At 47.6% G+C, this 113,780-nt stretch overlaps 1 long non-coding RNA gene across 1 annotated transcript; it reads left to right on the forward strand.

Annotated features, from left to right (window-relative positions):
* Window positions 1–1,358: 1,358 nt before the first annotated feature.
* Window positions 1,359–86,204, forward strand: LOC135917383 (uncharacterized). The gene is made up of 5 exons (XR_010569256.1): window positions 1,359–1,482; window positions 14,037–14,105; window positions 55,183–55,241; window positions 76,825–76,890; window positions 85,966–86,204. It is a non-coding gene; the product is annotated as an uncharacterized lncRNA (long non-coding RNA).
* The last annotated feature ends 27,576 nt before the right edge of the window (window positions 86,205–113,780 follow it).

Consider the following 113,780-nt stretch of genomic DNA (forward strand, 5'->3'; position numbering starts at 1 on the left):
TTTGTATTTTCGTATCTGCGACATCCGCTTCAATATTTGCTTTAGTGACTGCTCCTACCCGAACCATTTGTATAAAATAGACATAACTTAAAACAATATATTTTATTACCAACCCCCTTCTTTATTTGTCCAAACTTCCGTAGCTTCTACAATATACGCAAATATTATTTGGGCTCAGATTTATTATTTAAATCTAAGGGCCAGCAACAGATAGCGCCCACGTATAAAGAGAACGTTCCTTAAATGCACGTTTGTGTCTAAGTGCGCAAAGAGAATAACGAGAAAATGTATTCGAAACATCATTCATTACGCGTCTACTTAGTCGCACAGGTAATACTGTTGTGCATTCGGCGATGTTATTGCCCAAGTTGATTCTGCGGTGAAAAAAAGACATGTTTTATATACGTTACTAGTTATGTTAACACGTTCTTGATCTTGCGACGGGTGGGATTCCTTTAGTTGTTGGCCATCGCTGTTCACTGATTGTATACATAACCAGTAAGAGTAATATAAAGACTACTAAAGTTCGGCTAAGCGTATATTAAGAAACCACAATTCAGGAATCAGTCCAAAACAGAACGAAACTTGCAATGTAACATCATTTCTCTAGAAACTCAAATCCGTTTGAGCCCGGACTAACTCTTACACACAAATTACGGTTCCTGAGCCAGACAATGTTTGCCACAGACCCAGACTACGTTTGCGTACAACATATCGAGCATGAGATATCAGATAGAAAACGGTTACTGCTGAGAGTCTTGACATAGTTTTATTTTGTGGTTGCACATCAAGAACATACAAAGAAATTGTACAGATCCGGCCTGAGTCACCGCTTAGGCGACGGGCGAGGTGTAGTTCGGGGCCTGACCTTTTAGTAAAATGTCGTAGGCAGGTTAGAATACACCTCCCCCTTTTCTCCTCTACCTAGAGTCGGAAATGGTCCTAAAATATACCGATGCTAAAAGTGGGTATGGCCCTCATGCACAGTACTTTCTTCACAGTTTAAGAACAACAGAGTTAGCTCTGTTCAGAAAGCTTTGCTCTTGGCACAAGGGCATCATTTCTATTGTACATTGTTCTGCATGTTATGTGCGATTTCAAGTGCGACTGAAATTCTGTTCAGGTAAACTATAGTTGCTATAGAAATGATTGCTGCGTACTGAAAATGCGCTTCTTATTTTTTCATAATTTTGGATGGAAGTAAGTGTTTGTCTTAAAGCAAAGCAACGCGGCACTGCTGTACCCTTGTGCATACAAATGATTTATGGCTTAAAACAGCTTTCTGTTTCGGGAATGACATGTCAATGAGAATGAAAAACAAAATGAAAAGCTAAATCGTAACTGACCACATGTGTGTTATTGCTCATTTTCATGCACACCCCTCGTGTATTCCTCCTACGCCACTCTGCCGTCGAAACTAAAGTCTTGGGTCAGATTTATTTTCCTATTTATTCTGCTCCTAAACCTGCAGTGAAGTTAGCGGTAAGCCATGATCCTTGCTGTCCATTTTAGTGTATATGTTCTGTGTATGCATCACAGTGAGTTCATGTCTGCTAACATATTAGTGAGAATGTACAGACGGCGCGGAAAACTTGTAGTTAGGCACGTAAAGCGCTGCAGACTGTAATGAGTACTTGAGTTGACACCTCTACACATATCTAGCGAATATATCGTTTGATAGTGAGGATTTGTCGGAACATACCCGAAATGGTTGCTCAGTGGCTATGGTGTTGGGCTGCTGAGCACGAGGTCGTGGGATCTAATCCCGGCCACGGCGGCCGCATTTCGATGTGGGCGACATGCGAAAACACCCGTGTACTTAGATTTGGGTGCACGTTAAAGAACCCCGGGTAGTCAAAATTTCCGGTGTCCCCCACTACGGCGTGCGTCATAATCAGAAAGTGGTTTTGGCACGTAAAACCCCATAATTAATTTTTTTTCAGTTTGTGCGAACAGTAAATTTTAGCTCACGAAAAAATGTGCTATGGTGGCTCAGCGGATATGGCGTTGTATATAAGCATGAGGATGTGGGATGAAACCCAGGCTGGTGTGGCCGCGTTATTTAGGGGCTAAGAGCAAAAATTGACCGTGTGCAATGCACTGGAAGCTCATTAAAAACCGCAGGTGGTCAAAATTTTCAGATCGTAGTTTTGGGATGTAAAGCCCCAAAATGCATTTTTTACCGATGTAAAAAGTGCCGACGATTGCACGGACTGAAAATATATGTTTGGCGAAGCATTTTGGGAAGAAGAAGAAGAAGCCGACTAGTGCGGTCCTGCAAACATCGGCTCCCGCTTCGATCAATGTTCTTGCGCCGAATTTTTGTGCCACCCCTGAGAACCTGGTGGCGATCGACGCGTCGTATCACAAGGATTACGTGGATGCCCATTTTTTGCCGGTGGGTCCATTTTTCGCTTCGTTGAAAACTGTTTTCTGCGTGCCACGTAGAAAAGGTGCCAGCCCCTGGCTCGCGCTGTAGGCCTAGGCCTCACGCGCACGACGGAGTGTAGGCATGGCCTCCGGCTCAGCTGTTGAAGGCATGGAGATCACCCCGGAGGAAGATATCGGATGGATGACAGCCACCACTCGCCGAAGGAGATGCGCATTAGCCGCTGGCGGGAAATCCGTGGCTATAAAGGATACCAACCATGGCGGGAAAGGTAGTCGCCGCACGGCCACCTCGCAGAACGTGCTTAAGCGCGTCGCTACCGCCTCTAGGATCCCGATGCTACCTAGGGATCACATCAAGATAATTGTCCGCCCCCGTGGCGGCCTCGACGTTAAAAAGTTCAGCCTGGTGCATCTCTCCAGAGCGCTGGCCATGGCAGCAGCCTTAGCGCCGGAAGACACGACGGAGGACACGTACTGTCCGAACGGCTGTCAGAACATCTTGGTGGTATCGACTCCGCGGGAAGAAAACGCAAAAGCTTACGCCAAGGTACGCAAGATCCATACGAGGGATGGACCCTTCGAAGTGGCGGCCTACACCGCAGCAGGAGAAGATACATGTAAGGGTGTTGTTCGCGGTATCGACCTGGACATTAGCGACGCGGAACTGAAAACCCTTTTCGTCAATCACCGAAATCCGGGCCTCGTCGAGGTACGTCGGATCAAGCATACTACAATGGTGGTGGTACTTTTTGAAGGACAAAGAGTGCCAAACCACGTTATTTGTGGTAACGTACTCATGCCCTGTTATCTCTACCGACGACAGATAGATGTGTGCTACGGCTGTGGTGAAATCGGACATAGATCCGACGTGTGTCCCCATCCGGCAAGTGTTAGAAAGTGCAGGGGCTGTGGAATCACTTCCCCACCTGAAGATCATCATTGCGATCCCAAGTGCGCTATTTGCGGTGGCGCACACCCAACTGGGGACCGAAAATTCAATCGAAGATTCCAGATGCCTTACATTGTGAGGCAAAGGCGTCGTAGGCGCCAACGACAGCAAGCACGCTGTACACAGGTGGCCGAAGACATTGAAGACAGCAATAATTCCCAGCGCAAAGGGGTCATGCTAGAAAATGACGCCAACTTGCGCTCTCACACGAGAGGACGCTCCAGCTCACGAGGGCGCTCCCGCTCCAGGGGGCGTTCTCGATCCAGAGGACAGCCCAGCTCTGGAGAATCTTCTGGTGTTGACCCGCAACCCCGAGGACCTGGGTCAAGATCGACGTCCCGTTCACAGTCGACCCCAAGAGCAACCTGGGCCGATCGAGTCAAGAACGGAGGCCTTGGGAAACCAGGACAACCGACAAGGGCAAGGTCCAGGAGTACTAATGGTAGGGCACAGCCGGAACGTGAGTCAAATCCCCGAATATTGGCATTAGAATCAGAACATCAGAAATTAAGGCAAGAACTGTCTGAGCTCAGGGAGGCTTTCAAATCCTTTAAAGAAAGGTCCGAAACACCCCGTAGTCAGATGGACACAACGGCTCCAAAACCCTTGGCCGGCAAACCTAAACGTAAAGCCCCCCACCCCGTTCCCATTAGCGAAACAGAGGAAGAAGATTTAGAAACCTCTGAGGAAGAGGAGATGGGAGAGAGTGAGGCACCCCCCAAGAACAAAAAAGTCAGAATAGCCGCAAGGTTAGCCACAATAGACAGGACTCTGGCGAAAATCATGGAGCTCATCACTAATCTAGATGCTCGAGTGGGTCAACTAGAAAGACCCAAAGTTAAGGCAAAGGCAAGCGCAGCGGCTGCATCGGCAGTCCACGGAGGCACAAACGGCAGCCCGAGCGCGGACTCTAGGGGTTCGGGCAATCAACCAGTGGTGTCATAATGGCTTCAAACGACAACAATAACATTAAAATATGGCAGTGGAATTGTGCGAGTTTCCGAAGGCGCGAGGCTCCCCTGCAGCAGCTTATTAGATCGGCCAAAGTTAAGCCGCACGTTATCTCTTACAGGAAACACTAGCTAAGGAGGATATCTCTCTACCGGGTTCAAACTCCGAAACCTTGACCATTCCAGGGGGTCGGGAAATAGTGACTTTGGTTCGAAAGGGTACCTCCTATGAAACTCACGAGCTTCCCAAGTACAAGGTTGGTCTAGAAGCACAAATGATTGAACTCATTCTGAAGAACAAAAAAGCAGCTAACGTGTATATAGCTAACGTTTATAGCTCTCCGCAAGATAGGAAAAGGGATTTTAAGACCCTCTTGGGCCGCATTTCCAGTAAGGCAGATACAGCCCCACTCGTAGTGGCTGGGGACTTCAACGCTCCTAACAAAGAATGGGGCTATGGTCATCAGAGCGTCAAGGGTACTAATTTAGCAACCACGGCAAGTGAATTAAAATTTGCTCTTGTTACAGATGCTAACTTCCCCACGAGAACTGGTACCTCTACTACCAGAGATACAACCCCCGATCTTACATTCCTTCGGGGAATTGAAGGCTCATGGGACAATCTGCAGGAGAATTTAGGAAGTGATCATTACATAATTGAAGTCATCTTACAGACGCAACCACCACCACTAAGGAAATATGAGTATGTGGACTGGGATCTCTTCCGTAAGTTGCGTAAGGAAACCAGCATAGATGACGAATCTTATGAGGAGCTCTTAGATCAACTAAAGGCAACGATTAAGAAAGCTACTAAAGCAGTCTCAACAGAAATCGAAGTCCCAAAAATGGACTCCAAACTAGCTCACATGCTGGAAGCGAAAAATTCTCTCCTAACCAGATGGAAGAGTCACAGACTCAATAGAAGACTTAGAGCCAAGGTCGCCCAAGTTAATCATGATATCGAGACATATGCGGCTCAGCTTTCACGCCAACAATGGGACGAAACTTGCTCAGAAACAGACGGCAGATTGCGCAGAGGAGGCAAATGGAATCTATTGAAGAGCCTACTTAATGACAAGCTCTCCAGAGGTACTACAAACCTCGCCATAAACAGACTCGTCAAGTAAACATATAACTATAGGGCGGACAGCAAGAGAGGTCGCAAACGACCTCACACACATGTACCTGCCACTTAAAAATGAATATGAAAAGGAAGAAGAAGTAAGCAAATCTTACTCCGGAATATCGCAACCGGACTTGGACAGTGACTTCACTGCAGCTGAGATAAAGCATGTACTTTTTAATTTAAATGGGAGATCTGCCCCGGGTCTGGATGGCATCACAAATAAACTTTTGCGAAACCTGGATGATGATGCCATAGACATAATCATGGTCAAAATTAATAGTCACTGGAGATCCGGCACTGTCCCACCGGTATGGAGGGAGGCCAAGGTGACGTTTATACCGAAACCCGGGAAACCACTAACAAAGGAGAACCTCAGGCCCATATCACTTACATCCTGTATTGGCAAAGTAGCCGAACATGCTATTCATAACAGGATAATAGAACACATAGAAAGCCAGGAGCTTTTCAGGCACAATCTCATAGGCTTTCGGAAGGCATTATCCACACAGGACGCCATGCTCATGATCAAACGGGCTATTATTGACGACCCTAGCAGGGACGTAAAGGGCATCCTGGGTCTGGATCTTAACAAAGCATTTGATACGGTTGCACATAAACATATCCTACATGAAATCTCAACCTTGAACCTGCGAAGAAATTTTTACAATTATGTGAGGTCCTTTCTAGCTAATCGGACAGCTCGGGTCAAACTTGGTATAGTCACAGGCGGTCCATACAATTTAGGCAACAACGGCACACCACAAGGTTCAGTATTGTCCCCACTCCTCTTTAACATTGCCATGCACAGGCTCTTGGAGGAATTGTCCAAAATTCCGAGCTTGGGGCACGTCATATACGCTGACGATATCACAGTGTGGGTCCCAAGGGGGTCACTCGCAGCACTAGAGCAGGCACTACAGGCAGCGGTAGACACCACAGAATCCTTCCTTTAGGGCACCAGACTCAGGCTATCACCTAGTAAATCTGAGCTGCTGCTTTTTAGACAGGGGAGACAAGGTGTTAGAAACCTTGTGCCTTTAGAAACTCTGCCAATAAAAATCACAGACAACACAGGACGGGTCATACCCAGAGTAGAGCAAATAAAAATTCTGGGTCTTCTCATTGACGCAAGGAGCTGTAACGCTACAGCCCTGAACCGTCTCACAGGTCAGGCCAACAGTACTTTAAAGCTGCTGGGCAGGGTTTCAAACCGAAATGCAGGCCTCAAGGAGGACAATCTCATCAGAGCATATCATGCATTTTTCATCAGTCATGTGACGTACATTGCATCATACCTGAACTGGGGGAAAGGAGAGAAGGCTAAGCTAAACGCACTTATACGCTCCGGACTCAAAAGGGCTCTGGGACTCCCGCACGGAACGAGTACCGAACTCCTCAACAAGTTAGGACTACATAACACTATAGATGAGCTCATTGAGGCACATTCGATGTCACAAATTGCAAGACTCTCCAACACTAAGTCAGGGTGTAAAATTCTAGATGAAGTCGGAATACTGCCTCGAGGAGGAGACGTCTCTAAGCTCAAAATACCCAAGGAGGTGTAGACACAATTAGTTGTGGACCCCATACCTAGAAATATTCGTCCTGTGTACAACAAAGGCAGAAGGGACGCCAGGGCCAAATGCATTCTGGGTAAACTGCACCAACAACACAGCTCAGCTCTTTTTGTCGATGCAACTCGTTATGGATCGGGCAACCGCTACGCTATTGCCGTGGTCGATGAGAGCGGTAAATTAATAAGTGCGGCGTCACTAAGAACGAGCTCCATTCATGCCGCCGAAGAAGCAAGCATAGCACTTGCAATTACAATGAGGAGAGGCTCCACAATTTTCTCCGATTCCCGTACAGCTATTAGGAATTACTCAGCCGGCTTCATCTCAGCGGAAGCACACAAGTTACTTAAACACAGTATTAATACTCATAATTACGACCAACTGGATAGCTCACACCTAGTCTGGTTTCCGGCTCATCAGGGCCACTCGGTCAGCCCCAGTGGCTGCAATCCTAACGAGCAAGCTCACTCTGCTGTGCGAGATCTCACATGCCGCGCATCAGATCAGGAACTGCTCCAGGATGACTGCGGCTCCTACAAAGACCCACTTACTACTTTTCACGAGATCACCTCACACTATAGGGACGGCAGGAGATTTTTTCCTCCCCCCCATCAGAAGCTCAACCGAGCTCAGGCAGTCACATTAAGAATGATTCAAACTAAATCTTATCCCACACCTTTTGTACTTAACAAAATTGACCGGGACTTTCCCGCGGAATGTAAAAGTTGTGGACACACTCCGTGTCTATTTGATCATATGTTCTGGCTGTGCCCCAACCAAAGGGCTTCGGATCTCAACAGTGAGGAGGACTGGAGTCGGCGCATATCCAGCGATGTCCTCCAAGATCAACTCCTGGCCGTCCGGAGAGCTCACGACATCGGGAAAGCCTTTGGCCTACCGGTGCTTACGTGGGCGGAGCCACCAACATAGCCCGGGGGCTTGTGCCCTCGGACCCTAGTTTCTCTGGACTAAAATAAAGTTCTTGCCATGCCATGCCATGCGAAGCATTTTGAAGTTATCCTACTACACAGCATTGTACGGTACTCGAGAAAGCGTTATCAGGTGTACTAACGTGACGTTTCTAAGTTTACGAGGTGTGTGTGGTCTCACAGTATATAGACGACGACAACGACCGTGACGACGATCGTATGACGGCAGCGTCATAATTTATAATGCGTTCGTTCGACGTGAATTTATACTGTATGCTGATTCCTGCGTTCCGCAATGGCATTTAATGGGCGTAGACGAGAGTTACACGCATTGTGACGTTGTGTGCAACTAAGTGTTAGGCAGTCATGCGTACTTATGTCTATGTATGACTCATGAATCATAAAATATATGTGGCGTGGCGTGAGATTTGGTTGGATTCCCTGTCGCATGCGTGTTCGCATCTCATCAACAACGTGTGTTTTTACTCACTCGCTCCCGGAACGCTATGCCTAATGAGGAAAGAAAACATGAAATTACTAGAGAACTTGTTCAGCAGAAAAAAAAACGTCATTTCGATACAGAATTTAATTTGGAAGGAGAAGATGAAACAATGGTTCAGGAACGAAAAATTGGTCGAAATGGAAACAACATGTTAGGAATATAAAATAATTAAGTTAAAAGAATGCATTCGTGTTCACAACCTTTATTTCCGATATTACTGCATTTGTCGGACAACCACTTAATATCACTTGAAGTGAGACTCCTTGTTTATTCAGAATCACAAGAATTGCATTTTGTCCACAAGCCACAACAAAAATAATCTGTGCATCATTTTTTTCCGCAAAAACCGTAATCGGGTAAATGCTTAACAAGACCTGGTTCGTGTCATGTACAGCATTTATGGATCTATGGATGGATGGATGGAAGAATGGATGGAACAGTGGATGGATGGATGGATGGATGGATGGATGGATGGATGGATGGATGGATGGATGGATGGATGGATGGATGGATGGATGGATGGATGGATGGATATACGGGTGGACGGACTAACGGGCGGATGGTTAGAGGGATAGATGCTATGATAGAAGGGCGAATGAACAAATGGATGGATGGGCAGTCGCGCGGACTCATGTATTTTAGCTTTACCATTGGTATCCCTGGACAACAGGGCCTTGAAAACGCTGTGGAACCTAAACAAACACGTAGGTAGATATCACGGTGTAAGAATATTATGGGAGGTGTGTGAAAAGCGCCCGTCCCACCGTACTGGTTTTGCGTACGCTTCAAGTAGTTTCTGTAAGATGACGTGCTCGTGTTCGAGGCCATCGGCAAACGAGCACAGGGAAAGTTGAAAAAAGCTAACGTGGAGCGGCAGATGAAACACGTCAGCGCAGAATGGCGGAGACCAATGAGAGCGGCCCCTTCAGTGATGTGCACGCGGGAAACTGGCGTCATGTGGACCCGCCATGCCACTCGTTCCGTACTCGCGTCAGCTCTCGCTCGCGCAGATCGCGCTTGTTTTGTTCGGTTGCTTTGGTCGGCGTCACGCTTGTTTCGATCGTCATATTCAGGAATAAGCATGGGAACAAGTCCGCAAAATGATTCGAACCGCAAAAAACCGCTCTTCAAATTGAGCAAGTGTTTCGATGTCCTTGTCTATTCTCGGCCATCACATGTAGCTGCGGGCGAACTTCATTGCGACCTCGCCTCTGTCTACTACCTCGATAAAAGCCACGGCTTGTAAGTAATGCGGGCCTGGAGTAATCATTCGTGATCCCAGCGCGCTGCAACCACGGTGATAGCTCAGTTTCATAGCTCTTCTGCAAAAAGCATTGAAGTTGTCTTCTTTGAGTCCTTGAATGCTACCTTCCTGTGGAGCATTGTACAGCGAGGACAACGTCGGGTCCTTTTGTGTTGCCGTAGCCACAATGTGGGCTGTTAGCGGAGGCCTTGGTAGCATTTGCAACATCGCGCAGCTAACATGAGGCGGGTCCTCAATGGTTTCACCGAGGGGTAGGCGGCTCAGCGCGTCGGCGTTTTGGTGCTTGCTTCTGGGACAGTATGCGGGCAGTACATGATAAAAAAAGAATAAGCAAACTAGAAACAGACAGTGCAAAGCTTCGCGGAAGGCATGCGGGTCACACACATCAAAAACTCTTTACGCGACGCGTGACACAAAGCCCACCACATGGACATTTACAACACTCGCGAAATCATCAAGAAATACCCCACTGACACTGAAAAATACACGCGACATTAAATGTGGCAAACACTGCTATAACAGAACATCCAAAAATGAACAGGTGATGAATAATTAAATTAACAATCAAACGCCAATAAATAAAGGCTCCGGGAGAAAGTTCTGAGAGCAGGTTGGAACAAGAGGCTTATCTCCGGTGCGCACGCTGTGATCTCGATCTCAAGAATCTTCCGGCTGCTGGTACCTCGATGCCGAAGTATTTGACGGTCTTGCACCGTCTGTCGATCTATCGGCGAAGACTTTGGCCTGGGGTTGCCAGCTAGCCGATCACATCTTCATCTGTCTTTAGCTGCATGGCCACGCCGTTCCGTCTTCCAAGTCACGCTGCCCGCTCGCTCTCGTCGCGTTCTGACCACCCACTTGACCAACCGGTCCGGCGAGTACAGGAATAATGGGGAGCTTTCGTCCCTACCGCCGTGTAAGCCGCGCTGCGGCTATCGTGGCAATGGCAGCCATGTCCAGAGGGACGCTGACATGCACTTGGTGACATGCTGTTAAGAGTGAGCTGTGAAGTTTTCTCCCTCAGTTTAAGCTGCTGGTACGCTTCGGTTAGGTCCAGAGGGCTGAAAATCATTCCCCCACGTAGTGTACTGAAGACTTGCTGCGATGTTGGCAGCAGGCACGAGAACAATTTTGTCGCCAAGCTTACGCTGAAACGACACTCCCCGCAAACACGCAAGCTTCCGTTTTTCTGCCTCACTGAGACCAGTGGTGTGGCTCCGTCTTAATGTTGCTTGGACTCATTAGTGCCCTGTTGTTCCAGTTTGTACACCCCCCTTTCGTAGGCCGGTTGTAGTGCGAAGGGTATAGGTCTGGCCTTCAGGAACTTCGGTCTGGCGTCCGGGTGAAGCATGGGGTCAACAGGTGGCTCGATGTGTCCAGGAACTTCCCCTAAGGCCGCCTTGGACTTCTGCAGCCGCTCGACCAGTTCTTGTCGCTTGAGCGATCTTTCCTCTGCTGCCTCGTTGACGTTGCTTATCGGTATATTGAGAGCTTCGAACCAGTTTCTGCCAAGAGACTGGATCCAGTGCCATTCAGAATCACGAGAGGCAGGTTTGCAATAACGCCGTTGTACCCAGCTTTTACATTGGCACTACCTAGAAGTGACAGGTCTTGTCCTGACCATGTTCGATGAACACAGAAGTTAACTCCTGACAGATTTATTTTCAGACGCATCACATTCATAATAGGGTTTTGCATATTTCGCTGCATCTGGTTAAAAAAAAAGGTTTTGCGCTTTCCACTGCACTGTTCTTGCTCAAATTTTGCTGAAGGGTCGAGCTTTGTAGTCTGCGCCATTTAGCATAACACTTGTAAAAGTTAATTGCCTGGTTTTAAGGAAAAAGAGCAAACTTGCCGTGATATAAAGGAATTGGAGCTGCTGCAGCGACGACGCTGGCATAGACTTGTGTCGCCCTCTATCGGCAGCTGTAGAAAGCAGCCGGACAGAAAGGCTTACCGCATGCTCCAGGAGCGGGCAACAGGTTTTCACCTGACGCAGTCATATTGTAGATGATCATCGGGCTTGGATAATTGCACTGAGGTGTTACAAACGCCGCATAATGAAGAGATCGCGAGATCGTCATATCCTTCTCCCAACGCAGCTTTACGCGTTTTGTGTGCACTTAAATTTCTGGTTCTTCGCTGCAACTCTGTCATAACGACGTTCCCTGATTGTCAAGCATTCTCACTCTCATTACACCATCTTTCGCTATGGTAACTTACAGCGTGTGCCCGCGAAGCCCGAACGCAGCTTTAGAAGAAAAGCAGCATGGTATATTTCAAGAGCGCACAGCTATGTGTCCGCAAAGTAAAGTGGGTCGGAGGGTTCGCTTATGTGTTTTTTCAGATTGCGAGTTTAGCTTTGCAGAGACGCGCTAGTCAGCTTTGTTGCACATTGAATTGTAACACTTGATGGTTTCATAGGCGTGCAAAGTATTTCACTTGGAGGAACTGCAAGAACATATTTCGTATGATTTTCGTTCTTTATCATTGATTATTTGTAGTAAAGCTAGCATAGCAGGCGTACTTATAAATAATGAGGCATTGCATTAGATATTGTTTGCTTGAGGTTACCAGAATGGATGAGGGCGAAATAGTGCTGACTAAAGAGGACGTCCTCTCCTACAAATGTATCTCAAATAAGAAAAGAAGGCGCGGTATTGTCTATAATTTATAATGGCATTGCAGTCAACAATAACGAAAATCGCAGTACTACTGAAATTGTAGCAGGCATAGTACTGCAAATAAGTACGATAAATTATTTAAAAATTATACAAGCCTACCCTCCAAGGTACAGTTAGATTGATGCTGGTGTAGAACAGTTGTATGAGGACGCTCAATTAGCAAAAGAAAGTTGCTAACTCAGTATGCTGTCCTCGTTGGTGACTACAATGCGAAAGCGGCGAGACAGGCTGGTGAACAGGCTATTATTATCGATGAACTACACTGAAATATAAAAAATTATATGTTGGTAGAGTTCCCGCAAGGGAATCAAGTGCGAATAATGACAAACTCAGTGCCCTTCCACTCTGTGAAGAAGGATGACCAACGAAGCTGTGTATGTGGACCCCTAATGGCGAACTGCACCTCCGCCGCGTGTCGGCCCGGCATTGCGCTTTCTTCGGGATCGGTGCACGTATGGGGACTGCTTAACGCCCGCTTCACTTCCGCCGTGGGTCGGGCCGATATTGCACTATCTTCGCCAGTGGACCACGTATGAGGGGTGCCTAACGCCGGTTAGCCCGGCAGTGCACTATCTTCGGCATCGGCCCACCTATGGGTTCAGCTTAATGCCTGGTTCATCTCCGCCGCGGGTCGGACCGGCATTGCATTACCTTCGCCATTGGACCACGTATGAGGAGTGGCTAACGCTAGTCGGTCCGGCATTATACTATCTTCGGGACTGGCCCATGTATGGGAAGTGCTTAACGCCTGCTTCACTTTCGCCTCGGGTCGGCCCGCCATTGCACCATCTTCGAAATTGGCCCACGTATGGGGAGTGATTAACGTCTGCTTCACCTCCGCCGCGGGTCGGCCCGGCATTGTCATATCTCTGGGATCGACCCACGAATGGGGTGTGCTTAACACCTCCGTCACCTCCGCCGTAGGTCGGCGCGGCATTGCACTATTTTCGGGGTCGGCCCACGTATGAGGAGTGCTTAACGCCTGCTTGACATCCGCCGCGGGGCGGGCCGGTATTGCACTGTATCCAGGATCGACGCAGGTATGGGCGGTTTTTTGCTTACCATGCCAACAATGACACGAAAATTCCTTGGACAGTAGAGGTATTCAGCTTCACTGTAATACCTTCTTGTGGAAACCTTATAAAAGTAAGTGGGTCGGGAGAAGTTCAAACAGGGGACTAAAGCAATGAAACAGATGTCATACTCTGTGTGAACTCCAGCAATGTGAAGGATGTAGAAGTGTTAGCGCAGAGATCTAAGTGGTGTGATGATATTAAGAAGTATGCACGCACAAGGTGGCGTAAGGGCTGGCGCGAAACGACGGTTATGGGAACCTCTTGAGAGGCCTTCGTCCCACCATGCACATTAATAGGCTGATCACGACGCTGAATACTACTAGATCTTAAATTTTCCTTTTCTATCACTGGTTCAAAATTCTTGAACTGGGGCGTAGAATATTTTTTTTAATGTGGCCAGATGCGCTCACAAGTCTTCTAATCACATACCTAAGCAAACAGAACTAAGCTTAATGCCAATCTCGGCCACTGATTTCAGGCAAGATACGTTTGCACAGTGGGGTCAGTAAAACAGGGAAGTGGTGGAACGACTTCGAGCGTTATTTTGTTTGTTTCTCTAAGAGCAAAATTTTTTGTACTTCTATTTTACAGAAGCTGCTACAGGAATGCGGATTCTAATGTCCATCGTTGTCGTCATCCTATCAAGTATTGCCCACCATCGTAAGAAACATGCCGTTATTTACCAATGAGTAAACAATAGTTATCACGATGATATTACACCTTCAAGAAACGTTAAAATGTTACTAATACATCCAATGGATATACTACATGCGAAACTAAAGTAATTGCGGTACCTTCCTCTGCGGCCTTTCGCAAAGCCCAGTTGAGAGGTGGTTCAACGCTGAAAGACTCTTTGCTCATCTCCGCAGCTAAGAATTATTCGGTCGCTGTTTTTGTCCACCAGCCAATGAAGAGGTGTTTTCAGCCGGCTAGCAACCGCGAAAAAATGACGATGGCCGTTTATGTGCTATAACGCTACCCGTTGTTACGGTTGGCATCTAGCACACCGTGCAAAAACAATTTTCACCCATGATGCTGTTGTAGCAGGTGACAGAGTGACGGAGAGGACCCAAGAGCAACGCGCAACAACGTTTATTTCAGGGACAGCAAACTATATATATAGGCTGCTTGCCTATGACGTAACATAAAAGAAGGAATCATGTTTGACACGTGTTAGCACAGCACTTCATATCGCTTCTCTCTTTCTTTTAAAACTGCACTCTTCGCACGGGTCTTCATTGGCGGGTAGACCTCCGTAAGACCGGCGGACTTGTGGGACAGAGAGCCTGGTTGGCTGGAAGGGACGTTGGAGGTGTTGTCAAAGGAACAGGTGCGGCGCCATCTAGTTCTGGAGTGGCCAGGCTGCACCGGCCTCCTGGCCTTGACGTCGGCCGATGCTTGTTGTCCGGGCTGAGTTTAAGCGAGTCGGGAGCCTCCGCTTTTGGGGTCACGGGTGACACGGGCACGCGATGGAAAATTTGGTCGAAGGAACGCCTGGCTAGGCCATCTGGAGTGCCGACCGTTACCAGCCGTGAACCCTCTGTGCTCTTCACGATACCTGGACGCCAACGCCTCCCTTGGCCAAAGTTGCGCACCCACACCTGGTCGCGGGACTGGAATCTGGGAGGCTGCGAGTAACTTCGAGGTAGAGAAGGGACGCAAGTATCCAAGCGTGAACGAATTTGGTAGTTTAGCAGCATCTCTGAAGGAGACTTGCCGCATGGCAGTGGGGTACGTCCATAGCGTAGCAGCACTCGCGCTGGTTTTGTTTCTAGATTGTTCACCATCGAGTGCTTAAGAAGGCCATCCTTTATTGTGCGGACCGCGCGCTCTGCCAGACCATCAGATTGTGGGTGGTACGGCGCACTACGTAGATAAGTTTTGTTGACAGTCATGAAGTGGAAAACTGTTGACTTGCAAACTGAGGCCCGTTATCTGATACAACGGTTTGCGGCAAGCCAAAACGAGCAAAAAACTCGCGAAGCCGTGCGATTGTGACTTCTGTGGTCACCGACCTGATGGGAAATGCCTCGATCCATTTAGTATGCGAGTCGACGACTATCAAAGGCATGCGTCCCTTTATTGGTCAGGTATAATAAATGTGAAGCATTGACCATTTGGTCCCCGTTTCTGGCCAACAGATAGGAACCTGTCGATAAGGCATTGGCTGAGCTTGTACACATGAGATACACGAACATACAAGGCTTTCGATCTCACCATCCAACCCAGGCCACCAGAACAGCGGCCGAGCCCGTCTTTTCATCGCTAATGCACCCTGGTGTGACCGATGTAGCTCAGCGAGCATGGAGACTCGCGCTTTGAGGGGTACGACGATGCGATGACCCCAGTAGAGCAGGCTTTCTACGCTTGACAGCTCCAGTTTTCTGCAAAATAAGGTTGAAGGTGATTGTGACACGGTGACAAGCGTTTAGGCCATCCATTCAGTACAAAATACTGCACAACGCTGAGGTTTTCATCTGCGTTCGTCAGCGCCCGTATGGCATCCGCTGGCACAAACGAGCTGTCAAGGGTCTCTGAAGACAATACGTATTCTGGTAACGTGCCCGATCCATAAGCATCTGTTATTGGCGCGGTCAAGCGGCTGAGTACGTCCGCGTTGGCGTTTTCCTTGCCGGCCGTGTACTCTATGCGGTACCTATATTGGCTTGAATGCGTGCCACCTCTGAATACGTGCCGACGCGATTGGGGGCACAGGTATATCTTCTCGTAGAAGACCCACAAGTGGTTTGTGGTCCGTGACCAATACAAACTCGCGGCCCAGCAGGTAGTCTCGAAACTTTGTTACTCCGAACACCCCGCTCCCCCCCAGTGCGAGCGCTTCCTTCTCCAGCTGAGAATAATTCTTTTCGGCGTGTGTTAAGTGCGTGAACAGAAGGCAATGGGCTTATCCAATTTCTCAATTCGGTGCGAGATTACGGCACCTAAACCCGAAAGTGACGCATCGCATTCCAAGCACACTGGTTGGTTGGGATCGAAATACGTCAGAACAGACGAACTCAGAAATGTTTGTTTAGCCTTGAGGCATGAATTTTCCTGCGCCGTTCCCCAGTGCCATTTATGCTCTTTTTCAAGCAGAAGGTACAACGGGGCCAGCATCGTTGACATGTGGGGCAAGAACTGGTGATAATAGGTCAACAGACCCAAAAACGATAGCAGTTCGTTCGCATTCGTAGGCCGTGGCGAGTCGCATATTGCTGCTAGGTTCTTTTCAAGCTGACGAAAGCCGTCTTTGTCAATGGGATGGCCCAGGTAGACGATTGAGTCTTTAAGAAAATGGCATTTTGCGGCCTTCAGCTTGACACTAGTTTCTTGAAGCCTGCGCAAAACGTCCCGGAACACTGAGCCATTACCGTCTTGACGTTCCGCTATCATTACATCGTCCAAATACACCTGCATGGCTGGAAGACCGGCCAGGACCATTTCCATGCGCCGCTGAAGAATTGCGGGAGCCGAGGCAACTCCAAATGGAAGCAAGTTATAGCAGAACAACCCCTTATGACCATGCCAACTTCCTTGCCTCCTCATCCAATTAGGGATGCATATCCCACAGGCTTGGTATAACCGGAGGCGGGGCCCTCTTTCCGCGAATCAGATTCTGTGCCTGTCATGTGACGTCGACGGGAGCAAGATCCCTCCCACGATTGTAAAGAGCCTATTTAAGGGGCTCCAAAATGTACCTTTTTGACACTTCATTATCTTGTCATCATCTTTCACCGACTTTCGAATAAACCATGCAAGTTTCGCACTCGAAATCGCCTGATCCTTGTCTGGTTGCCATGGTCTACCGGATGCCTGCAGCCTGTCGACAATGCCACGCTACCCAATGGTAACGTCGGTCGAGCTTTGATAGGCAGGCGTCGCTACAACTCGGCAGCAGTACGATCCGCTACCCTGAAGTACGCAACAAACTGGCTGGCACCGATTGGGATACGCAACCCAGGAGACCCCAACTTGGACGACAACTACGATATCGTAGCCTCTTCGTCCTGGTGACAACTTTCGGAAGGAAGGTGTCTGGATTCATGACTGCATATGGTGAGTGCACGGCTTTTCTTCACTAAGATATCACTTGGCTTCACGTATTTTTTGGAAAGTACAGTGCAGTGATTTTTTAACCGTTGACGGAAGCTTTGAATACGTCAAGGTTGTTATAGAGTGAAGAGTTAGCAGCACTAAGGGCAGCCATGAACTTGAAGGCACTAAAGAAGCCGGAATTGTTGAGCTTGACCAAAGAGTTGGGCCTCCAAATTGCCGAATCAGAGAGAAAGCCGGGGATCATTGAGGCGATCGAAGCAATCGGGGCAGACGACGATGAACTAAAGGAATGCCTAGAGAGCATTGCAGAGAAGGAGGAAAAGCGTAAGCGCTTATAAGAAAAAGAGGAGCGCGAGCGGGCTGCCTTGAGGCCAAAGAAGAGCGCGACCGTGTTGCACGCGACGCACTCGAAATGAAGCGCCTAGAGATTGAAGAGCGCGAGCGCACAGCATGTGAGGCCAAAGAAGAGCGCAACTTTGAAATGAAGCGCCTAGAAATTGAGCTACTGAAAGCCCAAAATACTGAATGTCCTAGCACACAGGCACGTGAAAGCGAGCGCAGAATGACACACTTGATGTACCCTACGCAGTAAGAGCGGGCATAGGTATTTTTCTGGTACAGTTTGAGCGCACGTGTGAGAAGGCGAAATTCGCAAGAAACACATGGCCGCAGCGCTTGCTTACGTTACTGCCACGTGAGGTAGCTGATATCTTAGCCCGCATGGGGAAAGAAGCAGGGGACTTCGATGAAGTCAAAGCGAAGCTGCTTAAAAAGTACAGATTATCAGCGGAAGCATTTTCGGGAAAATTGAGGGAAGTCGAGAAGCCCAAGAGTGAGTCTTATTCAGATTTTGCATAAACCTTGGAGGTATACCTGAAGGACTGGCTCAGAGAAGAGGGTGCGCTCGGCGACGCTGGAAAGACGATGCAGTGCGTTGCTTTAGAGCAGTTATACCACCGGCTACCAGTAAACATCAAGCATGGGGTTCAGGATAGGCCAGGCGTAAACACTATCATGAGAGCGGCCGATCTCGCTGAGGAGTGCGTAACTCGCCGTGCGGACGAAGGCAGAGAAGCTCCCAAGAAAGAGATTAATACAGACACGACAAGTGAAAGCAATAGTCCAAGTAAAGTCGGTATACAGCAATGGAAAGGTCAGATTCAGTGAAAAATAGTGACGAGGACAGCAAAGGATAGAAGGAGTTACCCGAACGAAGTGCAGAAAGGCAAAAAGAAAAAAACTTTCGAGGCAAAGAAACCAGTATTTTGCTACAACCGCCAGCAAACGGGGCATATCTCCGTGGGGTGCAGAAATCCCAAACTAGTATTGATGTCACTAAACAGTAACGTGGAAAATCTGAACTTGCTGGAACCACACATTCGTGAAATTATGATAAACGGCAAACCGTGTCGGGTGCTTCGCGACTTGGGAGCCACAATGGACGTGGTGCATCCGTCGTACGTAGAGGAAGGCCAGTTCACGGGGGAATGTGCTTCGATAAGGCAAGCCGTTGATGTCTCCAGTGTTTGTCTCCCTGCCGCCAAAATTCGTATTGAAGGCCCTTTATGGAGTGCTGGACACTGAAGCTGCCGTCTCGGCACATCTCCCGCCTCGGTATCCATATTTGTTTTCTAACATATCTGGGGATTTGCTGCAACGCAGGGGAATCGGGCTTAGTGAAGGGATAGTGCAAGCCTTAACTCGTTCCAAGGCAAGGGAGCTCGCGGCAAAGGCAGTGTACGAATGTCGAGTGGTGGAGGAAACAAGTTTGACGGAGGATTCGTCAACCAGCACCAAACAGGACAGCCCTATAGGGGATAAAGCGGAAAGTGCACCAGCTAATGAAGAGGGCAGGAAAGCAGCGGAACCTGAAATGTCTCGTGAGGCAGAATGCAGACAAAAGTTATTGAACGTAAGCCGTGCCACAATAATTGCTGAGCGGGAAATGCCTAAGGCGCAAAGCAATGCTGAGCATTACTGTGGGAGGACGGCTCGCACGCGACGCTTTGAAGTTGGGGAAAATGTAATGATCGTGAAACCCTCGTTGAAAAAACAAACTAGAGGTTCTATGGGAAGAACTGGTTGACATAATTAAGAAATTATCTGGAACAAACTACGTAATCACGGTACCGGAAAAACGAACGACGCCACCAAATGTATCATAGGAATCTACTTAAACCCTGCCGGCAGAGGGAAGTCATTGTGAACATATTCCTTAAACAACCTGAGGAGTTCCGGAGTTAACAGCAGTGATGAAGGCAAAACACATTCACGAGACTATTCACGAGACTATTGACAAGCTAGTAGAACAGGTGGAGTTGAATCCCAATCAAAGAGCCGAACTGAGGGAACTCGTGTTTGACTTTAAAGACGTATTTTCAGACACACCGGGCAGGACCACTGCGATCGTTCACGATATCGAGTTAACCTCGTCGGACCCAGTGCGTTTCACCTCGTCAACGTGAAGTCATGGCCGCTGAAATAAACAAGATGTTAGAGATAAGTGCAAGAGAGCCAGGAGAGAGTGATTATACCTCGCCTCTTATCTTCATTGAGGTCCCAGGAAAGGAGCCGCAACCATGTATCGACTACCGCAGGCTCAATTTAATCACGAATGACTAGATTTATCCAATACCGCATATCGAGGAAAGGCTTGAGAAAGTGAGCGGTGCTAATTTCATCTCTACGCTCGATTTAGTCATAGGGTACTGGCAGGTGCCGTTGACCCAGAGGTATTTACCCGATTGGAACATTTCGGCCGAAAGTCCTGAGATTTGGATTGAAGAATGCGCCATATTGCTTCGTTAGCCTTATTCACCAGGTGCTACGAGGAATGGAGCACTTTGCACTTCCGTATCTCGATGACATAGCAATCTTTTTTTCATCATGGGCGGACAATATGCAACACCTGCGAACCATTATGTATCTTCTACGAGAGGCCAACTTAAGGTTAAGGTTCACAAATGCTAATTACCGTGCGTGGAGGTAGCTTATCTAGGTCATGTAAGAGGGCAAGGCCATGGTCGGCCTTCCGAGGTTAAACTGACCGCAATAGACAACTTCCCGCAACCACGCACCAAGCGGGGCATCATGTCATTCCTTGGCTTGGCGGGTTATTGTCAGAGATATATCCCTCGTTATTCCGAGATTGCGAGTTCTTTAACGGACGCTCTCAGAAAAACAGAACACCAAAGAGTAAAGTGGGTTGACGCAAAAGCAAAGGCTGTTGGTATGCCGTAGAAAGCACTAACGAGACAGCCAGTGTTTAATGCGCCCGACTACTCTAAGCCATTCATTCTTCAGTTTGATGTCAGCGACAGGTGTATGGGGGTGGGGTTCTGTCGAAAGAGAGATGACGATAACGAACACCCTGTACAGTACGCCAGTAAAAAGCTTTTAGTTCGTGAGGAAGAATGCAGTGCACCAGAAAAGGAGTGCGCCTGCGTTGTATGGGCGGTGCAGAAGCTAGCTTGCTATTTCGCTGGTTCAATGTTCACCATAGAGACTGACCACTGTCCCCTCACCTGGCTGCAGTCCATGTCTGCGAAAAACGGCCGTCTTTTGCGCTCGAGCTTGGCTCTTCAAAAGTACACCTTCGATATTCGCTACAAGAAGGGTAAGCATAACGGCAACACCGACGGCTTGAGTCGCTGCCCCTAGAGTAACGAAAACCTCGTGCTCACCCAGGTTTCCGTGGCATTTTTACGTTCGTTCATAAGTTCTTTTTTCTGAAGTGTAGTTGATTGTTAGCTAATCTTCATAACCACGTCATAATGCTTTAAACAAATGGCTGTTTTTAGTGTTCAGGGGGGGAGGACGCGCACAAGGAATGGGAAGGGTGTAGTGGGTTTTCTTTTTTTTAAAGCCTGGTGTATCTTGAGGAAGGTGGCCTTGTGCTCGCTGCCTTGCGGTTGTGGGTCCGGTATTGTTCTGGGGTGATTGCTTGCCCACGCAGGAGACGAAAAGTCGTGAGACCAGTTTGTAAGTCCAGTTTCACAGGACAGGACCAGGGAGAAAAGCCACAAGAGCGCCACGAGAACTGATGAACGACTCCCAGGAATATACCAGCTACGAACCAAGGGTTCGTCACCTCTAAGGGATATTATGCTACTGAAACACCGATCCCTCGCCCAGTGGCTGCTAGCCCCTACGCATCGGGATCTTCCTTCCCCGCTGGAGATGCTGTTAAGGTTGGCATCTAGCATGCCGTGCAAAAAGGATTTTCGGCCGCCATGCCTCGTCGAAACCAAGTGGGACCTCCTAATTCGCCATGGTCATTTTGTGTGCGTATCCAGCTTTTCTGGACACAAGGGTTTAGTTCGCGTGAGCGCCGCCACGTGGCGTACTCGCCCTAAACTTTTTAAACATCCCGCGGAGACGCGTAATGACGTCAATCCAGCAAAAATAAAAACGTAAAAGCTATCCCTGCCCAATGAACTTCGCCACAATGCTTGTCCCGCTGGCGTTATCAGTGGTCTTGATCAAGCGAATTCGCTCGTCGCCTGGAAATTACTTGTCACCCAGCGTTTACTCGCGACGAGCAATTGTTGATTCTGGGCTTATGATGCGGTTCTTTTTCTTTTTTTGTTTTCCTTTTCTTTTCCATTTTTTGTTCTACCGAGTAAAGAAGCTAGCCTAACCGTCAGAAGCACTTCGGGGCAGCCTTTCTTCAGTCGGCACACATTGTTAACGTCCGAACATCGCACAGCGCCTACTAGAGACACCGTCGTGGACGCTGTCTCTAGTAACGTGCGCCTAACCCTAAGTACGCGGGTTTTCGCATTTCACACCCATTGAAATACAGCTGCCGTGGTTGAGATTCAATCCCGAGACCTCGTGATTAGCAGCCGAACGCAATAAAAGTTAAGCAACTACGGAGGGGAAGGAATGTTGGCAGTAGAAGGAAGGTGACAGACAGCACGTGAGACAATTTTTGCCCATCCTCACTGCGCGAAAATGGGTACCATCCGTCCGAGAATGACACCGTAGAATGCATTGTATTCAGTGTGATGGAGTCCGCGTCCAATATTTCAGACCCGAATCACACTGTAACTGCTGACGACCAGGCATCTCGCTAATACGTGCAGTCGCTTGGCAGCTGCCGAGCGCTGGCATCGGCCACAGGACCTACTTGACTTTTGCTCCACACTTGCCGACATTCTCGCCTTATTTCGCACCATTGCGTTTCAGCTGAACTGCTTCAACAGCAGATTTATTTGTGCCAAAATTTGGCGACCATGTCTACGTTATGGCTTCTTATCTTTAAGTCATCTTTTACATTTAGGCTAATGCTGTCCTGAAATTTTCAGCGGTTTCACCATTCCCAAATGCCCGCATTTTTGTCGGCCTCTGTTCATATTTTGGAGGATTTTTAATAGACCTGGAAACCATTGCGTGGCCCCCTGACCAAGCTGCTCAAAAAGTCATTTTATATCCCTGAGGTCTTGTGCAAGCTTCCGCCTTCTTGCTGTTCATCAACCTTCTGATTTCCCTGTCAACTGTATCCCATTTTGACGACTCCAATCCCACGGAAGTTGGCAATAATAGAATGTCCACGGGATTAAAGCCATTTAAGTCAATTGTACTGTGGATACGACAGCCGCTTTTGCTCACTATGAATAGAAATATTGCGTTATTGAGCACCATTCTCAAGTATCTAAATTGACAGTAAAAAAATTATGCGGGTCCCATGTATGTGTGAAACGATGTAAGCAAAGCTTATGTGTTTCTTGTCATTGTCATACGTAATCTCGACAGAGTAGACAGGCACTCTCTCAGGCACGTACCCAGGATTCTTTTTCGGGGGGGGGGGGGGCACCACCTCCATCGTCATCATCAGCAGCATCATCATCATCATCACCATCATCATCATCATCATGCTCAGCTACATTTTTTCCTCTTGATGTCAATTAGAATATCGTCTAAACCCGTTCGCTCTCTGATCCAAACCGCTCTTTCTCTCTCTGTTACCGTTATGCCTAGCAATCTTCGTTCGATCGCTCTTTGCGCGGTCCTTAACTTGCTCTCAAGTCTCTGCCCCATATGTCAGCACTGCCAAAATGCACTGATTGCACACCTTACTTTTCAATAATAATGGTAAGCTTCCAGTCAGGAGCTGGCAATATCTGCCGTATGCGATCCAACCTATTTTTATTCTTCTGTGAATTTCCTTCTCATGATCAGGGTTGCCTGTGATTAATTTGCCTCGGTAAACGTGCTCCTTACAGTCTTTAGTGGTCGACTGGCGATCCTGATCTCTTGTTCCTTTGTTGTTGTTGTTGTTCTAGCCTTTGGCACGTGTGGCTCCTACCTACGATGGGGGATTGGCCAAGAAATGGGTGGATTATTCCAAAATAATATAGAGCATAAATTTCCTAATATCTATGCGAATAGCATTGAATAGGGTTGAATTACCGGCTAAAATAAAATCAGGAAGGTGCTGTTGAATGAGGAATAATTAATTTAAAGGTAATAAAAAATAGAATTTAGCAGGGTATTCGTTTAGATTCTGTAAGGAATGTTTGGACAGCGAAGCATGCATCCCTGTGGCTGAATCCCAAAGTGGACGCCCCGAACAAAAGAATTGCACGTTTTGTCAAGTCCAGGCCAATTCTTCGAAAAGGTATCTCCAACAATCTTTTTCTTAACGCAGCAAAGCGGCGGCAAGATAGAAGAAAGTGCTGTATCGTCTCCTCTTTCTCACAAAGAGAACACAGGGGAGACGGAACCAAACCCGACCTGAATAACTTGAAATTTAGGGAGGGAATGCCGCAGCGTAATTTGGTGAGGCAGACCTCAAGCATCTTTGTGTAACAAGATTCGCTATGCCAGGGAAATGCCAGGTGTTTATACTCTGGAGAAGCTGTCAAATGTGGGTTTCTGGGTTTCTGTGGGTTTCAAATGTGGTTTCTGTGAAATAGGAGTTTCTGTATCCTGTTCATTACACTTTCTAAGTGAGGTATCGTGACTCCTCTTGGTACTGTAAACAGGTCAGCTTAGAATTTTTCCGCTGCTTTTACTATATCTTCGAGATTGCTGATGATACTCTCCTTCTTATCTTTTAGTGCATACATCATGGTTTGTCCTACGCCAGGTTTCTTTTTTACTGATTTCAGGCTGCGTTCATTTTTTACGGCTTCTTCAGTGTTTCTCATGTTAGAGTTTCGAATATCAGTTATTTTCGCCTTGTTGATCAGTTTTGACAGTTCCGCGAATTGCATAAGGCTGTGCGGCCGCCAGTCCCATACAACCGCCTAGAGCGCAGCACTGCGATTCTATACGTACTGCGCTCTCCGCGAAAGGTTAGAAAAAGACCCACATAAGCACAGCAGAGAAGTGGCTACGTGAGGCGGTTCGACCGATAACTGTAGAAGCGTCATTCAAAACAAGTAATTGTTCACCACTTCCGGCGGCGTTTTCTCTACTTCCTTTTTCAATAAAAAGATGTTGATCCATAAATAGTCTCATAAACAACGCTTAACTTTTTTATTATTCGCTTTTGCTTGCAGTTTGGTTGTTGCATTGGCTCTCTCCCTTAGTATATCGCTTAATTTCTCAACTCCTTGCGATTTTTGTTTCCAGTTGCCAATTTTGCACGAAAAGTGCTATACAGTTAGGGAAAAAGAGACGAGGTAACGGGCGACAGTCGTCTTGCTTATGGGTTTAAGGGTTATTGCAGAGTTTCATGATGGATGCTCTTTCACATTATTTTATTTCCCGCCTTATCTAACCCATATCACGTGTATATGGTTCCGGGCATCTGCCAGCGTCGCGGCCAGCCGTAACTCAAGAAAATAATGAAGTAAAGGGAAAAGTTAAACGCAATTGGCGTTTTCTCCGGCCGCAACTCGTTCCATGAGAGTACAGATCAGCTGAGTAACAACCGCATCCCTCTCCTGGTCCCAGGATCAGCCTGAACAAAGAAGGTTGAACTAACAAAAGCAGCAGCTATGCGCGTGACGGTTAAATAGATGGTGACAACTGAACGCATCGCGAGTTAATCGTGGGGGTGCGGAATCTATGAGAAAACTGTCCTTCACATTACAAGAGGTGCCGATAACTACCGCCGTCTAAAAGGAGTGAAAAAGGCAGCATAATGCTGACCGATGAACAGCTGTCAAGTCTCAATATTGATCTGGTGGTGCTTTAGGAATGGGTGAGAAGTGGTGGCGTGGGTGGGGAAAGGGGGGGGGGGTACGCCACTTAATTTCGGGGGGGGCCGCCCCCCCCCCCTGGGTACGTGCCTGATCTCTCTTGAAATGCTGTCAATGTTTGCCTGATTACGCCTGCCGTTGTGATGCAAATAAACGGAACTTCAACTCATGTTCGCAGAAATAAGCGCTGAATGAAATGCTGACGTCATACTAAACAAGATCAGCAAGCGCCGTAGTGCTCGATCTTATGAGGTCCCTATTTGTCCCTATTCGTAAGCTTATATTCATGATTTTTTTTTTTTGGAAGGGTGGGGGTGGTCGATGCGCTCTTGTACCCTAGAAATATCCCTCGGACGTCTCTGATGTGCTCGTTTTTATTCTCAAGTACCCAATGAAAACTCTCATCGCTGCAACTTCATGATGTCCTGGTGGAAGGTCACTACGGCGTGTCGCACAAGTATGACCACGCTGATTCATTTGGGTTGACATATACTATTTCTTGCGTCATACTTCGCCACATTCATTTTTCAAACTATGCCACAGCTCGGAAAGGGCGGCCAACTCACTATGTCCCTTTCCTCTGTTTACTTCCGCAAAGTGTGTGCTTATTGCTGTGGTTATCAAATACGCCCAGCTGTATGCTACCACTCAAGGCTTTCTGGCGGCTGAGCAATTGAAGTCATAGGCTTTATTTAACATGGTGTCGATGTTCAATATGGCTATCCTCAATTACGTTTCGCGGACTTCGCTCACCGCCTTCTCTCCAGTGTCATCTCTTACACAACTCGCTCCTGCTAGACACAACACAAACACGCAACGACCTTAATGAAGTATCAATTGCAGGCTTGTTGACCCGTTGTAGATGTATATTTCCGCTGAGCACCGGGATTGGAGCGTGGTGCTGTCTATGGTGACATTATCCGTCTACAGCCTCGCTCAACAACACAACTCGTTACTCATCACGTTTTATTTTTTATTTTTTTTTGTCGACAAGAGCATAGTGTGTTTCCTCTGAATCTGCTTTCGGCTTTAGATGTGACCTTGCACGCCCGCTTAGTCTGTTACGTTGACAGCGACCGTTGTCGTCAGGCTGCCACCTCATCATGAGCTTCGCAGTCACCAGAGAGCACAGAAAGCTCTCTTCACAAACAAATCACCGGGATTCGAGCCCATCTCCCAAATGCACAAACTTGCATTTGGGAAATGGGCACGCTGACCATTACACTACCAGCTGCCTCCACCAATTTCTGTTTATCTGCCTTCCCACTTCTCGTTTTTGCCGCAGACGCAGGCATAAGAGATGCAGAAACGAAAAAAAAAGTTAAGATTGCTTGAGCCGCCAGCTGACACATGACCTTAACTTTGGCAGGTTATTCTCATTGGAGCGCATGTAGGCTTGCGGCTGCGTGCAGATTGTGGGTCGCCTTAGCTTTATTATAAATTTGCTTTCACCGACTATCTTCAGCTAGAACTGCAATGCCGGACAAAAATGAGACCTACGGTTGAGTACTTTTTTATTGTTTTCTAGGTTTAAACCAAAAACGCTAATTTACACAAATAAGGGTTTTTTTTTTAAAGAAATGGCATAAGTATACTGTATTTCGAGGTCATGCCGTTTAGTCAACACGGACCGGCACCACGTATCGACGAAAGGGCATCACAGTGCCGATGCACGCGGCAGGTTACTGAATGAAGAAAACAGGAAACGACTGTTTTTCAGTTCTCGCAACATATTGTACACAGAACACAAGACACCCACCACCACGACATTATATTTTTGACAACAGCGACGCACAATGGCGGACTGATATACTTCCTAAAAGGGTTTCATTTTATTTTTTCATCGCAGAACCGCAAGCACAGCTGGCGTCGCGCGTATACCGCAGCCACGTACTGTGGCCGCGCTCCTTTTCCTCTAACAATGTGGGCCACGGCGGCTTCACGTGCTCCCGTAGGTGGCGGATTGGACTGTCACTCCAGAAGTTTAAATACATAACCTCTTTGCATAGAAACGACGCCATGATTGTTAACATATTGTTGGCTTGGATATGTTTCGCACGAGGCCCAAGACCCTGTCTTCTTACGCGTTCTTATGTTTACGTTCGTGTCTCTGTATTGAAGGGACGCGCACCGTAACATGCTGCAATGGTGCTTGCGTTGAGCGTATGTAAGGCGAAACACATGGTTCTGAAATGTCTCCATGTTCCCTAACTTGTGCAGTAAACCCATGTTTATAGTACTCGCGCAGTATAGTAGTAGTATAGTAAGAGTCACGAGATGGCATCCGTAACCGCAAGCGTCACGTTATGGTCGTAACTTGTCGGGACAGCGTAGTTGTACTCCACAGACCCTGCCTCTAAGGAATACGTGGCTAGGCATGGCTGATGAATAAGTAATTGCGAAGATTGGTTTTCAGTAAAGGTTTGTTACCAAGAACGGCGGGAGCTGATACTGCCGCAAAGGACGGACGCTGGGCGGTGACTCCGATCATTTACTCGGCACATCACACATCTACACTGGAATTCAACTGGTTTCGCCAATTCTTGCTTATAATCTCTCGCCCCTAAGCTGCGACTTCGCCTGCCAGCTGGGCCCCAGCTTTTCATCTTTGTCCCCCGCTTCTTTCCCAATATGCTGAGACGTGCTTCCACTGATGCTTGCTCCCCCTTTTTCTCAATAAATTAAGGCATTCATTTGTGCATTCCTAAGTTACTGCAGAAAATAGCGTGTCTTTATCTCCATAACCACCATGTCTCTCACCAGGACTCTCCCATCGCAAGACAAACTTGCTGTGTTGTAAATGGCTGGGCGTCACATATACAATTTTCTAGGAATGGCCAGTAGCACGGCGGGCAATTTTAGGTAGGTGATGAGACAGTATATAGAACACCTTCTCTGCCATATCCACACTCAGTGCTCTGCTTCGTGAGCTACTATTGGCCACTACCACTACGACGAAGTACGAAATGAAAGAAACCTAGCTGGGCTGGTCGCGGGCAGCTCTTTTGGAATTCGTGATGCATCGATATAATATATATATATATATATATATATATATATGCATCGATATATATGCATATATATAATATATATATATATATATATATATATATATATATATATATATATATATATATATTTCTTATCTAAGCCTAAATGGCAGCGATATAGGCAAGGTGAGTTACGGTAGCTCGTTGGCTTGGACTAACGATGCTCTTCACGCAGCACTTTCGTCTTATGCGTGTTTGTGAACGGTAATAAAAGACAGGAGGGTAACACGCCTTCCTGAAATGAAACATTCGGAATAGCCCTTTGTTTGGTGGTTGGACATATGTCGGGGGTCCCCGATACGAACCACCTGGAAGTCTGTATCACCTTGCAAAGGGGAACTCAGATGAAACGTTGTCAAACGGATAGCCTTTAATTGTCATAAGCATATATTTTTTGAAATTCCTTACCATGAGGTGAAAGCCGATTAATAAGCATTGAAGTTTTTTGTGTTATTAAAACATCCTGTTCATAAAAGGTAGCTGTGCTTTACAGCCCCCTAAATTAAAAGGAAAATTATAAAAAAATAAATTGGTGCGGTAATTGTGTAAACGCAGATGCAAGAAACGCCTAGTTCGTTTCCCAGTATTCACTCAATGAATATGGAGCACCTCTATACTCTCACGTTGTAGTAATGTCAAGAACAAAACACTTCCAAAAGTGTCAGTCACGAATGTTACTAGTTGTAAGATGAGCTTGCGCTGGAAAAGAAAACACTCAAACGATGGCTGCTCGCAAAGCGGTTCCTGTGATTCCGATCTACGGATCAAGGCATCGGTTCGTCAGATTGGAATGCTCGTACATTGCAGCGCAATTTCGGGTCGTCAAATGTGCTGGAGATCGTGCGCCAGTATTCGCTTCACGCGCGCAGTCTGATAAGATAACGCTGTTTCGCTATTGAATCGGTGACAACATACTGGATATTACAAACACATGCAGGCGCATCTTCAGCTAACTGATAACTTTGGAACTGTGGCTAGACGCTAAAAAAGCCCCCGCCCCCATAAAAAAAGTAATACAGTTGCTTTCAATATTAGCTGAAACATACTGCCTGTGGTTTAAAAAGGGCCCCCAACACTGCACAGCGGCGCCGACATACAGGAAATTCAAGAGCGAACCACTTTCCGATTATTGGTATTTATCAAACCAGCATATCGTGGTTAAATGTAGCCCTGTCGTCCAGGGGCCAGTCCCACCACGGGTACTGCGTCGGAACTCATATTTCATGTCAGCATTATTGTCACAAAATCACAGTATTTTTTCTTTAGATCTTATCATTAGGCACCTAAAATACATGCAGCGAAACCCTGGCCTCATTATTTCAATACTTTTCGTTCTAACGTACATATCCGTGCTGATCCATATGTTACAAAGTACTGAAAATGTACGCAATGGTTCCCTCCAGGAAGCTGTTTTTATTCCATATGATGCCAGGAAACCGAGCCTGAAGCCACCAGCGCTCAGAAACCTAATCGGGAGCGCGCACAATGTTCTCGCACACCTTGTGGGATGTACCGTAGCGCCGAGGTGCTTCTTGTGTAATGTATGAGAATCGGTTGTAGAGACAGACGTGCAAAGTTGGGCCATGTGCTTAAGCTCATGACGTTGATTTGTGCCAAGATAACCTGTCCAAGCTGTCACTTACTTTATAAGTAGTCAACAGCACCATCAATATGCCGGCTGCTTTCAACTGCACGAAACAAATCTATCGAAACGACATGAACAATGTTAACATCATTTTATCATTCGCGTGTTCAGATTGGTAACCTCTCGATGCGAAGTAAGTTGAGAAGTTGTTTGCGTAATTAACAAAGCTACGTTAATTAAATTTTCAGTATTGGTTCTTACGTGGCTAAAGGAAATGAGCAGATTGGAGCCCGTCCTCGAGATTATGCAGTCAAGCGAAAAAATTTCCACTAAACATGCTTCTGTGAGAGCCTTGCGAGCAAAAATTTTTAAGTAAACACTCTTGGAAGACGTAACTGACGCAGAGAAAGAACATCTGTAAAGTCACAGAAAGAACAGCACTTCACGACGGGACACAAAGGAGGAACCACGCACAAATTGCGCTAACTTTAAGCGCTGTTTTTTATGTGATATGAAGCAACTAGCCCGTCAGTCATTCCTTCCAAACCTGTAAAGTCAACCTGACCACATCTAGCCTTTTGTGATGCTGTCATGAATAGTATGGCCCCATGAACATGTTCCCCATGGCCACATAGTCGCGTTCCACCTCGAAGGCAATCATTTTGAAGTTTTAGTGTCAATACGGCAGGGAACGTATGCCGCCGAAAGCTTGCTTGGTCGCAGAAGGGATGCCTCAGGGAATGACGGTGCACATTTAGCGCGTCGCTCGCATCAAGACAATGCGCTGCAGCCGAGGGAAGGAAGATAACTAAAGTGAACAGCTTGGTAGCTGCTCATGCAGCCGTGCCGATGGTGGCAGTGCCATCATGACGAAATCTGAGGCGGCGATATGGGGAACCAGCGCTGGCCAGGAGGCGCTACGACATTTTTCATGCGTTAGTAAAATATGCTGAAACCGTCCGATAGGGAGGCTACGATGATGGCACGACATATTTAGCGATAAGAAACGTGCGCCTGTATCAATGTTTGTCTAGCCCGATGCGGCCAGCCAAGTTCTGTCCATGGCCATGCGCGCTGCGTAGAGCGCATGCGCTGCTACGTCCTAGCCCGTCGGTTCCCTGCCGTTTGAGGAGCCGTGAAAAGTGTGACTCAAGACAATCGGTGAATTTGCTGACACGAAATCACTGCGTGTGCTACTGGAAACTGTGTCTACCGCTCGCTAGGCTGTGTGTTACGGCGCTGCTGTCGGCACGCGAAGCTTCAGCGCTGGTTGCCCAGCTGAGGCGTTTTTTTTTCTTTTATTCCTTTTTTACAACGAAGTCGCTAAGAGTGAGATTTAACTCGGGCCCAACTCCGACGCAGCCTATTCAAATAGATGTAAAACGCCGAGACACTTTTCTGAGATAACCTCTGGGCCCATTTTAATGAAATTTGCTCGATTCAGGAGAGAAAGGTAAATTCTGGTGACTATTGGAAGCGGAATTTCTATTTAAGACATGAAGTATGGAAAAAAAAATATTTTCAAAAATTCGACAGTGCGAAAAATACAGAAGCAAGAAGTTTGCAAATTATTACCTCCGCATCAAGAACTGATATCCCGGTTCTGTAAACAGCATCCTTTAGACCATTCAAAGCGGACAAATCCAATATGCCGCTTTATATCCTACATCAAGCCGTTACGTTGTGAACAAGGGTTGTGGAAAAGCTGTATTTCCACATTCCTAAACTTTTTTAGATTCATGCGTAATATATCAATTTTGTCCGCTTTAGATGTGCTGTTATATGGAATGTACAGAATTGTGATATCAGTTTTTTTTTTTTTTGCCAAAAGACAGAGTTGTAAACTTGATGGTCTCGTTTTTTGAAAATGTTCTACTTTTGCCAATTTCGAATAAACAAATGATGACCTAAATCAAAAATTCTAAACCAACAGTCACTAGATTTTAGGTTTTTCTTTTAAGTGCAACAAACCTTGTAAAATTTGATGCAGTGGTTGTGGAGAAACACAAATTCTCCTTTTACGTGTATTTAGGTAGGACCACTAGATCTCGAGCTAAAGGTTCCACTTGAGGGCTACTTTCCCCACTATCGCGTACGCGTGTGGAGCAAAATCCCGAAGATAGCGTAATACCGGCCTGACCCACCACGGAGGTGAAGCAAGCGTTCAGCTCTTCCCATACGTGGGCTCATCCGGAATATAACGCCATGCCAGGGTGACCTGCGGCGTAGGTGAAGCAGGCATTAAGCACTCCCCATACGTGGGCCGATCCTGAAGACAGTGCAATGCAGGGCCGAGACGCGGCGGAGGTGCAGTTCTCGAATAAGGGGCCCACATACTCAGCTTTGCTGGTCATCTTTCTTCACTGAGTGGGAGGGCACTCATATTTTTGCTTATCAAACATCAGGTTATCGACGGCGAAACCAGGGACACCAAACCCGTCCTCGGGCTCGACCTAGAAAGCGCCTTCAATAAAGTGACGCACTCTGCCATCCTCGCACAGGTGTCCCATCTAAACCTAGGCGAGAGGTCGTACAAATATTTCAGACTTCCTCACCGGCTGAACGGCGGGGCTCAAAGCCGGCGACCTGAAGAGGGACGAGAAGACAATAGCGAGCCAGGGCACTCCCCAAGGATCCGTCATCTTACCCATGCTATTTAACCTTGTTATGATTCAAGTTTCCAAAAGACTACGCCAGCTTGAAGGACTGAAGCACACCATATACGCGGACGACATTACGCTGTGGGCGGATGGGGGCTGTGATATGTCCGCATAAAGTCCACACTACAGATGGTCATCGACAGGATATAAGAAATCCTGGAAGGTACGGGACTGCGTTGTTCCCCAACTAAGTCGGAGCTCCTGCTTTACCAACCGATCAACATGCAACGAATCAAGAAGCAAAGAAAACACGAAAAAATCAAGATCCGCACCAGGGACGGTAACACAATACCGACGGTCAGCAAGATCCCAGTCCTGGGCATAACGGTCGAAGCTCTCGGTAGGAACGAAAACACCATCACCCGCATCACTGGTAAGGCGGCCAACGCCACCAGACTGCTCAAGCACGTTACCACCGAGAAGGGAGTCATGAAGGAGGAAAACCTCATCAGACTTATACACTCTTTCGTACTCTACCACATAGGGTACGTGGCAGCCTTCTACAAGTGGGTGAAAAGCGAAAAAAATATGCTAGACATCCTAATCCGGAGGGCTTACAAGACACCACTCGGTCTACCCGAAACTACCAACACGAAACGTCTCCTCCAGCTGCGCATACACAACACGCTCGACGAAATCGCCGAAGCGCAAAGAGCCGCTCAGTTGGTAAGACTGTCATCAACAAAGGCTGGCAGAAAGATCCTGTGCAGTCTAGGCATCGGTTATCACGAACAGCAGGGACCAAAATGCCCCGTCCCTGACCATGTATGACGGAACGTGCGGATTGACCCCTTCCCGAGGAACATGCACCGGGAATTCAACGAAGGGAGTAGACGCGCTAGAAACAAGACACTGACGGACCTGCACACGGAATACACCGACGCCAGATACGTGGATGCAGCCGAATATGACGGCCGCAACGGCTTCGCGATCACGGTGGTCGACTCCGGAGGCAACGTGCGGGCGACCGCCAGCACATCGAGCAAGCAAGTGGAGGAAGCAGAAGAAATATCAATCGCCCTGGCCATCGTAGACCGAGAAATTCACATGATCCTCAGCGACACCAGACAGGCGGAGAGGAACTACGCCAAAGGAAGAAATGCCCCCAAGGCGGCACGCGTCCTGCTCCAACAGGCAAACCGCGACAAGAGAACTCGAATCAAGTGGTTCCCGGCGCACGCAGGACAAGCGTCGGAGAAGCATGCCAATCGCATTGAAACGGCACAGGCCCGAGCGCGAGGACTAACCGACCGCACCCAAGGCAACGGCTGCCCGCTGTGGGTCAGTGCAAAGACCGGATGACGAGCTATAACGAAATGGTGAAGGCTTTCGGCTGGCCCGCAGACTTCTCCCGCTGCCCTGCAAAGAGCTGAGCAGGTCGCAGGCCGTGCTATTCAGGCAACAACAAACGAGAACGCTTCCAAGCCCGGCACTATTGCATAGGATGTACTCAGAATCGCAACCTCATGACAAGTGCAGAGCGTGCTGCAGGGAGACGGCCACATTCGAGCACATGCTATGGGATTCCTCCAAACAACCAAGCGAAGCTAACTCAGGACGTATACCGCCACAGCTTGAGGAAGCAAGGCGGAGGGACGACCAAGCAAAACAACTCCAGGCCGTCCAGCAGGTCATCGAGGCGCTGGCTAGGCAGGAGCCTGGCGAGCCGGCAAAGGTGAACGGGGATTCTCGCAGAGCATCCGCCACGAAGACGACGTAGGCCACATCCGAAGCGCACCTTCGCGCTTTACTGCAGGCTTCATAAACGTTTTCCCAATCCAATACAATTACTTATCCGCGTTTGTCCTGCATGTGTCTGCGATGAAAACAAGAAGCAGGTATGCATAGAAAATCTGAGGTGGCGGCACGTGGTAGCACAGAAGTTAGCATGCCGAACCCCTGTACGTACTTATATCTGCATCGACATGGGTTCGTGGTAGTGATAGCGACCAAAGCTCTACTTTTTCTGCGTGCTCTAGCCATTGTGAAACTAAGGATGTAGTTAGCATGCCCAGCCACTGAATGCAAATTGCAGCAGTTACGAGTCGTGGAATCCCGCTAGGGCTGATTGTGAAGAAAGCTTCCTTTCTCTGTCCACTCTCGCGATGGTGAAGCTAAAATGAGGAGGAGACCTGACGGACACAACGTTGATGGTCGCCATAACACAATGGATGGACGACCTGCTGAAAAGACAAAGCACCCAAGTTTTTAGCACTTGTCCTAGAGTAAAGCGCTACAATGGCTAGTATGCCCTCAAGGGGATGGTAGACCGAATTGCTTCTCACTGCTAACACTGGACTGATAATAAGAAAATACTCCATTCGAAGACAACCCACTACACTGAATTTAGCTTAACAATATCACTTTATAAACTGATAGTATCAATCATCTGGTGTCCTTCTTGTGTGTGTGGAGGGCATAAAGGTCCTGCCGATGAAATGGTAGTACCTTTGTTTTTGCTGCAGTTGCACACATACAAAATTCGTTGAAGTGATCGGACAGCGATCTACCAGCGGAGAAGACCAATCCGCAAATTAAAGATCATTGCTGGTTTCAGATCTTCCAATGTACTTTGTGCATAGCTACTATATGCAATATTTTTTTTCTTGATCTGCTCTTATGAAGAGGAAAACTCCACATTAGTACAATATCAACAACAGTACACAGTACTGGGGCAACAGTAGTAGTACCATAATACTACACAGTAGTATAGGGCAACACGTTTGAGCAAAACATCAGGTTTTTGGTCAAAGCGCTGTGACAGGCGGGAAGAAATCCTTGTCATGCCCGGTCGAAACAATACCATCCGAATTCTTATTTACTTATACATATTTTTTGAAAAATCAGTATAAGCCTTTATACATTTGCGTCGTATGAGTTATATACTAGCTTGCCTGGTGAATCTCAAAAATGTATTCTCTTTGCGAGAAAAGGCTTGCGTGAAAAACGACGCAACTTAACAGCAAAACATCCAGCAAGGTTCCTATCAAGATGATTTACGAAATTGTGCACTGAGAGCGTCGACTAGCGTGCGATTGAAATTTGAATTATGATCGTTGTAAGCTTGTGGTGCGTCTAGCACGAGCGAGTAGTGTTCGCGATGACATTGGTGTCATCGGTCAGCTTGGTCTGCGATTTGTTCTTGTAGATCTCCACATTGAACGTCGCAGTCGTCACGATGAGAGCACTCCTGTGACATTATTACCTCAGTGGGCTGGGAAGGCTCGAGTGGTAGCTCACCTTGAGCGGTATTGGGTAACAATTATTAATATACATACTTTGCCATGATGAAAATTATGCAGAGACACCACTGGTGTTTTCTAACTATTCGTAAATAGGCGCCTAAATTTCAATTGGCCCACCCCAAACAATAAGTAGGGCCACCCCTAAATTTCAAGTTCGCACACCCTCAAATTTAAATTGGCCCACCCTCAAATTTAAAGTCGGTCACTCCCGATTTTCTTTTCGCCCAGCCTAAAACTGCAAGTTGGCCCAATCTCAAATTTCAAATGGGCCACCCCTAATTTTCAAATTGGTCCACGCACGAATTTTCATAAATCGTTCTCCAAATTTCGAGTCAAGGCACCCCAAAATTTAGGTTGGCCAACCCCCATATCGCCCCCAAATTCAGATTGGTCGAAGCCGAGATTGCCCCCACATTTAGGTAGCACCGACCCCATATCAACCCCAAATACAGATTGGCCCGCCTCCACAACACCACCAAATTTGGGTTGGCCCACTCCAATACCACCTGCTAATCGAGGTTAGCCCACCCCAATATCCGCTCCAAACTAACGGGCCCACTCCTCGATCACCTCAAATTTATAATGGCCCACCGCAAATCAGCCACCAATAAAGGTTAGTCGACCCATATATCACCCGCCGATTCAGCTTGGCCCAGCCGCACATCCCCCCCCATGGTTAGGTTAGTCCGTCCCCATGTCACCCCCAAATTTAGGTTCGCCCACCCCCACATGATCCCCAAATCCATGTTGGCCCATCCCCATATCTGTCCCAAACTTAGCCTGGCCCACCCCTCTATCACCTCAAATTTAGGATGGCCCACCGCAAATCACTGCCACATTTAGGTTAACTCATCCCCATATGACACCCGATTCAGCTTCGCCCAGCCCCATATCAGCCCCGTGGTTAGGATAGCCCACCCCCCATATGCCCCAAAATTTAGGTTCTCCCACCCCCGTATCATCCCCCAATCCAGGCTGGCCCATCCCCCATATTCTCCCAAGCTTAGGCTAACCCACCCCTATATCACATCAAATTTAGGTTGGGCCACTCCCATATCGGCGTAATATTCAGCTTGGCTCATTACCATTTCACCAGAAATTTACGTTGGGCCACTCCCATATCACTAACCAGGCACGTACCCAGGGGGGGGGGGGGCCAGGGGGGCCCGGGCCCCCTCCCCGAAATCAAGTGGCATACCCCCCCTCTCTCCCCACCCACGCCACCACTCCTCACACATTCCTAAAGCGCCGCCAGATCAATGTTGAGACTTTCATCGGTCAGCATTATGGTGCCTGATTTACTCCTTTTATATGGCGGTAGTTATCGGCACCTCTTGTAATGTGAAGGACAGTTTTCTCATAGATTCCGCACCCGCGCGATTAAATCGAGATGCGTTCAGTTGTCACCATCTATTCAACCGTCACGCGCATAGCTGTCGCTTTTGCTAGTTCAACCTTCTTTGTTTAGGCTGATCCTGGGACCAGGAGAGGGATGCGGCTGTTACTCAGCTGGTCTGTACTCTCATGGAACGAGTTGCGGTCGGAGAAATGCCAATTGCGTTTAACTTTTACCTTTGCTTCATTATTTCCTTGAGTTACGGCTCGCCGCGACGCTGGCAGATGCCCGGAACCATATACACGTGATATGGGTTAGATAAGGTGGGAAATAAAATAATGTGAAAGAGCGTCTATCATGAAACCCTGCAATAACCCTTAAACCCATAAGCAAGATGATTGTCGCCCGTTACTTCGTCTGTTTTTCCCTAATTGTATAGCACTCTTCGTGCTAAATTGGCAACTGGAAACAAAAATCGCAAGGAGTTGAGAAATTAAGTGATCTACTAAGGGAGAAAGCCAAGGCAACAACCAAACTGCAAGCAAAAGCGAATAATAAAAAAAGTTAATCGTTGTTCATGAGAATATTTATGGATCAACATCTTTTTATTTAAAAAGGAAGTAGAGAAAACGCCGCCGGAAGTGGAGAACAATTACTTGTTTTGAATGACGCTTCTACTGTTATCGGTCGAACCGCCTCACGTAGCCACTTCTCTGCTGTGCTTATGTGGGTGTTTTTCTAACCTTTCTTCGTGAGCGCAGTACGTCTAGAATCGCAGAGTCCTGCGCTCTACGCGTTTGTATGGGACTGGCGGCCGCACAGCGTTACGCAATTCGCGGAACTGTCAAAACTGAACAACATGGCGAAAATAACTGATATTCGAAACAATAACATGAGAAAGACTGAAGAAGCCGTAAGAAATGAACGCAGCCTGAAATCAGTAAAAAAGAAACCTGGCATAGGACAAACCATGATGTATGCACTAAAAGATAAGAAGGATAATATCATCAGAAATCTCGAAGATATAGTAAAAGCAGCGGAAAAATTCTAAGCTGACCTGTATACAATACTCAGAGGAGTCACGATACCTCACTTAGAAACAGTAGTGAACAGGATACAGAAACTCTCCTATAACTAGCGATGATGTCATAAGGGCCCTGCAAGACATGAAACGAGTGGGATGAGAAGGTGGAATAACAGTTGATTTAATCAAGGATGGAGAAGACATCATGCTTGGAAAACTGGCGGATCTTTATACGAAGTGTCTATCGACTGCAAGGGTCCCAGAAAACTGGAAGAATGCAGACATTATACTAATCCGCAAAAGAGGAGACATTGAAGAATGGAAAATTATGGGACCATTAGCTTGCTCCCAGTATTATATAAAATATTTACCAAAATAATCTCCAATAGAATAAGGGCAACACTGGATTTTGTAAACCAAGGGAACAGGCTGGCTTCAGGAAGAGATACTTTACAACGGATTACATCTATGTCATCAAGCAGGTTATCGCGAAATCTGCAGAGTACAATAAGCCTCTCTTTGTGGCTTATATAGATTACGAAAATGCATTTGATTCAGTATAAATACCAGCAATCATAGAGGCACTACGTAATCAAGGAGTACAGAACGCTTACGTAAAAAGCTTGGAAAATATTGCTACATGCGCGTGGTATTTATTTGTTTGAACGAGGTGCGTAGGCGCAATCAGTCCAGAAAAGAGGAGGAAGAACGAACTGGGCTCGCGCTGTGCATCTAACCGGTCAGCGCTGCAACCGCTGTTGTAAATATATTCTGTAAACAGTTTCTCGTCTTAATGACTTGTCCTTCGCGTAAGAATATCTACAGAGGTTCTACAGCTACCTTAATTCTACACAAGAAAAGCAGGGAGATACCTATAGAGCAAGGGGTCAGACAGGGAGACACAATTTGTCCAAAGCGTGCATAGCGTGCATTTCTCACTGCGTGCATAGAAGAATTCAAGCTATTAAACTGGAAAGGCTTAGGAGTAAAGATAGACGGCAGCTATCTCAGCAACCTTCGGTTTGCCGATGACTGTGTTCTATTCAACAACAATGCAGACGAGTTACAACAAATCGTTGGAGACCTTAACAGAGAGAGTGTAAGAGTGGGGTTGAATATTAGTATGCAGAAGATGAAGATAATGATAAATAGCCCGGCAAAGGAACAAGAGATCAGGATCGCCAGTCGGCCCCTAGAGACTGTGAAGGAGTACGTTTACCTATGTGAATTAATCACAGGGAACCCTGATCATGAGAAGGAAATTCACAGAAGAATAAAATTAGGTCGGATCGCATACGGCAGACATTGCCAACTCCTGACTGGAAGCTTACCATTATTATGGAAAAGTGAGGTGTGCAATAAGTGCATTTTGTCAGTGCTGACATATGGAGCAGAGACTTGAGAGCAAGTTAAGGACCGCGCAAAGAGCGATCGAACGAAGATTGCTAGGCATAATGTTAAGAGAGAGAAAGAGAGCGGTTTGGATCAGAGAGCGAACGGGTATAGACGATATTCTAATTGACATCAAGAGGAAAAAATGTAGTGGGCAGGTCATGTAATGCGCTGGTTAGATAACCGTTCGACCATTAGGGTTACAGAATGGGTACCAAGAGAAGGGAAACGCAATCGAGGACGACAAAACACTAGGTGGAGCGATGAAATTAGGAAATTCGTGGGCGCTAGTTGGAATCGGTTGGCGCAGAACAGGGGTAATTGGAGATCGCAGGGAGAGGCCTTCGTCCTGCACTGGACATAAAACATGATGATGATGATGATGATGGAGGTTGTGCCCCCCCCCCCAAAAAAAAAAATCCTCGGTACGTGCCTGTCACTAACAAATTCAACTTAGCCCATCCCTATATCACGCGCAAGTTTATGCTGATGCCACATCCGATTTCATGCTGGCCACCCCAACCCTTTTTATAAAGACCTATGTATTCATGTGGGAAATGCGTCCAGTTTTTTGGCATTACAGACACGATTTTGCACGATTTTGCTACCAAATTGCTGGGGTACTCGCCAAAGGATGCTGCGCATTAAAAGGAACTGCACCGAACTACCGATGCTATATGTTGATCCTAAATACTGACGGCTTGCCGAGCTAGCTTCTCTGCAGAACGACGGGGGAGACAAAGCAGGGGACATTTATTCAAATGGTATTTTACAGCCACACCTACTGATTCATACCACTTGGTTGTAAGGAACAGATTAACAGTAGCTATAAATCCACACACTGCACCTCTTCTCCTAGTTGGTGCATTTTTTATTTGGATGAATCTTTAGAAATTATTAACGTTCGGGTAGCGACTGATTTTGTCCTGCACGTATGATACATAGGAATGGCACTGGCCACCGGGTGGCATTGTGGCCCAGGTGGATCTGATTCGCTCGGAGTATGTGCCATTAAGGACAAGCGAAAGTCGAAGAAAACGCACCTTCCAGAAGAACGCAATAAAAATAGCCATTTTGTTCTCCCAGGTTCCACGCTACAAAGCAGGAAAGATTTTTTTTTGCATAACACAAAGCTATGCGCATGCTTCTAGTTATGATGGCCAATGAATAAAATCTTCATAAGTGCGATGACTTAACAAATGAACACAACACTGCTATGTTTTAGGAAGGAAAAATAGAAAACATAATATTTCAAGAGAACCACTGGAAAACCAGAACCGAAAGCAAATCATGAGTATTGTGTTTCTGCCATGTGGTGGGAGACTATAAAACTAAGTCCTATGTGGCTTTAAAGAAGAAAACTGCGTCGCTGAAAAACCAGAACCGAAAGCAAATGTTGGGTTTTGTGTTTCTTCCATCTAGTGAAAGACTACAAAACTAGGTCCTATGCCGCTTAAAAAAAAAAAGGTGTGTAGCGGGAATCGAACCGCGGCCATCGCGAAGCGGGACTAAAGGTGCGCGCGATCCTACCACTCGGCCACGGCTTCCTTGTTTTTTCTTTATTGCTGGTCATTGGCCCGGATAAAAAATACACATTCACAAATAATCAAAAGGCACACTCACAATATGTTAAAAACGACCGCAGAACTTGTGCGGCTGCGCTTCTGCTAAAATTCCCTTATCGTCAATAATAATTCCACTCATGGCAGCCACTCTGCGATGCACTCCAGCATCTTTTGTTCCGCTGCAAAGTTCCGTATGCTTTCTTTGAAATACTGGCGAGCCGCTCTTGCATCGAGATCGGTGTGCCTTACCGCCATTCTACATTTCCAAGTGCTATGCAGGGCCATAAGCATGATCACATCGAATGGGGTACCATCACTTTCTGCTGGCAAGTAGCGAATCCCATACGCATCTAGGGGGAAATCTTTTTTGATTGTGCGCTGGAGCACATCCCAGAGAAAAACGGCATCCCAACAATGCAGAAAAACATGTTCAATTGTCTCCTTCTGCCTGCAAATTGTACAATGAGTGCCCCAAGGAACAAAGAAACCTCTTTCAGCCATCCACGGTTTGACAGTCAGCGTTCCGGAGTGCAACTTAAAAAAGAACGTCTTAGCGCCTGACGGTACTAGCATCGCCTTAACGCGCTTCAGAACATTGTGCCCATGGCTAGCTCCGTAGAGAGACCGATATAAAAGCACGGGAAGAACAAAATCACACAGGTCCTCGTACAGTTTTTTGCCGGTTGACGTCACTCAAATATTGAAGTGAAAAACGCGCTGACAAAAACCTGCATGAAACCACAACTTCACGTAGAAAAACCATAAACACCCCCGGGCAAACTGCCCGCTGAGACAACCATTTCGGGCAAGTGTTTGCCCAGGCGAAGTTGGCAGACAGTGTATAAAAACGGGTTTTTTGCGTCCCTGAAGAAAAAAAAAGCAAATGTGCCAGTCCAAGTCCTCCATTTCGAACTCGAAGAAACAGATTGGTGCGACTTGATCTCTCCCAAGACGATGCCCACACAAACGCTGCGATCACCCGGTGAACTTTTTGGATGTTTACCCTTAAGCAATGCAAGACTTGAAGGATGTACCAAAGTTGCTCACTAAAAATATGTTGCGAATTGTGGCTCTGGAAAACATAGACCAATTCCAGCCATTCCATTTGTTTACCCTGTCCCGAAGGTTATCGCCTTCACTCCTCCAGTACGACTCACTGTCTTTTTAGCACTGAAGGGTTACCCCCAAGTATTTCACCGGAGTCGTAAAGAAACTCATGTTGGCAAAAGTATCTGGGGCCCCACGCCAATCCCCTTGCCAGAATCCCAGGCACTTACCCCAGTTTACCGGGCTGCCGCTTACAGCACAAAAACTTTTAACGCATTTGACAGACTGCGTTATACTGTCCGAATCAGTGCAAAACACAGCAATATCGTCTGCATAAGCCAACAGGCGGACTTCACCCTCGTGCAGTTTAAACCCGCGGACATAGTCATTCTCCATGACACTCAAACAAAAAGACTCAATATACAAGCAACACAACAGCGGCGAGAGAGCGCAGCCCTGACGCACCGAATGCTTAACTTGGATTCTCACTCCCACGACATTGTTGACAATAAGCCGCGTCGAGCAGTCCCGGTACGCCATGGCAACTCCCTCTCTAGTTATTCTACCCAAATTCACATAATCTAGAATGCAAAAAAGAATGTCATGAGGCACCCGGTCAAACGCTTTCTCGCGATCAATTTGGAGCATTGCCACTCGTGCACCCATGGCATCGGAACATTCGAGGATACTGCGTGCTACGTGTATATTTGAGAAGATAGTTCGGCCTTTAATGCCACACGTTTGATGCGGCCCCACAAGCTTCACAATGGCAGTCTGCAACCTCTTTGCTAAGATTTTCATCATTATATTATAGTCTCTGTTAGTGAGATAAATTGGGCGGTAAGAAGTTACTCTTCACAATGCAACGGGATCTTCTGACTTGGGTATAAGAATAGTGTGGGAAGATGAAAAGGACGAGGGTAGTACTCTGAGCTGGAATGCTTCGTTATATACATCCGCTAAGGCTGGTGAGATCGCACCTTTGAAATATTTAAAAAAGGCTGAGGTTAGACCATCAGGGCCAGGGGACCTCCCCGGATGCATACTTTCAATAGCACTTTTCACTTCCTCTTCCGAAATTGGTTCCTCCAATATTTCTTTCGTACTTTCATCTAGCCTTGGCATCAACGACAAAAAGTCCTTTTTAAAACGATCAATGTCGACGGCGCAGTAAGTTAATAAACCACTGTAGTGCTCGAAAAAAGCACGCTCGATATCTTCTGCTGCGTCGCTAACTTTTCCGCAATTTTCGATTTCCGCTATCTGATTGCGGCACGCATGCCACTTTTCTGAGACTAACGCTCTTTTCGATGGTACTTCTCCCATTATCAGCCTTTCAGCCCTTGGCCGCACCAAATCACCGCGGTATCTTTCGATATCGAACTGTTCTATTTTATGTTTCAGTGCGCGAATATCGTTCATGAACATGCCGGGCATCCTACATTCCTCACTAATCAATTTTTCTAAATTCCTGCGCATGTGTTTTTCTTCTGCTCCTTTCTCTCTGCATATAGCGCTCGCACGCTCTAAAGCCTTGATTTTACCCGCCTGCTTGAAGTTCTCCCATTTTTCACCAGATGTCGTGTTATCAACAGCATTCATTTCTTCAACTTGCTTCGTTACATCCTGTTATATTCAGTTTCGTTATTCATTTCAGTTCTTTATTCCCCAGGGGGCGCTTCTGTTCTTCATTATATATATTGGTTGTATATGTTAAATAAACCGCTTTTTACTTCGGGACGGCTGGAGTCTGGCTTCCACCTTCGGTCAATACCCCATTGGCGACGAAGATGGGATTCGAAACCACGCGGGCTCCACGTGGGCATTGCCGCGCGAACCCACGCGGGCACTGCCGAGAATACTACTTCAAGTTTGTTCCACACTTGGCACAAGTGGTTGAGCCTATGATAGTCTTACTTCGCAAAAATGAGCCATTCATCTGGTCTGCCGAAGCAGACAGCAGTTTCCGCAGGGTCAAGGAAATGCTTTCGTCAGGTACAATCCTCCAGATGTTCGATCCATCATTGCCAGTAACTGTGTCGACCGACGCGTCCGACTGTGGGTTGGGAGCAGTCCTGCAGCAACAAAGTGGCCACGAGCTCCGCACAGTCGCTTTCGCATCTCGTACACTCTCGCCTGCATAGAGGAAATATTCAGTCGGTGAACGAGAAACTCTTGCGTGCATTTGGGCGTGTGAGCGATGGCACACGTACCTGTGGGGTCGTCATGTCACAATTCGAACAGACCACCAGGCACTGGTGTCCTTGCTGTCGTCACAACGACATGGAAGACGCCCACTCCGAATCGCACGCTGGAGTGCACGACTGCTTTGCTACAATTTCACTGTTGAATACCGCAAGGGGTCCACAGACACTGTAGCAGATGCACTTTCTCGGCTACCAGCACCTACCTCGGAGGCAGAGATTGCTAAGGAGGAAGAAATTGCCTCGTTCATTGAGCCAGCCTGCATGACAAAGGAGGAGTTCAGGCAGGCCGCCTTCGACGAAAGTTGCCTGGAAACCGTCAAGTCATTCGTGCTGAGTTCCTGACCGCCAAAGAAGTCCATACCAGAAGAGGCGAAACCATTCTACGCCATTCGGGAAGAACTTTCTGTTGTCGATAACCAACTTCTGCGTGGAGAGCGCCTCGTTGTTCCGTCCTCCCTCACAGCTCAGATCATCGGCACCGCGCACGAGACACATCCGGGTATCATGCGCACGAAGGCACGACTGCGTGAGCGGTTCTGGTGGCCACGAATGGATAAGCAAGTGGAAACGGCAGTAAAAAACTGCCATATCGGCCCGGAGGCATATAAGTCCGCCAAAACATCACCAGCACCGTTGCAACCTGTTTAATGGCCTGAGCGGCCGTGGCAAAAGCTGGGCCTCGTAGAATACCACATTGGCGACGAGGATTTCGTGAACGTACCCCCAGTCCCGCTGCGCCGTCCGTATCCGCCCACCATGAGCTTCACCGGGCTTGCTCCGCCACCGTTTTTCCTTCCGACGCCCGGCCGTCCGTCATTGCCATGGGAGCAGTGGGAGCAGATGTTCAACGTGTACTTGCTGGCATACCGAGCCGCTGCATTCAAGCCGGAGCAACGCAAGGCTATTCTTTTGCGATGTTTGGGGGCGGAATGCCAGCGTACGTATTTATCAGGCGCTACATGCAGGGACCAGCGCCGGAGCACCGGCCGCGCCAAGTGCCGTAGCACTCGCCGATTACAAGTCTGTCGTGGCCCCTCCTGAGGAATACGACTCGGCACTCACCGCATTACGGCACCAGTTTTCGACGTCGCGCAACGTTATCATCGAGCGTCATCGCTTTCACCGCCGCAGCCAACACACAGGCGAGTCCGTTCATGACTTTGTTGCCGCTCTACGGGAGCTAGCGTCACATTGGTCGTTTGCCTCGCAAGATGATGCTCTGCGGGACCAATTCGTTGCCGGCGTAGCTTCCACTCGCGTACGTGAGCGGTTACTGCTCGAGGGTTCTACACTTTCATTCGAGAATTCTGTTCGAATTGCACTTTTGAGCACAGTTTGAGCAGGCGGCTGGAGAGCTAAAGGAGCTTTCTGCTTCGGTCGAAGCAATTTCATTGCGGCAGCATCGAGAACCATCGTCGCATTCTTCGAAAAAAAGGAATTCAGAACCAGCAGCCACCCTAGAGCAAAATTTAACGAGGAGCGTGGGCGACTCACGTGCGCCGCAGCGGAACCGCCCCCCTCAGCAGAACCGAGAACAATGTAGCCGCTCCGGCTCGCGGAACCACATCGCGTCAGCGCCGCAGTACCCAGCGCAAGGCACGACTTGTTCGTTTTGCGGTCGCAAGGGCCACTTTCAAAGGTTATGCAACCGCAAGCTAACCCAAATGCAAGGTCGAGTCCGTGAACTTGAATTTCATGAAGATGTTTCGTCATGCAGCAGTGCTGAGGAAGTTTTGACTGCGCAACGTTCCGCATGTAGCGGAATTCATATTCAAGTGCAAGTCGCGAATGTCACTTTGACATTCCTTGTTGATTCAGGGTCGTCTGTTTCAATCCTGTCGGAGCAAGAATTCAGTCGATATTTTCAGAGCGTCCCGCTTCTGCCTGCTCCACATGTTACTCTGACTACTCTCAACGGCTGATTCCAGTGCTAGGTTTTTTCCAGGTAGACGTTCGGTTTAAAGGCCGCACATCGTCGCTTCGTTTTTATGTTCTTCACCGAGGAACCTGTCTGATCAGTCTTGATGGCAATAAAGCCTTGGATCTTCGCATTGAGGGTTCTCCTCTCAATGCTTATACACGTCCATTGCTCCACAGCCGACTGTTGTTGACCCGCTATCCTGTTCTATTTCCACACCGTCAAGCACGCAGCCCCGTAACAAAGCTCTTCCGCCAGCCTTAGCTCATGAGTTCAGTTCACTTTTCAGTCCCGAGTTGGGTCTTGCTAAGGGGTTCACGCATTGCATCAACACGTGGCAAGGCGTGCAGCCTGTAACTTCAAAGCTTCGCTGTCTGCCGTATTCTCTCCGGTCACCAGTACCAAATGAGCTTAGAGGTTGCTGAGCCTTGACATCATCGAGCGGATCGATGCTTCTGAATGGGTGTCCCCCATTGTTGTTGTTAACAAGAAAGATGGTAGCATCAGGATCTGTGTAGACCTTCGAGAGCCGAACAAAGCTTTTGTTCCAGACAGTTTCCCATTGCCCAATACAGAGGAGCTGCTTCACGCTTCGGTAGGTGCTACACACTCCTCCAAACTTGACTTGGCTTCCGCTTACCATCAGGTTCTCTTGCACCCTGACAGCAGGAGTCTGACAGCTTTCATCACTCATGATGGCCTTTTCCGTTTTAAAAGAGTTTGCTTTGGGTTGGTTTCTGCCCCAGCGGCATTTCAGAAGATGATGGCGAAAATCCTTGACCGCTGCCCTGGCGTGCTGTTCTATATTGATGATGTCATCATCTTTGGCAAGACCGCAGAAGAGCACCTTTCAAACTTGAAGACCCTGCTGCAAAAGATCAAGAACGCAGGTCTGAAACTGAACAACAAATGCCTTGTCGACGTTCCAGCACTTGCCTTTCTAGGGTGCAAGGTCACTGCACGTGGTATCTCGCCACTTCCAGAGAAAGTAGACACCATAGTTAACACACCAGTGCCAACTGATGTGGCCGCCCTTCATTCGTTCCTGGGCCTCGTAGAATACTACACATCCGCTGTAAACATTTCGTCGCTTAGTTTTTTCGAATTAAATTTCCATAGTTGCCACTCGAAGCCCTTTTTCTTTTCTTTCGTGCTTCTACTAAAAAGCTGACCAAACGGTGATCACTGAATAAAAGTGCGCTCACATGGTACTCCTTACAAAGGGGTATCAAATCAAGGCTCACATACACTATGTCAAGACGGCCGTGGCTGGCTGCCTGAAACTGTGTGTACTGCGTAGTCCTCCCACCACCGAGACCCTCAGCCACGTCTTCCAAGCCATCGTCCCTTATGATATCGCTTAGGGCAATGGTGCTTGCATCCTTTACGGTCGGGCGCTACTTTTATCACGGGCTGAAAGAACACAGTTAAAATCACCGGCACTAAAGAGAAGCCTATTACACTGGAAATACTGTTTTAGCTGATCGAAAAATCTGCGTCTTTCCTCAGCGACAGTCGGCGCGTACAAACAAATAACACGCCATTCCAATGACGATAATAAAAAATCGCAGACAATAAGCCGACCTGACGGGCATGACGTCACAGCTTCTACTTTTGCTCCAAGACTATGTTGGATGAACAAAGCGCACCCGGAAGAAGTTCCCACGGCATGGCTCACTATAACACAGTATCGAGCTAAGAATTGACGCACCATGCCCCCGGTTTCGTCGTCGCCCTCAACTCTCGTCTCCTGTACTGCTAGAATGTCCAGGTCATGTTCGCTAACTAGTCGATAGAGTTGACTTTGCTTCCTCCTTGAGGCAAGCCCACGTACGTTTAAAGTGGCCACACGAAATGACCTATCCATAGACATCATTGCGAGGCGACGAAAACCCGGGGGCATGACGCTCACCTCACTACAGCGCTTTTTTCCTGGGTGCCTTGTCACGGTGCAGTCCTCAGGGAGGCAAATGTGGCGTTTCCGCCGTCTTGCGCTCCGTCGAAGTGTTCGGCCGAAGCCGATGGGAAAGACGCCACACGGGAGTCGTTTTCGCAGGCGGCTCGTCCGTTGCGACGGCGCTGGGCCCCTTCTCCTTTTCGCCTGCTTCATGGGGCCGCTTTGCGGTCGCACTGGCACTGTCGCTATCGATGACTGTCATCGGCACTTCCTCGGGAGTAGTCTCTACAGCTCCGCCGGAAAAAGTGTGGCCCGTACTACTTGGAGCAGCTTTCTTACTCCGGTCCTCCACGGCTTCATGCAGAAGCCCGGCTTCGGGCTTACCAGGAGCTTCGAGGGCGTCCTGTGGAGTGTTCGGGGTACCCTCTTGGGTAGTCGGGTTTCGGCACACTCCTGCTGTTTCCTCGGAGTCTGTCTCATCCATAAGGTGGTCCAATGCATCGTTTGCCTGGGCTTGTCCGGTCACGCTGGCGTACGTCTTTGGGCAATCCGCGTCCTCATGGCCGAAGCGGCGACAACGACTGCAGCGAGGCACTTTGCAGTCCCGACGTATGTGCCCGGTGCTCTTATAGCGCAGACAGAGCGGAGCGCGGCCTGGAACAACGACGAGAGTCAGCTCTCCGGCTATCTTGAGCTGTTTACAGGCCTCTATTGTGTGTGTGTGTGCGACTTTAGAGTCCTGTCGTCCTGTCGTCTTCTCTGTCTGTGTCCCTGTTAACTGCGCTAGTTTTTTTACTAATGATGACACACCAACTAGCCCAGCTTTCAGCCTTGATCGTTTAGAGGGACCCTTTCCTCGAATTGTCAAACTCTACACCGTAACTTCGACGAACCAGCAACGCGCAAACGCGAAAGAGAAGCGTCTGCAATTCCTAGAGGCTTGATATAACCGGAGGTGGGGCCTTCTTTCCGCGAATCAGACTCTGTGCCTGTCACATGACGTCGACGGCGGGAGCAAGATCCCTCCCACAATTGTAGAGAGCCTATTTAAGGGGCTCCGAAATGTACCTTTTTTGACATTTTTTCTCTTCTTATCGCCTTTCACCGAACTTTGAATAAACCATGCAAGTCTCGCACTACAAATCTTCTCGTCCTTGCCTAGTCGCCATGGTCTACCGAATGCCTGCGGCCCGCCGACAACGCCACGCTACCCAATAGTAACGTCGGTCGAGCTTCGATATGCAGGCGTCGCTACAACTCGGCAGCAGTAGGGTACGCTACCCTGGAGTACGCAACACCGTGCACAACCCCGAAACGGCACGAGCTTTAAAACGTACTATTCAAATGCTGCTGATTATGAAATCAAGAAAACCACAACAGAAGTCTAATGTTTCTTGTTTTATTGTGTTGTTTTTATGGATGTGTACTCGCTATTATACATGAGAGTCGCATTTCACATGAGCTATGTGATGCGTGTTGCATCTGTGTCGCAAGTCTCAAGGGTAGCGTTGGCCTGGCGGCCTGGGGCACAACTGGAAGCATCCGAAGGCCCTGGCGAAGCATGAGTCGACTGCTAACAGGACAACTTGTTTATTCCAGCATCGCAAAAGAGCGGCCGGTCAGGTCGACCGAAGTGGAGAGACGGGAGAGCACGTTACTCGACAGAAGAAATCGGAGCATCTCTCGGCGTCTGGGGCAGCTGCTTTTATACTCTCGGAGTCGAGGGCAAGCAGGAACGGCTTGCGAGAGGCGGCCGTGTCAGCGAGGCACGGACGCGCTGAGAGACACGTTGAGACAAGAAGTGACGCATCCTCCGGGCCCGCGCCGGCTGCCGCGCTTTGACAAGCGTGGGCACCAACATGCACACACACACACACACACACGCACACGGAGAGACGTGGCATTGAAACATGCCTGGACGTGCTTGGTGGGGAGGCGTTGCGGCAGCGCTGAACGGGCCAAAATGTCCGCCGCTTTGAACGAAGCCCGGCGTCCGTTGCATCCGCGCCGGCTATACAGCGCGTCGTAGACGAAACGTAACAGACCGCCCCGCCGGGAGAAGGAGATCCCGATGGTCAGGGGACTGCATCCGCTGTCCGGAGGGATGTCGCTCGATGATGCTCATAACCGAAGTCGGACGTCCTTCGGCGTTTCTTGAGCGCAGCGCACAGCGAAGGCCTCGTTCTCACGTTCAGGTTCACACAGGACACTGCAAAGAGACTTCGGGAGAGTTGCCATTTTTGTTCTCGTTCCAAGCAAGCGTAAGAACTACGCCGAAACTCAACCGGTCAGTCAGCGAGCACGACACAACCCTCACTAAGCCATGCCAGGCTCTTTCCCTTCTTATACTACTGCCTAGTTCCTTACAGTAGTCTAGCAGCACTGAAAACGCGTACACAAATTGGAAAATTGCACTAGAAAGCACGTCATCACTTTGATACACTAAACAAAAACAATATGTTAAAAATCCTGCCTCAGGAAGAAAAACATCAGTAACAAATAACTTTGAGGCTGATTCCTACAATAGGGGCCTCGACTAAGCCATCGGCGTTACCGTTGAGACTCCCCTTTTTGTAACGCACCTCAAAGGAATACTGTTGGAAAGCGAGGCTCCAGCGCAGGAGGCGGCCATTTTTGGGAGAGATGGTCTGCAGCCATTGGAGAGGGCAGTGATCCGTCTCAATGATAAACCTCGAGCCGGCTAGGTAGCATGACAAATTCGGAATGGCCCACACGAGACACGCGCAGTCTTTCTCGATGGCGCTGTACGCCTGCTCACGACTGGTCAGCTTACGACTAGCATACAGGACGGGGTGTTCCACTTCTCCATTTTCCCGTTGGCACAGTACAACGCCCATGCATCGCTCACTAGCATCGCACTGAACAATGAACCCTTTTGTGTAGTCTGGCGATCGTAGCACAGGCTGGCTTGTTAGGGCGCTCTTTAGGGCGCTACAAGCTCTTTCCTTTGTCTCGTCCCAGACGACTGCTTGGGGCTCTGTTTTTCTTAGAGCCTCCGTCAGGGGAGCCGCGATATCAGAGTACCTGGGGATGTACGTCTGATAGTAGCCGGTGACACCTAAGAATGACCGAATATCGGTCTTCGTACGCGGTTGCGGGAAGTCTCGTACAGCGGCCACCTTTATTTCAGAGGGGCGGCGACGACCCCGTCCAATCACGTGACCGAGGTAGACAACCTCGGCCTGTGCTAACTGGCACTTGGGAGCCTTGACTGTCAAGCCTGCTTCGCGCAGGCGGGTTAGCACTGCCCGCAAGTGTGCCATATGCTCAGACCAGGATGCGGAGAATATCGCTACGTCGTCTAAATTCGGTAAAGCGAATTCTTGCTGTCCCCGCAACACTTTATCCATGAGGCTTGAAAAACACTATGGCGCGTTCTTCAAACCAAAACTCAACACTTTAGGACGGAATGTTCCCATTGGTGAAATGAACGCCGCATACCTACTAGCCTCTTCTGTAAGTGGAACCTGCCAATAACCCCTGACAAGATCTACGGTGGAAATAAACTGAGCGCTATTAACTTTCTCAAGGCGCTCCTCGATGTTAGGGATCGGATAAATTTGATCCTTAGTGATGGAATTAAGCCTGCGGTAGTCGACGCAAGAACCAGGTTCCTTGCCCGGTACCTCAACTAAAATCAAAGGGGAGGTATAATCACTCTCACCCACCTCAAATGAAGCGGGTAGCGCGTTTTTGTATTTGTAGAGTTAGAGAGCATGTAGACTGAAGAGGGTCTCATACGGCTGAAGCGAATTTTAATTTAGATCGGACAAAAGTTTGGTATGCTAAAATTTGTTGGAAGGGGTAGCAAAAGGAAGATTTCGACATTAAAACAAAGGGCGTGATTAGCATCATTAGCAATGTTTGTTATATATAAAGACAAAGTCAAGTTATGCGTTAAGGCCAAGTACTTACAGGTGGAAATGGAGGAAACTTCGGAAAAGAACATGTTGCCGCGTCACTACTTGCGCAGATTTTTAAGCATTTGCTCATGCGGCCGCCATCTTTCGGCAGCAGGAAGACGACCAGCAGCTCAACTCACTCATAGAGTTCTTGAAAGGGCGAGCTACTTCGAGATTATTTGGAGCTACTATCGAGATTATTTTGGAGGAGTGTACTTTCATTCGGTTTGCTTAATGGAAATCTCTAGAGGAAGAACGTCTCCAACAAGGAAGAGCTATCTGCTAATTGTTCCTGAATATCTCCGCCATGAAATATTGAAAGCCTGTCATGACAAAGCCACTTCCTGCCACCTCAGGTACACGCCAACATTGGCACGAATAAAAGAAAGATGCAACTGGCCAAGGCTCGCAGCAGAGGTGAAACATTACGTTAGAACTTGCCTTGAGTGCCAGCGACGCAAAGTGCCACCGACTAAACCCGCTGGGCTAAGCAGCCCGTTGCAGTACCGGAAGCGCCGTTTGCTCAAATGGTAATAAAAAGGGGCCAAGAACCTTTCCAATATCTGAGAGCGGAAGCAGATAAATCACCCGATACGCGGAAACCAAGGCGATTTCTAGCGCAACTGCATCTGAATTGGCACGGTTCTTTATCGAGAACATTGTCTCAAGACCCATTGCTCCGGCGGTCGTCATAACCGACAAAGAACCTGCATTCACAGCTGAAATTTTGCGCGTTGTGCTGTCTCTCAGTGGCACAGCGCGTAGGAAAGCAACAGCCTATCACATACAAACTAATGGGCTTACAGAACGCCTCAACGAGACTATCGGAGACATGCTTTGCATGTACGCGAATGTTACGATGACCCTGGTTACGACCCTGGAACCTGGATGATCCTGGAACCAATGTCAATGACCCTGGTTACGACAAAAACGACGAAGGGGCTGTTCGAGAGTACGAGCACGCTAAAAAAGACAAAGACGTTCCTTTGTGCTGTCCTGCATCCTGCATGTCCTTTTCGAGTACGACGCAGTACTGCTACTTGCCCCAATAATTGCCCCTGTAATTTTTGACCTGCGGCAATATTTATAAGAGATGTGCGAATGCCTTCGATGAGAAGAGATCGAACACGTTCTACTAATATTAAGACACATTAACCAGCCCTTGCAGCAAATTTCGATTTTTGTAAGATCTTTTTGAAGGGAATCGGCGTCAGCACTGTTACAAATCGGGCAGTAGATTGCACAATAATCAGTATATAAACGGATATTACAGGATATGTTAGATGGAAGAGCATCGATGTAAATCAGGAAAAGCAAAGGTGCGAGCATAGTGCCTTGGGGAACACCTGACGTAACGGAAGAAAGAGACAATGAGTATTCGTCAGCCTACACGAATTCCTTTCCGTTAGTCTGAAAGTATCGAAGCCATTCGATTGCTAAGGGATTAACGTTTAGGCGCGAAACTTCATTAGTAATGTTTTATGCGGTACTTGACAGAAAGCTTCCTCAAAGTCTAGTAAGAGCGCGTCAACAGGAATGTGTAGGTCAAGGTTAGGAGTAAGGTTGGTAATAAAAAGAGATAGTTGGAAATCACAAGCGCATCCTCTTAAGAAGCCATACAGGTTAGGATGAAAAAAGATGCCAGAAACAAGAAATTTAAGAATGCGTGAATAAATGACATGTTTCAATAATTTCGAGCAGGTGCTTGTGACAGAAATGTAGTGTTTTTTTTTTCTTTCTTAAGAACATTAACCTTTTGAGGGGAACTGGGGCGATCTTACCGATTTTACACTCTTCGGGAAGCACACCTGATGATAAGGATCATTGAAAAAGGTGGCACAAAATGATGATAAGGGTATTCTTAGTATTTTGAGAACTTTCGACTTTAGACCATCAGTACCACTCGAAGATGTGACTTTCAATGACTCAAACAATGTCATAATACCATCAGGATGGACCAACATGTCTTTCAAAGTTGGACGGTCTAATGTAGGGAAGTTTGGTAGTACGGCGTCGAGTTCATTACTAAAAACTGAGCAGTAAAATATATTAAATGTGCCGCGAATAGTATGCTCCGGAATGAAATTTTCTTAATTGAGTAAACTTACAGGCTTGTGACGTGCAGGGCTAGTAGTTTTCCAAATTTTGGGGGTTGGTATGCCGCATGAATTGTAATACTGATTTGAAAAAGGAACGAATCCATCACCTTTGCTGTTATTAGGAATAAATAATTAAGACACAATAATTTTAGAGTTAATTAGAGCACACTAACCCATGATCTTTGGTCGTAGTCGCCCCCACGGCGTTGCGTTGTGCGTACCTTGTTACGAACACTTCTGGTCACGTCGCCGCACTTCTGGTGACGTGGCCGCAATGCTGTCGCATTAACCCACGTAGGAATAAAAAACTGAGCCTTAATTTTTTAGTCATATGTATATAGTGGGCAACATTGATAAATTCTGAAGCCGTAGTTATAGGGAAGCAGTTGCATTAGGGCTAAAAGTGGACATATTTGACGCAAGTATAAGCGTAAGCTCAAACGTCCTGTCCTGATCGATAAGAGTTAAAATATATCTTTCAGCATGTGTAATTAGCCGTAAGAACGGTACTAACTTAGTTTACTGTAGTCACGGACGGCTTCGATGCTTATGTTCTCATATTCTCCTTTCTTTTTTTCAGTAAGAAGTGGGAATGCTCAAGAATGCAACGTGGACCTTCACATCGATGACGTACGAAACGTTAGTATCTGCGTAGAGTCACCTACGCTATTGCGTTACCTTATTTTAGATGCACGTAGAAGTAGAAAAGTTATTAGTTTGACGTAATCAAGAGCACCACTATGCGACCTATCTTTTTGGGACGTGTGTATTTGCAAGCTTATTAATATGAGATCAGTGTCATCGCCAATGATCATTATTTTATTCTGAGGGCAATGGATTCTGCAAACTCTCGAATGACGTATTGTACACAATATGAAATCGTGAAAGGCCTTGTCAGAATTCGTGCTCCGTAAAAGCAGCCACAGTAACGACCACTGTAAGAACCGCGCTAACGATCAGTCAACATCAGGTACGCACGTAGAACTGAGACATGGGTGGTCTGGCCATTTTCCGCACAGGTGCAAGTGAAGCGTTATACTGCTGTTCTCAATAGCATTTTCGAAACGTTATATATTTATGCAAAGTCGCTTCAACAGCGATGACACAGGCTCCCTATTCCGACTATGTACGGACCCACAAATATACCGTGACCTATTTTCAGTCGGCGAATCAAAGATACCTAAAAATGCGCTCTAATGGTAACCATTGCTATACACATCAGCTGAAGTTAGGGAACTCTACGGATCTTTCTAGTTGTGGCGACACAAACGAGCACGCCATGCGCCTTTAGCTCTTTCGCCACAACGTGCTTCGGGGTATGCATATTCCGGAACATTTCTGTGTGATTTTGTTCCACCAAAACAAAATTACGTTGCGATGATTACCATGATCCTAATATTAGGCAAGCGGTTGTGGAGAGCTCCCAATTAATTTTGACCACCTAGGGCTCTTCAAACCGCACCTATATCTAGGTGCACGAGCGCTCTTGTATTTCACCCGGTTGAAACGCGCTCGCCGAGACCGGAATCTACCCCACGAACTCGAGCTCAGTCGTGCAACGCGAAAGCCATTGAGCTTCCGCACCGGATTATTTTATTACAGCCAGTAGTTAAAAGTATTTTTGCCAAAAGCTCAGTTTTTGCAGTAATGTTACTAAGCACAACTCTGTAGTGCATAATATGCGTAGGTGGGTCCGAACGCGTGCGTAGGTTACTGAATTTTGTTGGCCAAACCATTTATGCAACGTGGCACGCAATCGACACTAATCTTTCATAAAACAGAGGTATTTTGAGCATAGTGGACATAGAACTTTACATAGTTCTACATTCGCATAGCTATTCACAGCGTCAAGACCATTTATACGACTAGTGTAGCATAATATTACTTCAAAATTTCAACCACGGCAGTTATATTGTCTTTTTTCATGTAGTGACAGTTCTTCCGGCGTTGCTGAATACACCCATCTGTAAAAATTAGTACTTGCACAATACTCCCAAGAGAAAAAGATCGTGCGACACAAATGCGATTGTAAAGAGCCCAATAAATTGAGCAAATGCAAGGGGAGGGATAAAGTGTAGAGGCCTATATAGCGCACCGAAAAGAATGTTCCTATTTAGAGAGTTTTTGACGAAAGAAATGCTAGAACGTTCGAAACTTGCTTCCTTCACATGGTAATTTTACCTTCTAGATACGATGATCTTTTGGTATGATCATATCGATTAAAGGGCAAGGAGATTTAGGCGTGAAGCATAGTTGTGCTAGATATCTTCATCTCATCCACTCCTGCACACAAAGACAGGAACAGTTTGGAAGAAAGTTTCTTGGATTTCTTGGCCATATGAATGGTGTAGGCATGAGTGAAGCACCATTTTCCTAATTGTCGTTAGTAGCCTACTTATGTCCTTGTGCCGGTCCCATTGTATAAAAGGTCTAGCCCGGAGCAAGAGGTTCTTATCAGCGCAGGCATTTTGTGTGCAGTGAGAGCACCTGCTGTGACTCTCCGGGATCTGGCCCAGCACATACGGCCAGGTCGGCGTGGTCCCAGCCCCTATCAGTAGAAGCCTGAGACGAGCTACTGCTCTCCGGGAAAAATCTAAATGAAATCAGCACAGCATGCGGTGGTAGTCTTTGTCAAAGTTCTCGAAGCCACCTCATGCATCCCGCTGCCACATCCTGCCACATTTTGGAGAGTTCTTCCGAATTTATACGCCAGAGGACGTGACACTGACGCCATATGCAACAGTTGCCCGTCGTTCATGCGACATAACATTGAGTTTCTTCGGTTCAAGTGACGTCATTATCCTTTCAAGAAGTCTTCTCGGAAAGCGTCATGGTGATAGACTCAAAATAAACAGTATCCTCTTTTTTCTTTATAATCCTATCGCATTTCTGATATTGTTCTTAGACAACATCGTTCCCATTGAAACTGTCTATGCGAGCTGTCCTTGTGCCTCTAACTTCCGCATTATTCATGTGGCGACCCTAAAACTCGCGCGTAATACAGAAGCTCCGAAATACACTACTAAAAAAATTTGTGTTGAATCTACCACAGGGACAACAAATCCGCACGCACTCACAGAGGCCGAAAGCTACTCTCATGTCATTCATCTCAGAGAATGAGAGAGAGAAAGAGAGAGACTAAAACTAGAAAACATCCAAAGATAACCTATTAGTTTCATCTTCAACTGTTATAGCTGGAAAATATCCCCATCAAACCTCCTACAAAAAGCAGAACTAGAAAAACTCGAAACGAGGCGTTATCATGGGAGGTTAAAACTCTTTTTTTCACTATATCACAACATGTTAAGAATTGATAAATCCGCATTCATAGCACTTGCCATAAGCCGCTTTACTCGGTCTGTTAGGTATCTGAGGTATCTGAGTTTAAATGCGGGACTAACACGTTCATGTACACTTTCTTTCGTCGGACAATTGCATACTGGAATGCCTTATCTGCTGATGTGGTTGAACGGCCAAATATTAATTCCTTCCTACAAGCGATCAGAAGTTGAGAGCTGTAGGCACCTTCATACTTGAAGTGTTTGCGCACGTTATCATTTTGTGTATTTGAATAGATGTGGATACCTTCGCTTTTACGCATTGGCGCGTTTGTGTCCTTTGCTGTTCTTTTTTCCCCTTTACTATGTGATTTCGCTTTGCTTTAGTGCGCTGAACTTGCACTCAGTTGGATACCTGTTCCCACTCCTGCCTAATGTCTTCAAAAATGGCTGGCAGTATGTAACAAATAAAAAAAAAATAAATAAATAAATAAATAAATAAATAAATAAATAAATAAATAAAGGTGACAAGAACAGTGCCTGCCACCGGCAATTTTCGTTCTCACTGTGGCCAAGACGCACCCAGCTGAACTCGGGGAGCTTCGTTTTTTACGAGTTCGCGCGCCATATCACCTGTTAGGTGAGCGTAAAGCGGAGATTCTCGCAATTATCTTCAGGATAGTTTCATCTTTCAGCACACCCGAGTTTGCCGGGTTTAACTCGCCTGCGCAGCCCGTGTGCTTTAGGAGATTCCCCACTATTCGAAGGGAAACATCCATGGCAGCACACTTTTACTTCTTCTGCACCATTGACTGAGCCCCATGTCATAATGATATATACAAGCAACCAACAATACAACAAAGAAAATCAGAGAGCGATTACCTCTGTGACGCCCACGGGGAATAATGGGTACGTGCACATGAGTAACTAAGCTGGGTTGAAATTGCATTGAAGGTGACGATGGAATTGCGAGTCCTTTATGCTTTTCATTAATTTCATTGGGAATGGGTAACATGTCTAAAAATGTCTCCAACTGATTTGTAAATAAAGAGACGTCTAATTTCAATAACTGATGTACATTCCTAAACATTGAACAGCATTGAATGTTTCTACGAATAGTCATTTCACTCAATGCTATTTTGTAGGTGCTGGGCCAGTTTATATATCAACATGTCATCAGCTCACCGCCACGTCGTTGAGCAATCGTTAGACATCACCCTTCAACTCGCCATCGTCGCTGAAGCGCCTTCCAAAGAAATGTTGTTTTAGCTTAGACAGGAATTAGTAGTTACTAGGCCGCAAATCCGGATGTAGAGTGCGCGGGTGATGATGTATCATCCAAACTGTAGCAGGAGAGCGACCGTTTGATGGACAATGTGGGGGCATGCGTTGTCGTGAAGCAGGCTTGCACCTCTGCTCAACATTCTTCTTCTTTTGTTGTAAATCTCCTGTCAGAGTTTTTAAAGGCACTCACAATACCTGTTAGCCTTTATGGGTGTCGCAGGCGGCATGAACTCGACCAACGATGCTCCCTTTCATCCCATAATGTAGGTGCTGGGAGATATTGCTTGCGGAGTTTTGGGGGCCTAGGCGAAGAAGAATGTCGCTTTGGACGTGATTGCTGTTTCCTCTCAGGTGTAAAGGAAAACACACCGGTTTTGGCTCCCGTAGCAACCGAATTCAAAAGATATCCTTATCGTCTCCAGGGCGCCGCAGAGATACGTGGAACAAGTTAGTGCGTTGTCGTTGATGTCCTGTTGTGAACATTCGCGTTACCCACATGGCGCTACCTTCGTGATATTCCAACTTTGCTGTCAAAGTAAACAAGAAGTGTGCTTCTTGGGCCGCTGGTAACAGAAACAAACGCGAGACTGAGGACCCAGCAAAGGCGCGACGACGACCACACAACGACGACGGCGACGTTACGTATCTATGGTAGCGATTGTTTGATGATGACGGCATTACAAGGATGGCATAATAAACATTGAGTGACGGTGCAAAGATACAAGTTGGGTGACGATAATGGAATGATGCTATACGGTATGCTTTTCTTTACCTACAACAAATTTGCGTAGGACTGCCTAAGGCATATAGCACAATTCTAACCTTTCATCTTAATTACTCGATGAGACGGCCATTACTTCTGCGAGAAATGAAAATGTTAAATTGAACCTTTAAGCTAATTACGCTAACTAACTTTTTATTGATTGCTTTTGGCCACATATTTCAATCCACGAATTATAGCCACCGGGTTCGCACTGCGTATTCGCTTGGAACGAATTCTCTGGACAGCACGAGTTCTGATATATTAATTTTCAAAGTGTCCATCGTAATGCATTGGTGTACCAGTTACTTGTGTGGTTCATTGCATAAAACAGCGGTTTCTAGAAACGTTCCTTATGCACATTTACTTTTTTTACTTATATAACTGTTTACATGTTTACAAAAGAGATGGGCATAGGCAGTACATGTAATGAGGAGGGAAGATGGTCATTAAGGGCTACGGACTCGATTCCAAGGGAAGGGAAGCGTAGCAAGGCGCGGCAGAAAGTTAGGTGGGCGGATGAGATAAAGAATTTTGCAGGGACGACATGGCCACAATTAGTACATGACCGGGGTAGTTGGAGAAGTATGCGAGAGGCCTTTGCTCTGCAGTGGGCGTAACCAGGCTGATGATGATGATGATCATGACTTTCCCCCTGCTATACCTGGACCAAGTGGTTCACGGAAGCAGATGAAGCCTGCACTAGAAGCTAGGCAGACATCTTTAACATTATAATGAAATAGTTTCTATCGTTTCCCTAGCTTTACCGTAGGAAGCAAATGCTTGTCCTTCTTTAGTGCACCCTCGCTTTTTATGTCTAGGCGTTCTAAGGAATTCTGATCAAGCTTCCAAAAGTGCTTTTATTTATCACAAATTGTTTCTTTTCTGATGTCATTTTCAACTGTTAGGTGGTTACTCATAGCCAATTTTTTTGCCATTACAGCCACGTAGATCACTGTCTCTGTGTCTCTAACCTCCCGTTTAATGTTATTTATTGTTATGTTTGCCATATTGTTTACTAAGACTGTCGTATATTTGGTGTTAAGCACCCTAGTTCTTTTCTTCCACTCGAGCCAACATTCTTCCGGTACAAATGCTTCAACACTCTCGCCAACCATTTAGTTTCTTTCATATTCTGCAGTAGTTCTTCAAAATCAGCTTTGTCCTCCGCTTCCCTCAATTCCAGACTCGTCGAGCCCATATCACACCGTACAGCATCATTTGTAGTCGTCCCTTGGGCACCCATTGGGAGGCGTCTCACTCGATTTTATTTGCCATCGAGTCCTCATAGCACCTCTGATTCAAGCGAACTACCGCATCCCTAAATCCAAGTCCAGGAACCATTCCAGCTTTCTCTATACTCCGGAGCACCTCGTACTTCTCTTATCTCCAAAGCGCTCTCTAATATATTATGGTCACCTTTCTTCTCTAAGACGGTTCCACCAATTCCAACAGCTCTACCGGAGCATTAGTTGTTCCATCGGACGCCATATCTTTGCAATTTAAATATTCGCACAATACTACATCGACAGAAGAAGAACTTCGGGCTCTTCAAGGTGCACTGAAGTACGTGCTCCAGCAGCCACCAAATAGTCGGACCATTTTCTGCGATTACAAAGAAGCCATAGAAACCCGATAGTTTACCCTACATCATGAGTTATATGAACAGCTAGCGTACGAAATAAGGCACACTCATCATGAAACGCTCGAGAAAGGCAAGGACATGTAGTTAAATGGTTATCAAGGCATAGCGGCATTGTAGGCAACGACAGCGCAGATGAAGCTGCGCGTTCGGCTGATCAAACACATCAGTCGGCTCTTGTACCGCTTTCAAGAAATGATAGTGCGCGACCACTTCAATCACTTCCTCACCACACAATACTTCTACGATGGAATTCACCGGGTTTCAGCAACTCATGCTTGCACTGTCTTGACCCTAATTTCCGACTTCGCTTGTCGCCTGGACTCTCCTGCCGGGAAACAACTTTACTGTGTCGCATGTGGTTGGGTGTCGCATTTACAAATTCCTAGTCATTCCTGATAGGAATGGCCAACAGTGCGGCATGTAATTTGTGTGGGTGTGATGAGACTCTACAGCGCCATCTGTGTCACTGTTCATCCTTTTACACTCAACGACATATTTTACAAACGAAACTCAACCTGGTAGATAATAAAGCGCTCTTAAATAAAAAGATCCTTGGACCATGGCCTATGCATTCTTGCATGCAAAAGGCCACAAACAAGCACTTCTGCGCTTCATGACGGACACTGGATTGTATGAACGTGTGTGACAGTGGATATCCGTCTGCGACTTACGGGGAATCCGTGACTATTATTTTTCTTTTCGGTCTTTATCTGTTCCTCCCTTTTCCCCCTCCCCAAGTGTAGGGTAGCCCGTCGGTCACGTCCATGGTTAACCTCCCAACCTTTCCCTCTTCGGATCTCTCCCTCCCTGTCTCTCTGAGCGACTTCTCCCTAAGCGATTCTGACGCAAACTCTCAGCGAGGCCTCCAAAATGTAGGGCGCACCGCTGCGTGCTAACGCTAATAAACGCGTCAAGCTACAATCTGGCTCCTCTCTCGCGCTTCTTTGTGCACACTCTAGTCTAGCTACTGGCGTAAGGTGCAAGGTAGGCCTGACACTCTGTGGTCTAGATAAAGCATCTCAAAGCCGCGGCCATGCCCAGGCCCATTCAGTGATGAGCCTAGGTGAGAGCTCGAAACAGATTTGGGCGTTATGCATATATCCGAGGCACTCTGTGCAATACTCCAGTGACAAATGAAAGAACTGTGCCCTAATTACGTGAGCTGAAAATTAGCTTTTCATTATTTTTTTATTTTATTCTGTTTGTAAAAAGCGACAAAATTCTTTTTGATGCTACAGAACCAGGCTTTGTTTTTGCCAAAGACAATGATATACCACAAACCATTCTTGATCTGGACTGACGGTTGTTGTGCTTTGCGATTGCAGTATTTTATCGTTTTCAATAGAATATTTTTCTTATATAGTGGCCATTGCCCGTTTCTTTTTATTTCTTGAGTCACAATAACCACTAATATATGGTCCCCACAATAGATACATATATAGCTTTTTCGTTAACGGTTTTCGCAGTGTTTTTGGTGAGACTCAAACTTATGCACGAAAATTGCTTCACATAGGCTCAGATATATTGGTATGGAAGCGCTTTCTGACCATCTTTTTTCGTGCCCAGCTAAGAATGTTCCCATTCAACATTTCTTCTCCTGCATCTGCTTTGAGGTTGCACCTTCACGCAGGGTATGTGCCCGGGATGGCTAGCTATGCATTTCCTTCCGCCTGTGTGAGCAGACGAATCACCCTCGCGCTTAGCTTAGTAGTCGCTGCCGGAGTCAGAAGAGCGTTCTGGTTTTCACAGCTGCCATTAGTGGTTTGCAATCACAGATTAGCGTAATCTTTTCAAGTAAGCTCCAGACGTGCTATATCGGTAAAAGTTGTTCACAACGTTTCATTGCCACTGCTTGTAGATTTAGAACAAACAACCATAGCAATGACAGTTTTAAAGGGCCCCTCACCAGGCTACATGGCAAATTTTCGGTACAAGCTGGAAGTTGTTACGTGCTCTGTAGGAAGCCTTCTACTGCAAGAAGTGTTCATATTGTTTCTCTTATAGCTGATATTCAAATATTTCAGTGCCGCGAACCCACGTTTTGAGGAGGCGAGCGTCATTCTCAACATTCACTCGGTACAACATACCTCGTCTAGCCACCGCAAGCGAAATTCCTTCCTCGCGTTCCTCCATATCGAAGCTGGAGTTGGATCGCGTGACGCATACGTCATGGGCCCTGCCGTCCTTTCTTTTTCTTTTGCTTTCTTGAAGCGCGGCGCACTTCCTCTGATGTTCTCGCGCGCGAGCTCTCTCATTTCGCAGAGCGCACAATTTTGGTGCTGTGTACAAAAACACCCAACTAGCGGAACTAGTGCTACAAGAACTCTGACGTAGACGCAAGCGGATCAGAGAGCGCGATCGCGTGCTGGAACACGCTTATACAATACATGCACATTACATGGTTATTCTACAAATTTACATAGTTTCCTCGTTCGCACGTGCTACTAAAAGACGGGACAACAAGTAGACGAAGCCGAAGTACATTCCTCTTGCGACGGTGCGAATTGAAACAGAAGACGCAGGCATTAATTTCCCTAATATTTATTTAGTCTATTGAAGCAACACCTTACTCTAATAACATATGTTGGATTGAATAATTCTGGCAGTCATGGGTCACTATGGGTGACGCCACAGCATATACTTGTACAGGTCGATCGACTGCTAGAGGGAACACGCGAGCGCGAGGCTCATGCTCGCGCAGCGCCATGTGCAGAACATGGCGACAAACAAGCGCATGCGTGCCACAGAGCAGGGCTGGTGCATACCGTGCGTCGTCTGCTACCCTACCCACCATCGCTTCAGCTGTGCGCGCCGTGCGCCTGGGTGACCACAGGTCTTCAGTCGCGGATGCGATGAACGGGATCTAGAGGAGCAAAGTGACGCTTCATTTGCCAGCTGTGCAGATGCTAAGAACATGGAAGTTGTCGAACTTAAAGAACATTATAGGCGACATGAAGCGCTGCTTTACAGCGAAGCTGTCTTAGGCTAGTTTACAGTGTTTCGTGATGTGCATAAGCGAAAAACAATGGCGGCGTCTATAGCGTTAAAATAGTTTAAGCATAAGGCAAAACCGTATCAGCGTGCGCCCTAGCTACGTTTGAGGACAGATGTGTCAAAACTGCTTATGTATGATGGTTTGATGCTTTGCGATCTACGAAAACAGTGACGGCGCGGCCATGGCACCCTACGCCTTACCGACGACGCGTGTGAGCCTTGCTGTGGAATGTCCTGACGCGTGCGCCGTACAGAATGGGGACGGAATCGTTGTCGGCCCCATGTACGCTAATCCCAGAACGTCAAAGAGGAATCTTGAAGACATTATGATTGACGCATTTAGGTGGTTCTTGACGGCGGACCCCAATCCCATGGTCACTGTGGATGAGTTTAACGTCGATGTGTTTCGTCCCGACGGATAGTGGTTCTTGGCGTTTCTCTTGGAAAGGATCAGCCTTCAATGTTGGACCAATACAAATGATGCCACGACAAGTCATCGGTCGTGCAGATACCTTACGTTCACTAAGAACATCTCCAGTGTTCGCACAGAGCCCATGACCGCCTTTCATAGGGATTTCAAAGCCATAGTTACTGCGGTCACAAAGTAAAAGCAAATACAAAAACACAACGTGCAAATTTGTGTTGTATTATTTTGTTGTTTTGTTTTATTTTCTTTATAATTATACACACCTACGCTCGTCATCCACATTCGCAGAGTGGAATAGCTGTCCATGTTTTAAGAAAGAAGATTCGCACTCGGACGTTATCGTATAACAGATAGAAACACATTTCCTTCGTCATTGGAGTGTGACGATTGACAAAGCGAAATGTGCACGGGTCACTCCGCAGTTTCTTTTCGGCTCTGTTGCGCACGGCGTGTTTCAGTGATGTCCATCTAGAACGCGCTTAGTCTGTCGAGTTGCTGGTAGATACGAAATGCTATGTAAAGCTACCGTTGGTGAACCAGGGAATGTGAAAAGGTGTAGAGTCATTCGAAAGATTGCTCTTTTCTTCCAACATGACAGTGAGCGAGTGACGATAACGTATATAAGTCAATATACACAGAAGGGTTTGCAGCTACCGATTCTGTTCTGAATATCTTCCCGTCCGCAAAATGCTGGTGCAAGACGCAGCACAGCGACGATATTTGACGTGTCCAAAAATACTGTTCTCCAACCCATAGTTCCATCGTTACATATTCGCCGTCTACTCCACTGCGGTACAAGTAAGTGTACTTATGTGTTTACTCCGTCTCACATATCAAGCTTTTCTGGACACGTACAGACTAGCGACCCAGTTGGCCCTGGCTCGCGCATTTTCAATGGAACTAGTGAATTTTTCGCGAATTTATAAAAGTGCAGGTCGATTATTGAAAAAAGGCAGGCGACAGAGATATTCTAGAGGACAATCCACAGAGACAAATGCAGTGATCACGCTGTGGAAACTTACAACTTTGTTCCCACAGTGGTTAAAGATTCTGCAACGGAAGCCTATAGAAGTAACAAAAAAAAATGTGCTCGATTTTTCAGAAAAATGTATTTGCTGTGGTAAAACCATGGCTAGTATCATAATAGCCGCTACATAGTAAGTAGTCCAGTGCCTCAGCTTTCGAATGCTGCCTATGTCTATTATGTACACATGCGTAACGCTGTTTCCAAAAGCAATTTTTGATACACAGTCGCGAAAATTCACGTGGTATTTTTAAAACCCCGAGCATATCAGTCCGGATGCGTTGAAAGCCGTGGCTGTGTTGTTTAATAGCTGGCATCTGTCTTTCCGCGTCATGCTGGCAGCGCTTCGATGCTGTCCTGCGGGATATTTCTTCAATGCCATGTAGAACTTAGTTCGACAGTCTCCCACGAGATGGCAGAAACACAAAACTGAAGATGCCTCTTTTTTTTTCTCAGAAGTGCTCTTCAAATATTACATTTCCTATTATTTCCTAAAAAGTAGCAATGGGTTGCTTATTTGTTATCATCGCTTTGATAATGAGATTTTATTCCTTTGTTAACATAACTACATGCATGCACATGTCTTTGTGTTTCGTAAAAACAAAGAACCTTTGTGCCCTGTAGTATAAATGCACCTAAAACACAAACGGGCCCCTGAAATTATAGAGGTTGTATAGTTATGACAGAGAAAGCAAATAAACTGTTTTTGCATAAAAAAACACAAAGTGTTGCTTTTATAGCGTAAGCATTCTTTCAAGAGTGCTCCAGCAAGATCTGTCCGTCACGCAAAAAATGTAATGCCTTGTACCTGCACAATCATGCGTAATTAGTGGAGTTATGACGTTGAAACATTATAATACCGTAAATGTAGACGACTGGTAGCTTTATAAGCAATGAGAAACAACTGAATAAAAATAAATTGATGAGAGAGAACACCCTTAGGGATACACTGGGCTACAGAGAAACTGATTGGGGAAGCCTATACTAGGGATTGGTCAATTCAAATTTGGGGATGGGCCTACTTGTAAATCAGGGATGGGCCAACTTCAAATATGGGGTGGACCAACATAAACTGAGGGGTAGACCGACTGCAGTTTGGGGGTGGGAAACATCGAAGTTAGGAATGGCCTAACTGAAATTTGAAGTTGGCTGAACCGAAACTTTCCGCTGGGCTAACTGAAATTTGGGGTTCGGCTTACTTCAAAATTGGGGTTGGGCACACTGAAATTTTGGGGTGGGCCAACTGAAATTTAGCGGTGTCATACTTAGACAACTCCAGTAGAGTATCTACCTACGGCTTCGGGTGTCAAGGGGGGGGGGGCGCAGGCAAGCAATGGGCAGAAATGACAAATTCGTGCTGGCATACCTTTCTCTACAGAACTCATGGGATTTTAAAGAGGGATCGCTGTCTAATAGAAAAAAAAACTTCATTGTGCTTTACTGCTCAAATTAGGTTTCCTTTCCTTGAAGACCAACTGAATCACAATTTCAGGCAGAAAAAGTGGTCTTGTTTCGGAAGGCATAGGAAAAACATTCATGCAAAATATTGCGCTTGAACGTCCTTCACACGCTGAAATGACGCGGAACTCAGATTATTTAGAATTAGGTAGCTCAAAACATTGGAAATGCCTTTGATGCTTGTGCCTTATGCGCTAACTATGGTGGGCACACGCCATTTCCTTGTGAGATACAAGCGTGCTGTATGAAAAAAACAACAAGATCAGGCAATTACCAGCTCCGCATCTGTGACAATATTGCTATGATGGCACATGCGCTAGTCGTTCATAATCAACTTTGTCGGAGTAAACTATCATTACAGCTAGATTTTATATGGGATTTAAAGCACCATTTGCTTTTGAGTACATCGAAGCGATCTCGACACCTCAGGCTGGATGGTGTGAGAGATGCAGCTGTCTGGAGACACGCACGCACTTGCGAACGTTTTCCGCAGGCGCCCAGATGTAGGTAACCCTTAGCTGGCATTGGAAACGAAGCTTTTTTTCCTGTTTCCTCTCATGACTAGTGAGCTGTACAATCAGCTGTTTAAAATTCAGTATGCGACTTAGAAAAAGAAAATGAGCATTCGTACTGCGTTCTTCTGAGCGGTGCACCTAAGACTCGGCTGTCCTCAATGCGCACACAGCATTGAGGATTAACATGTGCTGTTCCTCGTAAGGTGCATTTTTTTAGGAGGTGGCAGTACATGACGGTGGGCAGCCATTATATATTTACGCTGTTGCGTTGCGCGAGTGCTAAACCTAGACCCCTGGATCTTCTGGATAAACTGGTAGCCGTGGAATAGTATTCGAGAGATCAGACTCCTTGTGGTTACCGGGTGCGTCTCGATTAGCTGAATGTGGAGCAGTAAACTGAGGGCTCCAGTAAAACATGGACAATTTAGTCTTATTTAAAAATGGTCGTCACCGGCATATATTGGCAGGTGGAGTATCCGGACCGCAATGCGGTATCCCTCTTCAGACTTTTCACGGCGAATCGGCACTCCGCCCGCGTTATCAACACGACCAGCCGGCCATGAACGGTGTTGGACAAAAGTGGCACAGAATCGAAAGGAAGGCATTGCTATAAAAATGGTGTGGCAGTGGAAATGACGAGAAGTACTGATATTGTACACTAACACTCTAGCGCTGCATCACGCTCCACGCTGACACCATCATATTTTTTTTGTCGGTAGCGCGCATACTGAGCATTAGTGAGGTGGTTATAGGTGTGCGTGTCATAATGAAACACTTTCTTCGCCCCTTTGCAAAACAGTGTCATCTAGTTTGGGGCCTCCTCATCAAAACATAAAATTTTTACAGAAATGAGAACCGAATCTTTTAGCTTATAGCCAGGTGCTCTACCGATGGAGTCGTATACGCAGGCATACACAGAGCCAATAGTTCTAAACGTTATACCTTGCGCAGACGATTGCCCCTGTGAATGGAATCGACACCATTTTCTCTCTCGTTTTAAATGTAACACCACTTATTCAATTCGTAGCATCTATGACACAGGGAAGGTATGACTAAATGCAGCCCATCAGCGCCTATACAATTCTAAAGCCATTGTTTTTCAGTAATTTCGAGCACTATCGTCGGTGTTTGCTCGAAGCATGACGACATCCCAGATGTTGCAGCGGAGCGATCCTACAAGAGTTCTGTAAAAATTAACGTACGACTGGTGCCTTCGCCAAGGAAAATTATTCAGGGCTAATTGGCCAAGAAGTAAAATCTAATATTTGCACTAATAATCTCATTCATTGTTTCCTCGGCACTCTCATGGTAGGTGGCACTTCAGTGCGGTTATTCAGAGTTTCTACCATATTCGACGCAGTTCTTGATAGAACAACCTTATTTTATTTAGACGCGCCTTCCGTTCTTGTTGACACGGGCAATAACGAGTACACGGGGAAAAAAACAAAACTGTATATTACAATATCAACAGGCGGCTGCTATAGCAAAAGGTCTGACATCATCTCACTCGGCATGTCCTGTCTTCTTTCCCTTCGTGGAGGGAAGCGGTCTATTAATGACATGTTCATATACGCGATACCTGCCCAGGGACTGAAAGAAGCGTCTGTGATGCCTTAGGAGAGCATGCTTTGACCTTGCGTTGTATGGCCAGGCGTTGGAAATGGCACATACGCCATCGTCGCCGTCTGATAGGAATAGCATGTCCTGTATATATTCGATGAAGTCGAAGATATCCATGTAGGTTGCAAGGAGGTTGTGGAGTTCCGCGGCTTGACAGGTCGGAAGGTCAGGGGCAATCATTTTGCTAATATCTTCGAGGACTGTACGCGCCGGGCCGGTTGCGAGAAAAGACGACCAAGTTTCATAATGTAATGCCGTGATATCTCATGCATCAAGCGCTGATAGGTCGACCACTGAGATATATCGAGGAGAGCCTAGTTTCTGAAGTTGAGGAGCGGGAGCTGGACGTGGTTGTCTACGACAGTCACGATTATGTGGGGCAACGCAATATATCACGTCAGCAGCACGTCAATTAGTGTAGATACTAGGTAGTCGTCGTCGAGGACTGGTTATGCCGTCGTCATGGGAACGCATGTGGCGGCTTGCGGTGACAACCGGATGTACTCGGTAGCGCAGGAGCGGTGTGATGGTAAATGTGAAGCACCACCAAGCTGTAGAAACTGCAGTTGAAGGACGCCGGTTGCACAGCCAATGAGGGCGGCATGTGCCGACAAGATATTGAGTCCGAGAATGTCATCGTCGGGGCATCGATCAATGACAGTAAACACAGCGGCGATGCTGATATGCGCTGTGCACATTACCATGATTGGGGGACTTCGACCATCGGTAATGTGAATAATACCACTAGTGGCGGGGGTAAGTACTTTCTTGAGGCAGCGACGAACTTAATTATTCATCACGGAGATTTATGCTCCAGTATCGACAAGTGCGGGAGCAGTTAGGCCGTCAACGTCGATCAAGCTTCGTTTTATCGGCAATACGATGAGAGGATTGGATGTGGAAGTTGAAGATGTGGCGTCACCTCTAAGACATGTATCTTTTAGTTTCCTTGTCGTAAGTTCAGCAGCTATGCCGGGCGTAGTTGTAGAGGGAAAGGAGACGATGGAAGACACGTTGGCGGTGAACAGGACTGCTGATATCGTGGCAACGGAGTGCAGCTGTGCGGCGTAGGGGCGGCATCGACGTTGTACAGCTCAAAAAGCTGAAAACCACAATAGCTATCAATGTTGTAAGGCTGAGTGGGCTGAAGACGGCGGTAGTTGCCGGTGCGGCTAGCAGTGTCGTCACGGGTGAACGATGACACCCAACGGTTGTTCCAATGGCGCGCGACCTCACCGATTTAAAACAAATTAGCCGATCAGCCGGCCGCAATTCAGCTGGATCCCGAGAACGAGGATACAACCGTTGTTTTCGGGCCGGCGACCTAGGGCGAAAGCCAGGTGTCCGAGAATGAGCAATGGTGCGGACGGCAAAACCTAAGCTGCCGAGTTCCTCCTGCACAATGGACTGGACCAGAAAAGCGGCCGGCACGTGAAAATCGCCGTCACCGGTGTTGGTGAGAACAGCAGCAGTGATTTCTGTTCCCGAACGGACGGTTGTGGAAGTTCCCATGGCAGCGACGAGAGACCTGTTCGTCTTCGCATGATTACGTCGGAGCAGTGTTCAGTAGCTGAGTGAAGGTCCTTGCAATACGTCGGCTTTCGACCTGCTCAAAACGCTGGCATTCTTCAATAATTTCGTCGATGGTCTCAGACTTTCTGCACAATAACAGGTTGAACGCATCGTCTGCGATTCCCTTCAACACATGACAAACCGTGTCCGGCTTCATCATGTCACTGTCTATTTAACGGCAGAGATACAAGACGTCCTGAATGTGGAATGTGTATGGTTCAGTGAACGTCTGAGCGCGGATGGGTAGCTCTTTCCTTGTGGCTGCCTTTCGATCCATGGGCTTTCGAAACAAAGCCCTAAGATTTTATTTGAAAATGAGCGTTCGGTCCCCACGATTGATCTCACTGATGCGTTCATAATTCGCAATCCAATCTTAGACGTCAACTTCAAGCGTACCGCAGAACGTCCTTAGGTCGTTAGGATATGTAAGGACGATCGTTCACGTTGTTATCGTAGCTGGTGGAGACGTCCTTCCGGCTGGCGCAGGCGTGGTCGCGGTCTCGTCTGTCATCATGATAACCCGGACTTGACGACCATTGCGGAGCTCCGCTATATAGCTATTCTGGTACCCTGTAGCTCCCCGAATCGTCACGGGGATTCACGAGTACACGGGGAAGAGACGAAACCGTATATTACAATATTTACAGGCCGCTGCTACCGCCAAATGGCTGACAGCACCACACGCGGGATGTCCCTTTTATTTTTTTCTCTTCGCGGTGCGAAGCGGTCTTTTAACCTCATGGTCATAGGCGATGCCTCGTAAAATTATTCATGACATACCGCCACGCAATAGAACTCTGAGCACTCGAAATAACTGCGTCAGGTGTAAGAGAAATCCCGCCTTCAGCTTACCCCGCAGTTCATCATATTCTATGAAAACACGCTGACCAATGACGCTTCCTCTTTGACTTCTGTCATGCACCTTATAAAAGGCGAGATGAATGCGTTCGCCTTGGAACAAATGTTTTATTACTTCGAATTTTATTTGACCTTCATTAACTTAGCTTCTCAGCCTAGAGTATGACTCTGTACTGCGTTATCAAAATAATACTTTACTCATAACCAGTGACGTCTCTTTGAAGGTGTGGCTACATGTGCCGATCAGCGTCTGAGTTTGTTTCGCACGTATATTGAGATTGTTCGCGTTTAAGGGTGCGGGGAATTGCGCTTTTCCTGATAGACACACTGATGTAGCATGCGGAATCCGGACATTTCAATTTAGCTACTGAGATCCAAATGTTGAGTGAATTAGCTAAAAAGTTTGTAACGTGAATTTATTTTATTAGCCCTATAATTAACATGCTTTATCTTGCCTCTGATGTCCGCCACCACATAAACAGCGGTCCAGAAGAAAGGAAAGTATAATTGGCGGGGAAGGGCGATAACTACGGTGAATGTAGTTTAATGTTTCTAGTAGGAAAATTTATTTGTGTGAAACCTAATAAGGTCGAAGCGGATATCATGTATCTCCTGTTTAATTTGCTATCAGTGCCAAGCGATGAAGACCAACCTAAGGCACATCGCAATGATATCACTGAGATTGAAAGCACCACATTTATGATGTATGGAAAACAAAGCAAACGTTTCGCGTAAGCTGGCAAGAACACATTCTGCCTGAATATATGCAAAAAAACGTGTCATTCTTGGTTGCCGTATAGAATATAAATAGTGTTAAGAAGTTAATAGTGTAAATAGAAGTTAAGAATATAAATAGTGGTCCCGTGCCACTTGGGATATTTATTATATACTGTAAAGCTTCGTACAAGCGCTTCAAAACGTTGTACGTATGACTTTTCTGTGCTACTAGAACTAGTGCTACTGAAATGTTCGTTCTCATCCTGCAAGGTTGGCCAAGCGTGCGTTTTTTTTTTCTTTTTTGTCATGCAATGTCAGCCGCAGAATGAAGCCACCATTCATGCTCAACATACTAATTGCAGATAACGCCAGTAGCTCAGCAAGCGCATCGTAGACAAGGGAAAGGGCGCTACCTGCTCACTTTATGGCTTGTCGTTGTGCTGGTTTGTGATGGGCGTTGATTTTGAATCGAGAAACGCTATTATGATTTCTCTGCCCGTGTTATACTGTGTGATTTTTAATGTGAGAAAATGTAAAATTGCCTGTTGTAAATAGCACAGAACTACTCAACGAGCATGATTATTCAAAAAGATGGACATTATTACTGTGTAAATCAAAACTGCCTAATTTCTTAGTAACAAAATGACAACGTTCTACTTTTTCACTAATTACTTTAGCTCACGTATGACAATGTACTAATTAAAGCCCATTTCACTTTCCTTCATATGAGCGATAAACGTTATAAAGTAACTTTATTACACAATCTGAAATAGCACGTCCCAAAGTAATACATCATACGTCGGTAGCGTAGTGGTTAGTTGATCTAGCTGCAGTTACATGTATTTAAATTCCGGTGATGGTGGTTGTAAAGAAAGCTTTCTGTGCTCTCTGGGGACGGTGAAGGTCAGACTAGGGCGCCGGCCTGACGACAACGATCGTAGTCAATCCAGGTCTCTGAATTCTTCCTGCTATTCACAGCGTGTTTGCAGGAAGTAGTCAGAGACCAAGATTGGGAAGAATTGGGGATAAGAGGTAATGGAGAATACCTTCGTAACTTGCGATTCGCTGATGATATTGCCTTGCTTAGTAACTCAGGGGACCAAGCGCAATGCATGCTCACTGACCTGGAGAGGCAAAGCAGAAGGGTGGGTCTAAAAAGTAATCTGCAGAAAACTAATGTTTAACAGTCTCGAAAGAGAAAAGCAGTTTACAATAGGTAGCGAGGCACTTGAAGTGGTAAATGAATACATCTACATAGGGCAGGTTGTGACCGCGGATCTGGATCATGAGAATGAAATAATCAGAAGCATGAGAATGGGCTGGGGTGCCTTTGGCAGGCATACTCAGATCATGAACAGCAGGTTGCCATTATCCCTCAAGAGAAAAGTGTATAACAGCGGTGTCTTACCAGTACTCACGTACAGGGCAGAAACCTGGAGGCTTACGAAAAGGGTTCTACTTAAGCTGAGGATGACGCAACGAGCTATGGAAAGAAGAATGATAGGTGTAACGTTAGTGATGAACGTGTAATGATAGGCGTAACGATAGGTCTAAGGGAGGGGAAGCGTAGCAGGGGGCGGCAGAAGGTTAGATGGGCGGATGAGATAAAGAAGTTTGCAGGGACGACATAGCCACAATTAGTACATGACCGGGGTAGTTGGAGAAGTATGGGAGAGGCCTTTGCCCTGCAGTGAGCGTAACCAGGCTGATGACGATGATGATGAAGAAGCCACGAAACACTGACACCAAGTACAACACAAGGGAAATTACTTGTGCTTAATAATTCAAATAAAGAAACTATAAAAAATGGAAATCAAGTGGATGAAAAAACAACTTGCCGCAGGTGGCAACTGAACCAACCAGCTTCGCGTTTCGCGGGTTCGGTTCCCACCTGCGGCAAGTTATTTTTTCAACCACTTTAATTTCCAATAATTTATCATTTCATTATTTCATTTATTAAGCACAAGTAATTTGCCCTATGTTGTCCTTGGTGTCAGTGTTTGTTGGCTTCTTATGATATGACTAATAAAAATCGGGCCCCTCGGTTAACCCCCTTTCTTCTCGTTTACCAGTTAGATATAGAATTTAGATCTGACTGGAGAATGTTAACATCGTGATTACTAACTGTTTCACTGAACATTACGCAGTCATCAGGGAAAACATTAATATTAGAAGGAACTAAAGAAGGAAGGTCGTTATTGAAAATTTGAAAAAGAAGAGGGCCTAATACGGATCCTTGTGGGACTCAAGATTGAACAGGACATTGGTTAGAGGAAAGTTTGTTGGCTACAACAAATTAGGAACAATCTAAACGGAAATCTTTGATCTACAAAAGAAGACTGCTATCAATATTAGGTGGACTAAGTTTATGAAAAGAAGTATGTGGGACACTTTGTCGAAGGCTTTAGAAAAATCTATGTAAATACAGTGAGCTAACGAAGAACGATCAAGAATGCGGTGTAGTTTATGAGTAAATGGTATGAGCAGCGTTTCACACGAAAATGATTTCCGTGAGCCATGTTGAGCTGGTAAGAAAAAGGAGTTCGATTCAAGAAAGGCGTCAATTGAGCCTGCCTGCCTGCCTGCCTGCCTTCCTGCCTACCTGTCTGTCTGTCCGTTCATCCGCCCGTCCATCCGTCCGTCCGTTAGTCAGTCCGTCCGTCCGTCCGTCTGTCTGTCTGTCTGTCTGTCTGTCTGTCCGTCTGTCCGTCTGTCCTTCTGTCTGTCTGTCTGTCTATCTGTCTGTCTGTCTGTCTGTCTGTCTGTCTGTCTGTCTGTCTGTCTGTCTGTCTGTCTGTCTGTCTGTGTGTCTGTCCATCTGTCCTTCTGTCTGTCTGTCTGTCTGTCTGTCTGTCTGTCTGTGTGTCTGTCCTTCTGTCTGTGTGTGTGTGTCTGTCCTTCTGTCTGTCTGTCTGTCTGTCTGTCTGTCTGTCTGTCTGTATGTCTGTCTGTCTGTCTGTCTGTCTGTCTGTCTGTCTGTCTGTCTGTCTGTCTGTCTGTCTGTCTGTCTGTCTGTCTGTCTGTCTGTCTGTCTGTCTGTCTGTCCGTCTGTCCTTCTGTCTGTCTGTCCGTCTGTCTGTGTGTCTGTCCGTCTGTCTGTGTGTTTGTGTCTGTCTGTCTGTCTGTCTGTCTGTGTGTCTGTCCGTCTGTCCTTCTGTCTGTCTGTCTGTCTGTCTGTCTGTCTGTCTGTCTGTCTGTCTGTCTGTCTGTCTGTCTGTCTGTCCGTCTGTCCTTCTGTCTGTCTGTCTGTCTGTCTGTCTGTCTGTCTGTCTGTCTGTCTGTCTGTCTGTCTGTCTGTCTGTCTGTCTGTCTGTCTTACGCCGACAATTTGGCCCAAGTCGTATAGCTGCTTTGGCCACTACGTATGTATTCTTGGTAGTCATGCCGTCGTGGTTGTTGCATTGTCGTCATCCTAGCTTCGTGACCTTACACTCGTAGTGCCGTCGTCATCACGCCTTCTACCTCAACACAGTGACAGAAGCTGGCCAAGCAGGTTTTAAAATTATAAACCTTCAATCTTGCAGTGTAAAATTATTTAACGGATGCTGTAAACGGTATGGGCAACCAAGATTCAAACATCGCGCCCCGGTGGCAGCACCGCAAAACATAGCCTACCGAGGGGAAATACTGGTTTTTAGGAGCAAATGCCGCGTTTCTGCGCCACCAAATTGGTGCCTTACAATGTGGTGCGTGTCTACTGCCTTGAACCTGACTAGGCACTGGCCTGCTAGAACGTAGGGCCGCATGCCAAGCTGGGCGCATCGGCGCGAAGCAAGACTTTATAAAAGCGTGTGTCTGCAATGACTCAAATTATTGCAACATTTTCGGAGCCTTCCTGCTGCATGGGGTCAGCAAATTTTATTTTTATGTTGAAAATATTGCAGGGCCTCTTGGACAGTGCTGGTTCCTCCTTACCATATGCCTGTAAACTCAGCCAAAAAGGCAGGAACCTTCCTTATTGTGAGCCCAACGGCGACATGTTTGCACTGCCATCTATCACACGCTAATACCAGGTGTAAGTAAGTGCCTGGACTGCGAGATTATAATAAATTGTGATTGCTTTTTCACAGGTCATGATTCCGTGCAACCAGACCTGCGAAGAGAAAGGACATTTGCCAAATGGAACGGTTTGTTTTGTAAGTAGACTAGTTTTTTCAACATCGAAAAATCTGTCTTCAATACCTTCCTTTTTACTATGTCTGCTATCACTTTAGTCGGCAGCGAATGTTGCACTTAATATTTTATTCAAGAAGCATGGTTGCCTTCACGAATTTTTTAATCGTTTATTAGATGGGCAGTGCAAGTGATGGGCAGACTGGAGCCTTCGAAAATATGGGCTATTCAACCATTCAGCTTTTCTGAAGAATTGGTCATCACGTAATCCATCCATGAACTATAACGAATGCGCCTGCGCCTCAGCCTTTTCCTATGCTGTAGTGATTTTTAAGTAACAAACGTAAGATTTCTCCTGAGGTTCTGCAAGTACTATTTACACTTACGACAGGTCGAGTGTCATGCGCTTGGTCATCGCTTTCGCTGCATGGTTGTTAGGTAGATTATATGGATTATCATTGTGAGTGAGTTGGCGCCTCCCCACCTCCTTCCTGCCTGTCTTGCGATTTTCGTAAAACTATTCACTTGATTGTCAGCACTGCTTGAGTCTCTTCTTTATTATGGTGCTTGTTGCGCTTTCATCAAGGGTAGTACAATATTAAATAATGAAGCGATTTCCTGCAACTTTAGATAAGCGCATACTCAATCAACGAGGGCAACGGCCACTTGTCAGACAAGAAACTTAATTGCAGATATTGCTAAACGCAAGCGTGTTCGATTAGAAAGAAAAAGTACTAATACTTAGGCTCTGTTTCAGACTGAAGGGTTCCGATATTTCGGTCAGCGAAGATTTTTCTCTGGCGGTACGCAACATAAGAAATATACTTTGGGATAGTTACAAACTTAATCAAGAACAGCATAAAAATATCAGACTCGTCTACGTTAAGATCAAAAGTAAATGATGATCTCTGCATGGACGAATAAACGAGAAATTGTGACTAAAAAAGTGTCTCCTCGAAGAGCCGAACGGCAACCTGCTAAACTCAGAAAAAAAACTAATTACCCTGAAGTGCAACTTGGCTCTCATAACTTGTCTTGACCCACAATATATTCTCTCCAGGCTATATAGTTCTTTGTGAGGATAGATGGACACGTGGTGGTGGCGTCGCGATATTAGTAAAATATCCCATTCAGACCACACCCTTACTCAATATTATCAGCGCAGATACATTTCTTTGTAGGATCCCGATCGGCGTATACTCTTTTTATGTTGGCACAGTGTACAGAGCAGGGTTCCAGATCAGAGCCATGACATATCTTAGCTGATTTCAAGAACCATCACCTTCAAGGGGGTAAAAAGGTTGTCCTTACGGGGGATCACACTCTGCCAGGTATAAAATGGGAATCGTAGGATCCTGGTGTTGTCGACAAAGACAGTGCGGAGGATATACTTGATAGGGCTTGCATTAATGGCTTAAAGCAAACCATTCAGCAACCAACACCTGTCACATCGATGAGCAGCACGATTCTAGATGTAACGTTTGACAGTGAAAATATTCCTGTAGAACGATTAGCAACGGAAGTTATTGACGCAATTCTTTACCACAAGACAACCAAATGTCTGTCACTGCCGTCGTCAGCACGATGAGAAAAATTCATCACAAAAATATATTATTGGAAAAACGCTAATGATGTCAGTATTGTTCACCTTTTTGATTATCACTGCCCCTAATTTTCTTGCCTTTTATGCGAAGCATATTACGAGAGCTCAACCCAGCTCCTCAGGCGCGGCGGTGTCGCCTTCAATACCACGTGACACCGTGACGTCACGACAGAGGAGAAACGGGGCTCCAACTCGCGCCGTCGCTCGCGGCGTCGCGGCGGTATATAAGCAGCTGCGCTTGCCTCTGCTAGACACTCACGAGGTGAGATGCCTTCTGGAAACAGAGCTGCTCGTTGGAATGAGAAGCGAAGGTTGGGGCGTGCTACAGAGACTGTTTCTAGGTGGCTTTGGCTCAACTCTTGCAAGATGGGCTGGGTGGGAATCGAACCAGGGTCTCCGGAGTGTGAGACGGAGACGCTACCACTGAGCCACGAGTACGGTGCTTCAAAACGGTACAAAAGCGCCTCTAGTGAATGCGGTGTTGCCTTAGAAACGAGCTGTTTCTAAGGCTCAGGCGTGCGTCGCTTGCTCAGGCGCACATTTCGTTGCCGCGCCGAACGCTGCGTTGCTCGACGCTCACCGCGTCCAATGCGGGGCGCGTAGTCGCTGCGCCGTAGACCATTGTCTTACACCCCTTGGCGGGTCGACGGGAACGCTGTCGCGTTCCACTCTTGAAGGCGAAGCTGAGTAACGCATGAGTTGTTTCTTCATCTAGCCGAACCAAATATAGCCAAGCAACAGCAGTTCACCAGGCTAAACAGTGGTTCAACAACTAAAATAAAGGCTAGTATGCTCCGCATCCTGGGCTTAACCTTAGCTAAGCTACAGCCATTTTTTTTTCATGAAGCTTTGTTACACTAGATGAATTACGGGCGAATAAGAAAACCTATGCAATGCATTGTTTATCAGTCTCTGTACACTTGAAAAAAAGGAAAGTACGTAAAGGATACCCTTGGATTACAAGGCAAATAATACATTTGAAACTTAAAATGTGAAGGCTGAGGAAACTTAAGAACTAGAAATCAACTGCTGGATACACTGAGAAAATTAGGGAATTGGCGGATGTTTTGAGAGCAGCGACAAAAGGGCAAAACTAACGTAGATAAACGTCACATTTAGAAAATTCGTTAAGACGACCCCTCAAAAATTTCGAAATGTTTCAATGCGAACTCACATAAGCATCGCGATTTACCCGCGAAGGCTCCACTCCAACGAACAGCTCAGTTTAATAAGCATATTGAATCCGTTTTTGCTCAGGACAGTGGACCTACACCAAATGTATGCCATCAGCTAAAAAGAACCTGTTACGTACTCCGCAATCTAGAGCTAACGGAGTCGCCTGTACTCTCACTGCTGCTTAAAATTGACAATAATGCCTTATGGACCAGATGGCATTCCAAATAACTTTCTCAAGAGATACGCAGAATTGGTCTCGAAATAGCTCTTACTTATTTTTTAAAAATATCTAGAATCGTCTGACATGCCGAAAGACAGGAAAAAGACTGTTCCAATTCTAAAATCGGCCGGCGCAACAAGCTGATCAAATTGCAGACCAATTTGGTTATTTAGCACACCTTGCATGGTAAATTCTTGAACACATTATTATTATATTATCATGAGATGCTCAAGAGTCGAGCCGCCGCGAGAACGACGAAGTGGGTCTGTGCCCTTGGCTCGAGGGAATGTCGGCCTGGTGCTCTGGCTCCAGTGTAAATAGCCTGCAAATAGTTTCTTTCGTCTGTGTCCTTCTACACGTAACATTTTGGTGGAGGTGAGTGATCCCCGTCCTCGCCACGGAACGCCGGAGTGGTTGGTACACTGAGCTTGTCACCTTGCCTCCCAGTGACGATCCCGCCTCTGCAACGGCTTCTGCTGATCCGACTACTCCAATCGTCGCCGTTGCCCAACATCGCGACCCTGGTGTGTTCTGTGGCCTGGAGGGACAGGATGTTGACGAATGGATCAAGCTATATGACCATGCCAGCGCTAATAACAAGTGGGAACCAACAATTATATGCTCACTAATGTCATCTTTTATCTCGGCGCCACCCCACATGTGTGGCATCAAACGCATGACGACGAGATAACCAGTTGGGACAGTTTCAAAGAAAAGCTACGGGAACTGTTCGGCGACCCCATTGGGTGCAAGGTTGCCGCGAGAAAAACACTTGCGTCTCGTGTTCAGACATCTACAGAGCCATACGTTTCATTTATCCTCGACGTCTTGGCTCCATGCCGCAAAACTGACCATGCTATGTCTGAAGGAGATAAAGTAGCCCATGTGCTAAAAGGCATCACCAACGACGCTTTCAATTTGCTCGTTTTCGACAACGTCTCAACTATCGACGCCATCATAAAAGAATGCCGTAGCCTCGAACAAGCTAAGAGCCACCGTATCTCACACCATATCACGTGGCTACCCAACACTGCTGCTACGTCGGCATGTGAGGGTCCACCGCGTCAGACTACCACTTGTGACGACGTAACCCGTATTGTTCGCCGCGAATTCGAGGCGACCTGCTCGCCAGCTTTCTCGGCGACTCCTCCCGACCCACCAGCAACCACAACAGCGATGATTCAGGTCGTCGTCAGACAGGAATCCATGTGTTCAACTTCTCAACCCAGCGTTCCCCAGTTCTCTAGTGGCCCTCCACGTCCCCGGCTGTCTTTTTCTGCCACATTTTGCCGCAACCCGTTCGAATCGCGTAGCCCTGATGACAGGCCGATCTGCTTCCACTGCTGTCGCATCGGCCACGTCGCTCGCCACTGCCGCAACCGATGGCCACCACCTCCTCGGACACACGCCGCCGCTTATCCCCGCACCTTTGGACCTTTTGTTCCCTATACTACCCGCCATGAACCCACTGCCGCTGATGGTCCAACGCCGAACCCTCGCCACAGCCGTTCGCCTTCACCTCGACGCCATCAATCTCGTTCGCCCCAACCCCGTCGCTTCTCTTCGCCGCCTATCGCCTCCCGGATCCAGCCGGAAAACTAGGCACTGCAGCTTCTGCAGGTGAAACTGCGTTGTCGACCCTGCACTCAAATCCTCTGATCACGTTACCTAGGAACTAAAACCTTCTTGACGTTGACGTTGACGGCTATCCTGTTTGGCACTCATCGATACAGGAGCACATCTTTCAATTATGAGTGCTGCCTTCCGACGACGACTGAACAAGCTCCTCTCCCCAGCGTCGGTATGCGTCGTGCGCGTTGCGGATGGCGGTACTGTGCCTATCACCGGCATGTGTACGGCACGCGTCAGCATCGCTGGCCGCCACACTCCTGTCCTCTTCACCGTAATTTCTCATTGCCCCCACGACCTCATTCTCGGCCTCGATTTTCTCTCCGCACATTCTGCCCTTATTGACTGTTCTTCCAGTACCATTCGCCTTGAGTTGTCGATGCTCGCATAACCTTCTGACGCACCCAAGTGCCGCTTACGTCCCACCGGCTTTCTTCGCCTGCAGCCAAAGTCAATAGCCTACATTGAACTGTTGTGCTTCCCACCAGTTCCTGATGGCGAGTACCTCGTCAGTCCTCTGCCCGACATTTCAATAAGGTATGACGTTACAGTGTCTCACAGTATACTTAAGATTACTGGGAACCGCACTCGCATGCTTATCTTTAACTTTGGATTGGCAAACCAAATTCTACCGCAAGGTATTTGCCTTGCCAACGTTGATTGTCTCGGTGATCATCACGTGGCAGCGTTATCGACCGATGGTTCTTGCGAGCTCAGCAGGGCCCCCGCGCCAGCCTCGCGCGCCCATCCCAACATAAAGAAAATGGTTTTGACGGACCTGCCCTCTGCGCAGACTGAAGACCTTTGCCAAGTATTATAGTCCTACGGAGATATTTTCGACTTCGACGATCGCCGTTTTGGCCAGACGCTCGCGGTCAAGCGTCGGATTCTTACTGGCGATGCTCCGTCTATTCACCGACGACCGTATCAAGTTTCTGCGTCGGAACGCCGAGTAATTGAAAGTGAAGGGAACAAAATGCTTGATAAAAACATCACTCAGCCTTCTTCGAGTCCCTGGGCGTCACCTGTGGTGTTGGTTAAGAAGAAGGATGGCACGTGGCGCTTTTGTGTAGACTGTCGTCATCTGAACAACATTACTAAGGAAGACGTCTACCCCATCCCACGTAGAGACGACACCCTTGACTGCCTGGACGGTTCCAGCTATTTCTCTTCTATTGATCTTCGTTCTGGATACTGGCAGATTATTGTTGACAATATGGACAGAGAAAAAACCGCGTTCATCACACCTGATGGTCTATACCAATTTAAAGTTATGCCGTTTGGAAGTTGCAACACCCCTGCCAACTTCGAGCGTATGATGGACTCCTTGCTCCAAGGTTCCAAATGCTCCACATGCCACTACTACCTCGACGACGTCATCGTCTTCTCGCCAACGTTCGACACTCACCTTGAGCGTCTAACAACTACACTTGATGTATTTCGAAAGGCGAATCTGCAACTTCACTCGTCCAAATGTCATTTTGGTCACCGCCAAATTACTTTTCTGGGTCATCTCGTTGACGCTTCCGGAGTACAGCCTGATCCCGACAAAGCATGCGCTGTCCGAGACTATCCGGTTCTACAGACAGCCGCAGACGTTCGATGTTTTGTAGGGCTATGCTCGTACTTTCATCGTTTTGTTCAAGATTTTGCGGTTTTGCTAGACCACTCACTAATCTTTTGAAGAAAGGCGTCAAATGATCGTGGGGTACTTCGGAAGCCACCGCCTTCTCTCGTCTCGTCACTCTTCCAACCTCACCACCCGTTCTCGCCCACTTCTACCCTGATGCCCCTACAGAATTGCGTACAGATGATGCCAGCGGTCATGGCATAGGGGCCCTCATAGCCCAGCGTCCACGTGGCCAAGATCGCGTTATTGCTTATGGGAGCCGCCTCCTAGCACCAATGGAGTGCAACTATTCCGTTAGGGAATGAGAATGCCTTGCTGTTGTCAGGGCAGTTGCGAAGTTCCGTCCTTAAGTTTACGTAGTCACTGACCATCATGCTCTTTGCTGGCTCTCATGGCTAAAAGATCCTAGAGGCCGGCTTGGTCGAATGGCTTTGAGGCCACAAGTATTTTCATATTCCGTGGTGTACAACTCTGTCCGCCTGTACCAAGACGCTGACAGCTTGTCGCGTTACCCTGTTGACCACTCTGACTCCTCCAATAATACTAGTGCTGCTTGCGTGCTGCTCGTATTGCTTTGGTAACCATCGCGTAAAGTTGGCCTTGGTGAATAACTGCTTTCCTGTTACAGAGGTCCATATCGCGTGCTCCGCAAAGTGACTGATGTCACCTATGAAATCGTTCTAGCCACGCCCACTAGGTGCTCCGCTGTGACAACCAGTGACATTGTCTACGTCGCCCGACTCAAGCCCTACGCCCCTCCACGCGCCTTGCATATTTAACAGCACCGTTACGGCGCTTTTGCTGCTGAGCGAGGGAGAAGGTGGGGTGTTTATTACGATATCATCGCGAGGTGCTCAAGAGGCGAGCCGCCGCGAGAACGACGAATTGGCTCTGTGCCCTTGGTGCGAGCGAATGTCCGCCTGGTGCACTGGCTGCAGTGTGTAGAGCCTGTAAATAATTCCTTTCGTCTGTGTCTTTCTACACGCAACAATATCGTACTTAAACACATCCTAACTTTGCGGAAGATGATAAATTGCTTAAAAACAAGCAACATGGTTTCGGGAAAGACCTGTCGACCACTACGCAACTGATACAAACTGTGTACGATCACGCTTTAACGAATGATAACCGTGGCCAGACTCATATTTTTAGATCCATCAAAGGACTTCGACCGCGTATTACACCCTAAACGTATGGGCAAACTACATCACGTTCTCGAACCAAGTAGCCTATTAAGCTTGATAAAAGCTTAAGTTTCATATCGACAGCAATTCGTTGGAATCGAGCTTAAGCAATTGCATTGGGTAGAGGTGTCATGCGGCGTACCACAGGGGACAGTCTTAGCACCAATTATCTTTATACTATACATCAATGACAGGACAGCTAACATGAAATCAACGGTGTACATGTTTGAAGACCATTGCGTTATATATAGGAAAACTAAGAGACATAATTTTGAAGTAAACCTACATTACGAGCTTCCGCAAATAATAAATTGTTGTCAAGCATGGCAAATGAAGATTAATTTAGACAGGACTGTATTCATTAGATAAAGCAGACAAAAATACGCACTAGAATTGACCAACACAATCGAAGAGCAGAAAATAAAAATTGTAAATGATTATAAATACTTTGGTATTGTTATATCATCTGATGTCAAAAAGGACGAACATGTGTCACACATATCTTCTGAAGCATTTTCAGCGCTTTGTTGCCCTAAACTTTCTTTAGAATTTGCCTACCTGACACTAAGGGGCTAGCCTACACCTCATTCATTCGTCCTTTACATTATAACATTGCCTATTCATTCCCCTATATCAAACTGGGCATAAAGCTCATAGAAGCCATACAGAGAAGAGCTACAACATTTATTTATAACAACTACGACTGTCATAGTTCCCCCACAGCATCCCTTAACACAGCTTCCCTCCCGACTATTTGCGAGCGTGCTAAATTCTCATGCCTTAAGTTTCTATTCCACCTCCTTAATGGAGCTACATACTGGATAGCTGTAAATATGTGTTTTTCTCTGAACGGCCGAACAACAGAACTAAACGCTCTAAATTTTTCATTGAACATAGGTTCCACACGGACCTATTCAGGTATTCATTCTTTCCTCACATAATCAGAGATTGGAATTCATTGCCCAAAGATATCTAGTTTGCTCACCTAACAATTTTCTTCCTACGCTTCAGCAATATGTCTATTAGTATGTATGGTGACTTTAAAGATCGCCTACATACACCGCATTTTGTTTTGAATTCGTTTCTATCTACGTTTCGTTGCTAATTTTCTGCTTCTTTGTTGTGCACTTGAAGGGCTTACCCAGGAAGGCCACAACCTCTTACTGTACTGCTTAACTACATCTTCTTGTTTACTGCAATACTAAAAAGTCTATAAGACTGTTATTCATATTTTGATGCAATGTATTACCTCTTGGTCCCCCCATACCAAACAGGGCATAAAGCTCGTAGAAACAATACGGAGAAAAGCCATAACATTCATTTTTAACAAGTAACACTATTATAATTTCCCCACAGCATTCCTTAAGAGAGCTTGCCTCCCCACTATTTGCGAGCGTGCTAAATTATCCATACGGAGGGTAACAATCTGTATGAAATAAGATAAATTTCGTAAGGATATGATATTCGCCTTTAGTCTATATGTCATCAAGATTGCATACACTAACCAAATGCCATAGCTTACAGGATCCGTTATTGTAGTTCAAGCATAGGCAAAAGGCCGGGTTTAGAAGCTGCCTTTTGGCTTGCGTGATTGTGTTGAGTAACTGACGTGCAACATTTGAGATCATTGAAATTTTAAACTTTCTTTTTTTCCAGATTATTTGTCAAAGCTGGGGCAGCCAAGCAAGGGAAGTGCCGGCGGAAACATGTGAACTCTGTGGGACATGCAGCAATGGCATATGTCTGAAGCAAAAGTGGTGCGAAAGCTACGGACGCTGATGCAGCATCATGGCGTTACTTCCTGTGGTCCGGAGGGTGCCTCGTTCCCACGGCGCACATGTGTTGCGGTAATGGGGTTGTAGGTGTCACCTTTCCAATAAATGTGACCATGTTTACTCGACTTCATAATTCCTTTTGCTGAAACATGAAGCGGTATGAGCCTTCGAATAGAAGATGAAGAAGCGCGGGAACCGGGGGGACAGAAGAAGAGAAGAGAAAAGTGAGAAATAAATGTAGACGAGATGGACGCCAGTTCCACAGCAATGCTTTAAGTCTACTGTGTCCTTTAACTAGGAACGCTACAATATTTTGGCGCAGCCGACAACTGACTCCAACATGTGGGTGACATTTTTCCTCGAGGAGACCTCCGCAGAGAAGATCATCTTTTCGCGATATCAAGCTCAAGACGAACCAGCGGTGGAACTACCTCGCGAACTCAACTCGGCAGACCTCGTGAACCTGGTTTTAGAGAAGGCTTCCATAGACATTGCTGAACTACGTCGGAAGGGTGCGGTGAAAGTGAACTTGCGTCTGGCGATCTTCGACGAATTAGTTCTTGAACCCATGCGTCGAAAGGACACTGCATCACGGTCTTCGACAGCAGAGGTGAGCCTCGTTTTGAAAGCTCTTCAGCTACAACAAGAACAGATGGCGCAACAAAACCAACTGGTGACGTCACTTATAAGCTCTCTAAACGCTGAGAAGCCGGCGACTAAATTTGTCGAACCCGATACTTTCGACGGCAAGTCTTCAAGCCCAGAAAGTTGGCTTGAATTCTATGAATATGCCGCTGGGAAGAACAAATGGCACTCTAATGAGGACAAAATTACCAACATGCGTAGTTATTTAAGAGGTGTTGCACGTAAGTGGTACGATCTGCACATTATTGAAGATGTTGGCAACTCTTGGCACCAGTGGAAGGAAAAATTCTTGAAGACATTCCGAAGCAACCCAGTGCAAAGATGGGACGCCGCGCTCAATTTCAAATTCACGCAGGGCTCCCCCGTCGAGTATTTCTTTGAAAAACGCCGCCTTTTAAAGCTGGCCGAGCCTATGCTTCCTCCTTCTGCCATAGTAGCTCTAATAATGCACGGATTGCCCGCGGAAGTCCTGAAGATAGCGCAAGCACGATCACCTAAAACTATAGACGGGCTCTTGGAGTGCCTTCACGACATACCATCTACTTCAGACGAAAATATAACCGCTGGCTCAAGCAGTCGCTTCAGACGGACCGGCGCGGATTGGTCAAGCCGTAATCCGCGAGAACCGAGCCGCCTTGCAGGCAGTACAGAGAGCTTGGGTTGGCGTGCTCCCAGAGGTCGAGTGAATAACGTCGACAACGACCCTGTCCCCATACTTTCAGACGCTCAAGAGTCTCCGACAACAAAAAAACTAATAAACAAGGGTGATCAGTCCGACCCGATGACCACAACTGAGACTGTTTATTTAACTTGCTCTAGCTTATTTCACATTCCTGTCAAAGTGGGAAATAGACATATGATGGCTTTGGTTGACAGCGGTGCTTCTGTGTCTATAATAAATGCCAAGCTGGTAGATTCAAGTCACCTGCATAGTGGAAGAGTACTACGGGTGCAAGGGTACGATGGAAAAGTGACAATGCATAATCAGTGGGCCTCAGTAAACATCGAGTTCCAAGGTCATGAAATAGAGAGTTACGTACTGGTGATAACGGGGGTGACGTACGACTTTCTGCTATCCAGACCAGACATAAAGAAACTAAAAATCAACGTATATTGGGACGATGCAGTTTTAGTGGAAGGACTATCAAGGGAAGAGACACAGCAAGATAGAAAAGATAACCTGCGAATTGTCAAGTGCGCGGAAGATATTGCAACGACCTACCCTGAACTGGTATGCGTAGGAAACTATCCACAAGAGATGAAGTCGCACAAGGTGCCTTTCGAACTAACTGACAAGACCGTCATCCGAAAATCACCTTATAACATGTCACGAGAACGTAAGATATGGTTGAAGAAAGAATTGCAGGAGATGCTAGACGCCGATATAATCCGGCCTTCGGTGTCACCCTTCGCTTCTCCCATAACTATTGCGCCGAAGGAAGATGGAACTTTCCGACTGTGCACAGATTACAGGGTTCTCAATCGCCAGACAGACCTTATACCATTTCCCATGCCGAAGATAGACACGATTATAGATGAGACAGGTGGTTGCCGGATTTTTTCACGCATTGACTTGTGCAAAGGTTTCTGGCAGATCCCGCTAACCGAAGAAACAAAAATGTACACTGCTTTTATCACGCCCTTTGATCTGTACGAGTATAACCGGCTTCCTTTCGGCTGGAAAAACTCGCCAGCATGGTTCCAGAAGATTATGAACAAAGTCCTGAAGCCTTTTCTGGGTGTCTTTTGTAACGTGTACATAGACGATATTATCGTCTTCTCCAAAACAGAGGCTGAACATCAGGAACACCTTTCTCAGGTATTAAATGCCTTGAGCTTGGCACAACTCAAGGTTAATTTTAAGAAAAGTGCATTCTTTCAAAGAAAAGTTGTGTTTCTTGGAAGAGTATTTGATGAGACTACCAAAAGCACGAAACAAGAGTCCGTCGAGAGAATATCCCAACTGGTTAAACCGTATGACGTCCACTCATTGCGTGTATTTTTGGGATTAGCAGGACATTTCAGACCTTTCATAAAAGACTTTGCTATAAAAACAAGATGCCTCACGCGCCTAACGCAGAAAGAAGTTCCATTTGAGTGGGATGAGGAATGTGAGAGAGTCTACCGTGATCTGGTGCACAGAATCTCTGCTGACCCTATTCTACGCATACCAGATTTCACTTTACCCTTTGAACTGAATACCGACGCCTCACATTATGGAACAGGTGCAGTCTTGTACCAGAAATGTCCAGAAGCATCCGGCCGAGAAAAGCGACATGTAGTAGGCTACTATAGCTACACCCTCAAGCCACCTGAAGTCAACTACACCACTACTGAAAAGGAAGCTCTTGCTGTCCTTAAAGCAATTCAGTACTTCCGTACGTACCTAGAAGGTGCGAAGTTTACTTTGTTCACGGATCACCAGGCACTCACTCATCTCTTGAATATGACCCAACCTAAGGGACGTATCGCCAGATGGGTGAACTACTTGCAGCAGTTTGATTTCACCATCTCCCACAGACCTGGACCCCTTTTGACTGATGCAGATGCATTGTCTCGACTGATGATACAGGCCAATAAAGAACAATCGGAAGAAATCAATGAAGTAAAATTGTGGGAAGGCACTGAACAATTAATTTTTATGGCAGGTCGCTATCAAGTCCCGCCAACGCTGGTTCCCAAGGTGCTTTATTTGTACCACGATAGCCCAGAATCTGGAGGACACGACGGATTTTGGCGCACCTACAACAAGCTAGTCAAGAGATTTACGTGGCCTCACATGAAAGAAGACGTCAATCAATACGTTCGTTCATGCCACATTTGTCAAGTCAACAAAGTGAAATACAAGCAGCCTACAGACGCCATGATAATACCTTGCCACTCGAACGTGCCTTTTGAAGTTATACACCTGGATTTTGCCGAGCTAAATAAGAAACGAGAAGGAGTCCGAAAAACGCAAGCTTTTCTTCTGGCCATAGATGAGTGCACCAGGATGGTCGCGGCACGGGCAGGACAAGAAGATGCGAATAGTGTCATCGCCCTCCTCAAACGGGATATGTTTAGGACAACCAGAAAGATCGTATGTGACAACGGACCAGCGTTCAAGAGTGAAAAATTAGCAAGATGGGCTCGAGACCACAATATATCAATCAAATTCTGTGCACCATACCATCCCGCGACGAATGGGCTTGCAGAGCGTGCTATACGAGATGTGAAGCAATACATCAGGATGTACGATAGTTTCCCTGGTGGATGGAAATGCTCTTTAGAAGCAGCTGTAAGACATCACAATCGCTCCTACACCAGTGGCTTGGGATGCAGCCCGCAGTTCGCTTCTTCAGGAGAGACCCCTATTCTTCAAGCGGACCTTGAACTGGGGCTGTTAGACAATCTCAAGATCGTCGAGGAAAGGAAACAAAAATCACAGGAGGAGAGGTACCATAAATGAATGAAAAAAAATTTTGACAAGAGACATTGCTCAGCTATCCCAGACATTCAAGTCACCGACCTCATCCTAGTTAGGAAAGGAGTAAGAGAATCCAGTGCCAAATTTTATGGTCCTTACTCTGTGACAAAGACAGCCACTCAGAAAGGAATATTGAAGACTGTGTGGTACATTGGTGAACGGGGCTCAGTTGAATGTGCTTCGATTGGAAACGTTTTCAAGTATTACCCCAGGAGGGGTTAGCAAAAGAAACCTGGAAGGGTGAAGCGGTATGAGCCTTCGAATAGAAGATGAAGCGCGGGAACCGGGGGGACAGAAGAAGAGAAGAGAAAAGTGAGAAATAAATGTAGACGAGATGGACGCCAGTTCCACAGCAATGCTTTAAGTCTACTGTGTCCTTTAACTAGGAACGCTACAAAACATTTTCTTTGAAAGGTGCAACCTTGCCATTTTTAGTGATATCACGCCAGCGTCGACCTCACGGCATGTCAGTGGCCTTGTAGCGGCTAGGTTTGGCGGGATTTCCGACAGTACGCGCCGACGTGCAAGGTGATTTCCTGTCCATGTGTCGTGCACTGCGCTGGTCACTTATCAATGAGTAGGGAAGTTAACCGATGGACATTAAGGGTTACGGACTGGATTTCAAGAAAAGGGAAGCGTAGCATGGGGCGGCAGAAAGTTACGTGGGCGGATGAAATTAAGAAGTTTCCAGGGACAACATGGCCACAATTAGCACGTAACCGAAGTAGTTGGAGAAGTATGGGAGAGCCCTTTGCTCTGCAGTGGCCGTAGCCAGACTGATGATGATGATTATGACTAGAAGGTTATTGACATGTCGTGCGGTCGTTGCTCGCGTGCTAATAGCGTATTTTATGGGGTATAAGAAGCGTTGCTTTTCTTTCTGAAATTTCGTTCGTGCGCCTCACACAGCGGCGTGCTTCATATGCATCAAACCAAGTGCAATGGTGCGGTCAATCTACGCGTATTTTTTACGAGCACAAGAAACCGTTATCGGCACCATTCTGAACGAAATAGAATGTTGTTTGGACAGCTAAGCGACCGTGGCGGTGGCCGCCATCGCCGAGGGTTCGCCGTTTAGGCAGCTAGGCTACCCTAGTGCAGTCATCACTACATTGATATAGGTGCATCGCCAATTAGACGTCACGCGTAATTGTGTGTTGTTGTTATTATGGCGTTCGCATCAGTAGTGTCAAAGTAGCCAAAGTGAATGGGCGAAATGTATATATATATATATATATATATATATATATATATATATATATATATATATATATATATATATATATATATATATATATATATATATATATATATATTGTTGCGTGCGAAGGAGACCGTTTGTAACCCTTACGGATGAAGGGAACCGTTTACTTGAAGTCGCGGAGGTGAGCGCAAGAGCGGTCAGCTGGTTTATCAACTGAGCGTCGTCCTCTTCTTCCTTCCTCCACCCGGGACCGCAAGCACGTTCACTGGTCTTCGTTTTCTTCATGCGTAACATTCCTCTCGTCGCAGACGAAGCCCGCCGGGCGAGTCAATCCATGTGTCTTGACGTGAACAATTTCAAGCGGGCGACATGGACCACTTGTGTCTTGGCAGCTCTTCTACCACTCGCCGTGAGGCGAGCTATGTTATACGTGACTTCCGTGAGTCTGTCAATAATCACAAACGGTCCATCGTAGGTGGCCAAAAGCTTTTGGCATAACCCGCGTTTCCGTACTGGAGTCCACAGCCAGACTAAATCACCAGGGCGATAGGTTACCGGACGGTGGCGAATGTCGTAGCGTGCTTTTGATCTGTCCTGCGATGCCAAAGTGCGCAAACGAGCAATACGACGAGCTTCTTCGGCGAGGCAGAGAGTCTCGGCGACAGTGGGATTTTCGTGACTGCAGAAGGGGAAAACAGTGTCGATTGAGTACCGGGGTGGCCGTGCGTACAGCAGGAAGAAAGGGCTATAGTCGGTGGTCTCGTGCTTGGCGGTGTTGAACGCGTACGTGATAAAAGGCAGTACGTCATCCCAGTTCTTGTGGTCGGATGACACGTACATAGATAGCATGTTTACAATTGTTCGGTTGGTGCGCTCCGTAAGCCCATTCGTTTGTGGATGGTATGGTGTCGAGTGACGCAAGTGGGAATCACACAAACGAAGCAGCTCCTCTACGACGTCTGCTGTGAATTGTCGTCCACGGTCGCTGATGATCACGCGAGGCGGACCATGTCGCAGGATCACATATTGCAGCAGGAATGTTGAAACGTCAGTGGCAGTTGCGGAGGGCACTGCCGCCGTCTCGCAGTAGCGTGTGAGGTAGTCGACGCAAACAACTATCCAACGGTTTCCCTTGGCTGATTTTGGAAATGGGCCTACGAAGTCAATGCCCACTTGTTGGAAAGGCGTGCTTGGAGGCGGGATCGGCTGCAGAAGGCCTGCTGGAGCAGTAGATGGCCGTTTGTGGCGCTGACACTGCATGCAGCTGGCCACATACGTCTCAACAGATTGTCGCATTCCAGGCCAATAAAAGCGTTCCTGAATCCGGTAGAGCGTCCTCGCCGAACCTAGATGGCCAGACGTAGGGTCGTCATGCATAGCACTCAGAATCGCTGTGCGAAGGCTCTCCGGCACCACTAGGAGAAAACGTGCGCCAGTGCTGGAAAAGTTCTTCTTATAGAGGAGTCCATCACGTACACAGAAATGGTTTGCTGTCGTCGAGGCGGTCGTAGCGGTGAAGAGCGGTGTTAATTTACCGTCTTTTCGCTGTTCGGTTTTGAAGCAGTCGACGTCTGGAAAACGCGGCGACACAGAAGCCACGAGGTGATCGAAGTCGTCGGCGTCACAGTCCGTAGTACTAAGTGGCATACGCGAGAGACAGTCCGCATCAGCGTGTCGTCGACCACTCTTATAAGAGACGGTGAAGCTGTATTCTTGCAGTCGGAGCGCCCAACGCGCAAGGCGGCCACAAGGGTCACGAAGATTCACAAGCCAACACAATGAGTGGTGGTCGGTGACCACTGTAAAGGGGCGTCCATACAGGTAAGAACGAAACCGCTGAACCGCAAATATTACCGCGAGGCATTCTTGTTCCGTCACAGTGTAATTCTGCTCGGGCCTACTTAATGAGCGGCTTGCATATGCGATCACGTGTTCGCGGTCACCGTAGCGTTGAACTAGGACGGCACCAATACCTATGCCACTGGCATCTGTATGGAGTTCTGTCGGAGCTGAAGGACTGAAGTGTTGAAGAACCGGTCGTGACGTCAGCAGGAACTTCAACTGACGAAAAGAAGAGTCACACTCCGGAGTCCACTCAAAGGGGGTGTCCTTCCGTAGCAGGCATGTCAGCGGATACGCAACGTCGGCGAATTTAGGAATAAATCGGCGGAAATAGGAACAACGCCCCAGAAAACTACGGAGCTCCTTGACACAGCGCGGTGCACTGAACGCTTCAACGGCTGCTGTTTTCTGGGGATCAGGGCGGATGCCATCCTTGTCGACGAGGTGCCCAAACACAAGGGTTTGGCGGTCTCCGAAGTGGCATTTCTTAGAGTTTAACACTAGACCAGCGTTTCTGATGCAGTTCAGGACAATATCCAGACGCGAGTTGTGTTCGCTGAAGGTGCGGCCAAAGATGACGACGTCGTCGAGGTAGCACATGCAGATGTTCCACTTCAAGCCACGCAATACAGTGTCCATAAATCTCTCGAAAGTTGCCGGAGCGTTGCACAATCCAAATGGCATCACATTAAATTCGAAGAGCCCGTCAGGGGTTACAAAGGCAGTCTTCTCCTTGTCGTCAGGATGCATCGGAATTTGCCAATAGCCGGATCGTAAATCTACTGAGGAAAAGTAAGAGGCGGAATGAAGGCAGTCTATTGCGTCATCAATACGTGGGAGTGGGTACACGTCCTTTTTTGTTACAGCATTCAAATGGCGATAGTCGACGCAAAATCTCCAAGATCCATCTTTTTTTTTAACAAGAATCACTGGAGCTGCCCACGGACTTGCTGACTCTTGTACGACTCCCTTTTTAATCATTTCTTGCACTTGTTCGTTGATAATCTGGCGCTCTGATGGTGAAACACGATATGGCTTTTGTCTAATCGGATTTGCCGAACCCGTGTTGATGGTATGGCGCGTCCGAGACGCAGGGATTGCAGGTACATTGTCCTTCTGCGCAAAGTCGAATACCGAAACGTGCTTCGAAAGCACACCCACTAACGTTCGGCGTTCACTCGTGCTGAGCGATTTATTTACCATCGACAAAAGGGCCGTTTCCGAACTGTGGCCATCAGGTTCTTCCGGCACATCTGTAAGTTCAGCCACTGATAAGGACGCGTGTTCCCTGGCGAAGGCTAATTTCATGCCATCTGATAGTATAACGGGCTCCTTAGAACAGTTTACGGTCCATAAGCCAGTGCGTCCACCTTTGATCGACACCACACAATGTGGCACCAACACGTTCTTCTTCATACAGTTAAAGTGCATCGGTTCTACGGTAGCTTCGAAGCAGTCGGAATCGGCGCCGCAACAGACAACGGGAACGCAAACGGTAGATGATGCAGGTATGACCGTATCACCACAAACACACAGTGCAGTTTCGCGATCTACAGGGTTCTCCAGGAGTCCTGATGGAATCCTACCACTTAAGAATACTTTTCCTGTGCGGCAGTCGACAGTAGCACCACACTCCCGCAAGAAGTCCATGCCGAGAATAACATCATGAGTCGACCGAGGAATAATTACAAACTCTGTCGTAATAACATGGCCTCCCAAAAATACGTCAGCACTACACACACCAATAGGTCGCAATGGCTCACCACTCACTCCACAGAACTTTGAATCTTCGTCCCATTTAAACAAAACCTTTCGCCCTAACACGTGTTTAAACGAGACACTCATGACGGAAATTGTTGCGCCTGTGTCCACCAGAGCCATCACAGGGACATTATCTACAAGCACGCGCACTTTGTTTTTCAACATCAACACAGGAGGTATTTCTGTCAGTAGCACGTCTCCAGCGACCTCACCTCCATCGGCCGCGCTAGCTAGTTTTCCGGTGACGAAGGGGACGTGGTGCGATGCCGCGGTGAGGGAGAACGGGGAGCACGACGTTGCGGTGGGGGTGTCAAACTCCTGTCAGATGCCGGGGAGCGATTCCGGGAGCTGCTGAGCCAATACTCGTCGCCAGATGATACGTGTGCTGGCCACGGGGCAGCGTGTGACCGTTCGGAGGGCCGAGAAAACTCTGAGGGCTGGCCATACCACGTGGTCATACGCTGGTTGCAAAACCGCGATATATGACCCGGCACACCACAGGAATAACACACCGGGAGAGGTCGAAACCTTGGTTGTTCGTCGACGAAGCGGATATTATCATTTGCCCGCGTGTAGTGGGTTGGTTCGTGGCGTGTGTCACGACGATACATCGGGCGTCGAGTAGGCGTGCGTTGAGCGCGTTGGTCATAGCGCGGAGCCGGAGGGCGTGTTGTCATCCTCGGCTGTGGGGCTGCGCTGTACTCTACGGCCGCTGCGGTAACCATCGGTTGCCAGGGGGCCGAATGTGGCGTCGTCATAGCCTCACGTGACGTGTACCCGCCATGGTGGTCAGCAGTTGAATGCAACTCCTCGCGGCGGGAAAGTTCCTCGCGGACGATCTGTCGGATGGTGGAAGGAAGGTCGAGGCAAGGACTCGTGTCCACACTGGCAACCGTCGTCACGTTTGCCAATCGACCAAACTTTGGGGCAATCCGACGCATCTTGAGCGTTTCAAAAGTTCTGCAGTGCCGAATGACGTCAGACACAGAACTGAGGCTCTCCTTTCCAATTAGAAAATTGTATACATCCTCAGCCACTCCTTTCAGCAAATGTCCGACTTTATCTTCTTCTGACATGCGAGCACTGACCACCCTGCACAGCTTTAATACTTCTTCGATATATGTTGTGCATGTCTCACCTGGTAGCTGCGCCCGTTGAGACAGTGTCTGCTCCGCACGCTTCTTTTTGGCGACTGAGTCCCCAAAACAAGCCTTTAGCTCGTCCACAAAATGTTCCCACGTCGTAAGCGCGTCCTCGTGGTTCTCATACCACACGAGGGCGGTATCGGTCAGGGAGAACACCACATTGGTGAGCTGAGCGGTTGCATCCCACCCGTTGGATTTGCTAACTCGTTTGTAGTGGACGAGCCACTCGTCGGCATCTTCCCCCGCTTTGCCTCCGAAGGTGGGTGGAACTCGGTAGTATGGCAGTGGACTGCTAGGCGCTGCCCTCGGAGTGGCTCCTTCTTCTGGCATGTCGAAGATGGTCACGGCTGATGGCGGGAGGCCGGCAAGTCGACGGCTTCGACGAAGCTGCGGCAGTGATGGTTCCGTTGTTGGGAGCGTTACCCCGGCACCTCCACCACTTTGTTGCGTGCGAAGGAGACCGTTTGTAACCCTTACGGATGAAGGGGACCGTTTACTTGAAGTCGCGGAGGTGAGCGCAAGAGCGGTCAGCTGGTTTATCAACTGAGCGTCGTCCTCTTCTTCCTTCCTCAATATATATATATATATATATATATATATATATATATATATGTACAGTAGGGTCATAGGAAGGAAACAACGTCGCATGTTGTAAATCGGTTCCCATCGAAGATTGTGAAATCGTGCACTATCTGTGGCAAGTAGTGGTTTTTTCATCCGCTCTCAGTTCCCTTAATTTATCGTTTCTTTAGTTCATTGATCAAGCACAAGTAATTTCCCCAATGTAGACCTTGGTGTCAGCGTTGTTGGCTTCTTATGTTATGACTAATAAAAATCGGGCCCCGCTTAAGCATCTTTCTTCTGCTTTATATATATATATATATATATATATATATATATATATATATATATATATATATATATATATATATATATATATATTGTAGCGGCTAATATGCATGTGGCACTGTAGTTGTAGTGGGTAATATGCATGTGGCACTGTGCGGACTGCCACCGCTGCGGCGCGGGACACGAGCGCGGGTTGTTGATGCGAAGCGCTAGGACTCGTGATCTAGAGCTACCTGCGATCCCTCGAACGAGCTACATAAACCCCATTTCATTTGGTGGAGCTGCGGGGTAACCTCGAAAACTGGAACTCCGAAGCCGGACGCTACCGACTGCTGCGACCATGCTTGACGAAACCACCCAGGAAGATGCACCACAGCCTCCGACGGTCATCGTTTCCGGTGCATTGCGCCAGCGTGATCCTGCCATCTTTAGCGGCACCGATGATCATGACGTGGAGGATTGGTTGTCATCTTACGAAAGGGTGAGCCAGCATAACAAGTGGGACGACGTCACAAAGTTGCACAATGTGCTGTTTTACTTAACCGGCGTCGCGAACCTCTGGTTCCGAAACCACGAACACGATTTCACAACGTGGAGCAGATTCAAGACAAGTTTCAAAGAAGTGTTCGGCTGCCCCGCTGTGCGCAAGCTTCGCGCAGAACAACGCTTACGGGGGCGCGCGCAACATCACGGTGAAACGTTCACAAGTTACATCGAAGATGTCATTGACCTGTGTAAGCGCGTGAATCCGTCAATGGCGGAACAGGACAAGATAAAACACATTATGAAAGGCATTGACGAGGACGCATTTCAAATGTTGCTAGCGAAGGATCCGCGTACCGTGGCCGAAGTTATCAACTTGTGCCAAAGTTTTGACGAGCTACGGAAACAACGCATCTTAGCTCGGCGCCCACCGCCTACGGAAGATTCGTTAGCAGCATTGGTTATTGGCGACAACCACACAACTTTGCTGACGCAAATAAAAGAATTTGTGCGCGAGGAGGTCGCGCGACAGCTCTCGATTTTGCCGACAACGGAGAAGCCTTCTCAATATTTGGCTCCAGCGATCCGACAGGTAATTCAAGAGCAAGTGACCGAAGCTCTTCCACCTCCGTGTCAGCCGGCTCCCGTGGCCGCGCCTCTGACGTATGCTGAAGCCGCTGCACGGGCGTCTCGTCTGCCGGGATTCTCTCCTCCGCCTTCAGCGCCTCTCCAGCCGGTGTTCTCTCATCCGCCCTCGCCTCGCCAGCAGGTCGCTCCCTTTTTCAGCGCACAGCAGCAAGGCACAAATTCTTGGCGTACTCCTGACAACCGCCCAATATGCTATGCCTGCGGTACACCGGGACATGTAGCGCGCTTCTGCCGCCGGCGCTTGCCGGCCTTCGTGGGCACCGCGCGACCACCCAGCTCCGGCTTCCGACCATACCGTATGCCTCAGCGACCACCACCGGAAGTCTACGCTGCTGATGACATACCTGCACCGCAGTCACAGCTCTACAATACTCGTCGCTCACCTTCCCCTCGTCGGCGCTCACTCTCACCCATGCGTCGTAGGCCCAGTGCCAGTACTACTGAGGCGGAAAACTGATTTCCGCAGTTCCTGAGGCACGAACTGCGTCATCGTCGGAACATCAAAGTCCTCGTTTTTCCCCCGCTAACGTTATTGAAGTGTCTGTTGATGGCATCAAATGTCTTGCCCTCGTCGATACAGGTGCTGCTGTATCTGTGATTAGTGAGAAACTCTGCCGTGAATTACGGAAAGTGACCATGATGCCTTCGGTATTATTGCTTAGAACAGCCAGTGCACAGCAAGTTCAGCCAGTCGCTATGTGCACTGCCAGGGTGTTGATTCGACACATTTTGTATCCGATTGATTTCTTTGTGCTAACTTGTTGCTCCCACGATGTGATTCTCGGTTGGGATTTTCTGTCGCGCCATCACGCCGTCATTGACTGTGCACGTGCTGAGGTTCAGTTCTCCGTTCTGTGCGATATGCCATCTCACGACTTTCAAGTTCATGATGTAACCAGGATTTGTGTAGCTTCAGATACTGACCTTCCCCCTCACAGCGCGGTATTTGTCCCTCTTTCATGCGCATCGCTTGCCGAAACGACGGTCATGTTTTCACCCGCTGCCGTCTTCATTCGCCGCCAGCCTATATTGTTGCCTTTCGCTCTCCTCACGGTTCACCATGGCGCTGCAGAAATACTGATTTCTAACCCAAATTCGTACACTTTGGCTTTGCACTGTGGCGAGACTATTGGTACCATCCAGACTGTGGACGCTGACGTTATTGTGCATTTCCCTGTTCCCGACGACGTGGATACTGCCAACGTAACAGCAGTGGCACCCCATGTGCCATCTAACCGAGTACCACCGGATGTTTTTGTCGCTCTATTGCCGATGACCTCGAGCCGACACAACGTGAGCGGCTTATTACTCTTTTAAATGATTTTCACGCCTCTTTTGACTGCAACCAAGCATCATTAGGCCGCACAAGTACCGTCTCTCACCACATTGATACGGGACACCACGCACCATTACGCCAGCGTCCGTACCGCGTGTCCTCCACCGAGCGTCGTGTCATCGCCGAGCAAGTTGAAGACATGCTTGAACGTGGTGTTATCAAGCCATCCTGCAGCCCTTGGTCATCTCCTGTAGTACTCATTAAGAAACAAGATGGCTCGATTCGTTTCTGTGTGGACTATCGTCGCCTCAACAAGATTACACGAAAAGATGTCTATCCTCTACCGCGCATAGATGACGCCCTAGATTGTCTTCATGGTGCCGAATTCTTTTCTTCTTTGGACTTGCGATCGGGCTATTGGCAAGTGCCAGTGGATGAATCCGACCGCTCCAAGACAGCTTTTATTACGCCTGATGGCCTGTATGAGTTTACCGTAATGCCATTCGGCCTCTGCAGTGCACCCGCGACGTTCGAAAGGATGATGGACAATCTTCTACGAGGCCTCAAATGGAAGACGTGCTTGTGTTATTTAGACGACGTGGTAGTTTTCTCCCCTGATTTCACCACTCACCTCTCTCGTCTACGCGAAGTTCTTACTTGCCTTACCACCGCCGGCCTTCAACTTAACTTGAAAAAGTGCCGCTTCGGAGCCCGCCAGCTGACCATACTTGGCCATGTCGTGTCCAATGACGGCGTCCTTCCCGACCCTGACAAACTTCGTGCTGTCGCAGAATTTCCGCGGCCGACTACAGTGAAAGAGCTCCGCAGTTTCGTCGGTCTTTGCTCTTATTTTCGCCGCTTTGTGCGCAATTTTGCCTGCATCATCGCTCCCCTGACGAAGCTCCTGGCTGGCTCTGGTGCCCTTCGCGACTGGACTCCGGCGTGTGACCAAGCCTTCACCACTTTGCGTCGTCGGCTTACCTCACCGCCTGTTCTACGCCACTACGACCCGAGTACACCGACTGAAGTTCATACCGACGCCAGCGGCGTTGGTCTTGGGGCCGTCCTTGCACAACGGAAGCCTGGCTTTCCAGAATATGTGGTTGCATATGCGAGTCGTGCTCTCACGAAGGCAGAATCCAATTATTCTGTCACGGAAAAAGAATGTTTAGCTATAGTTTGGGCATTAAACAAATTTAGTCCTTACTTGTATGGCCGTCCGTTCGACGTTGTGACAGACCACCACGCGCTCTGCTGGCTTGCGTCACTGAAAGAGCCGTCGGGGCGTCTTGGACGTTGGGCTCTTCGGATCCAAGAATTTGACATTCGCGTCATTTATCGATCCGGGCGCCAACATTCTGATGCAGATGCGCTCTCCCATGCGCCCATGCGATCCGACGAAAGGCCACCTTCATCCATCGAGTGCCCGGTTGCTACGCTTGCTGTTACTGACATGCCGTCTGAACAGAGAAAAGATCCGAGGATTGTATCTCTCATTGACATTCTTAGCAGTTCTTCAACGTCTACATCCCCTCGAGCCATTCGTCGCCAAGCCACCCACTTCGTGCTACGGGACGCCATCTTGTACCGCCGAAACTATCAGCCCGACGGTCGCAAATGGCTACTAGTCATCCCTCGCCATTTGCGTTCCGACGTATGCACGTATTTCCATGCAGACCCACAACAAGCTCATGCTGGCGTCCTGAAAACCTACGAGCGGCTCCGCCAGCGGTACTACTGGCGCGGCATGTATTCTTATGTCCGCAAATACATTCGGTCATGTGCAGCCTGTCAGTGACGCAAGACATCTTTTCATACGATAGGCCCTCTGCAACCTTTACCGTGTCCTGCACGTCCTTTTGATCGGGTTGGCATCGACCTTTATGGGCCTCTTCCATGCAGTGCTACCGGAAATCGTTGGATAATTGTCGCAGTAGGCCACCTGACAAGATATGCTGAAACTGCTGCACTTGCTTCGGCTACTGCTCGCGACGTCGCCGCATTCATCTTACGGCATTTCGTCTTACGGCACGGCCCACCGCGAGAACTGCTCAGTGACCGAGGCCGTGTCTTCTTGTCCGAAGTTATTAATGAGCTACTCGCCGCGTGCCGCACTATTCACCGCACCACTACGGCGTATCACCCACAAACTAACGGTCTAACGGAACGATTCAACCGCACCCTTGGGGACATGCTCACCATGTATGTTGCGTCGGATCATTCCAATTGGGACGATGTCCTCCCTTTTGTGACGTACGCATACAATACCGCCGTTCAGGCTACCACAGGCTTCTCACCATTTTTCCTTCTTTATGGGCGTGAACCATCCACTACCCTCGACCCCGTACTACCATATCACCCGGATGCCTCTGAATTCACCCCTCTTCCCGAAGTTGCTCGCCATGCTGAAGAGTGCCGCCAACTGGCTCGCTCGTTCACGTCGGATACCCAAGGAATCCGCAAAGATCGCCACGACAACGATCGGCCCACACAGTCCTTCGCCGTGGACTCTCACGTCTGGCTTCGGCTGCCCTTCCAAGCCCCAGGCCTTAGCCCAAAGCTTGCCCCGAAATATCAAGGTCCGTACCGGATCGTCGCGTGTACTTCGCCTGTGAGTTATGTGGTCGAACCGGTGACGCCATCTTCGGACAAACGCCGCCGTGGCCGCGAGACTGTTCACGTCAGCCGCCTGAAGCCGTACCACGACCCCCTTATCGTATCATCGCCTTAGGTCGCCAGGATGGCTCCTCTTCGCCCCGGGGGAAGTTGTAGCGGGTAATATGCATGTGGCACTGTAGTTGTAGTGGGTAATATGCATGTCGCACTGTGCGGACTGCCACCGCTGCGGCGCGAGACACGAGCGCGGGTTGTTGATGCGAAGCGCTAGGACTCGTGATCTAGAGCTACCTGCGATCCCTCGAACGAGCTACATAAGCCCCATTTCAGTATATATATATATATATATATATATATATATATATATATATATATATATATATATATATATATATATATATATGGCCGCCTGTGAGCATTATTCATACGGTACCTATTCTCATCTGTACATACTCATCAGCACCGTTTTGGGGCCTGGTGCTGGGGCTGGCACTCGAGAGAATAAAGAGAAGGCTGCGTGCCTAAACTTCGTCTCGCATGTCTTGCGATATATATATATATATATATATATATATATATATATATATATATATATATATATATATATATATATTGTATATATATACATATATATATATACAATATATATATATATATATATATATATATATATATATATATATATATATATATATATATATATATATATATATATATATATATGACCATCGTCACAGGTCTCGACCATCGATGTGACCATCGTCTATAAGTCTGGCCAGCAACACACTGACGCCGACTGTCTCTCCCGCGCCCCCGTCGAACCCGCACCACTAGATACTGACGACGATTCGGGTTTTCTTTGTCCTCTTCCGTCTTTAAACCTTGCTCAACAGCAACGCCAAGATTCCGAGCTCCAGCCCTTGATTGAATACCTTGAAGGAAGCCGCCCACAATCACTACGGCAGTTCGCGCGTCACTTGTCATCTTTCTGCCTACGTGGCGGCATCCTATACAAGCGGAACTTTCACCCTACGGCAACCGCTTTCCTGCTCGTTGTTCCCGCTACTCTCCGCGACGACGTTATACGTGCATGCCACGACGAACCAACGTCCGGGCATCTTGGTTTCACGCGTACTCTCGCGCGGATCAAGCAGAAGTACTATTGGCGAAAACTCACCAAAACCGTGAAGCAGTACGTCAGAACTTGTCGAGATTGCCAGCGTCGCAAAGTTCCACCACTGAAACCAGCCGGTCTGCTTCAGCCTGTCCGACCTCCTTGCTCACCTTTTGAACAAGTGGGGATGGATTTACTCGGCCCACTTCCCAAGTCTTCGGCTGATAACCGCTGGATCGTCGTCGCCACCGATTACCTCACCCGATACTGCGAAACACAAGCCGTTCAGCGAGCTACTGCTTCAGATGTTGCTAACTTCATCAAAAATATCGTCCTTCGACATGGTGCTCCTGCTGTCGTCATCACAGACCGTGGTACGGCCTTCACTGCCCAGTTGGTCCGAGATATCCTGCAGCTGAGCGGGACAACGCACCGTACGGCAACTGCGTATCACCCGCAGACTAACGGTTTAACTGAGCGCCTCAACAAAACGATTGCGGATATGCTTTCCATGTATGTTGCCACGGACCATAAAAATTGGGACGAACTGCTCCCGTATGTGACATTCGCGTACAACACTGCCCTACAAGAAACCACCGGGTTTCCTCCTTTTCGTCTGGTCTACGGACGCGACGTCACCACTATGCTCGACGTGATGCTCCTACCAACTTCGTCGCAACCTACCGCACCAGATACAGACGCCTTTGTTCAGCGTGCCGAAGCAGCGCGGAACCTTGCGCGGCAACGAATTCTCTCCCGACAAAGTCAAGATGCTCGTCGATACAACATATGCAATCGAGACGTCACATACAACCCGGGAGATCATGTATGGGTTTGGACCCCTATACGTCAAAGAGGCCGGTCAGAAAAATTATTGCGCCGATACTTGGGCCCTACATAGTTTTGCGTCGTCTAAGTCCTGTCAACTACGAAGTTATTCCAGCCGACAGTTCGCACCACTCCCGTCCACCACGTACCTCTGACATTGTTCACGTTACCAGGATGAAGCCCTACCATTCGCGCTGACTCTCATCCACAAACTTTGTGATGCGGCGCCAGTCATCTCGTCCGTTGTCTTTCTCATTTCTTTTATTTTTTCCTTGTGGCATTTAACATCTCCCCAACTTTATTTATTTATTTATTTATTTGTTTTTTTTTCTGGAGGGAGGGGTAATGGCACGCGCTAGTTACGCTAGATGTCGAGGAAGAAGAAGTGTGCGTGGTAGCTGCTGCGAAAACGAACTGTAAACGGCCGTTCGCTTAGAACTGACTGACTGGCTTTTCCTCTCGTGACAATATATATATGTACTTCGTGGTAAAGCTATGCAAGGGCGGCAAAAGAGGAGAACGAAGTGCACTTGTCTTTGCAGCGGCTCGGTGTCGGCACGGCCCCGTTTCAACACCTCATATTTAAATAAACAAACCACATCGTAACAGTTTTGGGGACCATGAGGGAAAAAACAACGGCGCCCCGAAAGAACGACGGCGAACCACCCGCAGTAGCGGACTCCGTGGAGGTTAGCCGATGTCGCCGAATTGCCGGTCTGTAACCACAGATGTGTTCTGACGGCGACAGCCCGCCACTTTCTTCCAGCTACCCATGGCAGCCCTATATTGAACCCCGAACCTTCGCCAGAAACCTCGGGGAAGACGTGAACGGGCGGCTCAGCTTTTACCAACGCACAAGTCGTTTCAATGGCTGGATGCCACCGCACAGCTTAACATCGTTGCCCTCTTCCTCAAGCGAACCCCGTCCGTGTGCCTTAAAAACCACGAGGAAAGCATGACGACGTGGGCAACGTTCATAGGCGAAATCAGGAAGTGCTTCGAACATTTGGCAGCTTTAAAGAAGCGTGCAGATGAAACTCTAATGCAGCGACCCCAACTTCCCGGCAAAACCTGCACGACGTACATCGAGGAAGGGCTGAAGTTGGGCAAGGCCCTGGCCCCTCAGATTACAGAAGAGGACACAGTTGGTCATGTTTAAAAAGGGGATCGCCGAGGACGTGTAGCAATCCTTCATCAGAAAAGACAGTCTGGACTCCGAAAGGGACGGCCCAGTCGGCACAGCCGGCTTTCATTCGGCACAGCCGCACATTTGAAGCCTGAAAGCTCGGCGTATCACACCGAAGTTCGGCCGCCTGACCATCGTAACTACCGTCACCAGTGTTGACGTGGTCACAACTGCATACGACCTTGGGTCATTTATTCGGCAAGTGGTGCACGAAGAGCTTTACCCTACATGCGGCGGCTTCCCTCTCGACTCCGCGGGCTCGAGACGAGAGCCCTTTTCTCAATGCGACTTCGGTAACACGTCTATCACCGCCGCCTCTGCAGTGACCTACAACTTCGGTCCTCGTTCTAGAGCGCCAACCCTACTAGGAACGCGCACCCCAGTTATGAGTTTCACGACGCTTACTCACCTAGAGCACCTGCAGTTTCTCAAGGGTAAGATGGCCGTGCTAGCTATTTTCCTACTGACAGTTTCAGTGCCTACTGTGAGCGCCCCATCTGCTTCCAATGCGGTATTCGTGGTCGCCAGAGTTTGTCCTCATCACCGTCGCATGTTACCGCCGTCCTATGAGTGACCGCGCACTTTTTATCGGCGTAGCAATCGGTACGGTGATGGGACACACTGGACTTCCCACTCTGATAGCAGGACAAACCACCAGGCGAATTACCGTAGTGACTCACCAGCTTCTGAGCGGAGTTTGACGCAGCCGCCTTCACGTCAGCCTATGCGTCTATCTCCGCGACGACGTTTCATGTCACCCGCTTTGCAAACAAGGCGGCGCGACCAATGGAGCTGAGGTCACCAGTCGTCATCAACTACACGCCCTTATGCCTCCGCCAGTCACCATATGTCCTAACAAGCTTCACGTTTTAGTGGACAATGCTGCTACATTTGGTCTAAGTGGACACATGAGCAAGTGTCTGTTATCAGCCTAGATTTCGAAACCCGACTAGGCCATAAATTGATGTTTCGCTGGGATAACGCTAACGCGACCCAGCGAAACATCACTTTATAGTTGCTCCGAACCTATTGAATCGTGCACCATGACCGTTTATTTCTCCGATAACGTGTGTCACACCAAATTTGCAGTGCTTGCTCATTCCACTCACAACGTAATTGTTGGCCTCAATTTCCTACAGCAGTGTGGCGCCACTGTTGACTGCGGTATGGGCGAGCTTTTCCTGTCTCCACTTGCCGACCAACCTGCTACCTGTTCACGTCCAATCTCCGTCATTGAAGATGATGTCTTACCGGCACGTTCTTTATCCAGAATTCGAGATGGTGCTTGCCGTGTCGGTGCCTATACATTTAATGCAATTGTTACGCCTGTGCCTTCGATGGTTGTGAAGGAAATTGTACTGGCACATCGATGCGTCCTCTCCAAGGCCTACGGAAGAGCAACACTGTAGGTGTAAAATTTAGCCTACCAGTCTGTTGCGCTACCCAGCGGTATGCAGCGTGCCTCCTTTGAAGTGGATGCCAGTCTCAGCATAGGTGCTTTAACAAATGGCACGTCACACGAATCCTGAGATCATGGGACTGGCCCTGGTGTCTCTGACGAATCGTTGCCTTTTAAAAATGATCAAAAAGTCCCTGTCTTCAGAGGAGCGTCAAGCCCTGGTCAAGGTCCTTAGCAAGCATGCGCAATTATTTGGTTTCGCAGGGAATGCTAACAAAGCTAGCGTTGCAACTACGTGGGCTCGCCACAGGATCGACACGGGGTCCGGGCATCCCATCAGGCAAAAGCGTTACCGCGTATCCACGTCAAAGCGCAAGATCATCGCTCAACCGGTCGACGACATGCTAGTTTCAGTTTCGACATATTCACTCCCAAAGTATGACAAAGTACATGAACGCTCCAGTTACGTTTGTTTCAATAGGTAAAAGGACATTTGTTAAGAAAGTGGAACAACAGTGAATTTTTATCGCAAGTTTCATGGCACACATCTTGAAACGTGCGTGATACTTACAATTTGTTCCAAGTGGATATGCTTTGCTAATTTACTGGCTACATTGCTGCGTCTTGCACTAATCTTTAAAAGTTAATTAGTTAGAATTGTGAAGTAATTTATTATGCGCGTTGATTTCTCATGCAAGTAATGTCTGCCACTTCACGTTAATCTAGTTCAAGGAGCACTGCAATTACGCTGGCTACATCAGGTGACTGTCAGTTCTGTATAGTCTAAAAAACAGCCCTCAATATATATATATATATATATATATATATATATATATATATATATATATATATATATATATATATATATATATATACCGTGTCACGTGCTGGTGACGTCGCAGAACACAGTAGCAATACCACAGGGGGATGATTCTCCGAATGGCTGCCATTGCTTGTTTTCGAGCAGCCGCGCGGCGCCTCCCTCTCAAACATTTTTTCTCTTTTTGTTTTTTTTTATTCCGACCAGCTCCGCTCGCTTTCCCCCTTTCCTCCATGCCACGCGCGCGCCGCTTACTTTTTTTGTTTTTACCTGCACGATGCCCGTTTTCTTTTTTTTATCGCGCGCGTGCTACGGCATTGGCATTCGTATTGGCATTGCTTGCGAGCTGGCGCGTGGTGCGCCGTGGGCTATGCGTTGGCACACACGCAGTCTTGCTCATCCTTATATTATACCAGCATGTGCCGGGACATAAACAAAAATTCAATTTCCAACACAACAGATTTGTGGTCTCGCTTTATTGACTTCGTTTCCGAAAACAGATTTTTCTTATAGCGTGGTGTGATACACGCTAAAAAAATGAGAAAAAGTGAAAGGTGCATGACATATACAAGAGTACAAAACACAACAGTTCACAGACGGTGACATATCAAAAGAGAGCGCTTGAAAAGGCGAAGGCCGTTTCATGTACACACACATAAAAGAACAAGATTTTTATATAACGTCTTTAAGAACGAAATGTAGACTAACTTCTGATATATGTATTAAGATATTGCACAAAAGTGGACGACATGTATGACATTGTCATGACAACTATAAAAAGGGAAAACTCACTGGTAATTGCAAAAACAATCACACGCAAAATGCATAAATATACAATAAAATGCTAACATTTTTTGATTGTGAGCCATTCTAAAAAAAGGGCCTACTTATAAATCTGCACAAAAGTATATGAAATGCGTGACATGTTCATCACTGCTAAACAAATTGAAAAAGATGGCAGAACAAACATAACATTGTACTAAAAACTGAAATACACATTATCACATTATTTTGCACTTGGCCACAACTTGAATAACGGTGGCAAGGGGAACAGAAGGTAGTCGGCTTTTGCAGCAGCACACAGAAAACATTTGCAGAAAGGCTTATTCCTCAATCAAAGATCAGGTAAAATAGGCCAACAACAGGGCTTTTCTTTCGACCCGAATGCAATGCTTGGCAATAAAATTACGTCACTTAAGGCACTAAGTCGTATCTACTGGGCACTCGTTTTTATAATAAAAACGAACTGCAAAAATCTGCATGTAGCACACTTGCAATGTTCATGCTTTCCAGAAAAAAAAAAGCGTATCATGCCTAAACTTGAAGGTTGTTCGCGCGGTTTTCCCATCGGGGGTTACTGAGATAGTACACAAACACGACCAGTAATTTTTCAGCTGTTAGTACGTTTGTAGAACGTGACACACAAAAACGCCCTGAGGGCGGTATGGAAAGCTGGGTAAGTTACTGAAGTTGCAAACTGAGACTTGGCACGGAAAAGCACTACTCATAGACCAGGTAATAATAAGGAGGAACATCTATTTGTCAGCTTTCTCTACCGGGAAGAGGTAAGTGTAGCATAATCAAGGCGCAACGACACCCAGAGCCTCATGGAGCAAACAAATGTACAGGGCTGTGCTCGTGTACAAGCGCATTCTGATGTCCTTGGGTCTGAGCGCTCACCTGTTGTGTTTAGGCAACCGGGACAACCTTGCAGGTCTTGTTTTTGAGGTATTTGTGCACCACTGCACGATGCGCGAGCGGTACGAGTCATGAAACGGGCGAAACATCGCGGAGCACAAGCACACAGCTGCCGAGGACCATGAAACTCACGAAACTACCCACGCCGGTAAACGCACAGCAGCGCACGCTTCGCGATAACAGCACATAACGAATCATGAAACGTCATGCAGCGGGCTGAGCTGGCGCCGGGGCCGCGTGGCGTGCGCGTGGAGACAGTGGAAGGTGAGGGAGTTGCGAGGGAGTAACGAGGGAGGGCGATTGGAGAGGATGTTGGGGGGAAAGTATCGGCTACCTGGATCAGCGCGCCTGCGCGCGACGATCTACGAGGCCATGCAAGGGAAACGGATTTTCGGGTTCGCCCAATACAGAGATGGCGCCAATTACCTCTGCCACCGAAACCGGGAAGTTTCCCCCCACTGGCAATACTGTGAAAGAGAAAACTAGCTTTTGTTGGGCCAACCTGTGCCCACAAAAACAGGCAACACTTATAGCCAAACGATAGCTTCGAATACAGTCGGCGATCGTCGAAAATGTGATCAGCATGTCAAGCACGTTGGCTTTAATACTTCAGTCGTCAAATGTTCCAGAGTAATCGCAGGGACCTGCGTGCCTTCCACAAAGTTCTACATTATTCGCGTCGCGCACGTATGCAATCAGACTACACAGGGTTCGGTCACAGATAGCGGAAGGAAGCATCGATAACATTCCAGAAACTTCCGATAGATGCAGGCGCGTCCTGCGCTGTGCGATAACATTTGTTAGGGGGTGAAACTTGTCTCCCGATAAAGATAAACAAGTACACGTGTCAATAGCCCCCTCTTAAAAAGCATCGACCCCATGCTGCAAACGGAAGTAATAAATAAAAACACCCGTAGCAAAGAGAATAACAAAATAAGGAAGTTCGTTAGCGTCAGTAAAATCGTGTAAGACGCACCACGTGGACCACTTCTGATCGTGCGCGGCGCCGCTGTGAATGCGAAATGCCGTCTGGCACGACCTCTTAGTCCAGTGCGCAAATGCGTCGAATGTCCTTGTAGGGTCCGAAATGGCGTCATAATAGTTTCTCGCTCAGTCCGCGTCAGCGTATCGGGGTCCAAACCCAAACACGGTCGCCGGGGCGATACTCGACGATGAGTCGTCGCAGGTTGTAGTGTGAGCGGTCGGTATGCTGCTGGTTCTTGATCCCTAGGCGGGCGACCTGTCGGGTTTCTTCGGCGCGCTCGAGATAGGTAGCGATGTGAACATAGTCTTTGTCACTGACGTGCGGTAGCATGGCGTCGAGCGTCGTCTTCGGGTTCCTGCCGTAAACCAATTTGAACATCTTGATCTGTGTTGTTACATGCACCGCCGTGTTGTAAGCGAAGGTTACATACGGCAGAACCGCGTCCCACGTCTTGTGCTCGACGTCGACGTACATTGCTAGCATGTCGGCGAGGGTCTTGTTCAGGCGCTCCGTGAGACCATTCGTTTGCGGATGGTAGGCAGTTGTCCTCCTGTGGCTTGTCTGGGTGTTGTGCAGAATGGCTTGAGTGAGCTCAGCTGTAAAGGTCGTTCCTCTGTCGGTGATGAGGACTTCTGGGGCACCATATCGCAGCAGGATGCTCTCGACAAAAAATTTCGCCACTTTGGCTGCGCTGTCTTTTGGTAGAGCTTTAGTTTCAGCGAAGCGGGTGAGATAGTCCGTCGCCACGACGATCCCCTTATTCCTGGATGTTGACGTCGGAAATTGCCCTAACAAATCCATCACAATCTGCTGGAATGGTCGGCGAGGAGGTTCGATCGGCTGTACTAATCCTGCTGGCCTCGTCAGTGGTGTCTTTCGTCACTGACAGTCTCCGTATGTCTTGACGTAACGGGCAACGTCGGTGGTCAGACGCGGCCAATAATACCTTTCCTGTATCCTCGACAGCGTCGGCAAGAATCCGAGGTGCCCAGTGGTTAGACCGTCGTGTAGGGCGTGCAGTACTTCTGGCTGATGGTACAACAAGAAGGTAGCTGGTGCGGAATGGGGAGAAGTTCTTCACGAGCAGGTTGTTTTGCAGCGTGAACGAAGACAACCCGCGCTTAAATAGCCTAGGGACAACGTCCGTGTTTCCTTCCAAACATTCGACGAGGCATTTTAGCTCAGGGTCTGCTCGTTGCTGTTTAGTGAAGCCTTCCGCAATTTTCGCGAAAACACTGACTTCATGACGCCAGATGGCCTCTATGATTTCAAGGTCATGTCACTCAGACTGTGCTCTGCGCCTGCAACATTTCAGCGCACCTCGTCGTCTTGCGGCGGAAGATCTATGAGAGTGCGTGATAGGCAGTCGGCGTCACAGTGTTTTCATTCGGACTTGCATATTACCGTGACGTAATATTCTTGCAGTCTGAGGCTCCACCGCGCCAGCCATCCTGAAGGGTCCTTTAAGTTATCTAGCCAACACAACGCGTGATGGTCGCTGAGGACATTGAATGGCCTGTCATAGAGGTAAGGGCGGAATTTTGCTGTTGCCCATATGATGGCGAGGCATTCCTTTTCAGTCGTAGAATAATTGCCATCCGCTTTCGACAACGACCGACCAGCATAAGATATCACTCGTTAAAGTCCGTCTTTGCTCTGGACTAGGACGGCACCGAGGCCTAGGCTACTGGCGTCAGTGTGGATTTCGGTATCGGCGTCCTCGTCGAAGTGTGCAAGTACCGGCGGCGACTGCATGCGTCGTTTGAGTTCTTCAAATGCGTCGGCATGCGGCGTTTCCCGCTTAAACTCGACATCACATTTGGCTAGATGTGTTAGCGGCTCCGCGATGCATGAAATGTCCTTGACAAATCACCTATAGTGGGCACACATACCAAGGAATCTGAGTACTGCCTTCTTGTCGATTAGCTGCGGGAACATTGCGATGGCAGCTGTCTTCTGCTGCACGGGGCGTACTCGAAATTTGCTGATGACGTGGCCTAGGAACAGAAGCTCATCGTAAGCGAAGCGGCAATTTTCCGGCATCAGAGTGAGCCCTGATGACTTGATGGCCTCTAGTACTGTCGCAAGCCGCCTAAGATGATCGTCGAAATTTCCGGCGAAGACAACGACGTCATCCAAGAAATCAAGACATGTCTGTCACTTCAATCCTGCAAACACCGTGTCCATGACGTGCTGAAACATTGCAGGTGCCGAGCACAGTCAGTGTGGCATGACCTTGAACTCGTAGAGGCAGTCTGGCATGATGAAGGCAGTCTTTTCGCGATTTCTCTCGTCAACTTCTATTTGCCAGTAGCCAGACTTGAGGTGCATGGAGAAGTATTTATCCTAGCAGAGGCGATGCAATGCGTCGTCTCTCCGTGGAAGTGGGTATACGTATCTTGTTCTGTCGAAGATAATCGACGCACGTCCTTTTTCGTGACCAGTATTACAGGAGGTGCCCACGGGCTTTTAGACGGCTGGATGATGTCGACGCGCAGCATTTCGTCGACTTGTTGCCTAATAGCTTCATCTTCTGGCGTCGAAAGTCGGTAAGGGTTCTGGCGGATTGGCCGAGCGCACTCTTCGGCTATTGTGCGATGCTTTTAAACTGGTGTTTGTGCAATCCTCGATGACGTCGAAAAGCAGTGTTTGTATCGTCGGAGAAGACTTCTGATCTGTTGCCGCTTGCTCATAGAAAGACTTGGACTTACGTCGAAGTCTGGTTCGGGGGAGGAGGAGTAGATTTTAATGAGCAGAAAGGAGGAGAGGTCGGCCTGGAGAGCGTGTCTCTAGCCTGCTACTCCTCACTGGGGAAAGGGGAAGTGGGAAATACAGGGAAAGGTAGGTAGGTAGGTAGGTAGGTAGGTAGGTAGGTGGGTGGGTGGGTGGGTGGGTGGGTGGGTGGGTGGGTAGGTAGGTAGGTAGGTAGGTAGGTAGGTAGGTAGGTAGGTGGGTGGGTGGGTGGGTGGGTGGGTGGGTGGGTGGGTGGGTGGGTAGGTAGGTAGGTAGGTAGGTAGGTAGGTAGGTAGGCAGGCAGGCAGGCAGGCAGGCAGGCAGGCAGGCAGGCAGGTAGGTAGGTAGGTAGGTAGGTAGGTAGGCAGGTAGGCAGGTAGGTAGGTAGGTAGGTAGGTAGGTAGGTAGGCAGGCAGGCAGGCAGGCAGGCAGGCAGGTAGGTAGGTAGGTAGGTAGGTAGGTAGGTAGGTAGGTAGGCAGGCAGGCAGGTAGTAGGCAGTCTGAGGGACTATGCTCATCGGGGTAGATGCGGTCGAATTCGAGAGGACAAAGACATTGCTGGTTCCCAAAGTTTACTCGATGTACACGATTGTCGTGCCATTGTTGATGGCCTTAAACTCTTGGCTGAAGTTAGCATAAATTCCGCTTTCCCTCCGTGGAGTCGAGCGATCCCTCTTGGGACGCAAATTTCACGTTCGAGCAGTAGATGCTGGTCGCCCTCGATGATGCCTTCCCCGTCAGCAGGTGTTTCGGTGCCGACGGAAATAATTATGCTGGAGCGCAGCGGGATGCTCACTTGATATTCGAGCACACTCAAGGCGTGATGACTACGAGAGCTCTCCGACGGTATCGCTTGATCTTCCGACAGCGTTATCGATTTATACTTCAGGTCCCCACCACGTGACATCTGGTGGAGTTGCAGGGTAAGTTTTGTCATGAACGACAATTCTTGCTGTGCAGATTCCAGTCGGCGTAATGCGGCGTCCTCCAGCGGTTCG

Source organism: Dermacentor albipictus, chromosome 2 (genome assembly GCF_038994185.2).
Source record: "Dermacentor albipictus isolate Rhodes 1998 colony chromosome 2, USDA_Dalb.pri_finalv2, whole genome shotgun sequence".
NCBI classification, from domain to species: Eukaryota; Metazoa; Arthropoda; class Arachnida; order Ixodida; family Ixodidae; genus Dermacentor; species Dermacentor albipictus.